The sequence below is a fragment of the Rissa tridactyla genome, chromosome 1, assembly GCF_028500815.1.
Source record: "Rissa tridactyla isolate bRisTri1 chromosome 1, bRisTri1.patW.cur.20221130, whole genome shotgun sequence".
NCBI lineage: Eukaryota > Metazoa > Chordata > Aves > Charadriiformes > Laridae > Rissa > Rissa tridactyla.
The window spans coordinates 3,191,982-3,313,271 of record NC_071466.1 but is presented as its reverse complement, the minus strand read 5'-3'; the positions used below and the strand labels follow the sequence as shown (position 1 = coordinate 3,313,271).

The 121,290-nt window shown below is 43.4% G+C and overlaps 6 protein-coding genes across 18 annotated transcripts; 5 read left to right on the top strand and 1 right to left on the bottom strand.

The window, feature by feature from the left end:
- Positions 1-4,597: 4,597 nt before the first annotated feature.
- On the bottom strand, positions 4,598-26,694 carry CCDC83 (coiled-coil domain containing 83). The gene is made up of 12 exons (XM_054222984.1): positions 26,606-26,694; positions 24,809-24,934; positions 23,461-23,579; positions 20,429-20,513; positions 18,285-18,453; positions 17,409-17,576; positions 13,195-13,286; positions 11,942-12,010; positions 9,410-9,531; positions 8,296-8,381; positions 6,631-6,812; positions 4,598-4,783 (listed from the first exon to the last, which is right to left on the bottom strand). The coding sequence occupies exons 3-12, from the start codon at positions 23,544-23,546 to the stop codon at positions 4,598-4,600; spliced, it is 1,245 nt and encodes a 414-aa protein (XP_054078959.1). The 5' UTR covers positions 23,547-23,579; positions 24,809-24,934; positions 26,606-26,694.
- Positions 26,695-36,473: 9,779 nt separating this feature from the next.
- On the top strand, positions 36,474-96,215 carry SYTL2 (synaptotagmin like 2). Of its 8 annotated transcripts, none has more exons than XM_054188865.1 (20): positions 36,474-36,596; positions 52,395-52,836; positions 64,938-65,086; positions 67,832-67,967; positions 74,431-74,503; positions 75,106-75,205; positions 76,212-77,093; positions 77,856-81,734; positions 83,120-83,221; positions 84,283-84,336; positions 85,871-85,918; positions 87,047-87,141; positions 88,300-88,419; positions 89,366-89,535; positions 90,150-90,252; positions 90,627-90,797; positions 91,907-91,985; positions 92,916-93,015; positions 93,757-93,962; positions 94,996-96,215. In XM_054188865.1, exons 2-20 carry the CDS (start codon positions 52,736-52,738, stop codon positions 95,139-95,141), a joined length of 6,714 nt encoding a protein of 2,237 aa, XP_054044840.1. In that variant the 5' UTR covers positions 36,474-36,596; positions 52,395-52,735; the 3' UTR covers positions 95,142-96,215. The 8 variants fall into 8 exon arrangements, with proteins under 8 accessions (XP_054044840.1, XP_054044839.1, XP_054044841.1 ...); XM_054188864.1 differs by lacking the exon at positions 36,474-36,596 and adding an exon at positions 37,328-37,840; XM_054188870.1 differs by lacking the exon at positions 36,474-36,596 and adding an exon at positions 37,331-37,840 and having other exon boundaries at positions 77,856-77,927.
- Positions 96,216-99,427: 3,212 nt separating this feature from the next.
- LOC128918535 (coiled-coil domain-containing protein 89-like) lies at positions 99,428-100,792 on the top strand. The gene is given in 3 exon segments (XM_054222862.1): positions 99,428-100,346; positions 100,349-100,501; positions 100,504-100,792. Coding segments are annotated over 3 exon segments (1,122 nt in total). The 3' UTR covers positions 100,554-100,792.
- A 653-nt stretch (positions 100,793-101,445) lies between these two features.
- LOC128903017 (coiled-coil domain-containing protein 89-like) lies at positions 101,446-111,815 on the top strand. The gene is given in 4 exon segments (XM_054186880.1): positions 101,446-102,477; positions 110,413-111,270; positions 111,273-111,434; positions 111,437-111,815. Coding segments are annotated over 3 exon segments (1,059 nt in total). The 5' UTR covers positions 101,446-102,477; positions 110,413-110,423; the 3' UTR covers positions 111,487-111,815.
- On the top strand, positions 104,714-109,463 carry LOC128903020 (CREB/ATF bZIP transcription factor-like). 4 transcript variants are annotated; one of them, XR_008463949.1, is made up of 4 exons: positions 104,714-105,663; positions 106,338-106,415; positions 106,920-106,967; positions 108,096-109,462. XR_008463949.1 is itself a non-coding variant. In XM_054186907.1 (3 exons), the coding sequence occupies exons 1-2, from the start codon at positions 104,723-104,725 to the stop codon at positions 106,384-106,386; spliced, it is 990 nt and encodes a 329-aa protein (XP_054042882.1). In that variant the 5' UTR covers positions 104,714-104,722; the 3' UTR covers positions 106,387-106,415; positions 108,096-109,462. The 4 variants fall into 4 exon arrangements, 2 of the variants coding, with proteins under 2 accessions (XP_054042882.1, XP_054042866.1); XR_008463950.1 differs by having other exon boundaries at positions 106,338-106,967; positions 108,096-109,463; XM_054186907.1 differs by lacking the exon at positions 106,920-106,967.
- A 2,280-nt stretch (positions 111,816-114,095) lies between the features above and the next one.
- Positions 114,096-118,659, top strand: CREBZF (CREB/ATF bZIP transcription factor). 3 transcript variants are annotated; one of them, XR_008464389.1, is made up of 4 exons: positions 114,096-115,066; positions 115,739-115,816; positions 117,176-117,246; positions 118,300-118,659. XR_008464389.1 is itself a non-coding variant. In XM_054187876.1 (3 exons), the coding sequence occupies exons 1-2, from the start codon at positions 114,153-114,155 to the stop codon at positions 115,785-115,787; spliced, it is 963 nt and encodes a 320-aa protein (XP_054043851.1). In that variant the 5' UTR covers positions 114,097-114,152; the 3' UTR covers positions 115,788-115,816; positions 117,176-118,244. The 3 variants fall into 3 exon arrangements, 1 of the variants encoding a protein (XP_054043851.1); XR_008464388.1 differs by lacking the exon at positions 118,300-118,659 and adding an exon at positions 117,415-118,244; XM_054187876.1 differs by lacking the exon at positions 118,300-118,659 and having other exon boundaries at positions 114,097-115,066; positions 117,176-118,244.
- Positions 118,660-121,290: the final 2,631 nt, after the last annotated feature.

Genomic DNA, 121,290 nt, shown 5'->3' with positions numbered 1-121,290 from the left:
TTTTCCCCGTTCGCTTGGTTCCTAATAAGGATGTTTGCTTTCAGTATTGCCGGAATAACGTTCAGTTGCAGCTTAATCTAAAAAGCACGGCTCATAGGCGTGTTTCTTTTGAATTACAGGCCATTTTTAATAACGGGGGGGCCGTGAAAACCTGGTTCTCCTCAAAATTGAGTTCAAAGAGCAAACTGCAGAGGAGAGCTGCCTGCTCCCGGCAAGCACTGGAGGATACAGGGCTTTGTTCAAGGGATGCGGTTCCTTTTAGAGCTTTGTGAAGGAAACCAGTGTGTCAGCATCATCACGTTTTAATTTTTTTTTTTTTAAATCAGAGATTTATATAATTAAACCAACTGGATTTACCTCTTGAGGCAATTACTCTTGCCTGAACGAGAACCTGAGCAGCTGCTGACCTCAGGTGTTTTCTAAAAGCCCAAATGTAGACTCTTCATCTCAAGACAAATCTAAATTCTTTTGCTGCTTATGTTTTTTTGTTTCAAAGTCACGGACTGAGCTCTTCTGTGCAGTAAATTGACAGTACCTCAGGAAATGTTTAAAAACCATTTTTACGTGGCATCAGATGGTCCGTTCAAGCAGCTACTGGAAGGAGTCACAGACTCGCGCAGCTGCCAAACAGCCTTTCAGCAAGCAGAAGGGCCAAGGTGAAACCTCGCGTCTTTCCTTAGAGAAAAAGTGGCTCTTTTCAGAGCCTGGTATAAATGTTGCAGTGATATAAATGAATTGCAACTTGAAAGCCGTGACATAATTGAGATAAAAGATTGTGGCAGAAAAATGAGGACTATGTGCCAAAAACACTGGGAGAGATAGGAAATGCTGACGGGAACGGGAGGTTGACAGGGCGATGTAAGGGTAGTGAAGAAATGTGCTGAATACAGAAGAAAAATCCACGTTAATGGAAGCATATGTAAAGTAAATAAGAGCTTTCTCCTTGGCCCGGTGACCTCTGCAGCGCTCACGCTGCTGTGGAGAGAGCGGAAACAGTCGTGACATCTTTTGCTGAATTTATCCGACAAGAAAAATCTGTGAGTTTCTGGTGTTTTCCGTGTTCGGAGTGGAGAACGAAGGGACCTGGCTGACCAGAGCAGGAGAAGGAGCGAGGAGGAGAGAACCCCAAAAAGGTTCCTCTGAAGGTGTCACCTTCAAGCTGCCACCCACTTGGCACCCTTTTGTATGTGAAGGCTGAGTAAATACCTGTATCCGTTTCACTCGTGGGAGATGACTTGCCCCAAGATAACGGATCAGTCCATGAGCTGAGTGAAACGTGTTTCTTATTTCTTTTCTTGCTTCTCTGCTGATGAAATTTCCTGAGGCGGAGATCAAAAAAGCCTTGGAACGACCAGCCAGCTTCCTTAAAAGCTGTGTTGTGTGAGCCGATAATGGCGCTGAAAAGGTGCTGGACGCAAGCGTGTTGCGCTGGATATCCGGCGGCTGCGGTGTACGAGGAGAGCCGAGGTCTGGGGTTGATTTTCATGGCACAGATCTCCGCGTTGTTCCCAGTGGTCACTGCTGAACCCCCCCATACCAGCTACAGCCATCGCCCGAGTGTCGTTTCTCTATAAAAGCACTATTTGATACAATTTTTAGCCTCTCGCTGCACTTAAATGACTAAAAGTGAGGAGAAGATCCAGCACCATGTCCAATCCCAGTTTTCCACGGCTCGGTGGAGATGGTCGATGGGCCGCAAACGGGGGAACAGTTGTTGGCAGCTTGTTACCATGTCACGTCCTAAAACAACACAGTGTTTGCGGTAGTCTGCAGAACACGAGCTCTGAAGTGTGGCATTACAGAGGAACAGCCTTACTTCTGCGGTGGGCTCCAAATCCAAGGGAAAGTCTTTTTCAGAGGAACATCCAGCTGCGAAACATCAGTGGCTTAAGACGTTGATACCATTAGATGCTCTGTTCCCTGCTTGTCACTATAGTGTAACTTTTTGGTCCATTAGCTTCGGCCTTGACCTTATTCAGGCAAACTCCTTTTAGCCCACGGAAGCAGAGCGCGTAAGAACTTCTCCCAGAAAGCAGCCAAACAGGAACAAACGCGGCAGAGCAAGTCTCCTACCCTCATTGCCCCAAACACGCAGGTCTGAACCTGTGGGAAGACCGCCTTGGTATCCAGCCCGCGTCGGGGGCTGCAAACCTCTCAAAAACCAGCCCCAAAGTGAAGTAACCTGCATCCCCCGCAGCGCAGGCCGGGGAGAGATCGCACCTGCGCGGACAGACTGCAAAGCAATAGAAGCCCGTTGCTTGGCTCCAGAGGGAAATTGCTCAGAGAGGCTTCAACCCAGCAGTGTGCTGAGGTAAGCAGCTGCTTTCACCCCTCCCGGGGGTCCAGGCTACCAGCCCACCCCACCCCCACCCCCCTTTTTTTAGGCATTTGACGGATTGATCGTTCTCAGTCCCAGCGCACGCACTTCAGTTCTAGTAAAACGGCTTTTATTACCGCACACTCACATGCAACGGGTGATGCTCGTATCTCTCTGAATTTCCAGGGAACACGTGTGAGGGTTTTTTGGTTTTTTTTTTTTCCTGTTGAAATTGCAAGTTTCGGGTGTTGTGTGCCAGTTAAATACATAACTCCAGCTCAGCCGGGGTTTTGCTTGGGTTACTGTTGGATTATGGATCTAGCGTACACGGACGCTTTCCTGCATCTTGTAGCCTAACTGGTGTCCTGTAGTCCTCTCGCACAACAGAAACACAGTAAGAAAAGGCATTTCATAACGCTGGGAATTTAGGGGTGACTCCTGTAGGTTGTGTCCTAACGGGAGCAGTGAGCCCCAGCTGCCATTGAGTAGGAGTTGGACGCATTGGCCGTGCTGCCAGAAAGCGGACTGATCAGCCCTCTGCTTTACAACACGTTGCTCATTTCTGAGAGATTTTGCCAGCAACAGAATTATCAAATCCAGATGCCTCGTTTGCCAAAGACCCAGCTTTCTCCATATAAAAGCCTCACGCTGGCCTTAACGCTAAGCCTATAGAAATCGAGGGGATTTGGGACACTTCACTAAATATGTTTCGCTACAGGCCGTTGCTTCTGGCGAGTGGAGGCTGCCTGTGGCTCCTGCCCGAATTAGCATGGTTCAGATTTCTTTTTAACTCCCTCTCACCCACATGGGCATTTATGGTAAAAGGCAGAACAGTGATTTGAAGAGGCAAAGTTTCTTTTTTCCCGAGGTGCGGGTTTATGTTGTGCTGCCACAGGCCCTACACCCGCCGGTGTGTGTTACGGGCACACGCAAAATGAAGCCTGGAGGTGGGCCCTACATTTACATCCCTAGGAAATGTAAATGTCCCCTGGGGAGCGGTGGGAAGGAGGAGAGGCCTTTCTTTAACTGAAAAGCTGTTCAGCATAAGCCACATTCTAATTCTGCGACTAACCAAAAAGCTAAACGAATCACCCAGCAGAACTAATCTCTCTTTCGAGTGAGCCATTTCATGGGGCTTGCCCTTCGCCCCAAGAAAGCCGGTGCAGCCGACGGGAAGCTTCTGTTTGCTGAGAACATGGGCAGCTCGCAAGTGCGGAGCCCCGTCCTCTCGACACTCGAGTGCTGGGCCTCACCTCAGTCTTCTACCGCAGGGACGCCTCCCAGTTTAAACTGTTTGCTCTGCAACTCAAGGAAATATCCGCTGGGCAGGAATATTTGAGCCCCGCTTGAAAAGCAAAATGTTTGCACTGAAGTACGGGATAAGCTGAGACACTGCATAGATACAAGCTGTTTAAAAATATTTAAAGTTTTTTTATAAAGTTTTATTCCAAACAGCCAATTCACCTGTCAAGGGTTTAAATCAGATTATTGAATGCTTTCACAAGTTTCTAAATAGGAAATGCATCGGTCAGAAGCCTTCGTGTGCCCGCGGGAGGTAACTGCGTTGTGCGCCCCTGGGAGGGTGTGCGGGGCGTGCAATGAGAGTGGAACCCCCCCCGACTCAATGCACTGAGATATATGATCATAGAAACTAGCCACAAACCAAAGGTACAGGGTCACACAACATATTTGGCCAATTCTAAATAAATTAATATATATATATAGGTCTTTGATGATGTTTATGCTCTGGTTTTTAAATTTTTTTAAATTAATTTCTTGTTATTTCAATATATTAAAGTAGGGGGTTATGGAGACAGATGAAATGGATTCAGACCTCCAATTTCTAGCAATAGCTGAATTCTGCTTGGATAAATTAGATTCTACTTTAGCAGGGTATTGAGTACTTTTTAACAGGTCTACGTTTTATGGCAGGCTGTGTTTACCCATTCCATGTCTGATCAAGAGGGAATTCCACATTTGAGAGACTGCAAGTGGGGGCCACAAAAACTAAATATTAACTCGGACCCTTTATTAGATATATGTGCAGCTACGTGGACTGAGAAGCCCCCGAAGCGCGCAAGTGTTCTCACAGTGGTGAGGAAAGCGACCTTTCAATTAGCCATCTGCACACAGATTAAACTTCTATGTGTAAATCACGATCCAGGCACTCAAAAATAGTTTCCACAAAGCCCAGGGGCACACGCTTCTTGAAGAACAGAGCAAATATTTAATGAATCAAGAACGTTACATCTCTCTGTTAACGGCACAGCCTGCCTATTTTTAACCAAGCTTTTCTTTAGTTAAGGCCTTGACCATCTGAGCTGTGATGTGACTCTCTGATTTACCGCTAATGCCATCTTCTGCGTGGGTCCCGCTCGGCATTTCTGCTGGCTCTTTATGAATAGGCACGGCTCTTCCAACCACACACATCAGCTTTGTCTCCAGAGGACCCAGTTTTAAGTATTCCTTAAGAAGAAAGAATATTATTCTGCAATTACATCGAAAAGCATCCGTTCTTCAGAAAAAAAACCCCAACAACTTTCCTTTTAAAAGCAACTGTAGAGATGGTGCCCTGGGGTTGCTGTGTTTGGTAAGGTGAGTGTTAAAGGGCCTGGTGTACAAGCCAGCTCATCTTTGGAGGCTGCAGCCCTGCTGCCCTCTTCTTTTCCTGTGCGTTTTCACCAACAACATTTTCTCTGCAAACCAAATTCTGCTCCCAAGTTCGGTTCTGTGAGAAGAATTAAACTAATCCAACAGCTCACTACTGCCAAAAGAGAGAGGTCCAAGTCCAGCCATGTGCTTCCACCACGTCTGTGCTGGCTCTGGTCTCCTCCAAACCTCTGAGTCAATTCGGTTGACTAACCCAACAAAAAACTAATTCAGAAGGATACAAAATGGCAAGCTTTTCTGCTGGGATAGTGAGTACATCAGCTGCAGAAAAGGCTGATGCGCGCTACGGGTTCCCTAAGGGCAGGAGCAGGGCCATACAGCCAGGGCCAGGGAGAGGGGAAAAAGGACCCCTACATGCAGGCTCTTGAATCACCTCTATTTACTAAATGCTTTTATAATAGTTGCCAGTGCAACGTCGCTGTTTGCGCTTACACCTTTGTTGCTATAAAGCACAAGAATGTCAGCAGCACCCATGTCCCTCAGTGGGACATTGTCCCTCTGCAGTGCTAGCAGCAGGAAGAAAGAAGTAAGGCTAGTGTTCCTCTCCCAAGGCAACAACTGCAAGGAAACAAATGCCTGGACAGATATTTTTTTTTTGTTAAATGTTCTATGTAATGACTCTCCAGGTCAGAGCCTCTCCTTAAGTTAGCCTCTGATCAAGGCAACAGGGTGATTTCTCTGGAACACAAGTTGCAGGGTATTAATCAAGCTAATGCCAAATTTCTAGAAAAAGAGATGTTGGTTTTTGTTGTTGGTTTTTTTTTTTTTAAACTCATTATTGAATATATTTGAATAGAATATTCAAGAGTAAAGAAACAGCAGTATCTTTACCCAGCAAACCCTGCAGTCTGCACCACAACTATATCATCATCTTTAATTTGCAGTAGATATCGATGATGTAGATTAATGTATTTTCTGAGAGTAATTAGTTTATTTAGAAATGTATTTAAGTTTTTGTAACTCAAGTGTAGTATCAAAAGCACCCAGGAAACGCCTTTTTGCAATCTAGGATCGAGGATCCCCTGAAGCAGGTGCCACCACCTCTTTTGAGAACCACACAAAGTCTATTTACATATAACCTGTAGCTTCTTATTTTCTGAACTCCTGTATTTTTCACCTAGGAACACCTTCATCTAGGCTTGCTGTTGAAGGAATAAATTACTTGTTGGTCCCTTAATGCTACTATGCAACATAAATTCCAAAGGACCAGCATCCAAGCACACAAGTCTGTGCAGTACCACAGAAAGCTGTCACTAGGTGACATTCAGAATTCTTTCTAGGGGGAATTTCATCCTGAAACCCACACATGCTGATTCCTAGGATGCCATTCAGTTGCCAAAACAAGGTGCCTTGTGCTCGCAGAAATGCCCTAAGGCATCCGAAACATCCACGTGAGGCTGACCTGTATGACACAGAACCTATGGCCTTTTGGCCAGCCTCTGAAGGACAGGGAGTGTCCTAACCACCTCAAATAGCACCAGATGCCTACGATTAAGCATCTGAATTGTACACTATTAAGGTAAAAGACATTGGAGCTTTTTCTGCCGTAACACCACTGGGAAGAAAACGCTCCTGGCAGAAGCTCATGCTCCGTGCCAAAAGATGTTTGCGTCAGTGAAAGACCCGATTACTTTAACTCATACCTGGAAATCTTCTTCATCTTCGTACAAGCTATCAACAGTTGGAGAAAATGACTTTGCCCACAGCTCCTCATCATTGTCTTGAGGCTTCTCCTTCGCTGTTTTAGACTGAATCTTTGGAAAGGCTTCTTTTTTCTGACAGGGGACTGGGGCTCTTCTGAGGCTTTCATCTCCATCTGTCTTTGCTTTTTAAAGAGAAGAACAATGATGTATACGTAATTGTGAAGCTTTATGAAGATCAGAATTAGTACTTGGTATGAGCGTTGTCTGCAAACTTTAACGTGGCTTCGATGGTGTGATGTAAAGAACAGCTTGGTAGGATTTTTAATTGTCAATCCAAGCCAAATGTTGATTTTGTTCACTGATTTTATTTCTGTTCACAATTTCTGATCAAGATCAGGGACTGAAGTTGATTGGAATTTAGTAGTGGGTCTGTGGGATGGGGCAGGGGAAAAAATGAGCTTTTATCAGTTCAACTTAAATCCCATGTAGCCCTGAATAGTTAAAAAAATAGGAAAGGCAGCAAAAACAAGTACAACCTTTTTCTATATCCATGTATGTATCCCTGTATGTACATATATATACAAATTCCTGAAACACAGCTCGTCTACTTATAACTCCCCTGAAGAGCTCACATTTGCAGTTACTAATTCTCAGGATGACAGAAAATTCTGGAAGTGGACTGCCAAGTTATATGTTTGCCTGGGACAGTGATGTGACCCCAGCTTACGGGAGCAAAACCTGCTCCTCCCAGTAACTATCCTAAAGGTCTAGCAAAGGTAATAGTGCTGAGCTGTTCAAAGTAAACATAGATCTAATTCAGAAGTTTTAGTCAATGTGTTTGTTGGTGCCTGATGGCTCCAGAAAGGCCCACCTGTGGCTGGAACCGATCAGAACTTCAAGACTTGTTCATGTATCCATAACTGTATGGCTTCAATTTTTGCAACTTACCTCTTTGGTTTAGTTTTGTCCTTTTTTCCCCCCTCTTTCTCCTACTCAGACAAAGATCTAAAGTAAAACATGTGATTCTAAGGACTCCATAGAAACCACCCTGCACAGAGAAGCACACTCCCAGGTCCTTCTTCCCTAAGGATATACCCTTTTCCTGGGCACACCTACAAGAATAGATGGAGATTCAGGCCCAAAATTCAGTACCGCTTACCAAGATTTTCAGTTCAGGCTGAGCTCCATGTAGCTTCATCTGCTCTTGCCAGGGATTCATTTATCATTTAACTCTAGTGTATCTCTATGAGCTGAACGACTGTAAAGTGCATGTGCACTTCAAGTGAAAGCCAGTGTGGAGTTCAAGAGTGTCCTCTCAGGGACAAGATAATAATGAAGTTATATTGGTATGGATCAGTAAATAACTGATTAAATATATGAATCATATCTTCATAAAAGATAGCTGATCCTATTAACCACGTTCCAGGCTAGCTCTATATGAGTAATTACATCCAACATTCTAAACACCAATTTCAGTTTTAAAACTGTATTACAGTTAGGTTGTGGTTTTGCCTTCTTAACACAAACTACAGTCTACCATTGCTGTGGCTGCAATTAAGTGTTCGCCATGTAAAACAGGGAGTTTGATAAAAAACTTCAGAAATAAAAAGTATGTAAATGTTCCGTAACTTATCAGTTGTTAGAAGCTGCTGGCACGCGCATTACCTGCATCCTCTCTATACTCTACTTCTTTCATTTCATCCTTAGGAAACTCATCTTTCAAGCCAGCTGCCTGGGTAAGAAACGCATTCCTACAGAATTAAAAAAATAAAGTGAAATTCATCTTAGAGGTCTGAACTTTCTCTCTGAATCTCTCTGTGCAATCTCTGGGGGTGAGGGGTGCACGCACCCTTTCTGAAAGCCATTTGCTTCTTAACCACAAATGCAGAATAGCGCAATGGTTTAAAAATGCAATGGAGGCAGCCAGGTAGCTTAGTGCCTAATACGCTGCTCTTTTTTATTCTTAGTGCCTAAGTTCAACTATGTCCATGAGACTAAAAGAAAACAAATGTTATAGTCTCCAGTCAGTCCAAGATTCAAACCACAGCTGGCAGCTCCCACTTAAAAGCAGGCCAAAGTTTGGAGAGGAGAGAAAAATGGTCACTGCTTAAGACTTGGAACTTTTTTTATGCAATATAGCTGAAATCACTGAGCTGGGACTGGAAAATGAAGATGGATCATTCTCATTGTTACATTGTGCTTTTGATATCATTAGTGTTGACATTTTGCAGCTAAATTTATCTTTCTCTAGGGAACAAGTTAAAGAATTTCAATATAAAAGAAACTAATACAACAGACACCTCTACAGACAGACCCATCCCAAGGCCTCTTCCTTACTCGGTACCAGGTCATCTGTTTCACTTGAGATTGCAAAACCCCATATATTGGTATATTAATCTTCACATCCTCAAACATTGTGCCAACAGTAAAGAAAAAACCCTGTTAGCCAGCACTTGGTCTGAGCAGCTGGGTCTGAGACAGTTACAACAGAAAGAAACTATTTCCAAGCTCCAATGGTAAACCCACTGAACGAAAGTAAGTGTTGCTAGGTTATAAATAGATAATTAAAGAACCCAGTTGCTTCCCTGAATTTTGGTATTTGGGAGGTTACAATGTCACTGTCATGCTTCAGAGCCACAAGTCCCACACATACTCAGTCAAATTCTGCCTCCCCTCAATTAGGAAACTACCTTGGCTTTTTTGTGGTAAAGCCCAAACAGGCGGCATTACCTTTTAAAACAAATTAATCACTTTTGAGTCTGCAAAGGTATCATTTTACCTGGGTATTCTCAGATTCCGAAGTCTGCTATCAATCAGTTTTTCCACTATACTGATATTTTCTTCTTCCAGGAGCTGAATAGAGGCTTTCAAATCACTTACTTCTTTTTGGTACACGTTAATCTTTTGACAATTTAAAAAAAAAAAAAGATCATCTCAGAAAGACTATACCCATTTTGGAAAGCTTTATAGTAACTATCTTAATAGCACATACCTAGAAAGATTGCGGCTATATCAGCAAGACTATGTATTTGGGGGAGAAATATAGTGACACATTTTCAGGCGAAGGGAAGGGCCTCGCTAGTTCTTTCACACCTTTTTTAGGACCCTTTACTGGCACAACTCTGGCAATCGCAGCCACACCTTTGGGCTCTGCAACCCTGATAGCAGAACCGTCTCATGTAGCCAAACACATCTGGCAGACAGAAGCTGTGATTTTTCTTTTTTTTGCCTTCACATCAGAGCTTTGAGAGAGAAAAACGGTCTTTGTAGAGTTATTCAGGCTCTTGCTCAGCAAGTGTTGCTTTTCTAATTGCTGCCTACATGCAAAACCTTCTTGCCCAGAATTAGTGAAGCTTTCAGTCCAGTTTAGCCACGACATTGGCTAAACCCGGGATTCTACTTTCTTTTGGACTGATAATCGCCCCATACTGCCATGAAGTTATGTTAACCAAAGTATACCAGTTACTCAGTTCCCACAATTCCTCTCACTTTTCCTAAAGTACAAGCAAGTTCTTACCCCTTCACTGGGAAGCAGAATGTACTATGGGACAGATACCTTCCCCGAAATCTTAGCCATATGCACGTATTTAAAAACAGTACCTAGGGATCTGAATGCATCTGTTCTCACTAAAGCCAAATTAACCCAGCTATAATCGTCCAAATTTGCCATTAAAAACTAGTTCCCATTTCTCCCAGGGATTAAAAAAGGTGCAAATGACAGGACATTAACCAGTAACAGGATGCGGCTTGGCACGAGGAGGTGATGCAGCTTTGCACCATCTTGGTGTGACACAGTAATCATGGAAAAATGTGACTGAAGTCTCTAAATCTGTTCAAATTTGGGGGTAACTAGTTTAGGGCTGTTTTGGTAAGTCATTTTTTGGTTCAGCGGCCAAACTGAAAAAATGATAAATTTTGAACCGGGACAAAACTGGAATGTTTGGTTTATCTCCCCAGAAGAAAATACTGGAAGAGTCTGACAGCTACATATAAACATTAGCCTGAAAGAAAATATTAAATCTGTATAAGAAAAGAACAGAAAATGAATGGGTGAATTCAGAGGACTGGAGAAGTTAGTGATAATAGTTTTGTTTTCCACAATAATTCAAAGCACTAATTCATAACACAGGAAACTTCTAGTTGAGAAGAAAGAAACCCACATCCCTCAACTGTCAGGAGAGGGCCTGTCAGGATGTAAGGCTACTCCAAAATGGATCTCCCCTGTTGACACTGCCTAACATGTGTAAAATTTTACGTGTGCAGTGAGACGGGGAGATGGGAAGGGAATTCATACTCCCTGCATGTGTGTTTATACAGATTAAAACATTAACTCTCTGCTGTTGACCCCCACCTCATTGCATCAGAACCCCTGGTTTGGACACCTTCCCTGGAAAGTTAAAGATGTAGGCTCAGAGCTCATTAAGGGGAAGAAGGAAAGCCTTATCCCTGCGTACTGGCAAGGGTCTTAAGCTACTAGGTAAAAGGGAGAAAACTCTGCCAGGTTTGTTGGTGTGGCACTGAAAAATAGTAAATTCATTTCTTAATTTCCAAAAAGTTTTGCTCAATTCTAAACTGTGAGGTTGAAAGGTGGGGAAGGGTATTTCCTCCCTCCAATCTCTTCCTTAAATTGGATCACAACAAAGAATCTGTATTGATTGGAACAAACACAATCAAACTTTCATCATGAAAAAATCAGTTTCCTAAATTGGGTTAGAAAACCTTTTTCTCGACGAGAAAAGTTACGACTACCTAATATATAGCTCTAAATTTCCATTAAAGGACAGTATAGAAGCTATCAAGTAATCAGTTACAACTACATACATACGACCTCTCTTCAGTGTACTAATCTCCAGGGTTTCTTTATTATCTCCCATTTAAAGCTGTCTCAAGCCCTCTCTCCAAAAATGTTTCCAACATTCACATTCATTTTCTTTCAATATGGCAGCACTAGAACTTTAATGCAATTCAGAACCGTGCTCTTCAGATACTTAGATGGTTGAGCCTTTACACTATTTAGTATCCCGATCGTCACAGATATGAATACTTAATTGTATGGAATGTTGTGGTCTTTCATATAACTGCTTGGGCGGGAAAAAGGGTCTTTCATTTGTGAAAGCGGCTGTTTACCCTTTACCTTTATCCACCACATACATTGTTTGCTGCTCAGGATTACAGATTAATTACAGGACAATTGCTCTCCTCTTCCTAGGAAAGTCTTCAGAGGCCCGTCACTGGAAACAGTTATGACTCTGGGCCACCGTATTTCAAACCTGAACTGCCATGATAAACTGTACACAAGTGATCCTCTTACCTGTTCTTTTAGCCATTCGTTCTCTTCAATTGCTCTGCAACTGTTTTTGTCCAAGTATCTTAGAGCATCCTGAGAAAACACAATTTCAGATCATCTCATCTGAAAGCAGGAATTTGACAGAGCTGCACACTTTAAAGAAGAACCTTCTGCTGTTTAGCAGGAAATAATTAAGAAACATCCACACAACAGACTGTAGCATCCCCTCAGGGATTACAAGGGGGTTTAGTCCACAAGGCCAGCTGCTTCTACTCTATCATCCTGCCTAGCGCAGTTTATATGTCAAGCAATTTCCCAGTATTTTATAATGTCCCATATTAAAATAGGACATTTTCTTTTTGCCTAACAAGTTCTGCTATGTTCCCACTACTGCTCAAATCTTCCTGTTTTCAGGAAATCAAACCTTTAGCTATTAAAAATCCCAAGCAGAATCACAAATGAGGCAGTACTCATCAAGTACTGACAAGTGACTTGAACATGTAGAGGGCTATGCTAATGAGCCAAGGCTATAATTTAATTATTGATGTCAGTAAGAGGAAAAAGGAACAACTGGGAGGGAAGATGCCCCTGTAGATCACCATAAATGCAGTCCTTTGGATTGTGTTCTCACATGACTGAAAATCACAGCACTGAAGTCAGGGAATTTAAATACCTAATGAGCCTAGCCAGGGTGTTGTACTGAAGCATGCTTTGCATTTTGTGAGTGCAAAAAGTTGTCACCATAAACACGTTCTAAATCATGTTTGCAAATCAGAGCTGGCAGAGATGACAAAAAAAATTGGTATATCACTAAGTCTAAATTTTACTGTAGACTGCACTACTTTGGCATTATTTAAATGTTGTACAAGTACAAAACAACATATTTTTTTTTTCAAATTGAGGTATATTTCCATGCAGACAATCTTTGAGTGTATTATTGTTTTTTGAAGTCTACACAAACATCAAAATCAAGGTCTCAGCAAAAGTGACAGGTTCTTTAACAAAACCTATCAGTGCATGGTGCCCCAGTTTCCCATACCTTGTTTGTAAAACACCCTCACACCTACCCATTGTTAGTCTGATGTAAAAAAAAGTACATGTCTGTATAACAATAACAATTGCCATGTTCAGTAAGAAGATTTACAGTTTATTTTACTCTCAAATTATCAGAAAATTTCCAAGTCTGAAATCGAATTAAAATAATTAATACTGCATAGTACATGAATCCTAACTGTAATGTCATTAGCACTTTTAAAAAAGGCAGAAGTAATGAATACCTCTGGGGCTTGTTCCTTAAGTAACTTCATGTGCATCTCGACCAGTCTGTCATTTTCTTCTTTTGTTTCTTTTAAGGCATTTCTATAATATTCTTCAAAACAAAAAAGAAAATTAGAAATCGTTATCTGACATCCATTTCTTTCTCCTGACAACAAATAGATGACTGGAATGTTGTTCCTAAACTGGAACTTATCAGCCAGCATCACATGCATAGATGCTCCACAGAAAAGGATTCAAACATCTTCGTCCATAGAAATTGTCTTCCTAAACCCAAAAGACAGTAGTGTTAACTAGAAAACTAGAAATCTGAAGTGGCTTACACATTTCTGTTGGCAACTACAGCGCCCAATAAACTGAGCAATTCTCTGCTAAAATATTGCCATCTTAACACTAAATGTTGTCTCTATCAATAGCAGAGCTCCTGGACTCATGCAAGAGATTTGTTTAGAAAATTTATTTTTTAGGCATAGGAGCATACTGGATCATCTTATGCATGTGTTGTGGGTTTTTTTGACAGTAATTATACAAAGCCTAATAAATTTTCTGACTTATCTAAGCCTTCCAGGGGGTTCTAATTTGACAACAGGACAAAATGGAGAATGTGGCAATTACTTCAATGATTTGCTTTCATTGTTATTTGTGGTCATTATTTAGAAAGTGCATCTTACACCTAACTGTATTTGTTTGGCTTCAAGTTCTAGTCACTTACTATTTAATTATTTCATCCTTCCCTTCAACTGGTTTTGTGCTATTCTAAACAGCCCACTGCTGCCTGGTATTTTCTGCTTTTGAAGGAATGAATGAGATTGTAGTAATTTTCTTTTAAGGATGGCACTTCATACTTGTTCCAGAGGCTTGAAATTCAGCCTAGCTCTGCACTTGTGTTGCAGACAGCCTATTGCTGATCTGGCTGTAAATGAGTATCTGGTCACAGACCCACTGTGGAGTCAAAGGCAGTCAAATATGAAAGGTGCGTTAGTTCTTAATTTAACGCTGTGGAAGCTGTCCTGCCTTCGTCAATCCACCATCTAGACTTGGCAGAATGAAATGGAAGTATTTACATGCTATAATTAATTCATCTTTTCATTCTTTCAGACAGCTAACAACCTGAGTGGTACTGGGAGAATGAAGAAAAGGAGGAACCGTTCAGACATACTTCCTGTTTCTAAGGAGACTATTTTCCCTAACTCTCTCACTGCAACACTGTTTCCCCAGACCTCACATTAGTGTATGGCTCTCCTCTGCTTCCTCTACCTTCCAGCAATTTTGTTTAAAATTTCATCTCCAGACCAGTGACCTGTGCCAGCATCAAGCCCTTCAGTGGTACCTACAGAGACAGAAACCTCTTCAACTATGCTTATCCCCCAAGCCAGTTACACATTTGAGGAGTGAACAAGCCCAGTTTGCCGCCACATCACTCCAGAAGCTTGTTAGGTTTGGTTAGTTGGGGTTTTTTTTGTGGTTTGGGGTTTTTTTTTGGTAGGCTAGAAGACTGTACTTCCCAGCCGCTTTATAAGTTCGATTTTAGGAAGTTGAGTAAAATAGTACCCTAGCATCCAGTACTGGCAGCAGCATTTTGCAGTATGTTAACTAGGCAACTGCTATATGTACCTCTATAACAGTCTTTCTATAAATACACTTCCGTTCGACCACAAATTTTTGGCTCTGTACCCTGTGTCATGCAGGAGGTCAGACTGAATGTTCCTACTGGCTCATTCAGGCATTCTATATAAAAGCCCATTCTCCTTTTGCATTTCATATTTCATCAGCTGTATAGCAAAGTTTTAAATTGATTAAGAACATGGAAAATGCGTAATGAAAAATATCGACCTCTCCTGAATAAAGAGACGGATATCTGACAAGCAATCTGGCAATGTATAAAACACAGTGCAGATCTTAATCGTGATAAAATATGTTTCAAGAGACAAAAAGATAGCTAGCTGGCTCTCATCCACTGTAGCTGATGCCTGGTAATGGTTGGCACAGAGGATAGAGAGACCCTTAGAGCAGTGTCACTGCCTGTTACTACCAGCTGCTTGGCTGTGGTCATGCATACTGAGAGGGACATAAAGGAAGAAAACCAGGACATCCTTCTCCCATTAGAAGCCTGGGTTATGTAACAGTAAAACATTTAAATGGCTTTAAAATAACGCAGGAGTAAAGAAATCGTTGTAAAGCACACAGCACCAGAACACATAAGCTCACAAATTAATTCCACTGTTGTGTCAGTATTGAAAGAGTTCCCAGTATTTGTATATGTCTGTACTGGCAATTTTGAAGGGCCTCATACATGAGCCTGTGCAATTAGGGGGCAAAGTTCAGACCACCGGCTAAACAGCTCCCTCTAGCCCTGCATTTAAACCGGGCTGCTCAATTCAAGAGACTCTGTTGCAAGAATGAGCTCATACTACTTTCCTGTCAAAGGAGTTTTCAACATACGAAGCGCTTGTAGCATGATGAGAAGCAACAAGAGCAGAGTCAACATTTTCAAGTGTGACTGCTAAGGGAGGCCTGTATGTAGGCGACCTAAATACATGTAGACTTATTTTTAGAAAACTGCTGTCCTTAATAACATTTTTAAGAAATGGGTTGCCTGTATTTTACAAGAAAACAGTCAGAAGGCATGCTTATCTCTTTCTTTAAGCGTTCATAATTCCTGTAGCTTTATCAATTTCTTTAATAAAGGGACTTTCAGAGACAGAGTGAGTTCTTCCATTTTATAGGATTATGCAGCCTAGTTTAGGGGCACTGTCTTGGAAAAGTTGATATAAGTTACTAGAACGAAATGTTATGGAGCAGATCATCTTGAGTGCCATTACAACTCATATAACGGACAAGCAGGGGATCAGGCCTAGTCAGCACGGGTTTAGGAAAGGCAGGTCCTGCCTGACGAACCTGATCTCCTTCTATGACAAGATGACCCGGTTATTGGACGAGGGAAAGGCTGTGGACATTGTCTACCTAGACTTTCGAAAAGCATTTGACACTGTCCCCCATAGAATTCTCATGGAAAAACTGGCGGCTCATGGCCTGGATGAGCATACGATCTGCTGGATCAAGCCCTGGCTGGCTGGGCGGTCCCAAAGAGTGGTGGTCAATGGAGTTAAATCCAGCTGGCGGCCGGTCACAAGTGGTGTCCCTCAGGGCTTGGTGTTGGGACCATTTCTGTTCAACATCTTTATTGATGACCCTGATAAGGACATAGAGTGTATCATCAGCAAGTTTGCAGATGACACGAAGCTAAGCGGGAGTGTTGATCTGCGTGAGGATAGGGAGGCTCTACAGAGAGACTTGGCTAGATTGGACCGATGGGCCAATGCTAATGGTATGAGCTTCAACAAGGCCAAGTGCCGGGTCCTGCACTTGGGCCACAACAACCCCACGCATCGCTACAGGCTTGGGGAAGTGTGGCTGGAGAGCTGCCTGGCAGAAAAGGACCTGGGGGTTCTAATTGACAAGCAGCTGAATACAAGCCAGCAGTGTGCCCAGGTGGCCAAGAGGGCCAATGGCATCCTGGCTTGTGTTAGAAATAGTGTGACCAGCAGAAGGAGGGAGGTGATTGTCCCCCTGTGCTCAGCACTGGTGAGTGTTGTGTCCAGTTTTGGGTATTGTGTTCAGTTTTGGGCATCTAAATACGAGAGAGATATCGAGGTGCTGGAGCGAGTGCAGAGGAGGGCAATGAAGCTGGTGAAGGGCCTGCAGAATAAATCTTATGAGGAGCGATTGAAGGAGCTGGGACTGTTTAGTTTGAGGAAGAGGAAGCTGAGGGGAGACCTCATCACTCTCTACAACTACTTGAAAGGCCATTGTAGAGAGGTTGGTGCTGGTCTCTTCTCACAGGTAATTAGCGATAGAACAAGAGGGAATGGCTTCAAGCTGCAGCAGGGTAGGTTTAGGCTGGACATTAGGAAAAACTTCTTCACAAGAAGAGTGGTCAGACACTGGAACAGGCTGCCCAGGGAGGTGGTGGAGTCACCATCCCGGGATGTGTTTAAGACTCATTTAGATGTGGTGTTGGGGATATGGTGCAGGGGAGAACTTTGTAGAGTGGAGTTGATGGTTGGACTCGATGATCCCAGGGGTCTTTTCCAACCTAAATGATTCTATGATTCTATGATTCTATGAAATCGAACTATATTTATAATTTAATTAATTGCCAGAAGTAATAAAGAAAGAACTTGTAAGACTTGCATTACACTAGCTGTAAACTGACCTGTAGCCCTGTGAAGGTCATCGTTGACTTGCTTGATGTCTTTTTCCAGATTCATAATCTTGTTGGCCTGTATTTTACTTCCCACATTTTTGTACTCCAACCAATAATCCCTCTCAGCCTGCTTTACTGAAAATCTTTGTTCAATTTCTTCAGTCTGGGAGTGCAGATCTATCAAAGTAAGAACAAGTTCATTACCAATATCTTGACCTGATAGTTTATAATTCTTATGACTTCATCAAATTCTTTAATGAAGGCTCTTCCACTGGGATTGGAGAAAGAAGGGTGATTCTTCTACACTACAATACATTACAACATGATGGCCTCACATAGTGTCAAGGGCCACCATCACTGCTGAAAACAGCTTGATCTTATTCTGCCAAGAAGAGACAACAGTTCTTACTGAAATGTTGTAACCAAAGACACATTTGTCTCCCATGGAGAATCTCAGGGATGGCAGCCAGAACTTTCAACAATCAAAACTGGTCACTTTTGCTGCCATCAATGATTTTTTCTTTTAATCTTCCAGTGGAGGCAGTGCATGGGGCTTTCATGAAGTTCAACTTAATGGAAAATACGAAGCCTCTGTACTTGCACAGTAACACACATCACTTGAAAGAAACAAAACAGAGTCTAATATATGGGGTCAGTTTCTATAAAAGACTCACTTCTATTGAATTTTAACTCAACTTAATTAACAGGCTTACTTATAAGCCTTCCGCAACCTCATACTAGGCTTGGGGAGCTTAATTTTGGGGAAGAAAAGCTTTATGCTTTTTATGGAACAAAAAGAAGTGTAATCTCTATTTAAAATGCAAAAACATTACTCAATCCCAACTGTGTAAGCTGCAAACCGCACTTCCGTGAATCACAACCTACCTTTCAGAAGTTGTTCTTTGTCCTTAACATACTGCCATACTCCTTTCAGTGACTCTTCCACATCATCCCTAGTTACAACCTCCTTTTCGTCTCGTCTTTTCTCCTGTTCTTCGATTTGTCTTAATGTATGCCTGATGTGTGCCTGCTTTTGTTCCTTCAGAAGGTCATTCTATGAAAGAACAACAGAAGAAAAGGCACGTATTGAAACACTTTCAAATTAGTTTTCAAAGTTGCAAACTTAGGTAATGAAGTAAAGTAAAATCTGACCTAGTGCCAGGATGCACTGCAAAAACAGCTAAACAGCTATTCTTCATATTTGAAAAGGATAGAGCAGAAGAGTTTGCAAGTCTCAGAGGTTTCTCAGTAACTTCAAGACCATTACAAGTAAATGAGAGACAAATGACTGCAGTACTTGGTGCAGCACATGAATAGTCCTCTGTTGCCTGGGGATTTCCTTGTTGGTCAATTTGATAGCAACATTTATTTGTAGGTGTTATTTACTTCAACATTCTTCATGACAATTTACCACCTTCACAAAGAAATAGCAGACAATCAGGTCACTTCCATGTAACCACAGTAAAGAGTCTTGTCAGAGGTGGAATTAGTTGTACCTACTGATTCCACAACCGCGATTATATCCCCTTGCCCTGACCCTCTCAAGTGATACTCAAATTATTTGAAATTGCTGATCATTTATGTTTGCTCCCAAAGGATACCATAAAGGAGCAAATAACCATACCAGCCAAACTGTAACAGTAACTACGCAGTAGAGAGATTCTGAAACATTCCCCACTTCTAAAACTATTACGTCTAAACCACTCAGAAATATTAAACAGCAAACAAAGAAGGGAGCCCAAAGAACTGCCAAAACATGGCTAAACTGAACAAATAGCAGTTAAAATAGGCCCTGAAGTACCTTGAACAGCCTAAAATATGAAGGAGTCCTTGAGAGACATGAACTAGCAGCAAATTGGGGGAATAACCATAAGAGACTAACCGTAAGTCTGCAGAGAGAAGAGCCAAATGCCACTTCCACTGATAATTAAGGCCACAAATGAAACACAATCCAGGCTCCAAGGATGAAAGGAACACCAATGAAAGCTAAGCAGATGGATACTTACAAAAGCAGGGCAAGTATCGGGCATCGGAAGGACAGTGAGACATTGTTTGCTTCCATGTTTCACTGCTATAGGAAGAGCAGGCTGCAACTTGTTTAATCCCATCATCCAGTTTAAGGATTTTTGAGCTATTTGAATTAATTTCATTAGGTAACTGTTTATAGATACGTTTTCAAAGTTCACTGCTCTCAGTCACCAGAACCATATTACATATTACATATGGTTCTTTATATACTGTTCTTTAAAGTGTCACGCAGGTGTGATCAGTAGCTACATAACCTTGTTTCTAAAAATCACTCAACACAACTCTTAATCCACAAGAAAGCGACTCTTCATCAAGCAGTGCTAAAAATTGCACCTAGACAATGGTGTGATGCTCTTTTTCCTTTGTTCACAGGAACTAAGTTTGCAAGAATAAACTCTCATAGGTACCTGTGCAATTCCACTGTCTCAGAAGTGAATCGAAGGTCAGCAAACCTCAATACTTGGTTAGAACTGCTAATGCTACTGGCAAAACTGAAGTTAATACAGTTTATTCTTCTGTGCGCTGAAAGTATATTCTTGACTTCCGTGAGGAATATTTGCAGGATTGTTTAAAAAGGCACATCTGAATGTACTGCAGTAAAGTTACCTACCGAAAGGTGGGCTCGCTGTCCTATGTTTGCTGCAGAGTAAGATTAAATGCTAAGGCGGTTACTGGGGATCTCATGTGGGCTGGAAAACACCTTCACCGAACTCACTTTTACCTAGTGCTGTGTCCAATTCTTCATGTTCTACTCCTGCAGCTCCTTTTTTGCATGGTTATATTTAGGACATTTATGCTTAATGTCACACTTAATTCAGATAACACTTTAACTTTTAAGCAAATAAAGTGACTCACTAACTCTAGTTTCATCGAGTGTAAGAAATTCACTGCGATGACTAGTCGTAGTAAATGTAGTATTAGGATTAAAAGAATAAAATTGAATCTGCCAGTTAAAATACCACATATAAAATGTTTTGGGAGAAGGACGCATGGTCACTTACTCTCTCATGGTGTTCTTTGTTCTTTTTTTCCACTTGTTTCAGACCAAGCAAAGCCTGAACAATTGCTGCTTCTTTTGTCTCAATTCTGTAAACAAAGAGTGAAGAAAGAGAAATTCTTACAAAAATAGAAGAGAGAGAAATGTTATTTGATATTAGATGTATGTTATTTAACATCTAGATTAGATGTAAATACTACTGAAATGCTTATTTTTGTATCATATTGACTCATTTGAGTAGATACCACTGTCTGCTTACTACACATGAAGAAATGATTTCCCATGTACGTCTGGGCCTTCATATTAGAATGGACCTTGTACTCCTGCTGAGAAACAGGCTCCCTGATTATACTGTTGCTTTGTAACCACTAGAGAGGATTAAGCTGGTTTATTCTTTCTGGATGTGGTTCAGCTGACCTATTGTACAGGTCTCTTTTAGAACAAGATTATTTGTGCTCCAAAAATATTTATAACTCACCACTCACTACAGAGGAAGCCTAGGCAACTCTCTCAGACACAGGTCAGATGAATCCCAAACTGGAGAAATAAATGGAATTCAATTCTTCTGAAAATTTGGTTTGATGAGCTTCATAAACTGCATTTGTACACCAAGAACTCGTTAGCTTTTAAGAAACGCTAAGGGAATAAGGCCTGCAGCCTGAGTAGTTTCCTCTAAGTATGTTTATACGTATTTGCCAAAAATCTAGCTCACTGCTTTCACAATTTTCATAGACTACTTGTCATCCTCTTGCCACAGCTCTAAAATAAGCATTTTTTTTCTGGTGCTCTCTCTTCTAGAACGTGAAACGCTGGGTTGCAAGTGGTGTCTATTTGCAAAATTCTCTGTAGTCTTTCTCTCTCTTCCCGGAATTCATTCACCATACAGCACAATAGAGGAAAGTACTACAATTATCACAAGATCTTTTACTGTTTCAAGAGCTATTGCTCCTTGGGTTTTTTGTTTTGGGGTTTTTTTTTGCCCCTCCCTATTGTATTAAGTTGTTTTAAAAGAAGAACACTTTTTCCTGGTTAAGTTTAGATCACTGAGTCATGCAAATTGCACGCTACTAGACTTGCATCCTCTAGTATCAGTGCGGTCCAAGGTATTCCTCAGGTTTTCCTTTAAGTACAAGGATATTAGTTAGGCAGCTTAGAACAGAGATATAGGGGTATGGTGGTGATGGCTACAGCAAAAATATCTCACTTATTAGACAGAGGTGACAGTTTGGCCATATACTGTGACCTCCTAAATTACCTGCCATTTTAAAGTATTTCTGTATTTTGAATACTGATGCTGATCTTAATTTCTGCTAATTTAAGGTTTTCCATGAAGTGGCTGTCCATATCCATGACTTTGTTGATGTCAAAATTTATGAGTAGAATTTGCCATTTTGTCTGCTACATATTGGAAATTTTCCATTTAGATTATTTTTCTATGGTGTTTGTCAGATTCAAAGAGCTACAAACCAGTTAAATTGATGACCCCTTCAACGCCATGTTTCTCAACTCTGTATACTAGGTTTCATCTAGATGATTTCATCATCTAGAAACAACACTCCTCTCCACTACCATGACAGTTTTGTCAGTCATCTATAGGATGTTACTAGGGCGAGCCATTCATGGGGCAGTTGTTTCTAACCAATCCTGAAACAGAAAACTATTCTGAAAATGCAAAAACCCCCTCACTATGAACAGCAACAATTCTTCAATGTACAGAAGAAAAAGAAGGAAAAGAAGTTAAATAAATACTACACACTTGATAAATCCTGAAGTGGAATGTGAAAGATATCCACCGGTATGATTATGCTGCTTTGTTCAATAAAGTGGTACAGAGAAGTTATAGATATCAGAGGTGAAGAGACAGAGGGAAAGAGAGCAAGACGGAAAGAGAGATGGAGATGGAGAAAGATAAAGAGAGAAAGAAAAATACTTATCTTCCCTTTTTCCCCTATTGGTGCTGTAGAAAATAAATATCCTGTGTCGGTACAGCACACGTTTCAGTGGAAGACTCTTCAGACAAATAAGCCATTCACTTGGATATTCGAATATACATAACAGTAATTTTATTAGAAAGCAGTGGGGTTTTTTTCTCAGCCTTGTGATACAGTTTGCTTATTTCTTAGCAAAATAGATGGGTTGGCTTGTTAATTTTTGGGTGGTATTTATTTGTGTTATGATACAGCTAAATCTGGTCTGTTTCCCTATGGAAACTTGTGCTCTGTAAAATGAAGTAGAAAATCCCACAAAAACCCTGTAAACATCCTATAGATGTCACTAGAACTATATGTAGTGCTCTTTGCTTTGCTTACCCTGCTTTTCATTTCTACATCAAGGCAGTACTCCATACTCCCTAAATGCTCATGATTGTTGAATATTGGATGCTGTTGAGGTTTTCCCCTTTCATTTTCCATCTCTTTGATAAAAGTCACAGAGCTTAATTTTAATCCTTTCAATCATCTACTCAAGAGACTGGAGATCAAATAAATTGGACTATTTTGTAACTACTTCTGACATTCCCCTCTTAGCTTTCATTTTTCTTTGTTTGGTTTTAAGAGACCTTTAAGTTACCCCTCCACTATTTTCAAAATAAAGCAGTTTCCTTTGTGCTCTGCTCTCAGCTGCACCAAAGTAGGTCTTGAGGTTCTGGCTAGTGACTACATACCTCTGTGAACACCAAGGAATCCTAAAACACAGTCAAATGTGATTTTTGCAACTTCAAAGTATGCTGATCAAAAACTTGCTACTAATGGACAAAAATGGGGGGGAGAGTGTTTGTTTTTAATAAAACTCTTTTTCCCAAGTTATAACCTAATGGCCTAAAATTATTTCTGACCCACTTAAATGCTTTCTTATGGTACAGTTTAAGAAGTGTGTATTTCTAAAATAGCCTTGAAAGCCCAAAACAAGAACACAAAAGAACAGGACACAACCGCCAGTCAATCAGCTCAGGCTCTGACTTGGATAAGTCGTCTTTGTTGTCTGCTTTACCAATTCACATATTCCATACAAGTGAAAAGTTAAATACACTAAACCTACTGAAATTCTAGTAAGGCTTCTGGGAAAGCTGATTCAGGTTCAGTAAGTTGCTCTTCTGGTTTCTCCTCTTTCTTCTTCTCTTCCATGCTTTTTCATTGTACTTGTGCTAGAAGTTAGATCTGAAGGGAAGAAAGGGCAAGCAGGAAAGAAGAAAAAAACTTAGAAATGACTGACTTAGAAAATCCCATATGTTCACCAGCTTTTGTCACTTGTGGCAAGTTCTTAACAGTTCCAAAACAAACAAAACAAGATGTTTTGTTGACAACAATAATCCTGCCCAGGGTAGCACTCAGGCCGATGGTTTTGGGACATCCTGAAGTATTGTCCTGAGTAAAGATATGTTCGTGAACAGTGGCCTCTATCACTAGTTCCTTATTGCATCCCTTGTTGTGGGCTGTGTTTTACGTTCTTGCAAATCAAACAAGCAGTTGTTCCTTTTCCAGTCCTTTGTCTCTGTTTCTTTATCAGGCTTGTTTTATCAAGTCTACTCGTTAATATGCATCTCTCTCCCTCTCCTTCTGTTCTCCTAGCACTATGAATATTTGCCTTTCACTGCAACTCTAATACCAGTTTTCATTGTCAGAGCTGGAACAAAACCACTCTCTGAAGGGATACGCATGTCAGCAGTATTCCCTGGGCGTGTTGTCACGACTACCAACCTCAGAATTCAACTGACAATGAATTGTTCTGTAATGGAACTGGTAGCATATATTATATAAAATAAAAAAAGTCACAAGAAAAGGGCACTTATGAAGATTCCTCACTTTCAGCGGTCACGTAATCAAATGCCAAAACCAGATCACTTCATATGACATAGGAGGTTTTATTACTGAATGAGTAGAAACATTGTATGTAACTTGTTTTCATAATAAATTGCTCTTCTGAATTTAAGTTCTGCATTCAAGTTCTGAATTCTCACAATTATCACTCTAATAGCTATAATCAGTACCAACTTGTTCTGTGACTAAATACAGCAGGCTGGATACTTTTTCTGTTAAAATGAGCACAAGGAAACAGAAAAAAACAGTGGAAGGCCACATAGCAAGCCTGCCAAATACTATGTAAAATCAAGGGAATGAAGTTAAACCAACTATCGACAGATACACTCCAATCCATATGCTGATGCATGCCCTCTCACTGCACTCACCATCCCCTGAAGCAAGGCAATGTCAGCTTTCTGTATACAAAATAACTTTCTATCCTAAATGAGTAGTTTGATGCCTGCTGATGAAACAAGTGAGGGTGCTGAGGGCAGACAGTGTGTGCTATATATTGCAAAAAGGCACGTAAAAGGAATGTTCACTGTGTGGCAGTTGTACAAGTTAAGTGAAAGAAAGGGTAAACATACCTTGGAGTCTATGTCCCCATGCAGCTGTTTACACCTGGGAATATCTTTCTTATAATGTTTTATCCAGAAGAATTTTGCTCCCACTCTGCTGGAAACCTGCTTGTGCAGATTTTGTCTGTTCTGCTGCTGAAGAAAAGGTCACATTCACAGAGTCAATTGTCTAGAACTGTCAATTACCATATTTGCACCACCTGATTATTTATGTCACTGATAGAGCTAATTTCGTTCACAGAAACCTGGAAAATTCTGACTCCCACCAGCAATGTCTTGAACTTCCAAAGTGTCCCAGATCAAAATTCTAAGGGTTGCTACACATTAGTGAAATATTTCTACTGCAGAACTTCACAATTCATGCCTGTGTCACAGTATCACCACATGACTTCAGTAACCCTTACTGACATTTACCATCCAAAAAAAATCCTTTTGTACCTGAGCATCCACTCGAGTCTGAAGCCATATTAAGTCCTTAATGTTCACACACAACCTTTGCAGATACCAACTCAAGTTAAGCTTAAATTTATTGAATACAATATTTCACATTGAACTTTTAAAAATCCTAAAAACATGACTGATCTAAGACTGAGATTTTAAAAAAAGACAAAGTGAATTAAGAAAAAATGTCACTGAGACAGGAATTTAGGTACTTAGCTCCCCTAGACCCCTTTGAAATTCCCAGCCCAAATGCACAAGCGTAGGGTACATTTTTTAAGTATACAAAATAATTTGTCATCCTTCTTCAATGCAGAATTAATTGAGGGTGGTATTGATCCCACTTTCATTTGAGGATTTATTTTACTAATTTTCCTCAGAAATGGAAGATCACTGCAGCAATCCGTAACTTTTTTTTTTTTTTTTAAATGATCTCTGTCCCTTCCACTAAATGGAAAATCAAATCCCTTGGTTAAAACTGGATACAAACTATATTTATGAAATTCTTCCTGTGCAGGGAGGAACAAGAAAGCCTCCAAGCTGTACGAGGTAAAAAACCATACCATAACAGATTTTCTGGATTTGGCAAACTATAGAAAACACACACACATGAGAGAGAAGGAAACATATTTTGGGGGACTGAGAATTGACTGCAGATTTCAAACCAGCAGGAAAACATTTGCGGAGGGCAAAATTTATTTCTTCTCCCAAACAAATAAATCATGAGGCGTAACTCTTGATGGACTCCCATTATCGCTACCAGAACTTTCTCAATCCATAAATATACTGCCATTGTATCCTTAGAAGAAGCAGGCAGATCCCGTACACTGCAACTCAAGTACTGGGACTTTGCAGACACTCATGGCAGGGAATGCCTGTACGGCAGCTCACCACTCGTGAGCTCAGTCACTACCATCACTGCCACCCACACCAGCACTTGCACCCACACTATTACCTCTGTATCTCAAGCACCTGCACTACCAGTACCCTCCGATTCCTCAGTCCCCATCAATAATTACCTCAGCATTCCGCAGACGCACTGTAACCCCTTCCCAATCTCCAAGGCAGGCTAACAATTCCCTCCGCCCTCCGCCCTAACCCTTCCAGCTTATCCCTTGATCGTATTCCCCGCTACCGGCTTCATCACCAGGGATCTCAGTGGAGGAAGCTGGGCCACCCCTCAACGGTGTCCAGAGCCTCCCTGTCCGCAGCCACCAGACCCCACTGGTACTGTCACTCTGTGCCTAAGCCCCCCCATGCTGTCCCCCCTACCTCTGAGCACCAAAGAATTCCGTATACCGCCAAGCTTTGAGGTACCGCCCCTCACCCTGCCACCACCCACACCCACGTCTCCCTCATGGTCCTCACCACCTGCACCCCCAAGGCGTAAACGGTCACCACAACGCCCCGGCACGCGGTCACCACCCGCCTCCTGGCTGCACCCGCACACTGTTCCCGCGCCGGTCAGCCTCCCCGGCCCTTTCCGCAGGCCCCGCCGCTGCCGGTAACGGTCAGTCAGGGCCTGCCGCCCGCCCCGCCGCGGTGCCTAACGCCGCCGGTCACCAAGGCAACGGGAGACCACGCCCCTCGGCGCGTTCCGCGGGCCGGCGGCGCCCCCTGGCGGCGGTGGGCGGGAGCTACCGCCAGCGGAAAAGCCCGCGAAAAGCGCCCGGCAGTCCCTCAGCGCCCCGCAGCGTGTGAGGTGCGGGTTGTTCGGTGGGGGGACGTGTGGGGTGCGGGGTCAGGAAACAGCCAGCAGAGAAGGACTCGGTGGTACAGGTGGATGAGAAGCTCAACATGAGCCGGCAACGTGCACTCGCAGCCCAAAGAGCCAACCGCATCCTGGGCTGCATCAAAAGAAGTGTGGAGGTGATTCTGCCCCTCTGCTCTGCTCTGGTGAGACCCCACCTGGAGTACCGTGGCCAGCTCTGGAGTCCTCAGCACAAGAAGGACATGGACCTGTTGGAGCAGGTCCAGAGGAGGCCATGAAGATGATCAGAGGGCCGGAGCTCCTCTGCTGTGGGGACAGGCTGAGAGAGTTGGGGAGGTTCAGCCTGGAGAAGAGAAGGCTCCAGGGAGACCTGATGATAGCAGCTTTCCAGTATGGGGCCTATAAGAAAGATGGGGACAAACTTTTTAGCAGGGCCTGTTGTGATAGAACAAGGGGCAATGGCTTCAAACTGGAAGAGGATAGATTTAGACCAGGTATCAGGAAGAAATTCTTTCCTCTGAGGGTGGTGAGGCACTGGAACAGGTTGCCCAGAGAAGCTGTGGATGCCCCATCCCTGGAGGGGTTCAAGGCCAGGTTGGACGGGGCTTTGAGCAGCCTGGTCTGGTGGGAGGTGTCCCTGCCCATGGTGGGGAAGTTGGAACTAGATGATCTTTAAGGTCCCTTCCAATTTGAACCATTCTACGATTCTATGAAATGAAAAAAACAAACATTAATACCAGCACAGAGTAATTTAAGTCCTGAGAAGGATTTCTGTGTGGCAAAGGTCACGGACCTGCCAGAGTTTCACCCAAATAGATACCCATAGCGGCAGGCTTAAGAGTGTGCAGTAAAATTGCAGATATCTTCAAGAAAAAGAGCACTGCCAAGCCCCGCAGTGGTAGCTGCAGTTCTACACCGAATGTGAGATGGGTCAACCATGGCTGCAGAGCTGCTTTCTCGGGAACAAGCTCCCTAAGCCATCCAAGGAACTGAGAGGGAGCAAGGTCCTCCACCCTTGTAACAGGGAACCGTACACAACTGCCTGCAGCCCCCTCTGCCCCATAGACCAGTGTCGTGCAAAAAGCCATGCCCCAGCAGTGGGGACAGGGCATAAGAAGATGGAAAGAAGGTCTGGACGCTTCTGCTTCTCTCTTGTTGGCCAGTGGACCTCCACTGGTTTTGGATGGGCTCTGTATGTCATCCTCCTTCATAGGACATCAGTGCCTGAGCCATGTAATCCTGGGAGCCACAGTCTACCACAGAAATAAATTGTGACTCCCTATAATAAATACCTTTGTTCTCCTTCTTGGGTGAAATTCGCATTTACCTGCTTTGTTGAGAGGTTTTGGCCAGCCCTGTGGGAGCTTATGTTATCCTACGACATGTCCTGTTTGACGTAGTACAGCAGTCTCTGTAATTAAGGCATGTTCATTAAAGCAAGGACAAAACACTTTTAGTCCTACAGGCAGAGATCACTATTTGCAATGCATCTCTACTGAAGACAGTAGGAAGATGCTGTTTATGTCCATTCAGTGGCCCCACATAACTGTTTAGATGAGAAAGCAAAACCAACCAACCAACCAACCAAAAACAAATAATAAAAAAATTAGTGACTTTTATTTTCCTTCTCCTATATTATGGGTTGAATGATGCTTTCAGGACACGGCAGACAGCTGTCACAAAAGCCAGGCATTGAACAGAAGGCAGGGAAAAAGAAAGAACAGTGTCTAAAATCAGCTGGCAAAGATAAACACAGTCTTGACCTTCGCACTTTGTAGCACAAGATCTTTAACGTGGACATATTTAAATCTCGCTAAGCCAAAAAGTAACAGTGCTTAAACTTGGCTGTGGGAATCCTTTGCCTTTTTCTATTGGCGTGGGCAGACAATACATCTTTTAGAAAGTCTTGTCTTACATCCAGAAAAAGAAAATATTATGATAAGTTTGAGTCCCTATTTTGCCTGTTAACAGTGTTTGCTGGGATCAGGCAGTGCTTTCAGCTCTTCTTTGACCCTCTGTTAACAAGCTTGAACATGGGTTCAGGAAGATCTGCTCCATAAAATGATAATTCAAGATACTCTCACTGGCACACACTTTACATAGGGACCTTTCCCCCTCTTCTTTTGATGCAGTTCTGGAAAGGTAGTCAAAAAGTGTAAATCTCAGCTTCCAAGACTGGGAAAAATACTCCTTCCCTCCAATGGGGGAAGCCGAGTTCTGTGGCAAGATTTACCCTTTGTTCTGCTACGTGGTCAGAAAGCAGCTGGACTGTGAAAAAGTGGTGAGAGTTGCTGCTTCTGTTGGACCTTCAGCATTAGCTGTGATGCTGGAGCTCACCTGCCCTTCTGTGTGACGATGGCATGTCAGAATTGCTTTGGGAAGAAGCAGCTCATCTACGAAAATGCCTGGAGCTGGAAGGTTGGTGCTGCTAAAGAGGATGGAAATGCCACCTCTCTCATGAACTGGGCATGGAGAACTCCTGCTAAAAACCAGCTGAATCCCAGTGGCCTTTCAGTCAGAAGGGTTGTAGGTACAAAAAGAAGATAAATATTCCCTCTCCTCTCAAGCAAGCCCTTTTTCTCCAGAGGAAGAAGGGAAATCCTTCTCTTTGGGAAAAGGCAGCTTGTGTCTGGGGGATGCTGCGTTCAGCAAAGTTCAGTTGGAGCAAACTTCAGCTCAGTCAGGCCATAATCAGGGCTGTGGTGGCTTTGATGGGCCTCCTTCTTCACAAGGAGTACTGGGGGCATGCGTATGGCCAAACGTCCTGTCTGACAGAACAGGGTATGAGTCTTCTGAAGATATGATGTAGGTTAAAACTGCCCCTCCTCCTTTATGTTGTCTCCTTGGCCGGGGAAAGATGTTACCACCTTCTGCTGTCCTGCGCTGCCTCTTTTCTCTGATGCCCTGTCCCAAACCTCAGCCTGGGTATAAGGCTGATCCCAGGGAAGGTTTTCACGGAATCACGGAATCACAGAATCACGGAATCTTCAGAGTTGGAAGGGACCTCTAGAGATCATCTAGTCCAACTCCCCTGCTAGAGCAGGATTGCCTAAAGCCCATCCCTCAGGGCTGCATCCAGGCGGGTCTTGAAAATCTCCAGAGAAGGGGACTCCACACCCTCCCTGGGCAGCCTGTTCCAGTGCTCTGTCACCCTCACCGTAAAGAAGTTTTTCCGTGTATTTGAACGGAACTTCCTATGTTCTAGCTTGTGCCCATTGCCCCTTGTCCTGTCGCTGGGAACCATTGAAAAGAGCCTGGCTCCGTCCTCCTTAAACCCACCCTTTAGATACTTGTAAACATTAATCAGGTCCCCCCTCAACCTTCTCTTCTCCAGGCTAAAGAGTCCCAGCTCTTTCAGCCTTTCCTCATAAGGGAGGTGCTCCAGTCCCATAATCATCTTGGTTGCCCTACGCTGGACTCGCTCCAGTAGTTCCCTGTCCCTCTTGAACTGGGGAGCCCAAAACTGGACACAGTACTCCAGTTGTGGCCTCACCAGTGCAGAGTAGAGGGGGAGAATGACCTCCCTTGACCTACTGGCCACAGTCTTCCCTATGCAGCCCAGGATGCCATTGGCCTTCTTGGCGACAAGGGCACACTGCTGGCTCATGGATAATTTGCTGTCTACCAGGACCCCCAGGTCCTTCTCCTCAGAGCTGCTTCCCAGCATGTCCGCCCCTAACATATACTGGTGTTTGGCATTCTTCCTTCCCAGGTGCAGGACCCTACACTTGCTTTTGTTGAACCTCATTAGGTTCTTCTCTGCCCAGCTCTCCAGCCTGTCCAGGTCACGCTGGATGGCAGCACGGCCCTCTGGAGTGTCGGCCACCCCTCCCAGCTTGGTATCATCAGCAAACTTGCTGAGGATACACTCTGTCCCCTCATCTAGGTCATTAATGAATATATTGAACAAAATTGGTCCAAGTATTGACCCCTGAGGGACACCACTCGTTACAGGCCTCCAACTGGACTGCTGCTGATCACAACCCTCTGGGTTCTGTCACTCAGCCAGCTCTCGATCCACCTCACTGTCACCTCGTCTAGCCCATACTTCCTCAGCTTCCTAATGAGGATGTTATGGGAGACAGTGTCAAAAGCCTTGCTAAGGTCAAGGTAGATGACATCTACGGCTCTCCCCTCATCCAGCCAACCCGTTATAACATCATAGAAAGCTATCAGATTGGTCAGGCATGATTTGCCCTTGGTAAATCCATGCTGACCACTTCCAATAACTTCCTGTTCCTCTATGTGTTTGGAGACAACATCCAGAATGAGTCGCTCCATTAAGTTTTCAAGCTTTCTCAGGTGTTGCTCTGCTCGGGAAGCCAGGGAAGGCATGACTGTTCTGACCTGGGATTTCACAGTCATTGATGCGTCTTCCTGTGTCCTTTCAGCCCTCCACTGACTGCGGGAAGACAAGCATCCTGCTGTGCAGCAGGCATCAGCTCAAGTCCCGAGGGACAACTGGGCAGACCTGCAAAACCTTCAGAGCAAGGAAGAAGTCATCAAAGAGCAGCTCCCACAGGAAAGTGAGGAATAGGAAGACCACACAGGCAAGGAAATGGCAGCCAGGCCACAAAAAGTTGGATGGCTGTGTTACCCCAGAGCCAGTGCAATCAGCACAGAAGAGGTATTGCCCATTGAACAGAACCCCGGGGTGCTTCTTTGGGACCCAGGGTGTCTTGGCAAGACCTTGTCTGGAGGTGCAGCCTTGGGCCGCTTCTGGGAGTTCTAACTCTGGTTTTTATTTTGCCTAACCTTCAGTGGGCGTTTGCCCAGAAAAAGGCCGGGGAAGATCTGAGGAGGGAAGGGGAATCCCTGTTCCTTCTATTGCGAAATCCCCAAGAGGTGTTTGAATACTGCATAAGCATTGGGAGTCCTGCTCCTCTGTGAAGCGTGAGATGGGGTGGAGGTGAAGGACTGCTCCTGGTGAAGAAACAAACAGCTCTGGCTATACTGAAGGAAGGATGGACCAGGAAGACCTTCTCCTGAGCCATGCAGAAAGCCCAGAGAGAGTCTGAGGAGGCAGATGTAGGACCTGGGAAAGGCTCTGAAAGATATGGGACCTGGGAGCAAGGCAGAAACAGAGGACATAACTCTACAAGTCCTGTATTCCACCGACAAAATGCCCATCACAAGAAAGGATGTAAGGCAGCAGAGTATTGCTAGGGCTGGTTTTGCTGGACCTGCTCGGCCAGCAGGTCAAGGGAGGTCATCTTCCCCCTCTACTCTGCCCTGGTGAGGCCGCATCGGGAGTAATGTGTCCAGTTCTGGGCTCCCCGGTTCAAGAGGGACAGGGAACTGCTGGAAAGGGTGCAGCAAAGGGCTACAAAGATGATTAGGGGATTGGAACATCTCTCTTATGAAGAAAGGCTGAAGGATTTCGGTCTCTTCAGTCTGGAAAAAAGACGACTGAGGGAGGATCTTATCAACACTTATAAATACTTAAAGTGTGGTGCCAGGAGGATGGGGCCAGGCTCTCTTCAGTGGTGCCCGGGGACAGGACAAGAGATAACGGGCACAAACTTGACCATAGGAAGTTCCACCTAAACATGAGGAGGAACTTCTTTACTTTGAGGGTGGCAGAGCCCTGGCACAGGCTGCCCAGAGAGGTGGGGGAGTCTCCGTCTCTGGAGACATTCCAAACCCGCTGGGACGCGTTCCTGTGCCACCTGCTCTGGGTGACCCTGCTCTGGCAGGGGGTTGGACTAGATGATCTCCAGAGGGCCCTTCCAACCCCGGCCATTCTGTGATTCTGTGGTTTTGAACTGGCAAGTCCTGCTGTATTCAATAAATATCAATATTGATGGAAGGGCAGGGGCAGTATGGGACATTTGAGTGGTTGCTTATTTAGGTAACTAGAGAAATTAAATGAAACCTTTTATGAACACCTTCTAAGACTGGAGAAGAAGCCTTCACTGTTTTGGGGTATTTCCAAAATTCTCAGCCTTGCACGCTGCCAGAAAGAAAGCCAGGAAACACACATTGTGCCAAAAAGAGGCAAGGCAGAGAATGTGGTTTCCTTCTCAGTGACCTTCTAAGATGGGCTGCGGAAGGTGCTGCTGAAAGAAAAGTCTTATAGCAAAGTTCACTCCAGAGACCTGGTTCCTATTCTGACTCCATCGCTAATGCTGACTTTCCCACTTAACCGTCCCATTGACTTGACAACTGGAAGAGAAGTTCTCATGTTTCTTTAAACTTCTTTTTTCTTCTTTTTTTTTTAACTTTGGAAATCTGATAAGAGAGGGTAAAGCCACGGCGAGATTAGAAATTTCCATGAGAAGTGCCAGAACCACTTTTTATATGTCGCTAGTACATGGAACTTGTTTTGGCTCCGTGTTCTGATCAGGTTTAAAATGGCAAATTCACCTTTTTACAAATATGTGCATGTACAGGACAACTGTTAGAGACTAAAAGTGGATGTGGAAAGGATCAGAGAGCCGCTAGTTTAACGACAAAAGACGATCTAATTAAACGTAAGACAGCATCTCTCTTCAATTGCAAAGCAGAAACTGTCTTGATCAGTCCTTGGGGAAAACTGCAGTTATTCATAGACTCCTTCTCCCCTCCTAGAAATCATCAAACAGCAAATTAGAGCTTCATGTCTTTTCCTCAACTGGGCATTTGAGAGCAACCTCAAGCAATGCTGCATAATAGCTCAAATTTAAAGATGCCCTGCTCAGTGGCAACAGAACTTAGGTTTGTTTTGTCTCAGAGCAAAAGAGCAAGAAAAGGATCAGGCCCTATTCGTGCACGCTTGTTCTTTATTTCATGATCATTATTATCAAGCCATTCTCTTTCTTCCCACAGAGAGCACCATACACAGCTAAATTACCCACACTGTTTCCTTTCGCAGTTTACATCTTTGGTATACATTTTCTTGTTACATTTTAAAAGAATTTTTAAATTATTTTTAAAAGATTTTTCAAGACTTACTTTTTAAAGACATCAAGAAATGCTTTCTTTCGGTAAGATTGCAGAGGGTTTGCCCGTCCCATGACACGACCCATCAAAAGTTCAGAAGTAGTGCCGCCATACACACACATTCATGCAGAATGAATCACCACTGACCTCCCTCCCCTCCACCCCCAAAAAAAAGTAGAAATGAGGTTCGATAGAAGACAGGACAGATGATGCTCAGCAGGTGCAGGGCACGGGCACACAAGCACACTGACCAGCCCTGATTACATATAACTGGCCCCTTTTATCCCCCATCCCTCTGTTTTCCCATGCTTGTTCCTCTCCAAAATACCTTTATCCCTCCTTTTTCCCAGCCTTTGGCTTGTCCCCTGAATATCTCACAGTAGGCCTTGTGCAATTGACAGTCCTCTTCCCTTGCATCCCACAATGTGTCTCACCCCCACAGGCAGTGATCCCGCAGCCTGTAAGGTACTGAGGCTCCCCTGGGAAGGACCATGTCTCTGAAGGGGTTACTGGGGCTCCCTCACCTGCTCTTGTGCTCTTTCCTGTGTGTGAAGAGGGACCTTTGACGGGTTGATAGCTCCTGTGCTGGGCTTGGGAGTAGCCAGGCAGGGAGATGATGAGATGGCTGGCTTTCTGCTTTGGATAATGGCTAGAGAGAAAGGCATGCTGAACGAGGGGGTGAAGTTCAAAAGGTGATCCGCCTTCTGAATCTGAAAGGAATACCACTATGCAACTGTGGGCACAGGCTGTATACTGGTTGCAGACTCTTCCCATCTGGAGTTCCTGAGGAATCAGTCTGAGGGTCCTTGCCACGCATGCCGTTCAGGTATTTTCAGTATTGTAAACACTCAAGCTATGAACTGGCAACTGGATTGAGCTGGGACAGCCCCTGCATACATAATCCCACAGATTTCATCTGAATCCATTTCAAGAACAAATCACTAAACTAAATGTGAGTAGGAGAGAACACGTATATATATATTAACAGACACAGCACACACCCCACACACAGTTTTGCAGCTGTCACTTGGCACGATGCTGGAGGTCTCTGCCCCCTGGAGCTTCCTAGCAGCAAGGAGCTGCTCTTCCCTAAACCTGGGTCCAAAATCCTTGATTAAAAGGGTAAGCGGTTTGGGCAATGGGTGCACCAGACCCATCAGTTCCGGCTCCATCCAGCAGAGGCCAGACGTACCTACAACTGCCAGCAGATACAGCCTGTCTAGGCTAAAAAAGTTCAGTTTTACCCTTCCTTTTCTTTGGGATTGCTGTCAGAGGGGAAAAAAAGAGATATTTAACACAATAGAAAAATATGTTCCATGTACCAAGCGTGTAAAAACGGCCCCCACCGCTAATTAACATACCAAGCCATGTTTCTTGTCTGCACTGGAGGTCAGTGTGGGTTTGAACAAGTACAGTTTAGTATGCCGTATTAGGATGAATAAACAGCATATGTGGATGAGAGATGCTTGAATGAAAATTATTGCGGGCAGAAACCAAGTTTTAAGCTTTCACAAGGTCTCTAATTCACTTTGATCCTTGTGAACTGAATGGAAGACTCATTAAAGGCTCCTTAAGCCAGAATTTTACTGGATAGTGCATAAAGCATGCTCTAGTCCCTCATTTTGCCATCGGGAAAGAAGAGACACGTATAAAATACATGAAATTGAAAAGACACATAGTTTACTAAACCTTTATACCAATGCCATGTATACAACATTTTTTCTAGAAAGTATTAAATTGTTTCACCATATCCAAGATTGAGTAGAAGATGAAGCACAAGGATTTACGGTTAGCAGGAAGCCAGTGCTGATGATGGAGGATTTGGGGAACGAATGGACTCAGGCTGGGAAGACAATGGGGAAGTCATTTAAAACTGGGCTCCTGCAAATGGGAGCGGAGCGATCGCCTCATGGGCAGGCCCCACTCCTGGGCACTCCGGAGACTGAAATCCTCCATCTGCCCCAAAACAGAATTAAAATATCAAGAAAGCACTGTGGGAAAAACATGTGAGATGGGAAAATACCACCGCCCCAGCTCTCCATGACAGGGGGTCGGTGCTGTCACCTCGCTGACTCAGGCTTCAGAAATCACCTTGGTGCCTTGGCTGCCGCCTGCTAAAACATCCTTATGAAATGGTGGCATGTGTGTTTTGTGGCACTAATTAAACAAAAAAAGCACTTACAGCGGCTTCCTGGACAAATAGATGACTAAAACCTCTGTTATCACTGCCTGTATCTTTACTGCAAACAGGGGCGTGTGGTCACGCCTCTTAGGTTACCTGTCAGCAGATAAAGGGAAATACTGATCATTTTGCCTCAAAGCGGCTGCCTATCACCAGCTGAAGTGAAATACTGATCATTTTACCTCAAGACAGTCAAGTCAGGCTGATATCCCCTGCCTGGACTTTACGTGAAAGACCCACTTTCCGCTGTGGAGCCAGCCCGCCTCCGGGAGCTTCTGCCTCAGGAGCGCCCGCTCAAACTCGCCCCCGAAGGCTCCCGCCGGTCCCCCCGCCCCCCGGGACGCCCTCTCGGTGCCACAGGTGACACAGACGGCAGCGGGGCCGGGGCGGGGGCTGCGGCGGCGGCGGGCGGGCCCGGGAGCCGCCCAGGTCTGAGGGAGGCTGCGCCGCCATTGGCTCCGGCGGCGGCGGGCCGGGGCTGCCTCTCCTCGCCACCTCCCTTCCCCTCAGACGAGCGGGGAGCAGCGGCTGCCGACCGGGGCGAGGTAAGTGGGGCGGTTTCTGCCCAGAGAGAGGGGCTGGGGGAGCCGTGGAAAGGGCGGCGGGGTCCGGCGGGGAGGGTGAGTCTGCCCTGAGGAGCTTCGTGGGGGAGGGGCGTGGGGTTGTCTTGCTAATGGAGTGATTAAAAAAAGATTTTAAAAACAAGGGTATGAACCAGCCCGCAGTGCTGGAGCAGCGCGAGGATGAGCCTATTGGCAGCTGAGGAGCCCTGGCTCCACGCAGCTGCTCCGTACCCGAGTGCTCCGGCTGCCGTCAGCCCGCGGGGCCCGCTCGCCTCAGGACGAGGGAGATCTCACAGGTGTCTCCCCTGCCCAGCCCCTGTTATTAAGGCGGAGGGAAGCGCCGCTTCTCGGCGATTTTTCCCTCAGAACCCCTCTCTAGAGCCAGTGTGGAGAACTGCGGCCTCCCCCCTGCGAGGGGGGCCGGGCCCTGAGACACCCCCCTTCTGCCCAAGGGAGCTCCTGTCTGGTGGTGAGAGCTGAGTAACTGTACAAACCTACCTGCACCGAACTCCTGCAGAAGCCTGCTTTAATAAAAGGGCTCTCTTTATTTAAAGAGGGCGCTTAGTTCTCAGTTGAGAGATGTTAATGACCTTTATGTAAATAGCAAACATTTTCATTTCAAAACACTAAAATAATTGCATCTTCCACGCTGTCTCTGGAGTGACTTGCAGAAGTGGAGTCTAACGTGCCTGGTTTTGTCTTTTCTAGGTGCTTATAAGATTTCCATTGCAGGATAAAGGTCACTTGAATCTGGGGACAGATTGTCAAGTGGCAAGACAAGTATTTCTGAACTTTCCCAAAAGTGTAAGGGGAGGGGACTTAAAACATGCTTGACGTGATGATCTGACAAGAAACTTAATTTTCCTGGATAGAAGAAGCAATCAAAGTGTTGCAACAAAACATCTGTGTGTTTACATATATCAGACAATTGGAGATTTCTGTGATGGAGTATTTAAAAGACTGACGAATCGAACCACTTCACTAAACTAATATACATCAACAATACAGATTTCCAGTCATTCGTTCTTAGTTGCCATCAGTCATTATTACTACATTTTCCTTACAGTTCTTAATGATCACATCCATAACTGGTAGTGAACCTGGAACTCTACAACGCCATGGAGTTGGTGCCCTGTATTTAGTGCTCATGGCTATAGTTCTTGATGGTCTCAGTCGTCAAGGTAGAAGTGCTTGAGAGCTCTTTAGCAAGACAAGCTGCAATCAAAGTAAGCACTTTGTGATTTTCATAAATTACCATCTTTCTTTGCTTATTGGTAGTGTTTTATGCACCTTGTTGCCTGCCTGGAAGAAAACAGGGTAACTTCATCCGCCTTTGACATAGTTCACATTATTTTGGGGAGTAAGACTCTACCCTAGTTTTGGTAGGCACCTTTCTTGTGCCTGATGGAACCAGAATAATCCTTCAAACTAAATATCTTCTCTTTGTTCTGTGGGTTTATTGTGGTTTCGTCTGACATCTTTCCTGCCCACTACACATTCTTTGCACTTATCTTACAATTTTTTATTATTTGCAGTTTGTTATGATTTGCACATGTTTTCCTGTGCACTGTTTGGGCAAGTATACTGCAAGTCTCTGTCCATTTGCACTTATGTCTAACAACATAGCTGTGTGTAAGTATGTAAATAAAATACTACTAGTAATATTATGTTAGAAAATGCTTATTCACTCTTACCAATTACCATATTTTAGTATGCTTGTGTCTGGGTGTAAGGCAAGGAAATAATAAGCATTTTGCTTACTTAGCATCTACCTTGTGGGTGCAGCAGGCCTGTGCTTTGGCTGCAAAGCGCATTCTTGAATTTTCTGAAGCTGTCATTGGACCTGTCCCTTGTTAAAGACATTTCCTTCCACAGCATCTCTTGCACCCCAGAATAATTTATTATCAGTTTCACTGTCAGGCTTTTAAAATTCAGTGAAATAGATATCCATATTCTTGTTTTACCAATGCTGACAAAGGCCAGAGTAAACAACACTTCATTGACCCCAAAAATTAATGCCAGAAAGGTGAATTTGTCTTTTCTCTGAAACACTGGGTAGAGACCATGGACAGATAGATTCTCTGGAGTAAACTCGCATTGTTCTGCAGGAGACACTTGCCAGATTGCCAGGTGGAAGTAATGCTCCAATTTAGTAATTGGAGAAAACCTTTGATGCTTGCGCAGAAGGTGAGATTTTAACTGTTGTATCTAGAAAAAAAAGCTTAACCAGGAAGCTAAACGGTGGGGTGAAGTTGAAGGAATCACTTTTTTTACACTGTGTTTCTTGTGCTTATGACAGAGAGGAATTGGCTTTCCCAGTGGTGAATAGTGCAGACATCAAACAAAAACCTTCGAAGAAAACATTATTTGCAGGGAAACTTAAAAGTAATTCGTAGTCTCTCAGTAGGGAAAATGTTTGACTTTATTTTTCTTTCATTAAAAGTGATGGTTCTGGCCTATGGAAGTCAGTCTTCATTCAATAGTGACTTCTTTTGCACCATTGTAAACAATTTGTTTTTCTGCACAGCGAGTGCTCTTCATCTGGGATGGGTGACTAACAGGTAACTGCTAAAAGCAATAGGTAGCCTCCTGGTGCTCAAAGTCTATCACCTGATGCATTTAAAGTCAGCTTATTTCAGTTGCTCATAAGTCAATTTAAGGAGGCTCCTTAGTTTGTTCTAGATGTGGTGCTTAGGAACATGGTTTAGTGGTGGACTTGGCAGTGTTAGGTTAACAATTGGACTTGATGATCTTAAAGGTCTTTTCCAACCTAAATGATTCTGTGATTCTAGTGCCAGAACGCTCATGCTTTATGGTATGTCAAACCAGTGATGTTGCCTTTGCTGTATTAGCAGTCTCCAGTTCTGTAGCTTATATAGGCATAACGCAAGTGACATCTGATTTTAGCAGACTTATTCATGCTTTGTTCTTGTGGTAGGAAGTCATTCCAATTCACCTGGGTACAGCAACTGGCTGTGCTAGATTTTTACTTCATGGTATAAGGTTTCCTCGCTATGTGTAACTTGACTCTGTTTATTGCATTGAGAGTGGCAATGGGAAGAGAGATAATGTGTGAAGAGGAAAAGAATACTTCTCCCCTCTTCTTATTTTATAGCTCCTTATCTAGATGATAATGCAAGACATTTTTGACCTGAATCCCGCTCAGTATCCTGTGCGAATATACCAAATTAACAAACAACAATTTTTCTTCTTCCATCTTGCTATACTTTTCCTCAGAAGTATAAATCTTTTAAAAGTAAATTTTTCTTTTCTTTCTCTCTCCTAGTTGAGATCCTGCATTTCTGTCTCTGTTTCTATGTATAGAATAGGGGTGTGTGTGTATATAAATAAAAATCAAAGTAAGAACAAAGGAGATGCTTATTTGCAGAGTAACTGTCACAGCAATATTCTAGACTCATTGCCAGATGCTTTTGTTCTACAGAAGGATCAAGCTGAACATTGGTAAATTCCACATGAAATTGCCTGCCCAGTGTTACTATTAGTCTGTTTCTGACTGACTGATAAATTGACAGTGATTTACTTCTGGATGGACTGTGTAATCTCAGCCATGTAACTAGAGCTTCAGAAGCAGATCAGCGTATTCAAGAACTCCTGGGTTAGAAATGCTTTTAGACCATCAGCTCTAAAGATGTTAAAACCTACCCATGTGCTTTTCTTCTCTACTGAATTTAAATGGCTTATGTGATTAAAAAATAGCATTAAAAATAGATCATCAGTTGTGAAAAATTAAGGGTGAGGTCCAAAAATCCTGTGTAATTGCACTTCAGGCACCGTAAGCAAAAGGTATGTGTTTAAGTCCTAGGCAGAAATCTAACAAAAACCAGAAGTAGTGAGCCCTTGACCTTCTATTCTGGTCCTGCCTACCCAAAACAGTTACGATCTTTTTTTCTGACCGTGCTTAATTTGCAGGTTGCCTGTTTTCCGCCTGGGTATTGACACAAGTATGTAACTCTCAGTTGTGGGTTGGTTTTGTTTGTTCTGTTTCTCAAGCCTGGGATAATTTGTATTAGTGGAAATGTCATTAAATTTGTCTTGTTTCGTAGTGATTAGAATACTTGTCTGGAGATTAAGAGACCTGGATTAAAAATTAATACCCTCAGGTTACTCTCCTGTTCCCTCTGCCCTAGTAGAACTGGGCTGCTGTGTAGCCAGGAATGCAGGGCTGGCTGGGTGAGGAGGAAAGTCAGGAGAGAGAGTTTGATTTGCAATGTGGTGGCCTGAGTGAGAGAAAGTAGACCTGTGGTGTTGTTTCTGCCTGCAAGGCTGTGACATCACTGCAAACTAATAGTCGTTGTCTGAGATGGGTGGTGTAATCCTTGGTAGTGCAGCCCTAGGAATGGTTAAAAGCGACCTAAGTGAAACCTTAAGAGACTGTCGTATATTTTTGGTAAACAAGGGGATGTGAGTCTGAATCCTTTTGGGTTAAGTGGTTTTGGGGGCTCTGGTTTTGGCCACCTCCTGGGTATGTGCCATTGGGCAAGAGAGAGCTAACACCTTGCATAGCTATGCCCTTAAAGAATGAGCCACTCCTGCAAAACCAAATACCTGTTCAGGGACAGGCATTACGCTCCAAACTCCAGCCTCGCAAACGCTAAACTCCTGATTTTGCTACCTGTGTCTGAGAAACAATTTCAATTGCAACCTTCTCCCTCTTTCCTATCCCTCTGCTATTTGGCAGCATTTATAGGGCAAATCCCATCCATGCAGTGTGATTTCACACACCACACCTCATCCAGTGCAACGGGAGGCTGCTACAGAAACTGTTGCCTGCTCCTCACTTCTCAAGTGCAGTAACTGGGTTTAGCTCTCACCGTGCCCTTTCAGGCTCCTTGCATCACAGCGCATCTTGCTTTTTGGTCCCCGGGTGCTCTGTTTGGATTTGGCCATAAGTATTCAGTGAAACTGGTACCAGTCGGGGAAAAGACTGTGTTTTGCGTGATATAGCCCAGCCCAGCAGTGCAAACAATCTTGTGAGTGAAGTTTTCATGGCTGATAGACTTCCTGTTATTCTTGCATTTTAATATCGCCATTGAGGAGGGCTGACGTTGCTGCTGGCTGGTTTCAACTTAGCCAGAATGAACCTGTTGTCAGATGGAATATTCATATTAGGGGGCTATCCATTAAAACATCATTATGCATAGGAAAATGAGTGATTTTCTCCTTAATAGGGAGCTATAGTAAGCTCTTTTTTTAAATTTATCTATTAAAAAACAACAATAACTCCAAAATAAAAACTTCATTGCAAAGATTAAATTAATTTTGGTGGCTGAGATGAAACCTGGTTCTGACTGTTCAGTCTGCAGGCTGTAGGCTAGCTTTTTTTAAACCGTTTTGATTTTTAATTTACCTGGAAACTTCTCCAAAGTGCTTTTTTTCCCACCTCCCCCCTTATCTTGCTTATTGTTTCTATGACTGCATAAAGAACATTCTTTTTTCTCTGGCACCTAATTTTTGTTGGTAATTGGATTCTATGTTAAGGCCCTGTTTTCAGATAGGTGTGTGCCTCAGTTGCCGTACCAAGGACTGGATTAATTGACACAAGCTTTCTTAGTAGCCTTCAGATTACATCAGTTATTAGGTGGGTAATTTTAACCTTAAAAACTTGCACGAGTGAATGTCTAAGGTCAGTGGTTAGTCAGTCATCTTGTGAGAAAGCACAGGCAAAGGGCTTGTTTTGTTCACTGGTCTTTGTGCACCTAAGTAACCAGTGAAACAGAGCTGTAGTTACAGTAACAAGGTTGGTGGCTGAAAAGCAGGGGGGCTGCAGTGACAAATGAGAGTGATTTAGGTGAGTAAGGAATGATTTTGTTTCCCACAGCTACTTGCTTACACAGTTAATCATGTCTGAGAATGATGGAGTGCCTTTTGCAATGTTCTGCGTGACCTCGGTTTTACGTTGGGCTACAGGCAAAGTGGCTCTGGTGAAGCTGAGATCAGTGGGGCAAAGATGACGTAAAATGTTGCCCTCCCGATTTGGCTCAACCTGTACCACAAAGCTGTATTGTGCACCCTCCTGTAGAGTAAAAGTGCCACCACCAGTGTCGTGAGCAGTTGGCTGTGACAATGCTTTAGAGCAGATCAAAATGATGCATAAAAGAGGGCAGCCTGTTAATCCATGGGTTCCTAATTTTACAAATGTAGTGGAGGAAAATCAGTCTGTCAGTGATGGTGGCTGTCCTTGCTCAATTAGCTCATCATCTTGACTCAAATGAGGAGTGAGAGTGGGGTCTCTTAAACTCACAGCGATGCAACAGATACTGACTAACGGATTCCCATAATGATGGGATAAAAATTACAAGAGAAGTCGTGTGGACAGGCTTTGAAACGAACCTTTTCCAAAGTTTCTTCAGAAACTGTCAAGTGAGAGTCTTCCAACTGGTGTCCAAGACTGAAACCGCTCTACAAAATGTCTTAATGATAACTTAACAGAGTGAGCATTAGTCTAAGTAAGTATTTGAATGCAAATCCATTTGTTATTTGTATATATACCAATATTGCTGTTTGTAACATGAATTTCTTTGCATCAACACTGCTAGGCCTTTAGTAAAGTCCTCTTGTTAGAAAACTTGCACTAGCAAAGAGTCAGCACTCCGCTGTGTAAACGGCGGCTTAGTGTGCTTTGCTTTCGTACAGAAAAGATTATCTAACCAAGGTGCAGGAAGTGTGTCACTTCCCAGTAGCCACTGATAGGAAATACTTGTTAATGAGTCGCGCTGTTTTGCACACTTCCATTCTTGAGTGGTACAATTTCCAGGACACAGTCCTAACTAAAAAGTACCCAAGTACTTGCTAAATAGTAGGAGAGCAAGGAAGCAGGGTAGAGGTAGGATAGTTCCCCTGAAGTCTGCAATATATAAACTTGTCAACACCTCTACATTGGGAACATTGTAACTTTGATTTGCTTAAGGATAAAATTTGCTTAAACCAAACCCAGTATGTTTAACAACAGGTTTGGTTTTTTTTTTTTTTAATCAATTCCACAGCACTACTCTTTGACCATCCATGTCAAGGGAATTAATGTAGAAAACATCCTAAAAGTCCAGTGAAGACTTTGTGAATACCTGCCTAGGAAGAAAAAGTAAAGTAAATCACTAGTTACAATTTACTGAGAGCTATAACTGCTCATGGAATCTGGGATGTTTTTTTAATGAAAAAGGAGGGGAATATAGGGTTAGTTGCCTTTTTGGAGTTACAGTAGCACAGGAAAAATTAGAAACTGGACAGAGATTCCTTTTTCTGATATATTTGTGAAAGTTCCTTTCAGATTTCTCATATCTACAAGCATCTAAGTGAATAAAAGCCTAAGATGAATCAGGGAGAAGTATATTCCAAGCACAGTCTGTATGGGGGAATTCTGCTACTTCAGCCTTTTCGTCTTCATGTTTTTCTTTTTTTTTTCTTGCTTTGTTTTGCCTTTCTGGTTTGTTTGTTTGTTTACTTATTTATTTTTTCCCAAGGACTTCCTAGTACATAACGAGTATTTTAGTTTGACTTCCATCAAGAAACAATGCTTGTTGGCCTAATGCAGTGAATGCCAAGTCTCAGGCTAGAATAGGTATATTTTTTGGAAGAATGGGGCAAGGGAAGAAAAGAAAAGGAGAGTAATTCATGGGGATTCAGCAGCTCCTGGCTATATGCAAATGCTCTCTGTGGGACACTGGGGGCGAAAGGAAGAGCAGGTGTGTTTTCCATTCTACAATAAAAGTTTGTGAGAAGGGAATGCAGGTGCTTTTGGCCCCTTCTTACTTTTATCTTCAGTACTGAATCTGTACATTTAAGATGGCAAGTGGGTGGGATGGAAGAGGATGAGCACACCTTTCCTGTAAAATGAAAGGAAGAGATTGGCATCTTAACTGGCTTTTTAAGGAATTAATCAATTACTTGCATTCTGAGTTTTAGGTTGGGGGGGACGGACAATCTTTTAGCTGTTTCTTGTGGAAATTCCTTCCTAGGATTTGAATCTATCTTGTGAGTTGGGAAAACATTCAGAAAGAGCTAGCCACTAAATGCAGAGCTGTGCCAGACAAGCGTATGTGTAGTCAGGAGATAACTTCCCATCAAGTAATTGGTTTGCTGCAAGTCTCTCTTAAACATTTTAGGGTTTTACTTAAATCTCTTTTCAAACAAGACCTAAAACCACTCTCTTAAGCTTGACCCTGTGTGCGTCTAATGCGAATGCTGACATGAAGAATGAGAAAGTGACGATGAGAGATTGGGTCTTGTGAGCCCTCCACACTTCTGCTTTTGGAGGGAGCCTAGTCCCTCTGTAAAGGGAGATGAGAATAATTGTTACACAATAGACAGTGCTCTGCCTTCAGGGGTCTAGAGGATTGAGCCACCTTCATTATTATATTTCAAGTCCCTGATCCTGAGAAAATATTCTTTGTGGTGTAACTCTTGATGAAAAGAACTGGAAGAATGAATTCCTTGCAAGTGGACTATTATTAATTCAAACAATGTGCCTACTGGGGATTAAACCACAACAAAGTGCCAATGGAATGATGTGCAAGAAAATACAACTAGATTTGAAGAACCTCAGAATTTATAATGATGATATTATTATTAATGATGTTATTGATGTTAACTTGCTGGAATCTCTGTAATTTTGAAGCTACTTCAAAATTCAGTTTGAGTAGTGTAAAATAAATGGCGTGGAATCTATAGTTAGTCTGACATGCAGTGGTCACAGGGAAAAGAAAAATTTAGGTGTGTTTCTCTGAGGCTTCTCTTTAATTTATGAACCTCTTATTCCAGAGACCACATCCTCCTGAAACCACTGGCCAAATGATTGTATGCCATAATAGGTATAGAGATTGACACTCTTAGGCACTGCTGCCAACAGCCAAGCCCATGAAACAGATGGCAAGCTGCCATATGTGATTAGAGGGATTAGGCCACAACCAAAGCAAATTATTCTTTTCTCTTCCAATTTTTAGTTGTTAACTTTTATCTTCTTCTTTCTGTTTTAACATTTTGCTCTCTTGTCCAGAGTAAGTTTTGTGTAAAACAAAACAATTGCCTGTATAATCTTCAAAGTGATGAGGGTCTTGATTCTTACCAAATGAGTAAAATTATATCACAGGCAGAGCCATGTGGACCAGCAAAGCAGATGTTACTGGAGAAAAGTGGAATTTTTCTCAAGTGCTTGCGTTACTCCAGCTGCATTTCTTCCTTTTCCAGTTGGCTGAAGATCATTCAGTGAGAGTATTTTAAGATTGCAGCCATTTTGCAGGTTAAAAACAACAGTGATCATTTTGGTCCTATTGAGGAAGGCTAAGGTGTGAGCAAGGCTTGTTGTGTATCATATTTTTAATTTTTTCCCCATTGTGGCTGTTTTGAGCAGTTGTCTGGTCCTATAATTGCAGATAAGAAGATGTCTTTCCCTTAACTATATTGTAATGAATATTGCACAGGGGAAGACGTGGGTTTATTACTGGAATGAAATAAAGCATTGCTGTGTTCGTAAGAGCAGCTTCAGTGTTGCCTTATTATACATATTCCCCACTTCTGCAAAGAGCCTTGTTCCACCAAAACCCTCCACAACTAGCTGGATAAGAACTTTGCTACCTCCCACTGATTAAACATACATGTTGGCAAATGCTGTTCTCTAAGTTAATCTCTGGCACTGTTGGAAATATGATATGCTGGGTAGATTTAGCTGTTATCATTTTGAAAATGCTCTGATAACACCTCTTGAAAGAGCAGCTGGATTGGCTACAGATACACATATCTTACTGGATGATCTCTTCCCTCCTGCCCCTTCAAGAATTAGAATGACAACAGGCCTTCTGGTGTTTGTTTTACGTTCAGGTCCTTACCATTGCAGGCAACCATGTTTAAAACTCTCTTGAATGATGACTTAAGTCCCTCTTGAAAGTTAATAGCTTTTCTTTCTTCACTACTCAGAGTGAAATCTGTAATCCTCTGATCTTCTGCACAAATATGTTCATGACTATCTTAAACTACTTGGGCTTGTTCCAACACTGGTATTTAGGTTAATTGGCTGTTCTCCGTTCATGAGATTTGCCTCATGTATTTACCAGAAAAAAATAAATTCTCTAAGCCTAGGACAGTGTTGGGTTATGTGTGACTGTAACACATAAATGTCAGCGGAGAATCAAATTTGCTCAGGACAATGTGATTTTCTTATTTTTTTATTTTTTTTCTCCAAAGCTGTAGCATAGTCAGAGGTACCGTTACTGCCTAATGTGACCTTCCAGGCTCACAGGGGACAATTCTGCAAAGCTCTTGGTGCTCCTAATGTTCTTCTTGGCTTCCTTGCTTCAAAATAAAGGTTTATTTCCTGAGCATGGGTGTAGGACAAACTTAGTTACATCTTTTCTGAGAATGAGTTTCTCTGCAGATCCAAATTGTTACATTACACAATTTTATTTATCTGTCTTCCTCAGCTTCCTGTTGCCTTACGTCTGTACTTCCAACTCATCCCTGTTGCTAGCGCTGAGAGGTTGTAGCAGTGAAGAAATGAAGTTAGGAAAATGTGTAGCTTTCAAATGCATAAACCCAAACCCTCTAGTTTTTAAGAGCCAATAGGTTACTTGTAACTGAATGCTTGATGGGATGAAGATGTATACAGATGAGAGTTGCTGATCAGCCAGGCCTGCAGGTAATGGTTCAATTGCAGGAGCTGGCATGAGTTGGGGTGTGAAAGCAGCCAAAAATGTAGGATTGGCTGTCACCTTCTTCCTCTTGTTAGCAGGCATTGGCTGGAAGACAGATTCTCTGGAGGAAAGGTCTAGCAGCTTAGGTCTACTGTACAAGAAGCACTTGAAAAGTAATTTTGCAATGTAAATTTAGGAGATTATAAGGTTTCTGCATGCAGAAGGAAATCTTGTTGATTGGATGGAACAGCTGACTCCAGGGCTGTGCTGTTTGTTTTCTGATCCTGATGATGAACTTACTGTCAGTCATGGTAAAGTGCTCCAACCTCTTCCCTACCTCTCTCTCGTTACATCCCATATATATACACTGAGTAAAAACTTTAAAATCTAAGCTATGATTGTGGTACCTCTTAATGTGATATCTCATAATGTTTGGAATGCAGTATTTGAATTAAGACTTCTGTACTCCCGAGAAAGCAGCAGTGTGTGGGGGGAACAACTCTCTGTAGGGCAAACAAGTTTGTGGACAAGGTTGTCTTGTGTTCTAGAAAAATGTACAGCTTTACTTAAAGGAATTGAGGTGTATAACTGCCTGAGAAGGTATTGAGAAATTTTATAAGATAAAATTATTGGATGGGTGCCTGGCCTAAAGCACTTGGCAGCTGTAAGTAGCTTAGGAGTGGAGAGGAGAAACTACATCTTGTGTCTTCTTTCTGTTTCTTTTATTGCCAAAACATAGAAGCTTTCATGCATGAGTTAGATAAAACATCATTTCAGATTCGTGTTTATTACAGGGATTAGAAATTTCTTATGAAAGGGGAGATCTTTGTGTGATTTCACTTGAGTTTAAAGTTTAAGAAACAAAAATAATGCTAAATATCCCAAGACTCGCAAATGGTAGTCTACAGCATATGACAGCCTTTCTCCAAAAATCAGTCAACGTGGTATTTCTATCAATTTCCATGATTTAATCAGTCTGACATGGATCTTTGGATTGAACTTGCAGTGGCACCAAACTGTTGAGACCTCTCGGTTCTTTTTTGGCACGTATAGGGCATTTTAAGAAAAAAAGAATAGTCAAAAAATAAATCAGAAGAATTGAACTTGGGGTGGTGGTAGTGGATGACTTCGAGAAAGGGTTTGATTATTTTTAAATATTTTTTTTCACACTTTTTTATTTTTTAATTAGCCTTAGGTTTTATAACAGGTGTTTTCTACTCTAAGCCAGCAGCTTGTAACTTCTGTGTTTGTAATCAGTGCTAACAATCTCTTGCAGAAAGCCAGCCTTGCAGTAACTTGTGTGAGCAGGCCTTGTGAGGTTGGACAAGGACACCACGCACAGAAGGAGGTTTTCTTCTTGTTTATGCAGAGACTAAAAACTGCTCTGGTCTCAGTTTGTGATTGGCATGGTTCCAGTGACTAAAGATTTGTTATCATAGTGAAATGCGATACAATTTGAGCTGTATGGATGATACACATTAAAGGGAGGGGCGGGGGGAGGAAGTCCAGCTGATTATTGCTAGTTTTTTCAACTACTTATCTGGAGAGATCAGGGGCCAGTTTTTCAGGTACTCAGATATGCCTTAGCTGAAGCGTTACGGTTTTGGCTTTGCAGAGGAACCTACTGGGTCTCAGCTGCGCTGCTCGGGACTGGGGATGCTTTTTATCATAACCTAGGGTGGGAGGAAAACCAGCTAATATGATGCCATGTAAATCTGAATACAGGGTGAGTGCAAGTGGATCATAATTCCTATAGGAAGAGCTGGGAGGAGAACGTGCTCCAGTTAAGCCAGAAATAGTAACTATGTTAAACTTAGCAAAACACAGCTTTGTGAACTGTGGTACCATGATATCTTTCAGGAAAAAAGAATGGTTAAGAGCCTGCCAGGGTAGCTGGTATCTTGCACCTGATTGGAAAAAAAAGTGAGAGTGCAAACTTAGTTGGAGAAACAGCTCTACAGGATGATGGTGTCTGGGAAGTTTAGTAGCAGTTACAGCTTGCTGTGGGCTCCCACAGTCTGTGTGGATGTTCAGCCCTTGCAAAGGGTTGTTCAGTTGGGGAGGACTGAAGTTCTGCTTTCACTACCTTTGTTAATTTGAATACTGTGAGATACCAATGAACCCTGCAGCTTGTTTTGTAAATGCTGTCCAATTATTTCTTTTAGATTTTTAAATTAATCTAATAACAATATAATACTTCTTCCCTCAGCTTTCCTTAAATGTAAAGACAAGGACATGGTAAGATATAATTCCCGCAACAGCTTTCTTACAGACTTGATTGATCTGAGGCAAGAAACTTGCTCAATTTGCAAGAAAAATCCTTGACAATTTCAGTTCACAACTGTTCAGGTTTTGTGGTTGCAAGATCAGCTTCTGTGCACGTGCCGTTCGGTCAGCACCCAGGGCGTTTGATTAGCGCTGCGGATGCTGACTGCTCTATCAAATGGCACGAGAAGTTCCACATGGTAGTCAAAACAGATACCCATACCTGTTCATAAGCTGAAGGAGTACTGTTATAGGTCCTCAACAATTTTAGGATTGTTATGTTTGTTGGTAGCCCCATAGTAAGTACTTCTTACTTCTGCCTAATTATAAAACTGTCACTTGCTAAATATAAATAAAGTTACAGATGGCAGGTTGTTTGAGATGCCGTTATATCAACCTTATGGAATAAAAGCACAATGAGAATCATGGAGAAGATAAATCCGGCAGCCAAACATAACCATATGCAGAAGGTTGTTTGGCATTGGGGTTGTTGGGGGGGATAATCATTAACCTGCCTGCAGCTGCCTTCCACATCTGTAAGAAATGTTGTTATCTTTAGAGATGAAGTTTCCCTTTGAGTAGTGCCGATGTCAATATCTTGTTTTAATCTCCTGGTTAAACTCTGTGGCCAGGGGAGCAAGTGCAATGACTCGCTGCATGATTGTAGTGCTCATTAGATCAATACGATATCAGCATCCTGTCTGCTGATGTCAGGTAGTGTCAGACTGCAAGGCCCTAAGGCAGACACACACGTACCTAAAGGATTGTGATGGTAGCTGCCGAATACAGAGACACAGTCAAAAACTACATCTGCTTCTCTTCCGTCTCTCGGCAGGTTTGTCACTAGGGATGCTTCTGGGGCTTACGTTAAATTCAAGCTCTTTATTTCTTTGGCTTCATTAAATCCATGGTGCTGCTACCCTGAGGCACTAAGAGACTCGACTCTAGATGCATCTGACTTCTGCCCCTGCCTCCTCTTTTATTGCTCTGAGGTTTTTTTGAAGAGATTTTTGCCTCGGACAGTTGGGATTGCTTTCTGAGTTAGTAGTCCTCTGCTTATGTAGAGATCTGGAACCATGGCCTATAAAAGAGGCAAAACAGTATTTGAAATTATAGATGCAGTTTGGTTTGGATAAAGCAGTGAGGTTCATGTTACTGCATGACTTCTAGTTCCACATATGCAAGATGGTTATGTAGGAATGATTTTGCGCTAATGCCATATGTTCTGGGCCTCCATGGGATCATATTCCTGGCACAATCATACACTCTTAATGGTAAAATGTTGTGAGTAAAAGTTATGTTTATATCTTGTAAGCTAAACTTCATTACAGCCTATGGTGACCGTAGATACCCTGACTTTCCTTCCCAAAGCAGGGGTTGGTACAGAGGAAAGGGAAATGACTGTAACGGTTCGCTGCCTCTTGATCTCAAGGTAACGAGTCAGAACGAAATAGCAGTTCTGAATCCATCCAGCACCGTAAAGGAACTAGACTTTGAAAACGTAGTACCTGACCCTTCAGTGAGGAGTGTTGTGTGTTTTGCAGGGAAAGAGTATCCTGGTCAGAAGTTTGTTATAGGATTCCCGTTTGGGGGGATTCTGAGGAAATAAACTCTTAAGCCTATTGCTTTTAGCTCTGAGTAGCAAATGAGAAGCTTTTATGAGTGATGCCCATTTTTGTTACCAATAGAAGACAAAATCCTACAGAAAGAGGCGTTGTACCAATTTGAGAACACGATCCCTAAGTCTTGAACTGGAGCACACAAATTCCTCTGACACATTCCCAGCCTCCTCCCATCTCACTGCTGCAACATGTTGCATTTTGCAGCTTTCTGAGAACTTCCTCAAGGGTTTTCCTCCAGGGCTTGTGATGACTGCTGCCTTTCTGATCTCCTGGAAGGGGAAAGGAGTCTTTGAAGACTTGTAGTGGGAAGACAGGCATGGAGAGCAAGGCACGCTGTTTGGTAGGAGTGGAATAGGGTCCAAAAGTTCAATGGCTTGGCCTCATGGGATGATTCTTTTGCTCTGGTTGGTTGGTGACTTGCCAAAGATGGTGTCCTAGAAATGCACTAATGATAAGTAAATCAGCGTGGTGAGCTTGTGAGTTTAGCCCAAGTTGGTTTGGTTTTGTTTTGTTTTTTCATTTTATTTTCCTTTAAGTCTTCTGTCCCTGGAGTTCAGGCAATCTTTCTTTAAATAAATAAAACCCAACTTCTAGCCTTTGTGAACAGAGTTTGTGGATGTAATCCAAGTCTGCGCTGGCAGACGGTGAACACCATGGATGTGTGATGGGCTGCCTCACTCTGTCCACTGCTCTGCTGTGAATCAGGGCTGCAAGCAGCAGCGAATTTTTCTTCAGAGATCCCTGAATCTTGTCTATCTGTATGTGACAGCCATTGATGCAGACTTCTTGTTTTCTCTTGAATATAATGTCCATACTTGTGATTATGTACTTTGTTTCTTGGGATTTTTTTTGTTTGTGAGTTTTTCGTTGTTTTTTTTTTTTTTTTTTCTTTAAAGGAATGTGGTAAGTCTTCTTGGTCCTGTCTGTGTCCCACTCTCCCCCCCCTGCCCCCCGCCAAATTGTTCTGTTGACTTAAAGGACAACTTAAAATGCACTTATTTTAAAATGTATCGTTTGAGTGACACTTGATTCTGTGTTTCAGGGTGTGAGTTGTCATATAGGAAAGGAATATATTTTCATGGCCACCTTGTTCAAGAGACCTGTAAAACAGGTTTGACTTGAAGTGACCATTTGAACTTCACAAAGTAGTTTAATCACACTGAAAAACTTGTTTCTCTTAATTAAAAATGCATACATAATCTACTTCCCTGATCCCCAATATTACAGCTTGTTCTTCCTTGTCTCTTTTTTAGGGGATGTTTTGTTTGTTCTTAAACACTGGATATGCTAGGTCAATGAACTGTTACTTCAGGAAGCAGAGCTGAGAGGACAAGCTGAGAAGACATCATTACGATGGCAAGCAGGAATGCAACACTTTCCCAAAAATCTCTCATCTAGAGAAGCATGCGTATACTCTACTGCAAGAAAGCAACATTTGGGGCTCTTTAAACCATTGACTGTGGCCTGGTCCACCTTTCTCAGTGCCTGCTGAAAGAGACTTTTCTTCCATACCTTTAAAGCAGACTACAAGACTATCCTCAGCAGGATTTAAGATCTTCCTGGACACTTTACCAGCCCCTACACACACAACAAGATGATTGACCTAAGCTTCCTAACAGAGGAGGAACAAGAGGCAATAATGAAGGTGCTGCAACGGGATGCAGAGCTTAAAAGAGCTGAAGAAGAGAGAGTCAGGTAACGAATCTATCACCCTGGCTTGTCTTGGGAAGACCTACACAGTTCATATTCTGAGTTATTCAGAGCATAGGAATAGATAAAAACAGTTGTTGCTGGGGGCCCCATATTCCATGATATATGTAGTTTGGAGATTTTTACTCTGGACTAAATTTAGTATAGTCTGTGGATAAAATGCCTCTACCACACAAATGATTCATTACTGGCCGAAAGACTAACTGTTGATGTGGACCTTACAATTCCCTAAGGGCCAAGCACGCTTGGTACATGTCTGACTTGACATGCATCTGGCTTGGTTTCCTCAGAAAAGGATTCAATTTGCAAGTATCAAAACCTCTGCAAACTGAACTAATGCATAATAAGGGGGGGGGATTTGTTTCAAAAAAGTCACTACTTCCCCGAGCACACAGAAAAGTTAGTATGGATGCAGCCAGCAATATCCCCGAGTGATGAAGTTATACCTCAAATATGTAGAGCGCTGGAGCTGCAGTCCAGAGGAGGTACCGACACTATGCTTCATTGCCAAAAGAAGTCCTTGCAATCTCTGACTAAAACAGAAAATTGCTCCCTGTTTTCCTTGTGGTATCGCAGACAGAGCAGTGTGTTGTTTCTCTGGAGTGTTTTATGTGCTGTGAGGCTTTCCTAGAGCTACTATTAGGGTAACTGCCATGAATAGAGACGTATGCATGGAAAGCAGCATTGCCCAGATGACTTGGCTTTGAGAAAGCCATCTACACAGGTACAAATAGAAGATGAATAGCGGTTTCAGCTAATGCAGATAGCTACCTGCTCAAGAATGAGGATTTTAATACTCAGGCTTTTTTTTTTTTTTTTTTCAGTGTGAAGGAAAGTATCCATTACAGGTACACAAAATGAGAAGTGTCTGAATAATGAAAAAAAGTCCTCAAATGCTGAAAGGTCAAAGTGCTGTAGCACAAATAAATGTGTACGGGTCTCTGAGGCAGGATTTTCTCTCATTGGTTCAGTAGTCTTCTTTAGGATTCTTTCTTATTGTGATGTTCCTCATGAAGACATGTATTTCCTGTTTAAACATCTTAAAATTATTCCAATCATGATGCACTTGTGATGCTTCTCTTCTGCTGATAAATATGTTTTTGACAAATGCCCTCTGTGTAGGCATACCCTACCAGGTCTGAAAGTGCTCAGGGAAAGTAATCGTAGATGTGAGTTTGAATACACTATCTGGGGAAAGGAACCCTTCCTGGAACAGAAAATCAAAAAAGCCGTTCTCAGTTGTGGTCTGAAAGGGCTGTCAACAAATATTTTTGTCTGTATAACCTCACTTTTGCCATTTGTAATTCAAGTTCAAGAGGGTGTGGTGGAAAATGCAAGGGACTGCAGGTTGTAGCAGCCTGTAATCAGCATGTTTGTTTCTACAATATAATGTCTCTTCTGGTTTCGGAATATTATAACTTTGCAGAAGCTGGACGCTTACATCTGAAACTGATTTTTCTGCATCCATGTGGCACATGGAGCTTGCTTTTTATATATTAAAACACAATCTGAATTATATCTCCAGCCAAGGAGATGCAATATTTTAGTTTGAATTCTACAGCCTTCCACACCTGGAAGATTCCAAGAGCTGGGATCAAATGTCATCGTACAAACATCAGAGCATGACACAGTGTTGTTTGTATGTGTATAAAATGGAAGTCTCTTAATGTGATATTTTTTCCTCTAGTAGAAATTCTGAGGTTTGAAGGGTGTTCTAATAACCAGGGCCGTGTTCCTGGAGCGTGGACAAACTGGTAACATGACAAAATCCTCTTTGAGCAACTTCCTAGTGGAATTTTACAGATCACCTGATGGAGTCCCTTCTCTGCTAGCAGCTTCGAATATTGCTTATTTGTAGTAAAACTGTGCGGATTAGACTGGCTAAAGCAGGCAGTATGCTTTATTTCTTGGCTTGAGTGCTGTAATAAGTTTTTGCCTTGTCCTGTAGCTCCTCTTGTGTTGGTCTCAATCAGGCTGATAATTTTAGGAATGGCATGGTTTTGGGAACAGCATGCCTGCTTCTTCTTTGACCTCTGCTGAGGCCTGTCCCAAAGGAAAGGGGATATTGACATTTTCTTCTCATGGGCAAAAGGGCAATGAATAAATATCAGATGACAAGAGGGTGTAATGCAAGGAAATCAAAAGACATTGCATCCTTTTTTATTCCTAGGGCAAGAAGATGCCTTTCTCTGCTTCGTTACCCCAGAAGCTGCTGCCAGCCCTTGAATGGCAGTGTTGCTGAGGAGGGGAAAAAAATGGTATAAAACGGAAGAGCCGAGTGACAGCTTGTCAAGACTAGAAGCTGTTTTTCATCATATTGCTGACTTATGTTGTTGTTGTTGGCTTTATTCCTGTCCAGGAATCTCTGATATACCCTGCTCCGACTGGGTTTCAGGTATTGAACAAACGAGTGGGCTAAGCACATAATAGAATTTACTGGCAGTAGCTTCAGCATAGCCCTTAACCCTTTTTACAGTTGTGTAGTTCAGAATTAACACAGTTTCGGGCCCTTTCTGGAGACAGTAACATGGAACAGAAATGTATCTGCAGTTCTGCATTGTGGTTGGGGGACTCTTGTGTGGTGCAGTGGCTGGCCCCCGGCACCAGCGTGTCTGAGGCAGAAAGCTGTTGTGGTCGCCTTTGTGCCGAGGTTCCCTGCTGTGGCTCTCGGCCCTTCCCAGCAGAACCTCCTGGCAATGCTCTTGTGGGCTGTGCTGGGGATTGTTTGCTCGTTGGGTAAACTGAAGGAGGTTAGTGATAGGGAAGTTCTGATGCGGAGTTGTTTGTGCGGTGGGTGGTGACTGCTGTGTGCCAAACCCCTTTAATACATACATTGGTGCGGCATTGCAAAAAAAGAGAAAGCTGCAGGGGTCTGACGCTGCTGGGTGCTACATACACTTCACCTTTCTCATCGTGTTCAGTGGGAGTATGTGGCTGCTGAAACCCTAGTGTAAATGGCTTTTTTTTATTCTGGTCAGCTTTAACAGATATCTCTTTGGTCACTTTTCAAGGCAGTTTTCCTTATGTTGTAGACTCTCAGAAGGAAGGTGCTTTTTGTGTTGTTTTCTGTTTCTTAGGATGAGATATGTTTCAGGGATTGGGGCGAGTTGAATATTGGCATTGGGGGAACTGGACTTACCACTGTAGTGTAAAAATGACATTCAATGACCGTCACCAGAATACATTCTTAAAATCTTCATAAAATACTTTTCTGTTAGATGTAACAGTTTTGAGGGTGCACTTAACAGAGGCAAGGTTCTTGGTGGAGGTGGTTTTGAATGTGGGTGCCAGTTCAAATTTAAAGGGCTGATTGAAGATAGAAGAGTTCAGAGATGCTGTCTTAGAGTTGCTGTTAAAGCTAACCTTCTCATTTCTGAAAAGAATTACTAATTTTTCCTACTCTGCCTCCAGGGTATTTCTTCCAAATGTTCTAGAAATTTTCAAAATGTGTCCTCAGTATCCACTCAGATGATTGTGGCAGCTTGGTAGTGTCTGCATAGTTTGGTAACTAGGCACCAATTATAACTTCATAATTTTGAAGTATCACCCTTTCTCATTGCCATACAATACCTAGGGACTCTTCCTAAAGCTAAGTCTCCATAAAAATATTCATTTTACTTGGTCTCCACCCCTTTTTCTTATAAACGCCTTAATATGTTATCATTTCCACTATTTCATAATAAAAGTTTGGGCATCTGTAAAAGAATGGAAAACTAACCTGTGGAAGAGGTGTGGCTTACAGGAAAGGCAAGAGCACAGTATGTTTGTATGTGCTCTAAATTCTGTCCTGACCAGTAAATGGAATGGCACTTTGTGTATCTAGTTGAGGTCTCTTAGGCTGGTCATCATCCCTTCTGAACCACGCTGAAGTTTTTTAAAAGCTTGCTTGGGCTCTGGGTCAGGGGTGCCACAAATAACAATAACTTTCCCTAAGTATAGAGCTAAGGATGTGTTAAGATCTTGCAGAGCATCCCCTCTAGCAACAAAATTCTCAGGTTCTTCTCAGGGTAATGATGTTATCCTTAAGCCTTGGTAGATTGAAATTAGTCTAGTAATAAGCAAGCATTACTAATAAGAAAATAAAGCTCACAGTTCTCTTTGTGCTGATTTTAAAAACACGTTAAAAAAAACTCAAACTTGCTTTGTGGCCTATTTTATTCTTGAATTTTTAGGTCATACATTTGTGTCAACAAGGAGCTTGCTTACAATGTGAGCAAAGCTTTTTAAACTCAAAATAACTCTACCCTTAGTGACAAAAAAATCTCAGTACGTTGATTTATTGTAAGACACTAAGAATTGGGTGGCTTGAACTCTTTTGTTGAAAATTCAAACTGAGAGATCCTAGTATCTGCTCTTGTCAAACAGAGAATCTGCTTTCACACGCTGTTCAGACATATAGGAGAAAAAGGAATTAATTGTTATTAATTGAAACTCATGCTATTTCTATAACTAGTTCTGAAATCATATACCTGGTCATACCAGGGACTTCTAATTAACTTTTAATGGGCTTACTTGTTAGTAAGTATAATGTGCGGATGGTCAAAGTGTATTTGTGACAGTGTGTGCTTGGAGATTGCCTTCAGCCAAATCAGGGATGTCCAGTAAGCTCTTTGCATGTGCCCTTTGTTGACTGATTGCTTTCTAGCTGGGCAGCTCAGCTGAAGGAGAAGGAGTTCCATCACACTGAACGACCTGGAGTACTTCCCCAAAGGAGCTTGAGGATAAGATTAGACTTGCCTGCTGCCCCTACTTTCCTTCCTTCCTTTGCTTGGCTTCGTGTAGTGGTTGCATGAGATGAAAGCAGTTGAGAGGCATTTTCCATTGCCAAAGACAGAGGGGACCCAGCATGTCAATTCAGCAACAACCTTTTTTCAAATAAATGAAACTTGGTCTATATTTTTTTTCTTTTTTAGCTTTAGCAGTTTAAATTTTTTTTTTTTGCTTGGTTTAATGTGTTAATGGGGCAGGATTTCTCAGACGTTTGTCAAAAATCAAATTATCAAGTGTCACTCTCAGTTGCTGATTTCTCAGGTGTGTAAGTACCTAAATACATGCAGATGAGAACATTCATCTCTGGGCTGTGAGATGCATCTGTCTGGGTGGAAAAGGATAAGCTCATGTCTTCTGGATTAACTCCCCATTGTGGACATTGCTTAGCACCAAATGTGACTTTCCAAATACAGTGACTGTTCAGGAAATAGAGGAATTTTATTCTCTAGCAAACTGTGCATGCCATTATTTATCCTTTTTAACAAAGCCAACTGACATAAGAAAGGCTGTGGGTTTCATGACGCGGTCGGTTGTTGTTCTCCAGAGATATATTTTAAAAAACAAAGATCTCAAAAAAAAAAAAAGAAACACCTAAAAACCTGTTCTGAGCAAACTCCTTTTTTGCCTGAGTCTCCATTTGTCACTGCAAAGAGGAAAAAAATAAGGGGGGATATATCCTCCAGAGGGCTTTTCTGCCAGGTTCGTCAGACCAAAGTAACAGTGAACTACCTTGTGAAGAGCTGGTAAGAAAAGTAGGACTGTTTTCATCTTAATTGGGTGAGACAAATGGGTTTAAGGAAGAGACCCTACTTACTGGTCTTGGTAACAAACATGGCATTGGACTATACTGGGCTGATACCTTTTCTTCCCAGTGTCAATGGCTAACTTGTTTTAGCAGATGGATTATTTGACTGGATGATGCTTGTTTGGAACAGCTAGTGAAGCAGGGTGGATAGAGCTTATTTTGTATGGTAGAAGAGTGTGCTTAAGGGAAAAAGGAGATAATAGTAAGGCTTTTTAATCTCTAAATTGAGTGCTCAATAAGTATCGTTTTCCCTACAGTACAAAAACTATCTTGGTAAGATGTCTCTATTACATGTTTGTGCCTAGACTGTGCTGTATTGAGTGCCAAACTGAAGCCTTTGTTGTCAGAGTAGATTAGTCTTGATGTGTAGCTCTCCTGAAATCCTGAAGTCCAACCTATTCTTTAGCACAGCGTCAATTTCTTGGAGATGCCCTTGCTGGTAGTGTGAAGAAAGCTATGAGGCAGGCTTTTCTGCTCACTTAGTTGCTTGCATGTGTCCTGTAAGTTGTCACTTGATCAGGGCTGTCTTTATGCTTTATACGCCTACTTTTAAAGCCTATAAAGTACTGGGAACACTGTGTTGAGCAAAACCTGTGAGCAAATTCACATACTTTCTAGCAACCTCTCCTCTTGCTCTCCAGGCTGGCTCTAATACCAAAGGTGTATTGTCACAGGATAGCTCTTCCTTCCTTATGAAGGGTGGGTTGGTTGCTTGTTTTTTTCCATGGCAGGCTTACATGGGTTGTGTATAAAGAGGGAGGTGAGGCTGTTGGGAAGCCTCTATGCAAATCCTTTAAAACAAGCAGACAAACTAGACTGTGGAAAGCTGTTCTAGAAATGAGACAAGTGGAAGCTGACAGACCTCGAAAGACTCCTACTGCCTGTACCGTGTAACCGCAACAGTATTGCTACGGATTTTCTAAATGGAATAAAGTTAAGCTTCCATATAGTAAGAAATGCCTAAACAAATTTACATATTCTGTGTGTCTGCCTAGGGAGTATCTAATTACATGATTTATAACATTTTACTTATGAAATGAAGCTTACTTCGAACTTGACAGTGCAACTACTAATAGGAGAATAAGTCTGAGTGCTAACTGCAGGTGACGTAGTTGAAAAGCATGTAAAAACAAAGGACTGTGTTTTCAGTTCAGAATGTAATATATGATTTAAATGAAATACGGGGACAACATGCCAGTCTGATGCCCCACAAGTGTCCATCTTCTAGGAAAGAAATGATGTATAGCAGGGTTAATCTGGTCAGTGTGTTTCACAGACGCTTGCTCAGCACAGAAGTTGGGATCATAGTTTTGGTTCCAGATTCTGGTGGAGACCATACTTCAATGGGCAACAGAGCTGCCTGCTTTCGCTTCTTCCTCTCCAAAATCAATTGACTTGTCTCCCACCTACGAGCATGTAACTCTCTCATTCCAACGCTCCAGGCCTGGATGTGTCAGTCTTCCCTTCTGACTTCAGAATAAATGTCAGTTTGTCTTGTTAGTCATCAAGACTTGTGCTGACTACAGCCTAGTTAGTTCTCCAAGGATCTGAAGGCAAGATGCTAGCCAAGATTAATTCATCAGGATATTGTTAATAGACCTAACATGCCCAGACTTCTGAATAGGCATAAAATGCAAGAACGTGCAGGTCCACAAACGGAACTAGACTGCCTTTTTCTCATGTCTCCATCTACTTCTACTTACTGAAGACCTTGCTATCCAAAGAGACCCCAAAGGCAAGAATTAAAGAGGTGTTGCTGATGAGGTATCATGATGACAAGGATGGGGAAAGGTTGCATAAACCCTTTGGTTTGGTTTAATCTTCCTAGTATAGCCCTCAACTCGTTTAAAATTATATCACTTTATTGCTTAAACCATATATGTACAGCTACCATGCAAAAGGAATAATCCATATTCCCAACTCAGGACTGCCCATTATAAATGTTTTGGGTATAGTTCTCTAACAAATGCCAGAACAGAATTTTTTTTTCCTACACCTTATCTAGATATGTGCAGACTAACGAGACATGCTCATGCAACATGGAATGTTTAAACAGTTACTCTTTTTGCCTTGTAAACCTTTTATGGCTGTTTCCCACTCTGAAAGAAGAAAAAAAAAAACAATCTAATCGGCAAGTCTGACACTTATAATGCCTGGTCTGGTATCCTTTTACTCCTGTTCTTTTATGAGTGATACTACAAAAAGTTTCTTGTCTGTGTTTGGTAGGTGACATGGAACCTAAATCCTTTTGTCTTCTTTTTGTTGGCTTGCAGTTTGTTGTTCTGCTTGCAGCAAATAGAATTGAGAATAAATTCCACAAAAGTCTCTCTCTCCTTCCACCTTCTCCACTCATTTGGTATTTCATTTGCATCTGCAAATTTCTAGGTAAGGTAGTGGTATCAGGCTTTAAAAAACCTTTATTTTGCCACCAGTCCCTGGGATGCTTTTTTTCATATGTTCAGAAATAAGGGGTGTGAGACACTAATGAATCATTCTCTTTGAGCCAAAATAGACCCTGATTTAAATGCTTCTTAGTTTGTCACAAGAAGGCCCAGAATGTGCTGGCACCACACGCACCCTCCTGTCTGAAGAGCTCAGTTTAAGCTGTCGATTGAGGAATAAGGCAATAAAAGAAGTTATTAAGATGTCAGTTGTCGCATCTTGCAAATCCTGTGGTGGTTTGTAATTTGAAGTCTAGATAAGGGAGGTACAGGGGAGGGAATTAAGGGACACTGAGGAAGTGTAGCTCAACAGTTTTAGATACAGGGATGTAGACACTGTTGTTGCAAAAAAAGAAACAGAAGTCATTATCACTTCACCCTAACATGCAATGAGCTATTACAGTAGCCTACAAAGCTTAAGATAAACCATTCTGGATTTGCTGATAGGAAGGTTGACAGGGACTGATTATATCAGAGCAGATTTCCTGCCTTACATGTGATTTAGCCCACTATCAGATGTTCCGGACGGAGGTGGGGAGAAACAACCCAATTAATACATGTGTAGATTTTCTGTTTGCCTGCAGAGTGCTAGACAGTTGTTTTGTATGCCCAGTTCATGTAATTCTGGTTTTACTTAATGCCCCTAGTGGGATGAGAAATTTGTCATCTTGCCATCAAAAATGTTTCACCTAGGCATGGAGGAAAAATCAGTTTAAGTAAAGTTGGCTTATTAAAATAGGACTTTAAAGTGAATTCCTTTTAACGACGTACCTTCATTTTCGTGAGTGTAATGCTTTTATAGAAGAAACAGGCACCATCTTTATTATAACTTCAGGCTGTTTCACTCTGAAAACTGCAACTTAGGCTAACTGGCATTTTAACAGACCACTGAGGGACTGCAGAATACGTGCTCACATCGTATGTAAAGCTGTTATTGCATTCTCTCCTAATTGCAAACTTGGCAACTGAGCCTGCAATCTGAATCTTATTCTGGATGCCTACTAGTTCTTTGGTCAGCAAGAGGAAAATAACGTAATGACAACTTAGGCTTTTTGTTGACTGGGGAGCTGCTGTAGAATCAACTCTTGGCTTCTGATCCTGTTGTGGTGTGCTGGGAGGTGTACGTAGCGCTGGAAAACCATGGCTGTAGTCTGATTTCCCCACAGTACCTTTTAAGGTAAGGCGCAATCTAAGTCTAATGCCTAGCAGTCAAACAGGCCCACACGGTGCAAGCAGTTTGATGTTACTGCTAAGGCCTTGACAATTCAAGTAGCGTTGTAAAAATTCCCATTTGCAACCTCAGCAGCTGTTTTTGCAACCAGTCTATGATGTGTTGGTGAACGTAGACTTCTTAACAGCCTTTTTCCCTACCAAGGCATAGAACCAATTGTTGCTCTGATAATGGAAATCTGCTGCTTTATTTGTGGCTGGGGAGTCCCTGGGAATAGGCTTCTAGTTCCTCAAAAAATGGGACTGAGAGGCTAAATACTTCTCTTGAAGAGAGTAAGCCAAGCTAACGAAGGTCAAGTGCTATCAAGGTGAGAAGAGAAGGCAAAAGAATTAGTTTGTAAGTCAGCTGCTGTGAGCTTCTGTCGCTTCTTACCATACAAGCCCTGTCAGCCACATGGGTCACTTGTGAAGGAAGTACTGGGGAAGTTTAGGGTGTGTTTATACCTTAGTTTAGCGAGCATAGTTATCTCCCAAAATCTAGAAGGCCTGTTAAGCTGGTGGAGTTAAGGTATAATAACTTCCATAGGCAGCAAGCAGGTACCTGACGTTCACTTTCAGCCAAAATGATGGATGTGTTGGCCACGGGTGACATTTAATAAGAGTCTAGAGCTATGAAAAATCCATGCTTCTGTCTCTGTCCTGCTCATGTTTTGTTGCTCAGTCGCAGATCTGAGTCTAACAAGCAGGTAAGTAGGCTGACACAGCTGAGAGGTAAAGGTCTACCACGCCATAGTTTCAGTGGTTGAATACAAAGGCGAAAGGAGTGAGCAGTGTCTGGGGTAAAAGGGTTGAATCAAACAGGGTGAGAGCGCTGAATACTTGTGCTGTGACTCAGTACCTTCCCGCTAGAGAACCTCCCTTGCCATGTGTTGTCACGCTGCCCTGAAGCACTAGCTGGGGTCGGAGCTCTTCTGCCCTGCAGGCTGTACAAACAGATTAAAAGCCAGTCCCTAGCCCTAAGGAGCATCTGTTCTGAGAAGGCAAATAATACATGGGAAAGAAGGTGAAAGGGAGAGGCAATCATCTGTGTAAAAAGTTCTTGCGTGCCATGTTTCCACTATTCTTGCTGTCTGTGTTCATAAACTGGCTGAGCAATGAGGAATTGGCTCATACCTGAGTAATATATTTGCTTGAGGACAGAGGGAAGCTACTGCTGTGTTCATGCTCCAACTTGGAAGACTTGCAGCACATGAGAAGGTGTATTTTGGCTCTTTTCTCTAAGAGCACAGTTATAAGGAAGAGGGATAGCCAAATTTTAAATGGCCCAGTAATGCTATGGACTGTTGAATCTTGGCATTAAAAATGCTAATGGTGACCTCGACTCCCGGCAGGCTCAGTGTGTGGCTGATTTGGGATAGAGGAGCTGTTTACACACCTAGGAGGGACTGACTGTTGACAGTACTTTCAAAAAAGAGTTTCAGTATTCAAGTTCTAATATAGCTGATGCCTTCAAATAAGCCTTTTCATTTCTGGTCGTACAAGGATGAAGGAGAAGTTGAGTGATAGGTGAGAATGGCCTATCCTTAGTGTGGTGGTTGGGACTGGCTCAGTGTCCTTTCTCCTCTGCAAACAATTGTCTGTACCTGACAGTCAAATATGCAACCTATAGTAAAAGGTCTGTCATCATAGCTACTTGATTGCACTAGAAGTTCCTTCTGCTAAACTCATGGGCAATATAAAACTGGCATGAACTGCCTTGGGGTTGAAGCAGATGACCTTTAAAGGTTCCTTCCACCCCAAGCCATTCTATGATTGGAAGGATCTGTCTGTGGAAGATAGCTCCATCCCCCAGCAACGTGGATTGCATTTAACCTTAAAGTGTCTGAGTAACTTGATTTGTTTTGATTCCTCCCTTGGGCTCTGTTATTACCTTGTTTGCTGAAGGAAAGGACATAAACGGAGGTGGCAGATGAAACCTGACTTGATCTTTTTGATTAAGTACTCTCTAAATCTATGTAGTAACTTTCCTGGGCTGCAGGTTAGTCTCCAGGCTATGTATAAGCATATGCCTAATGTGTTATATGCCTAACAAGGAAAGAAAGCAACCTTTCAAATTGCACATAGCAACTCCTTATTCTGTTAAAGTATGCTTCATAAAAGCAGGGTGACCCTGAAGCCTGAAATGAAATTATTAAAAAATTGCTTCATAGTATTTAAAATGGCTGCAGATCCTGTGATGCATACATGTAGATTAAAAAACTGCACAAACTTATTTTGTTGTTTCTTCCATTTGATGCTGCCTTCCTTTATAACTTTTATTCGTGTAAGGATTTTTGTGTAACCTATGGAAAAAACATCACCATCTTTCCAGTGGGCTTTTGGAGTGTGTGTTTAATAGATACATGTGAATGTAGTGTGCCGTATGAACAGCCTGAAAAGGCATCTTTTGAGCCCCAAAATAGACAGAAACTTAATTCTGGCACAGATTCCTTATACTGCCCTGCTACCTTATCTCAATTTTAACCTCAGAAAACTGACCTTTGGAGGCAAGAAGTCAAGATCTGCTGTTACTGGGGACTTCTCCAGGGCTGTCTCTGCTTGAGAGTTTAAGAGTTTATCATAGCAAAGTATTTTTATTTTAAGAGTTATTTCAACTGATGCTCTGAGGGTAACAGGGCTGAGGATCTTCGCTCTCCAGCGCATTGTTGTCCTTCATAATTAAATAAGGAAAGTAACAGGTTGGAAGATGGAAATAACATGGTGAGACAGGGTTAAAAAAAAAACCCCAATGCAATTCCCCCCCAAAAGAACCCAAAAATCTGTCTTTTATTCTGTTCAAACAGGTAAGTAGATTGTATGTATCTCATCTGCTCAATTTGCTTTTTTTTTCCTCTCCCCAGGCATTTACCAGAAAAAGTCAAAGATGATGTTCAGCTAAAGAATATGAGTGGGCAATGGTTTTATGAAGCAAAGTCAAAGAGGCACAGAGATAAGATACATGGAGCAGATATTATTAGAGCTTCCATGCGCCGGAAGCCTGCCACTCTTGGTAAGCATTTGGTTTATATTTTATTTTGGAAAGGCCGGCTCTTACTTAGCTAATATCAGACAGTATTGTCTGTGAAATACAAGAAGAAATACTGCTATCTCTGCAAGCAGAAAATGATGCAAAAGGGAGATTTCCATGTAGTTTAGAGTGTAAGCTTTCCAGTGCTGTGTATTAAAGAGAGAATTCTGTGGGATGACTAACAGGAGGGACTGGCTTGTGTTTATGTGTAGGAATAAAAGCCCTTTGCACTCCTGGACTGCATTCTCATGCCCGTTTTTGAGGCCCTGGGAGCTACCCTGGCATGTGCAAAGAATCAAGAGATTGAGGAAATTGCTCTTTAGTATGGATTTCCAAGATTTTGGGTGCTTAGTTTGAGACCTCTGAGGCTTAATTTATGTTTTTATTTTTAAGGACACGAAAGGTGCTTCAAATTGATTTGAAATGGTAGGCACCGTGAGCTAGAGCTAGTGGTTGTAACTTCTGAAATATATGTGCCGGGAGCTCTGGCAGCTAGAACTGGCATCCTGTGTCCTCATTACCTTCGAATGCACCCACCATTGCCCACATCATGGTGGGTGCCCTCAAATGATCTGTTAGAAATGTTTGTTAAAGCCAGCTGTGTTCATGTGCCAGATAACAGTTGCAGACACTAATTTAGCAGTACAGGTAGGGTCGTAGTATATTGTGTGTACACTAAGTAACGTTGACAAGCTTGGTGCTCACTTGATAATAGATGTTATATGCTGAAACTCCTATTTAAAAAAAATAGAATGTGGGAAGATAATGCACTGTGTTTAACATCAGAAGTAAAAACGTTTTTTTGTTTGGAGAGAAACAAAACAGAAGAATAGAACATAAAAGCTGCTCTACTGGACCAGACCAAAAGCTGTCACCCTGCCTCTGGGAGAGCCTGGCAGCATGTTTAGGCTCTAAAGGCCTAAAGCATGTTTAGGCTCTAAAGGCCAGGACCAGCCTGCAGCCAATTGCACCTCAGACTTTTTTTGAAATAGAGGAGGTGTTTCTGGATTAGTTTTTCCCCCATTAATTTGTTTAAGGAGTTCTTTAAAGCCATGCCTTTTTAATATTCACCATGTCCTCTCTCTCAGCATTTTAAAATGAAGGTTTTCCACAGAAGAAGTGACCATTTCCTTTTCTGGTTTTGAACTGATCACCATTAACGTTATCGCCGAGAGAGAAAGTAAACAGTTGATGTATATTCACAAAAACATATATAGTATACAGGATTTTATAGACTTCTGGTATAAATGTCTCAGCATCTGACTTTCTAATCTGAGGAGTCCTGATCTATTTTGTCATTCTTTGTACAGAAAGTGAATTTTTTCTTAGAGAAATTGACCCCTATCCCCTCTTAACCTCCTCTAGTTCTACTAAACCCTTTTGACTTAAAAGGGCAAGACTCTTATTATTCTCACTGGATTGTACTGATATTTGTAACTTTTTTTTTTTTTAAATTCTGTTAAGGGATTTTGCTGTGTGCTAGTGAAGCAAGTATGGTATTTCTCTCAATACTGTGTATGGATTACAGCTGGCTACTTTCTATAGGTTTTGTAACTACAACTTTACCTTGTTTTCCTGTGTCTAATCCTGCAATGTTGCATCTTCTCAATTCCTATATTCCCAGAGATGAGTTTGGGTAATGGCATTTTAGTCAGTTGGAGGTTACTGCGCGTGATGGGTTTGGGGTTTTTAAGTTAACAAGAAAAGGCCTGAAACAGAACAGAATGCAGAAATTCATAGGTGGTTAGTGGGGAGCATTTGTGGTTTTGGCTGGTTTTAGACTTGAAGGTTATGAAAATCAGCTGTAAAATTCTACCTAAATTTTTCAGTAACTTATAGCTTAAAGGAAAGTGCTTAGAGCCGTGTTATCTTAAAGGGAGGTTAACAACTCCCAATCTTATTACTTGAACAAAGGGGCATACTGACACATTCGGAACTACGTGCAATTGCTTGGGTTCAGTGGCTCATGAGATGTTAAGGTATTTTTGCTTGCAGTTATGGATAGCAAAAATGAGAATAAAAATCTTGCTTATTTTTGCATGCTAAGAAATTCTTCGTTTCTAACCTGTTGGAGAAGTGCATAAAAGCAGTAGAGGAAATAATGTAAAATAATGTTTTGACTCTGAAAGGGATTATCACAATAGGATTCTGTCCCACCCCAGAAAGAAATGCAAATGTATTTGCATTTGCTAAATTAGGTGGGGCTTTTTGTTTGTTTGGGGTTTTTTTATACTTACCTTCTTAACTTCATGTGGCAATTCTATGCATGGGGGATTAGCCACCTGCTTAAGTGAGAGCTATGACCAACTTCCAGTTTACTGCTGTAGGAAGGGAATAATTGACTTGAGTAACTGAACTTCAACATATTTTCTGTTTCCTATGGTTTAATTATTTTTGTTTCCTCAGGACACCAAGGTTGAATTTTCAATGTTTATCTAGCTGCAAGAACTACAGGATCAGCCTTTACCAGGGTTGTAGAAAACTTCTCCATTTAGGATCACTTTAAGGTCTAAAGCAGATGTACCTGGAGTAAGAGTGAAGTATTCTGAGCAGTATGTGACATTCTAGCAGCATTAAAAAAAAAATATTCTTCAAAAGTCACCAGATCAGCTTCTATACACAATTCAAGTATAGTGGACTTTTGAAATAGCTGTAGGACTGAATTGCTGCTTAAGAAATCCTGTATGAACACATGGGAGACAACAATATTCTTGTTTCATGTTTTAGCTGAAGTGAGTCAGAACAAACCAAACAAAGCAAAGAACAGCTGGGTGAGCAACGTTAATAAAGAAGTCTTTGTGTCACCAGAACTGCATGGCATTGTGGAACATCAAGAAGAAGAAGAACTGAAATCTAGTTCAAGGTAAGCTGTCTGTTTAATCACACTTACTGTGTATGTATCGGGACTGGTGAAACTTGTGAGCTCTAAGTTCCATCCAAAATATTGTACTTGCCTCTTATTTCAAAGATCATCTAATTTTTCCTCAGAATTGCCTAAGGAATCTGTGCATGTGAAAGGCTGATAAATCATAGTCATGCATTGTTAATTGTTCTACATTCAAATGCAGAACAACTTTCAAGGAAAGTTTGGTTTTTTGGTGTTTTTCCTTTTCAAGGAAAGTTTTTCCTTTTCAAGGAAAAAGTTGTCAATGGTGTATAGAGTGGTCCCACACACGTTCTCATGTCACAATTTCGTGAGACCAGGATTTTCGTGAGACATGGAATGGCTGGCCATGATCAGTCCTCTGCAGTTAGTAATAGAGGGGGGCAATAACCTCTGCATCTCTTCAGTCACTTAATGAGACCATTCAGCCTGAATTTTAAACTTGGATCTTGTGAAGAATCAGAGAAATTGCTCTTTAGAATTTTCCAGATTTTTGGGATGCATGGTTTAAGACCTCTGAGACTTTTTAAGGAGACCAAATGTATTTCAGGCGGAAAGAACCAGAATCTTTGGATACTTGGGGAAAATAAGTCAGATTCTACCAAGAAAAAGAAATGTTGTTCTAGAAGGAAGAGGCTTCCATTCAGAGTTAGCCTGTGTGAAAAGCTTTCCCAAAGTCTGCATTTGAAAAGGAAAGTGCTGATCTCTTAGCCAGGGTGACAGCAGGTGGAGACGAAGTGTCTTTAAATGGCCAGATTCCTCAACACCACTGAGGAAAGAAGAACCAGGGTGTAACACAGGTAGCTATTGTTCATGCTTTCAGGGAACAGAGTGAGGTAAGAACCAGAGTTACTTCTTATGATGACTCTTTTACTTCTGGTTGTGCCATTGATAAGCTCTGTAACCTTTCACTTTCTTGTCTGTCTTCTAAGTCCTTCTCTGTACGTCGTCTGTTTTCTTTGCAGCAAGGCTTCTCTCCTACTATGCATTTGTACACTGTCTAGTAGCAGTCGAATCTTTCACTTTCGTGGTCTGCAAACTGAGCACGCACGTTCACGATGAATGGCACCAAAGGTTGGTGTAAGTCTTAACAACTCTGGCTTGCATTTCTGGTCTTTCTTACCCTTTACGTACCATTATCAGTGAGCTCAGAGGCGTATTTGTGTTACCGGCATCTGAAATCATGCTGCAAAAAGGTCAAATAAACCAATTTGTTATAGACTTTCCAAAAAATTAAGTTGTACAATAAGGGTGATAAATGTTGCTTATCACAAAGAGCTTAGCCCCCTGCCAAGCTGGCTGATAATGCCGACAGAGTCAGTTGTTACTGAATGTAGGGTTGTTTTTTTTATAGGTGGCTTTTACCTTCAGGGTATTGTTAAGGAATTATTTCTTTATGGACGGCACAAGACATGCTGCTGTTCAATATATCTTTTAGAGTATTTTGCATGTCGTCTTGCACATCAGGAAAAGATGATACTTTAAAAGAAGTACAGCCTTATAATGTTATTCTTACCGTTACAACTCCACAGATTTTGTGTGATTAATAAAAAGTAATACATTTCATAAACTGCCAGGGCAACATCTTCAAAAATATATAACATAATGAGGTTTAAGAACACGTCGGCAATTGTTTGGAATATAAAAAAAACTGATTGTGGTCTTTAACTTGAGGTGATTCGATGACTTATTTCAGGTCACAGGCGTGCAAAGCTTGGTAATTATTGTCCAGGACCTTTCCTGCCCTTTGCCCCAAATTGTGCCAGGAATTAGTCAGCCTGCATGCCTTGTTCACCTGTGCTCATACTCTCACCAACAGCTCAAGATCTTCCCTCTACAGCAAGCTCATGCAGTCCAGGATTTATGAGGCGGTTGGAAGTGGACCTTAGGAAGTGATCTAGAATGTGTGGGCTGGGCGCTTAATTGCTTGGGAAGAAATTCTTTGCTGTGAGGGTGGTGAGGCACTGGAACAGGTTGCCCAGAGAAGCTGTGGATGCCCCGTCCCTGGAGGGATGGGGCCAGGTTGGATGAGGCTTTGAGCAGCCTGGTCTGGTGGGAGGTGTCCCTGCCATGGTAGCGGGGGTGGAACTAGGTGATCTTTAAGGTCCCTTCCAACCCAGACCATTCTGTGATTTACTTTTGCATAAATACTTGATTAGATGTCTCAGATTATTTTCTTCTAAAATGACAAAAGCTGAAGCAATCAAACGTGGTGCGTGGTACGTGTAATTCACTGTTTATGATTTTAGTATGGGTTTATTTCACTGTGACTGAGATAAGGCTACACAGCATTGCATGTGGGCAATCGCAGGAGGCACCACATGATTTTAAACTACTCCTCCTTTCTGTTCTCTTGATACTGGATGCTGAAAGAAACGGCTCTGACATGGCTGTGTGCCTGTCTCTAATGGCAGCAGCTGATCAGGAACTGAGGGGAAACAGTGCTGGGGAGGCGATAACCCTACCAGTTGGGGTGGGAAAGGAAAGCCTAGACACTACAAACATCTGATTTGGTTGTTATGATAGCAGAGCTGCAAGGAGTTAATTTCTCTTGAGTGTTTCTCTTGCAACGTAATAGCCTGAAAATGGGTAGAGGTAAGAGGAAGAAACAGAGTATCGTTCTGGAGTTTGGGATTCCATAAAGTGAATTAACAGCTTCTAGTGTCCAAATGCTACATGCGGTTCAAGCACCTGAACTTTTAAAACATTTTAAAGTGCCACTTTAAGGGTAGGTTTGTGGGAGCTTTGGGGTTTAGGATTTGGGTGGGGTTTTTTTTCCCCTTCTTTCCTCTAGGAATGGGCGGCAGGCCAGAACTGGCTTGTAGGCTTTGTATAAACTGAACAACTGCTAACCTGAGGACTGGGACCAGAAGATACATGATAACAAATTACCTAGACCTTTTTTGTTCTGGATTCTATTCTTAAACCAAAACAATTCCTACCGAATGGGAAGAAAGTTCAGTTCTGGTAGATCTGTGTTTGTAAACTGCTGAGGGTCAAATCCAGCCCTGGGACCAGTTCAACTGCTGTTGAGTCACGGTGCTGCTGTATTAGTTGAAACAGAAATCAGCCCACAGCTATATTCTTAAAATTAGCATAGTGATCTTCATCCCCATGCCCCAAATATCTAAATTCAGTAATGAAGCTATGAAGGATTTTTTTCTTGGGTCTTATATCACCATAGTACTCTTCTTGCGTACCATAGCCAGGCCAGGTGTGCGATGTGTCTTCGAAGGTGTAACCTTGCATAGAACGAGTTTTCATAGGGTGACTGTCGATATTATCTCTGTTCAGTGATACCATCTGTCTATATGTTGAATCTCAAAAAAGGACAATGTCAAAGGGGAGGTTTATGTTTCCAATTGAGATTTGTAGGTTGTTTTCTTCCCGAGGTTAGAAAATATTCACGTTGAACAGCATGGATCCTAGAGTTCTGAAAGGTGAAAACTTGCACAAAAGCACTAATTCTTACAATCTGTGTAACTTTTCTGCAACAGTAGGGGTGCTGGGATACCTAGATAAGGATATTTTTAGGGAGCACTGTTAAATCACACTAGCTTTACTCACACCAGATTGTCTACCCTTCAGGACGAGGCCAGGGAAGTTCATTTCTTTGAACAGGAGGCCATTTCTGGGTAGAATGTATTGACAAGACCTGCAAATCTATTACCCCTTTCTCCAGCTTTGCTCCTGCCTTCACCTTGTTGCCTCTAAGCTCCTGTCCAGTCCTGTCCAGTCTGTGTGGAGTTTGGGCCTTCATTGTGGTTCTCAGCACTTTGTTTTGCTGAATTGCAGTGCAGGAATTTTCTTAATCTGGGTATATTTATCAGTTTGGCTTCAAACACTCTCTTAGATTAGCCTTGTGAATGCGATATATCTGGGAACTGTTTGTTCAGTTTTCCCGTCTGTATGGGTTGTGGCTAAACTCATATTTTCAGATCCTTTGTTGCAAAACTTAGTTATAGGATCCTGGGGGTGGTGTGTTGTTTATTTTTTTCCCCCCTCTACTTTGTTTCCTTTAGAGCAGAGTTTTCAGTATGTAATGCCAATTTAACTTTAATTATTCTATGGTAAGTCTGAAGTAGCATTGCATTAAAATATTGTGGGATTGTGTGTGTGTGTGTTCAATGACACCTAAAAAAGTTACGTACCCACCTGTAAAAACTGCAGACTGAAGAATGTCTTCTCGGTTTCTTGCAGCCCAGGGTACGTAACTGTATTTTCCTTGCTTAAAATGAGGGAAGGGTTGCAGTGTTCATGACCTAAACCTTAAAAAAAAAAAAAAAAAAAAAAAAAAAAAAAAAGAAAAAAAAAAAAAAAAAAAAGAAAAAAAAAAAAAAAAAAAAAGAAAAAAAAAAAAAAAAAGGGGGGGGGGGTGTGGGCAAAAAAACCCAACCATGTTTGTCCTGTTGAGCAGTAGATGGTGTAGATGGGACACAAAGCGCAGGAGCACACAGGTGCTCATAAAAACAGAAACACAAACTCAAGTGCTTATAAAAGCAAGAATATAAACTCCAGCAGAATGAAGATTCTTTAAATATATGTATTTTCAGATTTTTTTAAAAAAAAAGTATTAGAACTAAGGTTAAAAACTGTAATGTGTAATGATATTTTTTTAAAAGAAACTTTTAAAGTTGCAATATTGAGCTCTTGGAGAACTAGAAAAAAAAATTTTTTTTTTACTATCAAAGGCTAAAAAGAATAATAATAACGTTATACCTGGTGTGTGCATATAAGAGGCTGCTGCAGTTAATGTTGAAATATAGGAGCAGTTTATTTTTTCACCCATGAGATAGTTTCCTTTACAAGATCAGCACGTACCTGAAGTTTTGATCACTATGCATGGTGGTATATTTCTTAAGGTAGGGTTGAACCAAAAGGGCAAGGAAGAGATATAGAAGCTTATAGCTCAGGTTACAACTGGTATTTTTTTCCTAGCTTTATGTTCAGGCTGCTCGTTATTGTCTTATCTTACCTTCTCTGTAATGATGTTTTTCCCTTTATAAAATGGGAATGATGTAATTTCTCAGACACAAGTAGCAGTCCAGACGACAGTAGCCTTTCAAGGGTGGCTGCCAGCCGTTGTTTGTTTGTGGGGGTTTTTTTGTGTTTTTTTTTTTTTCTTTCCTAACCTTTGAGGTTAACTGTCGTGCACCCCGGAGGAGATGGGGTAGTTGTTCTCCCCTCCGCAGGGCAGGCTGTTGCCAGTTCCCTGATTGGAGAGATCTTTGTCCGTGTGAGGAGGCAGCTCCTGTTTGAACCTGGAACTTGATGAGAGCTGGGAGCTGTTTTCTTGTCCTGAGACACCACACCTGCCCTCAAAAGCATTGTCTCGTAACTCTGCTACTTATCAATCAATATCTGAAAGCCTTCTCACCCGTACTAAAGATCATTGACCAAAGAAATATTCAGTATGGGAATCTCCTTGTACATCTATATTGGAAAAAAAACCCCAAAGATGTAGAAGTTGCTTTCCTTCCTAGCTTGATGTCATATTTCCTATCTGGAGAATATTCATTATTCCTGCCTTGTACCGTTTCCCCCATCCCCATCATAAGCACATAAGCTGGTTAATGCTGAAATTTCTATACAGAGTTAAGATACTGAATGTGGTTGTTATACGAAGACCATATTTAAATCCACCTCTAACTTCCATCTTCCAAAAAGAAGTGCTTTTTCATATCTGAGATGTTTAGATAATCTCAAATTATAGAAATCTGGTTGTTTTGGAAAAAAATAACCCTTGCATCATTCTGCAAATAGATGAAATATTTTTTGATATAATATAGGAGCTGTGTCTTCTAGCTGTTTTAATTTCTCCTTATTTGGGTTATACTGAGTCAGGATCACAAGTACTAACTTATTCTATCCGACCATGGATTTTATAGCTCTTAGTTCAAAGAATAGCTTACAAGATGTACCTCTGAGGGCATGTGTTGTTGTCTGTGGCATGTCACATCTTTGCTAGAGTGATGATGGGGTTCTTCGGATTCTTTTCTGACTAGGGCACTTTGCAAAACTATTTTTGTTGGATTTTGTCCCTTCCCTCCACTTTGATTTCAGTCCTAGAAGTATAAATGTAGGACAAGGATGGGGGTGGCAACACTGATACTGTTTGGAGACTGTCTACATTTCCATAAAGCTTGCTCAAAAATCCGAAAGATATAAAAATTATGGTTTCTCTCATGCCAAGAAGAAGTTGTATTGAATTCTTTAGCAAGCAAAGAAATTTTTGCAAGGAAACAAAGTAGCAAGAATATCCTCTTGCCATGGAAAGAAGGTTTGCTTCTAAATCTGATGAGAAACAAGGTAAACAGAAAACTTCAGATGCCAAGGGGTTATATTTGAGTAAATATAAATGAATTTTTTTTTTTTGCTTTTTTGAAAAAGGCTTAAAATAATGTCCTGTTTGCTGAAGTTGTTATATGCTTTTTCTTCGCAGTTCTAAAACAATAACCGCTGTGTTAGACAAACCAGAGGAAAGATCTCTGAAGGCAGCAGTCTCACCAGTAAAGGTATGACTGGTACGGAATATAGCAGAAGTTATCTTTTACGTTTTGTGTGTTTCTTTGCTTCTGTGGTAAAGATAATTAAAGATTTGAGGAAGAAACATAATAAGTTGGAAAAAAATCGACTATTTTTTGTTTTGGAGGGAGATAATGAGACCCAATGAAAGTTCAGTGCTAAAGAGCTGTTACGGGTATAATCAGTGGCTGTCTGTGCTTGACGTTATTTCCAGCCTCTTCAGCCATTGAAAGGGATTGTCCTGCTCTGTTCCAATATCTCTCAAGTCACAGACTTAGAGATAAAATTATTTAACTTGCAACAACTTGGAATTTTCAAGTGTCTTTGAGTCACGGCTTCTCTCTGCTTCAAAAAGAACAAGATGAGGCTATCGCTGTCACTTTTGGTAGTTTCCTGGTTCATGTTGTTTAGTTTTTTTTGTCATGTGTCCAATTTAAGAGGCATGCTTTCAGGCTCTGCTGACAGGGTAGTGAGACAGAGGAAATCACTGTACTTCCATTTATTTTGTCAAGACTCTATGTATATTGATTGGTATACATATATATAGATATAACAATTTGATTACAATTATAATGCTCATTCCTTTTTTTAGCCGAGGAGAAATCCATTTAATTCCACTGCACCAGGTGATAACTTGAACAGTGAGGAATCAGAAAACAGACCAGCCACTCTACCTCAGCTATCAAAGAAGGGTAAATACGCTTATTTGGTATACGGCTGTGAATTTCTTGGTGGTTTATATGGAAATTTTTTTTTATTTTCATTGCTTCTTTTTGTGAGGTATCAAATCCTGTTTTACTTAGAGTTATCAACTAGTTAATTTGAAACCCCATGTAAAACATGTAAATATACTCAGGAAATGGCTGTTTATGTGAGTAAATGGGGTTTGCTTCCTTTCTTTTACTCACAGTTCTAGTCAGTATTAAGCACTCCATCTGAGAGGGCTGTTTGTCCTGAAGTGCTAAGAGAACAGAGCAATTCCCTTGAATTTGGCATAGCTGTCTTCACGACCTTCCAGTCACTGCTGCTATTGGCTCGACAGAAGGAGCCTAACTCTCTTTGATCTTTACTTTTTCCTTTGTTTTCTCAGTCCTGTTTATTTTTGAATCCTCCCTTTCCTGCAGTAGTCTCTGCAAGCAAGTAGATGAATGATGATGTATCACAATACAGGCATTTGAAGTTGTAACTTAAAGGCTCATACGTGGAAATTACTCTCCTGTCTCTGTTACGAAGCTTGCTAACAGGAAAAAGGAAGATTTGCACGTTAGGAATAAAAAACCCCTTCATCTCCCTACCGGGAGATCACTTCTGCATTTTACCTTGTTCCATATGAATGTGGAAATAGCCTGTTTCCATTTTTGTAAGTTGCTGTTTATGTTCTGAACCTGAGGAGGTACATGTGTATTCAAAAGCTGCCCTTCCCTGCAAACTTTGTCCCTTGCAGGAATAATGCTGATCAAAAAATTGGTGTGCTCTGTGTCTTTGGAGTCATCAAATAGTTAATGTTTCTAGAATAAGAAATAACTGGAGGATTTTCATCGCTAAAACTTCCTATTATGTACAAAGAAAATGAATACCTATGTTGAATTTTTGATAGATCAGTATAATCACTGCATTCTAGATCTGCACTGTCATACTCTGTTTATGCAGGCGAATGTCATCTAAACTCATGATTGCTTCTCTATGCGTGTCTTACAGAAATTTTGTCACTCTCAGAAGAGAGCCAACCTAAACCAAACTTACAAAATGATGAAACAGAGAAACATAAGAAGCCTTCTGTAGAAGCTACTGATGAATCACAGAAAGGACTTGCTAAGCGTCCTGTCCCAAAAGCTAGAAAATTAATTCACAAAGCAACAGATCCTGTGTCAGAAAGGGAACACTTTGTTCCAAAACCAGCCAAACGGACTGAGAGGATTAATGGCGTTGGTACGCCGCCCAGGGGCATTCTGAAGCGCAGTTCAAGTTCAAGTTCCACTGACTCAGAAGTTCGTGTTAGTCAGATGTTAGATGTTCAGAAAAAGAATGCTCTTCCTACTGCAACTATTTTTGAAGGAGAAGCTGAGAAGAACTCTCTTACGGAAGAAGTGGAAGACTCCACACAAATTTCACTGGAAAAACTAAAACAAGTGAGGTTCTCATCTAGCACAGGTGACGGAGACCCTCTGCAAAGCCCACAGCTACACCATGGTAGAGTAAAAGGCGAGTTTGATTTGTTAGAGTCTGACAAAATAGAGAGTAGTGAAAATGATGCTATTAGATCAAATACATTTGGGAATAAACAAATTTCTGCTGTAAAGCTTTCAGGAACTGATTCGTCAGCTTTGCAAGTAAAAACAATAGGTGGCTTACAAGATGATACGTCGGCATCTGGCCCTTGTGCCACTAATAGGTCAGATGTCCTGGTTAATGAAGCCCTGCAGACAAAGACAGTTACTCCGAAGAAACTTGAAACTGCACAGCAGACCTCCAGCAATATCCTGCCACATAGCAAAAATGACCTGAGTGTTGATGAGACACATGAAAATAAAGCCAACCAGTTCCTGAGTAATAAATCGAAGTCACACAAAAACGTTACTGGTAAGAGATTAATGAGAGTGAAGAACAGAATGCAATAGCATATAACACATATTCATTAATGTTTAAATCGCTCATACCTAAGGATTAACAACTAGGAAACAGAAATAGTAGGAATGTGCTACATACGGCAGATTTAACTTCTAAATCACTTTTTGTATTTTAATGCTCTAATGTAGTCAACATTTTTAGATGATCTGTTGGTATTCTTAAAAATTAACAATCAGATCAGAGCCTGGATAGGCACCTTTATTGTGGATGGTGGAGGTGAAGTGACGGCATTAGGATAAAATTCCTGTCACGAGGCCTGGTAGATCTGTCTGCATGGAAACTGAAGAATTTTTGGTGTACTGCTATTGACTGTCCTTGATAGTAATCCAGTTGTGACTTGAGGGTTTGCTCATGGGACTAAACACAAATATGCTGGGTTGTCTGTCCGGCCCCCCCCTCCCCTGGCCTGGCCCCCTCTTCAATGTAGCTGTTTCCTTTAGAATGGGGATAACCAACGTTACCTACTCACACCCTCAAAAGTAATATGATTAATCTTCCAGTAGGATATCTCAGTACAGGAATTTATTTTTCACTCTGTTGCCGGCAGTATGGTTCTTTCCAAAAACACGAGGGCAAAGGAACTCTTTTCTCTGCTAACAGTTTAAAAAAAAAAACAAAACCAAACCAAAAACTGAGATTTCTTTCAAGATAGATTGAATATTTGTAGAGCTGTGTGTCTGATTCCTAACTCTGATAAGTTTGTTTACGTTGTAGATGAACATCAGCTTTCTGCTAAGACAGAAGCACATGAGATGTCAAATACCACTTCTACAAGCCTTCAACAAGGTAAGCCTGATCTTGTTGAGCAGCAAGATGCTAAAACCAGTTTCAAGCCTGACAAACATGCTGATGAACTCATGAAAGTGGCCGATGAATCTGTATCAAAAGTTTTAGATTGGTTTAAAAGAAGTTCTGGTACTGAAGATAGGAAGCACATATCAGCTAGATCCCAATGCAGGGAACCCAAAGAGGAAGTGGACTTCCCAACCAGAACGGCGGTTGTTCCTACAGAACACAGTGGGCCTAGCATGGGTGGAAAACCAGAAGTTAAAGAGGAGTTACCGTTTGGAAAGATAAAGCAACAGAACAGTAGTTCATCTGCATCGTTTATTTCGGAAGATACACAACTGAGAAGAGAGAGGATAAAGCCTAGGAAAGAGGAAGAGAATGAGGAGCAAAATGACAAATCACTAACTGAATTTAACTGTGCAAGAGTTGAAGAAAAAGAAAGCGGTCAAGAAATCAAGCAACAAAATAAAAAATCAAACCCCTTGGAACATCAAGAACACAAGCTACTAGCTCAGAAACATGGATCAGAGAAGGCAATACAAGAAAAAAGAAGAATAAGGGAGATCAGAGCATTCTGGGAAGGGGATAAAACTATCCCCAGTCATGGAGAGAAAGAAGTTAATATCAATACTAATGCATCAGGTGGCAGCGCATTGAAAGGTCTCAGAGGAAGTGATAAAATAAAACCAACTGCGGTGTACTTACCTAATGGATTGGATGATCAAAGCAAGAATACGTTAGGAAGTGCTGAACTAACTTGCGCAAGCCAGGCTTCAAAAAACAAACATCAAAACTCTTTTGAGTCTGGACCAGGCCATGCGGTTGAAAAGCCAGAAAGAACAATTCCGTGTGATGGTGAGGCTGGTGAATATACAGAATTGCCAAAAGCCCGTAACTTGCAGCCAAGTGTTGATGCCGCTTCAGCTTCCCCAGAAAGCAAAGACAAAGATGAGAAAGAAACACTCAAAGGAAGAGTTGCTGCTTGTTCCCAACAGAAGCCCAGCTTCCAGATTTTGTCTTTAAAAGAAAAAATGAATGAAAAGTCCAAGAATCAAATTCCAAGTCCTTCACAGTTCCAGAGTTTGAGAAACTTCTGGGATGCTGGAGTTAAATTACAGAGTAGCATTGACAGGGGAGATGTTTCTTTGCTAAATAATACTGGTTCAACAACCTATGAAGGAAAATCAAAGCAAGATAAAAAAGGCAGAGATAATGCAAGGAAGCAAGAGTTAATTCAGCATCAAACCCAAATGTCAGAGAGAGAAAGAAAACAGAAACTAGATTCTGTGGTACCTGAACTGCCTCTAGGATCTCCTACCCTGAAAGGTCTTGATGTGGCACACACAAAAACTACAGATTCTGCCCAGTTGGACAGAAAACCGGTTATCTCAAAACCCCAGGAAAAGATGGGTCTTGCAGAGCAAGAAGTTAAAGAATGTGTAGAAAAAGGTATTGTTTCATCAAAAGAACATCATGTTTCCCCGCAGTTGCTCCCGCAACCACCTAGTGATAAAGATGCTTTAAAGGACATGGCAGCAGATGATTGGCTATGTTTACCTATAGAAAACACGGAGAACAAGACTATTCCATTAGATATCAATCTTCCTAAAGAGGAAGTTGCAGACACTGTGGATAAGGTGGTTCTACCTAAAGCTGAGCTTGATGTATTTAAATTAGGCCTAAAAAAGTTAGAAAAGGAAGCCTCTGAGATGTCATCTAGCTTGAACCTAAAAGAAAACATTTTGGAAGAGAGAACTTTCCGCTCAGATCAGTGCAAGATCTCTGAAAGAACAGGAGAACAGAGCCATGACATTTCTCCTGCTGATCAAAAGGAAGAAATAAGCAAAAGCACAGAAAAAGTGAATGTGCCATCAATAGATGAGCATGAAAACAAAAAAAGCCTCAGAAGACTGTTTAGAGAATTTGAACCTTTCTGTCTACGATATCGGGCAGCAGAAAAGGATGATACCCTTGGGGGTTTGCAGAGGTCTCAAGGTGGTTTGCAGAACCTGCTCGGAGAGACCTGTGCATCTCAACCTTCTGAACATAGAAGGATGGAAATGAAAACATCCAATGACGCAAATACTATATCACAAACTAATTATAGTGTAGACTCGACATGCCAAGAAGATACTGGTCAGCCTGAAGAGGTCAATGAGACCACAGAGAAGTTTGTTGTCCCATCCAAGGTCAGCGGTTTGAGTTCTGCTTTGGAGAAACTGATGAAGGAGGCATCTGAAACGCCACCTCCTAAACCAAAACGCGCCATTAGTACACTACAGGGAACTGAGATGCAAGTTAAAAGCACAACCTGTGACCACGATGGAGAGTTGCCACAGGAAATCACAGAGACCATAGAAAAGTCTGTTGTTCCATCCAAGGTCAATAGCTTGAGTTCTGCTTTAGAGAAGCTGCTGAAGGAGGCCTCTGAAATGCCACCTCCTAAACCAAAACGTGCTGACAGCACAGTACAGAGGACTGCTGAGGTGGAAGTTAAAAGCATGACCTATGAGGATGATGGAGAGTTGCCACAGGAAATCAGAGAGGCTGTAGAAAAGTCTGTTGCCCCATCCAAGGTCAGTAGCTTGAGTTCTGCTTTGGAGAAGCTGCTGAAGGAGGCCTCTGAAACACCATCTCCTGTCGGCACAGTACAGAGGACTGCTGAGATGGAAGTTAAAAGCACAACCTATGAGCATGACGGAGACTCGCTGCAGGAAATCAGAGAGACCATTGAAAAGTCTGTTGTCCCATCCAAGGTCAGTAGCTTGAATTCTGCTTTAGAGAAGCTGCTGAAGGAGATCTCTGAAACACCACCTCCTAAACCAAAGTGTGCTGACAGCACAGTACAGAGGACTGCTGAGGTGGAAGTTAAAAGCATGACCTATGAGGATGATGGAGAGTTGCCACAGGAAACCAGAGAGACCACAGAAAGATCTGCGCTTTCCAAGGCTGAATGTGGAGTGATCGATGTTAATTCGGAGAAGCTACCAAAAGAGATCTCTGAAACACCAGGTTCTGTTCTGGAAAATATGTATAAAAAAATGCAAGGTAAAATACAGACTAGTCAAAGCGTGCGTGCTCCACATCAACAAGAGGGAGATCATCCTCAAGAAATAGAAGAAACAATAGAAAAAACTTCTGTTTCAAATATTGCAAAATTCAGTGAATTCAGTAGCTCTCTAGAAAAACTTGTTCAAGAAGCATCTGAAATTTCATGTCCAGTCTCCAAAGAGTTACATAAACGAGAAAAGTTTGGGGATCACATGTTTCCATCACAAAAGGAGATTCTATTCATGACAGTGTCACAGCCACATGGTGCGTTAGGTAGCTGTCATACACAGATGAAGGTAACTATCAAAGAGGGAGCTCCAGAACGAAATACCAAAACTCCAGTAAATGATCTTGTAGTCAGTGAAACTGAAGCTTCTGAATTTTCTAAAAAAAATGGAGCTATTAATAAAATAGAAGAGAGAAACAAGGTTCCAGATGATCTCCCTCCCTTGGAAGGAGAGACCGATGTGACTGCAATCAAGCCATTCAAGATAAACGAAAAAGGAAGGCGAGATGAAAGCACATCCTTGGATGCCTCTGAAGATAATTCTGAATTTAAAGCACTGTTGGAATTCAGGAGAGCAAGCACACCACTTAAAGATGAGAACAACTCCCCCCAGCCAGAAGGAGCTCGACTCTGCCGAAGGTCTCAGCGTGAGGATAATGATGAAGAGGAAGGGGACGGCTCAAATTTGGGATCCAAGTTTTCAGATGAAAACTCCGATTCCCACTCTGGAACCGGAAGTTCAACTCGTGAGCTGTTTGATTTCTAAAATTCATGGTGCTGGGTTGCTAAATAGGGCTACAATTTTTTTGGTAGCCAACTTGAAATATGTTAACTTGAAGTCTGTGTGATATTTATTTCTTAATCAAATGCTTTGGATATTTGTTTGGGAAGGGTGGGAAGAACTAAGTCCTTTAATTGGGAAGTGTTTGACAAACACGTGCTACGTTTGGGTGAGCCTTTTCGGTAGGGGGAGTTCAGCAGCATGAATCGATCGCATCAGTCTTCATGATTTACCCTTTTCATCCTCCCCTGTGATGTCACCTTCAAACTAGTAACACTGTAACGCTCAAAACCTGGTATTTCTTTTAAATATCTTGGATTAAAAGAGGGGAAAAAAAATTGGTGACTGACTGAGTTCATTCTTTAGTTTGACCAGCTAGTCTTCAAAGACAAAGGCTTATCGGTGGAATGGCTGGATATAAAGATAGTACCAATACTCTGTGCTATTTAAGTCAGCGTTGCTGCCTGCTGCACTAGAAAGTGGCCATATAAGTGAAGTGCTTCATTTACCAGGATTCTCATTATCTGGTGAATGGCGGCTCTAGTCGCTGCATAGTGTGTGCTAGTCATCAAAGAACTTAAAGTGGTGGAGATAATTTAACCTTTTTAATCTGCTGCTGAGAGACTGGGAATGTTTTCTTCACCTGGAGAATCTGAGAAATAAGTGAAAGTTCCAGGGCATGACAACTTGCTCTTGAGCCTGTTTTGGAAGTGAGATTCCAATGGAAGTCGGCGAAAACTCCAGAGAAATGAGGGAAAAATGAGACATAATTTGGTTTTACCTGTACTTACAGACAGCACCATTGTAAGGCCTGTTTGTTGGCTGATGGGGAGGAAAGTGAGGTAGGGAGGAAAGGTTTCTGAAGGAGATGCGTCTGTCTCGATTCTGCCCTGGAGACAATTGCGTAATTTCAGGGATCCAAATATCTCCACAGCTGGGATTTTTCCTGGTCCCTTACTCAAGTATTGAAACAAAATTACTTTCACTGGGGAGAAAATATAATGAACAAATTTACACAGAGGGAAGAACTAAAGCTATTAACTTTTTTTTTTTGTGCTGTAACAAGACGGTTACAAAATGGCTAAAGAGAGATACCTACCCAGGGAAAATCAACCCTCCTGCCTCTCTAGTGATGGCTGAGAGAATTTAGAGAGAGCAAATGTACCCTTCAAATTAGACATTGATTTTGTTTATTTTGGATTGATTTGTATTTTCATTGAATACTCACTGTCTTTGCTAACAGTCAAAATAGATTCTCATGAGAAATCCATGGTTGGTTTTTTTTTTTAGTGACTTGCTTAAAATGGCGTGTCTGTGTGTGCAGTGTTCATGTGTTTTGTCTCATAACAGGTTCAGAAGAAGAATTAAACCCTGTTTTGATGGCTTTGAAAAGGAGTGCAGATAGGAAAGTGCCTTCCAAAAGTGTAGAGGACATTCCATCAGCCACCTCAAGTGAGCACAAAGCTTGTGTGTGTCTCCCATCACCCCCAGTTTGGCTTAAATGTGTTCATGCTGGTCTTCCATACAGCTTTGCCAAGTAGCGCTTTTGTCTTTGTTTGTCAATAAGCCGTATGGAGCTTGTGCCGTAGAACTGAATTCTTTTCTCATATGGTTTAGTTTTCAGTTCTTTGTGTTAATTTTGAAACAACACTGGTTTATGAGGCAGACATCTTCCAAAAACACACTGTGTTTAATCAATGATGAACTGTTTTTTGGATAGTTGGTCAAATAGCGAAAATGTTGGCAACTACCCAAATCAGTAATGAGCAAAACCTGGTGATGTCTCCTGGCTGCTTGCTTGGGTCAAATTAGTAGACAGTGGAAGTATGAAAAAATTGTCTTAGTTTAACAGTTTCACCTGTGTATTCTAGCAGTTAATATACCAAACTCACTTTAAGAGAATACTGTGAGATGAGACTGCATTTAAAATTCATTCCTGACTTCCCTCTGTAGCTTCCTAGGTTTGGTTTGGGGGTCTTTTGTTGTTTTGGTTTGGTTTTGTGTGGGTTTTTTTGTTTTGTGTTTTGTTTTTTTTTTTTTTTTTTTTTTTTATTAATTATTATTCCTGTCTCCCTTCATCCTGCTCCTGAGTGTTTCCATGCTTATCCCATGCCTAATGGGGAAGACATAAACTGACCTTGCATTTGTAAACGGAAGTCTGGAGGTGTAGATTTTGAAAGATGTTGGCTGTTGTTCACACATTGCTTTTCTAATACCACTTACGCTGTTGCTTGCTTCTAACTAGGGTGTAGGTTTTAGGTGTGCACTAATGTTGGTGCAGTCGCACACGGATAGAAACTGTGGCAAGGGGAGGCTGCCGCTTGGCTGTGGGCTTGAAGTAGTGCGTGAAGTAGAAAACGGCTCTTGAATTTAACCATTCTTGTGGCTCTGCTGGTTTGTTTTGTTTGGGTTTTTTTTGTCCTCGTTACTTTTAATTTTGTGAGTCCCACCGCTGTCCGTTTTATCCTACAGAAGAGCAAAATTTCTAACTGTGTTACTTTTTTCCTGCACAGATAAAGGAAAAAAAAATAATCGAAAAGAAGAATTAGCTCTTAGTGCTGAAGATGGTAAATATCTTTTGTGTCCGCATGGAAATTTGTTGTTTTTTCAATGGCCTCTGCTTGCTAGTGAAGGATTTTTTTTTTTTTTTAACTAAGAATTGTATTACGCTTTTAGATTTGATTAACTTCAGCATGACTGAAATGCTTTTGTAGAATTTTGTTGTGTTTTATTCTTAAGGAATACGCTTATATCCTGCTATATTTGTAGAAACTGTGTGCCACCTACCAGTGTGCTATTTTGGCGTTTGGTCATTCGGCTGATGAAACAGTTACTGAAATCATTAACAGCTTTGAGTATTAGGTCAGTCGAAAGACTTCACCTCAGGACACATTGAATTTGTTTGTTCATCTGTTCCATTATAAGATGCAAGATGATTTTTGTTCATGCAAAACACCCTTCAGAAAACATCAGTTGAAAAGGGACCTCTTTTATAATCCCTGTCTCAATCCAGCAAAGTAGGATTACTCTGAGTGACAGATGAACTGCCGGATCGGCTGCTGTTGGTATCATGAACCCATTAGTGCATTACAGATGCCTCACTGTTAGATTTTTCTCTATGCCTTTAGAAATTTCAAATTATGCAAAATAAAAGCAAACCTGCTCCAAGAACATGTGAGGATGAACACAATAGAAAACCATCAAATAACATTGAATGTGGTGAAATATAACACAAAACTCTTTATTTACTCTGTTGAGGCACTGCAGTTTTAAACAACAGTTGCGCCACAGTTGCATTTATTGTCATGTTTTAGATGCTTTAAAGCATTTTGCGTGTTAGTGGCCTATAGTATAAATAGGATGATCGTAGCATAATAGGATGGATGAGATGTCCTGTAAATTAACAAGACTTAAGTACTGTACTGCACTGCTTTCAAGTGGAGACCTCTACTGAAAGCATGTTATATATTCAATATGGAATGTGTAGACACTTATCTGAGAAGGGTTGGGGATTTTGAGTTAAATTTTTTAAGAGTGAAGTTCTGACAAAATGACAAAGAGCCAAACTGATAGCTGTACAGACAGAATAAGGCAAGTTCTCTTGAAAATACTGTTCATCTTTTTGCTTTGCTTAGTTTGTACACTCATGTTTATGAGGGAGTAGAGTGATAGGATGAGGGGTAATGGTTTTAAGCTGAAAGAGGGGAGATTTAGATTAGACATTAGGAAGAAATTCTTTCCTGTGAGGGTGGTGAGACACTGGAACGGGTTGCCCAGAGAAGCTGTGGCTGCCCCATCCCCGGAGGGGTTCAGGACCAGGCTGGACGGGGCTTGGAGCAGCCTGGGCTGGTGGGAGGTGTCCCTGCCCAGGGCAGGGGGTTGGACTAGATGATCTTTAAGGTCCCTTCCAACCTGAACCATTCTGTGATTCGACGTTACCTTCATTATGATCCAGCTCCTCAAAGGACAGCAATGGAAAACATGTGAAATACATGGGGTCTAGGGAAGTCAAAAACTCCCCACGTATAAAATACGCTGATGCTGTTGGTAACATTGCAAAGCTGTCTGTGCTACTGAATGACTGTTGTCAATACCGAGCAGGTCCGAAACCTGATCAGAATCCAGAGAGGAAAGAAAATGCAGCAGGAAGTGAGTAATAGGATACTTCCAGCAGACAACGGAGGGACTTCTCTGCTGATATTTAAACTAATGTGCTAAGAATCCTTTTTTATTTAACAACTAACAAGTTATACATCTGAACTAGATACTTGCTCAATGGCGAAACTGCATCTAACTGCGTACTGGCAATGACTGATACCTTGAGCATTATTTGAGCTTCGACAGCAAAAGCTTTGCAAAAGCTTAACTCAGTGCCTTGCAAACAATCCCGTCGTGTGTGCAGCGTTTCATTTCATGCCATAGATACGTGCCCCTCTGGCTGGCTCTTTGTTGCCAAATCATTCTCTTCGTACAATATTCGGTATCGGGGCACTTCACAATGTGTCTCCAGTCCGAAGATACAGAGCTTTAGTGCATTATTAGATAGAGGTGGGGTTAGAGCATGGGAAATTCGGAGAATCGTGGCCTTACTGCAAACGGGATTTTTGCAGGGCTGGCTTGTGCAATTAAACTTGGTACAGTGAAAGAGCATAGAAGTGAACTTCAGTGGAAGTATATAAAAGTTGAAGAGATGAGCTGCAATAAAGTGCATCATTAATGAGATCTGCATCTTATAATTAACTAGGAATACTTGAAACTTCCTTGTTCGGGTCTACAAATTGCTTGATTTACAGGCATGTTCCTACTGCAATGATTTAGACTGGGTAAATAAAAGAACCGAATTTGGCTTGTACACTAACTCCGTACCGGGAACCTTATGATGAGACTCGTGTCAGCGACGGTATGGTTAGTGCATGAGTCCGCTTATCCTTGTTCTAGGAATAAAATCGAGACGGTAAAGTGAAAGTGTTTTCTTCATCACATTTGATCAGAACGTGCTTGCAGCACCCAGGCTTATGCATCATGTCAGGCAACGTAAACACTTCTGCTCCTGCCAGACAAAGTTCTTTGGCCAGTGTTATAGGAGATGGCGGAGTAGATTATCCTTCCTAAGGGTAGCTTCTCCGAGTCCTGGGGGTGGGGGAATCTTGCATCCAAGTTGTAAAGCGGTTGTGCATGTGCATGTATTTCATCTGAAGTTCGTTTCTAACCGTTGTCCTGAATGGAATGTTGATGTGCAGACTTATTTTTGAAACCTTTTGCATTGCTGCTCTTCAGTTTCTGCAGTGCCTTCACAGCCCGGTAGGCAGTTTTCCAATCCTGAAAAACTCAAAGGACTGAGCAAGTCAGTACCATCATTCCTACAGGAAGAGGCAAGTTCCGTCTCTTAAATATTGTAACTAAAATTTGTGATTACTGTGGTGTTACGCATTTGCCAAGTAGTGCTTTCCAGGGTCTGCCAAGTCAGTCTGCTGTTGGACCATGGCATGGAGTTGAGCTTGTGGTGTAACGATCAGGAGATGATCCCAAACAACCTGTGGCTGATTAACCTTGCAGAAGCTTTAGTCTAGTAATTAGAGGTTTATTTTTATTGTACGGCTAAACCTACAGAGCGTGTTCTACCTAGGAGATTGAAGCACAGCAAGTGCTTGCTGTTATTCCCAAAGGTGCGCTCTATCCTTAAGCTAAAAGATCTTTTTTTATCTTCAGCACAATTAAATTAATTTTTAGCTCCAGCCAATTAAAAAGCTTACTTGCGTGGGTTTTGAATGAAAAGGAAGAGGGAGCCCTGTAACTTTTTCGCAGGTGGGATACGACAGGGAGATGATGCTTTCTGTAAGAGCTGGCGTAGGGAGATGCCAAAGCAGGCACGGGAAGTGAAGCATCGATTCTTTAGGACAGAGACAGCACGGAGACACGACGGGGATGTCAGCGCATAACCTGAGAACGGCCAAGTACAGCAAAGCTGCAGTTCCCTGATGCAAACGCAGGGCCCTGCTTGTGCTCTTGCAAGAAGGGCTTTTTGCAAGAGCCGTTCGCTGCATCCAGTGCTGTTCTGCTGTGCCTCGTACCTTCCAGCCGCCTTAAAGACAGAGGCTACAGAATTGCTGGTATTTGCTACGTAACAGAAAGGGACTGGGAAAAGACCCGAGCGTTATTGCCGCTTGTGTAAGTTTATGCATGAGGGAGTGAAGTAGAGAAGTTGTTTAATTGTCCTAATCAAGTTAACTTTGTACTTTTTCATGGCTATTTGAGATTTAAAGCCACACAAAAAATCTGGTTGCATTACTGCTTTAAAAAATTTTCAGTGTAGGCTTTCCATCGTAAAAATTCCCTTTCAACTCTTTTTTTTTTTTTAAGTGCATGAGCTAACTTAAGAAATACTAATTACTCGTGTTGCACTACAAGGGGATTTAAATTCAGGTTTTCACTGAGTCCCAATCTGCGTTAAAATTCTGTTTGTTGTTTTTTAATGTTCCTTGTGACTATAAAGAACGTATGTAGACTTTCTTTCTGTGATGTTTTCGTAGAGTGATGACAGAGAGACAGACACAGCATCAGAAAGCAGTTATTCCCTTGGCAGAATCAAGAAGAGTCCCAGCTCTCTAACCAATCTTAGCGGCTCTTCTGGCATGGCCTCCTTATCCTCTGTATGTAAACCAAAGCCTTGTGTTAATGGCACTTTGCTTTTGCTAATCTCTTCGGCGTTGTTTCGGCTCCCTTCGTATTCCTTTTATCTTTCTTCCCTTGGCATCTCTGCCTCCTTCCTTCCCTCTCTGTTATGTGAACCCTTGCATGGAATTGCCTAAAAAAAAATATAAAGCGGTTTTACTTTTCTTCTTTTCTAGTAATACATTGGAGCCTGGTCAGGACTCCGTTGTGCAGCGTACTCCATACGCGCTGAACAAAGGGCTGGCTTTTACCCTAGAAGGGATCGAGTTCTATAGGAGAAGGAGGGGTGGGGTAGAAATAAGTGAAAGAAAGAGACAGTGTTGGTACGTGGGGTGCGTCAGAAAGTCAGTGAACTAGCTAACCGAAGGCTGGTAGTTTATGGGGACTTTATGGGGGGAAAGTAGAATTTTGGGGAAGGATATTGACATTTAAAAAAGGTTGTACATCCTTCTCTTTCTACATATGCAGCGTTTAATTTTCAGTGGTTTTTTTAGGTACATAATTCAGTCATATAGACTTCATCGCTAATCTTTTTCTTGATATTTTCAAAAGGCCTGTTGTCCTAACCTCTTAGTCTCTGCTTTCTGCAAGGAAGATCAGCTGAAGAGCTATGGAAGTAATATTTCAAGGATCTGATCGCAGGCAATCTCCAGCTCTACAGCATCCTGTCACTTTATTTCTTCTACCTCAGTGCAACAAACACAGCCAAATTCTTTGTAGGAAACTTGACCTAACACCTTTGCTTCCTTGTGTTAACCTGCTTGCTGAGAAGCTTGTATAATAGTGTCCGTTACGTTATTGCAGCTAAAGGGACGCAGTTGATTTCTTTACTCTCTGAATTCCGAGCCTAACTTCTACCCTAATCTCGAAGTATCCGGTGAAATGCCAATGCCTGTCAATTTTTTCTCCTCTTGTATGACGCAGGTGAGCGGCAGCCTAATGAGCATCTATAGTGCAGACTTTGGCAACGTGGACGTGAAGGGCAACATTCAGTTTGCTATTGATTACGTAGAACAGCTGAACGAGCTCCACATTTTTATTTGCCAGTGTAAAGACTTGGCAGTGGCAGACGTTAAGCGACAGCGTTCGGACCCGTAAGTACAGAGAACATATTCATTTCCTAAGGGAAGTCTTGCTTTTCACGGGAAAATGAAAACTGATGGGGGTGGGTTTTTTTGGGTTTTTTTCCCCCGATCTCTATAACCTGTTGGAGTAAACAACCCAATAAATAGCTGAAGAGGCTCTAACGTGCTTTACGTGGTTTTCCGCTCTGAACTGAATATAGAATTGCCACTGTAAATTGGTGCATATGTTAGCATGGGAAGCTCAAACTTTTAAGAATAAGAAATTCTCTTTTCAAATTCAACTTTCCAGGTGGCAAAGCCTTCTTTCCTAAGTTTTCAATAGGATTAGAGCCTATAAATATGATATCTAGGCAGACTATAGTTAAATATTCTGTATTTGTATGCGTTGAGGAGACACTTCAACAGACTCTCCCCTGGTAGAAGGAAGTTAATGTCCCACTTTGGAAACTATTGTTATACTTCATCCCTGCCCTTCCATTTCTTAAATTTAACAAGCTGAACAACATAATGGCTAGTTAAGTGGATTTCTGTTACTTTATAAGCAAATACTTGTGAATTTTGGAAGGGGAAGATGGAAAGGGTGGGGTTTTTTTGCTCTTCTAACCAGCCTGTCCAAATTTTAGGTATGTAAAGACCTACCTGCTTCCAGAAAAATACAAGCTGGGCAAGCGGAAGACCTCTGTGAAGAAGAAAACTTTTAATCCGGTCTATAATGAAATCCTGCGGGTATTTATCAACTATTACTAGACGCGAAATACTGTATACATGAAGTATGAGGAACTTTAACTTTTAAGCACAAGTCCTTGAGGTCTTGAGAGAGACGTCTTTGTTGGCATGAGACGGATTGATCTGTAGAAGTACCTACGTCCTTCCACTGATAGGTTAACTCTGCAGCGTACTCTGGATACAGCAGTGGGGACGCTGATTGTTGTGTACTTCCTGCAAACAAACACAAGCTAAAGAGAAGCTTAAGATGCTTGAAATATAAAGTAAAACGTGAAGGCAGGTTTTTCTCGAACCTCCTCACTTTCAGACACAGCATTGATGAAAATCCAAATGGTTTGAACGTTTTTTTTTTCCTCCTTTCTTCCTCCTAACAGTATAAAATTGAGAAGAGTCTCCTAAAGAACCAAAGCCTTAATATCTCTGTCTGGCACAACGATACCTTTGGGAGGAACAGCTTCCTTGGTGAAGTGGAGCTGGATTTAGGAACCTGGGACTGGAATGATAAATCCAACAAGCAGATCAACTGGCTTCCACTCAAGCCAAGGGTAAGGGTGGGTTAGCTCTCTTGGATTTTCCACTGTGTGAGTGCAAACCCAAGTCCTTATTAAGGCCTGGTCTTGTGTGTTCTGTGGGTTTTGTGTTAGTTATAACCATAAATACGTCTTGACTGGGAAACGGAACATACAGTTGTGAGGTTTCTATTAGTCTAGTAAGTAGCTGGCTATTAGAGTAGGAGAAACTTTCTCATAGTCTAAGGAATAGGAATTTCAAGGTATGTTTCCCTTACATCATGTTGCTGCGACAGATATGTGAAGGCACTTTTTCCCAGAATACAAAGTGTACCTCCTGAGAATATGGGGCAGGTGCAGCAACACGTTAATATCAGGCGTAATGATGACTTCCATGTCTGTCTGCCTCCTGTTTGTTAATGGGTTTCAGCCAAAATCTAGACGTTTAGTTAAGACGCTGACAGAGGTTCTGGTTTCTTTCCTTGTTTTTCTCTCCCTTTTTTTTTTTCCCCTTGAATTTACTTCATTAGTTCATTCCAAAACTAGCTCAATCCAAAGTTTTGTAATTTGCAGAACGAATCAGCAATGTCATGGTAGTCTCTAGCACTGGTTTAATTCGACCGATTTTAAAACTGCTCTGGGTAGAAAAACGTAACCAAACGAGGGCCATGTTCCACCTACAGACGGTCCATAACTCTCTATGAAGTGACATAGTCTTGTACAATAACTCTTGTTGAGGCTGATTTTTAGATCAAAACAATCCTACAGAAATGAGTTTATTAAAGCCCGCTCTCTGCTGCACAAAGAGTAAGTTTCCTGATGGAAAGTACATACGTTCTAGTTTTAAGTAAGTGCACAATGGTGGAAAAGATGCACCCTCAAAGCCTTTTGGCCTCTCCTGGCTCTTGTTTTCCACTGTAGTGGAAGAGCTACATATCTGAGGTGCTGTCAAATGGCTAAACTTGCTCTAAAATCTCTCATGTCTGTAAACTGAAGGAATACTAACGGATAAGGGAACAAGAAAAAAACCCAAACTTGCCTTATGTAGAAGTCAGGCTTGTTCCAGTGGAAAACTTCGCATGGGAAATGGTGTGTGAACTGCAAGATTTGGGATTTGTGGGGTGTTTTCTCTTCTTCAATTTCAGACTTCAACAGTGGCTCTTGAACTACAAAACAGAGGGGAGATGAAACTAGCCCTCCGGTATGTCCCGCACCCTGTTGGAGGTACGCGTTGCTGCTTTGCTTGGGTTTCTCAGGGAGTTTTTTTGGGAGTTTTTTGTTTGTTTGTTAAAAGAAAAAGCTGTTCAATGTTTTTTTTTTAGCCAATTCAGACATCTTTTTTTAACATAAAAGTAGATTTTTTTTTTTCATTTTCCTAGAGGATTAAGTCACCCTGGTTGTGAATTCGGTTTATGATCCAAAGATGACTTTAGGATCTTTCGTTGTGTTTAATGTTACTACAGAAGAAATGACCTCATTGTTACAATCTAAGATTTGTAATGCACTCTGTATGGGTAACAAAATTGTGTTTTCTCACTAATAATTTCAGAGATTATAAATCACCGGGCAGGTGCTGTGATTTGCTAAATAAACAATGCCAATACACTAAATTCAAGCAATCTTAGAAGTCGAAAATAGCAATAAGTATTTAGAATGCAGGAATTGGCAGCAGTATGAGCTGTTTGGTTTAATCTTGTCTGGCAACTGATAAGTGGCTGATGTGACAGCAAAGCCAGGTCAGGTCTTTAATCCAGCCAGTCAGTCAAGAAGAGTCAAATATATTAAGAGCATAAAGGAGCTTGTTTGAAAGTACAAGTGTCAATAAATGCCAACATCACATTGACTGAAGTCAAGCCAATCTCTTTATCTAGGAGGCTTGGAAAGAGAAGACCAGAAGCATGGATTTGTTTAGTTGTAACAGAAGAAAAGTCACTGTAGAAATCAAGACGTGATGTGATCTTGCAGTACTTTGATGGGGTGAAGATTGCAGCTTTGAGGATACAGAGAGGAGTGTTGGATTAAGATGTGAGATGATGAGAGCCTAGGCTGAATATGACAGCTCCAACTGGGCAGGACCTGCTGCATCATAGAAATGACCTTTAAAAGGGATCCACAAGGCTTAATCAGATTTTTTTTTTTCTTTTATTCTTCCAGGAAAGAAGACCCTGTCTACGGGTGAGGTCCACATCTGGGTGAAGGAATGTCATGACCTTCCTCTTCTGAGAGGCAACAGGCTCAACTCTTTCATTAAGTGGTAAGAACTGTGAAGTCATCAAACCCGGGGCCCTAGTGTGCTTTCTAATCTTATCTTCAGTTTTCTACGTTCAAATTAAAAAAGACCTCATTGCTTTCCAACTCTCCTTTATTGTAATGCAAATTGTCCTGCAGGGCTTAGAGCTTCAAGGTGCTAGGTATATACCGTCAAGTAGAACATTCTGGGAGAACTTCCTGCGTAATCCCTGCTCTTTCATTTTCCCTGCTCAGTTACTTAGTGCAAGGGCTAGTCAAAAATTGTGCCTCCTTTTATTTGCATTTGAACAAAGCGTGTTTGTGCAAGAGTATGGTTGAGCTTAGCAAATCGTGGGAGGCGACCGAAGTGAGAAACATAGTTGTATTTCTTCCTCCTTCCTTTCCACGTACAGACTGAAAATGTAAAGAGACAAGAATAACAAGACGGTTGGGAAATTTGGCAGCAACAAAAAGGTTTTGGCGTCACTGGTGATAATGCAGCAAATAAACTCACTTGTGCCTCTTCCCCGCCTGACTTCCCCTTCCCTCCCATCCTCTGGAGCACAGGGGTGGACACACACTGCCAGAATTTCTTGGAAGGGACTGAGAATGTGACCTTTGACTTCATCTCCATGATGCTAACGCATCTCCGGTCACATTCTGACACGCAAAGGACGGTGTTCATCAGTAGTTGTTGTCTGTTGGGTATGTTCAACGCAGACTATGCTGTGTAAGTGCAAACTGACCGTGCTTTTTCTTTCTGAAGTACCATTCTTCCAGACACTAGCAGAAAAAGTCGCCAGAAAACAAGAACAGTGGCAAAAACGACAAACCCAGTATTCAACCACACCATGGTCTACGATGGCTTTAGACCAGAAGATTTGAAAGAAGCCTGCGTGGAACTCACGGTCTGGGATCACAACAAACTGGCCAACCACTTCCTGGGAGGTCTCAGGATAGGTCTTGGAACAGGTACCGGACAATTAGCACGTTAGTCTTTAACTTAGGAAATAGAGTCCTTTTTTTCACCTCTTCCTTTCCGTTTGTTCTCTTTTTGCAAAGATCACTGAACAGCCTTTCAGTTATTTATTTACTGAAGAGTTCCGTTCAGTACCTTACTTATTCTTCAGTACAGATCCTGAAATTGTAAATAATAGTAGTGTTATGGGGGTCAGGATGACTGACGGGCAAGGAGAAATATTAGAAATAAACCATTCTCTGCTCATACATTGTATCTGGTACTGTTTGAAGTACAAGAATATGCTATTCCTGCACCCAAAATCTTGATAACGTCTTACAAACACATGCAAAAACTGGGTATGTGTAGAAAAAAAAAAAAAAGATAGTATTGGGTGGAGATAAAAGGATAGATCAGGAATGCGTGATAAGATTTGAAGGTGTTGGATAGGAAAACTTAGAAATGCAAAGAAGGTTTTAGCATAAGGGCAATGTAAGATGTGCAGATAGAGGAATTGTGTGTTTTCCCTATCGTTATATTTGGCCCTTTCATTGCCCTCTCTGGTCTGGGGGGAGGATGTTTGGAGCCTTTTCAAGCAAATGCAAGAAAAAAATGACTTTTCCCATATTGACTTCTTGCATGATTCGCCAGAACAACCTAAAATACAAGTTAGGATAGTAAATCTCAATTTGAATTTTAGAGTACCCACGGTTGTACTTCAGTACAAAATCAGTCTCCTGTTTTATTCTTAAACCCTCCTGGATGTTAATCGCCCATACATCTTTCTCCTTGGGCTTGTGAAAAAAAGACTAAAAAGAAAAAAAAAAAAAAAAGCCTGGAGAAAACCAACAAAGTCTCCATGTGAAACTGTCATTAGTTACATTTGATGGAATTGTTCAAGTGTAAAAATGCAGAACTGGATCTTCAAAGTACTGGGTCAGCTACCTGAGGAGGTGAAAGTGGTTTAGAAGACAGGCAAATTTGATTGTCTGCTCTCAACCCGCAGCATATTAAATAATGTTTCACTTAAACCTGACGTTTTTCTAGGCAAAAGCTACGGAACTACAGTAGACTGGATGGATTCCACTGCAGACGAAACTGGCCTTTGGGAGAAGATGATAAACTCGCCGAACACGTGGGTAGAAGATACACTACCTCTCCGGATGCTAATGGTTGCAAAATTGACAAAATAAGGTGGCTTTTTAATTGCGAGTGTCAAAAAGAAACCTCGGGAATGAAATCAAAGGAGTGGGGGTGAAACCTGGAGGAGGAACACAGTCGCTCTTTTGACAGGCTCCGCTGCTGTTCTGGTTTTGTGCTGTCAAATGCCACTTCGTATTTCAAATTAAACTTCTGCCTGCAGATTATTCTGTAAATTTAAGGGATTCTTTTATTTTTTTTAATCCACTGAAAATGACTTCAAGAAAGAAGACACTTACAGAAGTCGGTGGTAGAGGTAGCGAGACACCTGGATGCCTGTGCTGCCTAACTGAAGCAGTGCTGGTCCCTTACATAATCTAAACTACCAGCAAAAAAAGTAAGAGCGAGTGAACTCTTTCTGTACACACCTAGGACTGCTCCTGAAGCATTATGGATAAGACAGCAACAGGGTGCCTTCTGTTCACGCTCATTAGCATGTGTCTGCACCTCATTAGGCATGGCAGGTCTCTCCAGCGAGGAATGCGAGCAGGAAGAATTTTGGTTTTTCAAAGTTTCTGTATCTGTAGCTGTACGTTTCTAGGGTATGGAAGTCGCTTCCTAAGGAAAGAAGCCTTCCGTGAAGTGGTACCATCCGTGTCCTGCTCTGCCGGGCGCAGACGACTTTTAATTCCAATATACTATAAGAAATCAGAGTTAGAAAAGTTTGCTTATGTGTGTGTTAATTGTCTTGCTAGTATACAAACCTTACCCTTAAATGCTGAAGGCATAAGGGTTAAACTTTTTTTATTCAAATGCTACTCTAAAAGAATTTAAACCTGCCAAGGTTAGTGATGACAAGGATGTTGGGTATTTATTCTGTAAAGTGTAGTGCTCTGTACCTGTATCTATTAGCTTGGTTTTTTGCAAAAAGTAATTTATCTGTGCTTCAGCGCCACTGTTAGGAGTCCGCTGGGGTGATGGCGGTCTGTGTTAGGCAGCTTCGCAGCGCAGGAGATCGGACTGGGACGTGTAACCTGTAGAAATGCATGCTACTAAAGAAAGATAAATGCATAAAATAAAAAATGTATTACTTTTTTTTTTAATAAAAGCAGCCTATTAAAGCTAAATAGGAATTCAGTGTTTATTAAAAGACAAAGGTTTATGTTAGCAATTCAGCATGCAATATAACAAAATGCGGGCAGAAAACATTTCTAACAATAAATGCACATTTATTTGTTCCAACTGTGTAAGTCTAGAAGGTGGTGAAATCTTGCACCTCAGTTAGAGGAGAAGGGGGCTCTTCGCAGCTCCAACTCAGTTGCTTAATTCAATGCTAGACGTTTGAATGCTACTCGGTATTTATTATATAGTCCAGAATCACCAGCCTTTCAGAGGTGGCTGTTTAAGAATGATGTACCACTGAAGTACAGTTACATTGTTCTGAAGGGCAGTTTGCACCTTGCTGCCTGGTCACACCACAATGCTGTCGTGTGGTTTCTGGCAATCTGCTGTGGTCTACACTGCACAAAATTCTGACAGCTAAACGTGACTGGCATCAAAATCAAATGGGTGGTTTGTGACAGTGTCCACCTCCTTGTCTTTTGGCCAAGCAGAACATCTGTCTCGCTCCTCTCGAACCATCCTGGAGCCAGGCTCAGCATTTTGTCATGATCTCAAAAGATGCTGCTTACCGCTACACTAAATAGATCAAAACTCCATTGAAATTTCAAACAGCTACCTGAACACGAACATCAAATTTACTTGTGCGCTGCACTTCCCTTTACCAAATTTGGGTGCTTTTCAGAGTGTCGGCAGTGTTCGTTTGCTAAGAAACACTCCCAGCTCTTTCAGCGACTGGTGGGGCTGGCTCAGTCCCAACTGGCCTGGATGAAGGTCTGCGCTCCCGGGCGACTGGATTCAGCCTCTTACCTCCATGGAGACAGGATTCTGCCTCTTACCTCCATGGAGACAGAAAGCCCGCAGCAGGAGTGGCAACAAACGGGCAGAGGAAAGAAAACACTGGGTTGTTGCGTGAAACGGGGCCAAGCGGTTTTGGCAGAAGATAAACCCCCTTGCGTTCGAACACCCCTCACCCAGGTGGGGGGCCAGGTGCGGCTGGGTTTAAATCCTGAGCGATGCCCAATCCAGCACTGTCAGTCCAATCGCGTTGAATATGTATTAAACGATCACGATTTGGATACGCTCATAGTGGACTGCGCCTTCAGTCTAGTCGTGCTCCTGAACTAGCACGGCCTCTCTCGAGTCTTTGGTCGCGTTCAGTGAGAAACCAAAACGACTAGCTACTTAAAAAAAAAAGTGCAGTTTATTTAACCAACAGGTATACAGGTTCTTAGGATTGCAGGTGATAAATACACTGTCTGCAAAGCACGTGCAAATGAAAGGATTGTTACATACACAAAACGCGCGACAAAGTTATAAACGATACAGCCTGGCTCTAAATGTAGGGTAGAGATTCTCTAGAGAAATTTCTAAGTCCCCGAGAAAGCGCTCGGTGTCATCGAAGTCTTACCCAAAGGCGTCCCTATGGGGGGAAGAGAGGCTCAGCCGGTCGACTGATCCCAGAAGCCAGTGATGGAATTCTTTGAGATGGTGTCTTCCCCGGGTATCCCCCCTCTCTCGGGCTATTTTTATACTATTTGTTATCTTCAAGGTGGAGTTTGAGTGACTTTAGTCATACATACTTTTATCATGATTGGTGTCAATTTCTCTCGCTTCACAATTAAAGGTCTAGTTTAGGAGAAATTCAGGGCGCAGACTCAAGAAGGAGTGGTCGCACCTTGGAGGCGGGTAGCCTTCGGGACGGAGGTGTGTTTTGGTATTATAATGACGTTATAACGAGCAAAGTTCGCACAAAGGACAGCATTTCATCAAAATTTGACAAAATGTTGGCTCCGAGTATCGAGCGGGCAGCTAATTGGCAGCTTATCTGTTTCATGGTATCATCCCATTCCCGTATCCGCTATACATCATAAGGTAAAGCCGCGGAATAATTGCATCCCGCCCCGTACCTCATGTAGCTTATCAGGGAACCACAGGTGTTGTGTCCTTCATGCCAGCTGCGGCTATTTTCTACCTCAGAAGCCTCTTGATTTTCTACTTTTCCTTAATGTGTGAACAATGCTGTACTTTTGTATTTTTTAGCCAATTTAGTATTTATTCCACACGGGTAAGAAAACATTTTTCTCCTCGTAAACCCTGCTCTTCATTGCGTTCCCACTGGACGGCCTGAACCTTTTAGTCCTTCCCCTTCTCCTCCGGTCTGTCCAAGTGTTTTGGAGGAACAGCGGTGGGGGAGCGCAGGACAGCAGAGCCAGAGGTAGCGTCCCTACCAACGGTCACTGTGGTGCAGCTCTGAAACTGCCCGGGCTGCGCAGGCGTTGGTTCATGTCCGCTGTACGCTGTTTTCCATCCTTCCTTTAGGCCGTCTCCTTCCCGCGTTGTATCTTCACCTCCAGCCCAAGCCCAGGAATTCACAAAATCCAGTTCTCCGCGTGCTGGTTCCTGTGCTGTGGAGTTCCAGGTGTGCGGCTGAATGAAACACTCGCCCATCAGTTTTAGGCCAACTTTTCATACGTCTGGGTAGCGTGCCGTATGATCAGGCACCAGTGATGATTCTGGTGCCAATGCGATATAAATATTTCCTTAATTTTTACATGAGGAAACAGATTTTTGAAATTACATGCCTAAAATAATGCAGCAAACCAGTGTCAAAACTCCAGTGATGACCCATTCCTCCAGGCACGAAGCCTTTGCGTCCCAGGGCATTGGGTAATTGTCAGCATTGTATACATCTCTTATTCATAAATAGCTAAGCACGGGATAAGGCTAGTCAGTTATTTTTCATTAGCAATATACTATTAAAATCTTATAAATCAATTAGAAGTTTGATGTAACCCTTCCCGTTTTACTTGCATTTATAAGACCAGATCTGTAGGAGAAAATAAAGGCAGAGGAAAAGGATCGCTTAAGTCATTATTTACAGCTTTATCACTTACAGGCTTTTTACCTAAATATAATAATACTTCTTGTAGCTCCAACCACAGCGCTTTGAGAAGGAATAATTAGCAATGCTAGTAATCAGCAAATTAATAGGTTTGCATAAATACTAAGCCTACGTGCTTTGCTTTCTGCATCATCGAGCCTGGCATCCTGCTCCTCAGTCCCCCTGGCTGAAGCAGGGGGATCCAGGCGAGGAGGCCTGGTTTTGGGAGGTCCTGCCCCTCCCCGTGCTGGTTTCTCTGGCCTCCCAGAGACGCTCCACCAGCTCGTGGCAGTGGTGTTGGCCACACAACCCTTGGGTGCTGTTTGATTATGCCGGATGTCACTAAGAGAAGTGGTCGCTATAAAATTCTGTCTCATCTTCATGTCAGACAGGGGCTCCATGGCTCAGGATGAGAGACGGGCAGGGATGGCCAACTCCACGAGCGATCCAGAGACCGACGAAGACATGGAAGATCTGACAGAAGGCCTGAAGGAACTCTGCGAGAGCCCCGGAGAGGGGAAGAGTGAGAAGGCTCCGCTGCATTCACGCCTAGAACGGCAGCACCAGCTTATCTGTAGACTGAAGAAAAAAACAGACCATGTGCGCAAACGCTGCCGAGACCTGGAGCAGCTCAACGTGGACCTGGAGAAACTGAGAACAGAAGATGCTCTGAAAGAGAAAACCCAGACCCAACTGATTGAGCAGTTGGAGGAACGCTTCATGGATCTGGCCAACGACCATGGAAAACAGATCCAGTCCAAGAAGGAACTCAGGAAATGGCATATGCAGCTGTTGGAGGAGAACAAGCGCCTGCAGCAGGAGAACAAAGTGCTCTTCAGCCAGACTGTGTGGGACAAGGAAGCTGAAGTGCTCCAGCTCCGTGCCCCGGCCAGAAAGCTCTCGCAGCAGTTAGACTCCCTACAGGAGAAATGTGCTTCCATGAGCTGCAGAGCACAGGAGCGAGAAAAGGAGCTGCTGGAAGCTCAGAGCCAGCAAGCGAGTGCCTACGCCTGGGAAGTCAAACCACTAAAAAACCAGCTGCAACACCTGCAGGAGAAGCACCAACACACTGTCGCACAGCGAGAGCACGCAGCGAGTCGGCGGCGGGCTCAGGACAGCGAGCTGCAGGCCAAGCTGGAGAGAGTGAACGAGGAGAAAGAGCGACTACTGGACCTGGCCATGAAGCAGGGCAAAGCTCTGCAAGGTGTGCAACGGGAAATGGAGCAGCTGGGGAAGAAGCTGGAGATGGCCAAGAGACCAGGCCGAGAGCAGGAAAGCATCTCGCGAAAGAGGCAGCAGCGGTGGAGAATGATCTGAAGGTCCAAGAGCTCCAACGACAGCTCAAAAGCAGCGAGCAGGCATACGACAAACTCTAGCTGCAGTTCGATGCGTACAGAAAGCACAGTACGGAGTTACTAAAGAAAAAGAGCTGAATGTCAAACTGCGTCATTTGAGTATGTAACTGCAGCTTTCTCCTCCGTTCTCGTCTTGGCACGTGCCTTTACCGTAACACACCACTGCGTTCTGTTCCTTTCCGTGAGACCATCTTCTGACTTCCCTGTAACGTACTCGCCACCTTAAATCCTCCTCAAAGGACTGTTCTCTGGCCTTGTCTTTTTGTTACACTTCTACATAAGTAAGAGCTCTCTGCATTGTTAAATCTGAATGGGGACTGTTGAACTAGTCAAACCTGTGGCTCAAAGATTACAGAATCACAGAATCACAGAAACCTCAGAGTTGGAAGGGAGCTCTAGAGATCGTCTAGTCCAACTCCCCCGCTAAAGCAGGATTGCCCAGAGCACATCCCTCAGGACTGCATCCAGGCGAGTCTTGAAAATTTCCAGAGAAGGGGACTCCACAACCTCCCTGGGCAGCCTGTTCCAGTGCTCTGTCACCCTCACTGCAGAGACGTTTTCCCGTGTATTTGAAGGGAAATTCCTGTGTTCCAACCTATGCCCATTGCCCCTTGTCCTGTCACTGGGAACCACTGAAAAGAGTCTGGCACCATCCTCCTTCAACCCACCCTTTAGATACTCACATGCCATAATAAGGTCCCCCCTCAGCCTTCTCTTCTCCAGGCTAAAGAGTCCCAGCTCTCTCAGCCTTTCCTCGTGAGGGAGATGCTCCAGTCCCTCAATCATCTTGGTTGCCCTTCGCTGGACTCGCTCCAGCAGTTCCCTGTCCCTCCTGAACTGGGGAGCCCAGAAGTGGATGCAGTATTCCAGGAGTGTCCTCACCAGTGCAGAGGAGAGGGGGAGAATGACCTCCCGCGACCTACTGGCCACACTCTTCCCTATGCAGCCCAGGATTCCACTGGCCTTTTTGGCAACAAGGGCACATTGTTGGGTGATTAGGGTAGAAAATGTAAAATATGAATTTGATTTATTCGGTCCTAGTCTGTGCCATATCACAGATTTTCATTTTTTACAGTTAAAAGCACATTATTTTCCAAGATGGACCAAAGCTCCAACCCTTAGCCGTTTGCTTTTGATTCTCCCGTGAAGTTCAGCAGAGGTTGGGCATGGAAGAGGTAACACCGTGGCTCCAAGAAAGAAATCCCACCTCGCAACGTCTGTCGTAAACAGTCATGATCAGCAGCTTAACAGGTCAGAACAGTCCTACCATTACAACACCTCACGCTCAAGGAAATTATTGTGGATAGCTTTCTAGTGGCCTTGTGCACTTTACCGTTGTTTTAGTCTTATGTAATGTCACAGCATTATTTATATCCCTGTTCAGCTCAAAGTCACCCAAAGACCTGTCAATTTATTTTAATAGTCTTTGAAACAGGTTGTGGTTCTAGAGGTTCTGCCCGTTTAAGCGTTCTCTGGTTTTTAGCTATTTATTTTCTGTGGAGAAAATAGCAGTGCTGCACAAAATGCAAGGGTGTACGTCTGGCAGGTTTTGACAAAAAAATCTTCCCCTTTCCTGTCAGCGCTCTCTCTTGCCAAGGAGGAGGTGTTTGGATGCCGAGTTTCAGCTCCTGCTCTTTAGTTCTCCAACAGAAATCCACCAGAGAATCACCGAATCATTTAGGTTGGAAAAGACCCTTGGGATCATCGAGTCCAACCATCAACTCCACTCTACAAAGTTCTCCCCTACACCATATCCCCCAACACCACATCTAAACGAGTCTTATCACATCCCGGGATGGTGACTCCACCACCTCCCTGGGCAGCCTGTTCCAGTGTTTGACCACTGAAGAATTTTTTCCTCATGTGCAGCCTAAACCTCGCCTGCTGCAGCTTGAAGCCATTCCCTCTTGTTCTATCACTAAGTACCTGTGAGAAGAGACCAGCACCAACCTCTCTACAATGATGGGCCAAACAGCATCCCCCACCTGGGCTGCAGGCAGCTGCCTCCAGAGCTCTCCAGGTTCTTTCCCGGTGAGCGTGTGTATGCGAACCTCGTGTGTGTACATGTACCTTGGGGTAACTCAACATTCAGGTACCGGTTTGGGTAGCTCTTGGTCCTGAGCATCTACAAAGCAGCGGCACTGCATCAGACCTGGTATCTGTTGAGCCACGTGTCCAGAAATGGGCAGAAGATCCTCCAGCTCGTGACCAGTTCATCTCAAGGACTTCGAAGTAAGTAGTGGCTCTCAACAGACTTGACCTCTGGACTTCTCTGGACTCTCCTTGAATAAAGCCAGGTGAGAAGCACTGCTCCACTGCCTGCTGTACGATTAACCACAGCCTTTAATTCGATGCTGGCTCCTACAAGTGTCATTCCGCGCCACTTTTATGGACCACATCCTCCCACTTTCCAGCCATCTTTTCCCCCTGACGTGCCCACCCTGCGTGCACATTTAATTAAACTAAATGCAGGCATCTGCAGTGTAAACACCAACTGACCCAGGCTACAAACTGTGCCAAGGGTCTGAGAGGAAGGAACACCGTAGGACTTGAGTCGGCTGCTCTGTTTTAATCAGTCAATATGCAGCAAGGAGTGCCCGTTGCCCTCCGGTGACTGCAAGAGTGCTTAAAAACTGGCACTCCATAGTCTAAATCTGGGCAGGAGCCACGCACTCAGTGTGTGACAGAACAGCTTTGCGTGCCTCCAGCCCAGCCACTGCCATGGTCTGGCAGGAAAGCTCCCAAAACACCACAGGCCCTGGGGACAACCCCCTTCCCTCCCCTCAGCCGTGTCTGTGAGTGAGAGACCCCACACGCACCCTCCACACCCCCCAATCCCCCTCACGCCCCTCAAACACATCCCCCCTCATCCCCTACTCGCGCCCCCCGCTCTTGCGTGAAACGGGGCCAAGCGGTTTTGGCAGAAGATAAACCCCCTTGCGTTCTAACACCCCTCACCCAGGTGGGGGGCCAGGTGCGGCTGGGTTTAAATCCTGAGCGATGCCCAATCCAGCACTGTCAGTCCAATCGCGTTGAATATGTATTAAACGATCACGATTTGGATACGCTCATAGTGGACTGCGCCTTCAGTCTAGTCGTGCTCCTGAACTAGCACGGCCTCTCTCGAGGCTTTGGTCGCGTTCAGTGAGAAACCAAAACGACTAGCTACTTAAAAAAAAAGTGCAGTTTATTTAAACAACAGGTATACAGGTTCTTAGGATTGCCGGTGATAAATACGCTGTCTGCAAAGCACGTGCAAATAAAGATATTGTTAAGTATACAAACGCGCGACAAAGTTATAAACGATACAGCCTGGCTCTAAATGTAGGGTAGAGATTCTCTAGAGAAATTTCTAAGTCCCCGAGAAAGCGCTCGGTGTCATCGAAGTCTTACCCAAAGGCGTCCCTATGGGGGGGAAGAGAGGCTCAGCCCGTCGGCTGATCCCGGAAATCAGCGGTGGAATTCTTCGCGATGGTGTCTTCCCTGACATCCCCTCTCTCTGGGGCTATTTTTATACTATTTTTTTATCTTCAAAGTGGAGTTTGAGTGACTTTAGTCATACGTACTTTCATTATGATTAATGTATTCAAGGAGGAGTGTTCACCCCTCGGGGGCGGATAGCCTCCGGGATGGAGGTGTGTTTTGGTACATTGTGGTGAGCAAAGTTCGCACAAAGGACGGCATTTCATCAACATTTGGCGAAATGTTGGCTCGGGTGGCGTGTAGGCCGCTTATCAGTTCCGTAGTACCATCTCGTCCCCATATCTGCGATTCGCCACAAGGGAAGGCCACGGAACAAGCGCGTTCCGTTCCATCCCTCGTGTAGTTTCGCAAACAGCCTTGTACAGGGAATCACAGATGCGGCATTCTTCGCGTGCCAGCTGCGGCTGTGTTCTACCTCAGAAGGCTCTGGATTTTATGACTTTCCTTCATGTGTGAACAACGCTGTATTTTTGTATTCTTGGCCAATTTAGTAATTATTCCCCACACGCCCACCCCCTAAACAACCCTCACACACACAGATCCCTCCTCACACGCACACCCCCCTCAAACACCCCCCCAAACACCTCTCACACACCAATCCCTCCACCCCCCCAACCCCCCTCAGCGCCGCCGCTTTCCCGCGCGCGGGCGCAGTGGCGCGGCGCCCCCTCCCCTCCGCGCGCCGCTTCCCGACAGCCCCCGCGGCGGCCGCGCCGGGCCGCAGCCTCCCGCCGCTCGCCTCAGGCGCCCGCCCGCCCCGCCGGGCCCCTCGGCCGCCGCCGCCGCCGCCGCCATGCGCCACAGCCTCACCCAGCTGCTGGCCGCCTCCTCCGGCGGAGCGAGCCCCTCGGGCGCCGTCTGGCCGCTCGCCGGCGCGGGGCAGGCCCCGAGAGGGCGGGATGGCGGCGGGGAAGGGGATCCGGGGCCGGCGCGGCCCAAACAGCAGCAGCCGCCGCGGCGGGAGGCGGGCGCCTTGGAGCCGCGGCGGCAGGAGAAGGAAGCGGAGGCGCCCGGCGGTCCGCTGGAGGTGTGGGAGCAAGAGGACTGGTTCCCGGGGCTGGAGCTGGGAGATCTGCTGGAGGCGGCCCGGCCGGACTGGGACCTGGACGCCGAGCTGAGCGGCTGCTTCTGTGGGGAACCGGAGCCGCTGCCCCCGCCGGGCCAGGGCCAGGGCCAGGGCCAGAGGCCGGCGGCGGCCGGGCGGCGGAGCGGCGGGGCTGGGAGCCGGCTGAAGGCGGCGGCGGCGGCGCGGCTGAACCGGCTGAAGAAGAAGCAGTACGTGCTGGGGCTGGAGAGCCGCCTGCAGGGCCTGGCTGCCGAGAACCGGCAGCTGCGGGACCGCAACCGCGGCCTGAGCCGCCGCCTGCGAGAGCTGGAGCGGGAGAGCAGCTACCTGCGGGCCGTGCTGGCTAACCAGAGCGCTCTGGGGCAGCTCCTCAGCCGCTTAGCCGGGATCCGCGCCGGCGGGCTGCAGCTCAGCAGCAGCCTCTTCAGGGACACGGGCAGCCCCCGCCGCCATCGCCACCACCATCTCCATCCCGCCGGCGAGAGCAGCGACCACGACTACGCCCTGCCCAGCTCCCGGCCTGCCGGCCTGGAGGAGGCGGCGGTGGTGAGGGAGACGGAGGAGGAGTGGGCGGCCCCCGGCGGGATCTGCCTCCACGTGGACCGGGATCAGGTGTCGGTGGAGTTCTGCTCCATCTGTGCTCGGCGAGCAGCGGCCTCCTTCAAAATGTAGGGTCAAGTACCTGCTGCAAGTACTCGTGGGGTTCTGGCCCCTAAGGGGCCTCGCGTCGTGGCGGAGGAAGCAGGCGATGGTGCGGAGGCAAAGAATAAATGCGGTGGTGATGGGGTGGTATTGGGGGAGATGCAGAGGAGGGGAACCTGGCACCTAAGTGGCCGGGGTAACAAGAAAAATAATCTCTCTCTCTTGAACGGCACGTTGGGAGCCAGGTGGTGGCCTTGGTTAAAGGCCGTGTAAATCTGGCGTGTGGACGGTAGTGGTCTGAGCCGGTTTGGCCTAAGAGTCGTGCAAAGCTGTGTGCAGCAGTGCGATAGTTATCGTGCAAACTGACAAACGCGCGTATACACGCAGAGGTGCCGCCAGAGCCCATTCGCAGCACTTTGGGTGAAAAGATCGTGCCGACCTGACGCGTGAAGGTGTGCTCGGTTCCGCCTCGCAGTTGCCAGTAAAGATAACGCTGACTACCCGGTCTTGAGTCAGATAATGTCTAGCCTGCTTATCCTGAGGAGCCGAAAATGCTTGCTTAGAAAACCAAACCAAAAACTTCCTTAAGGCATCGTCCCTGGACAGACTTAAGAAAATTGTAGTGATCGGCAAAAGAAAGCATGCGTATAAAATTGTACTGCATCTCAGTTATACATTACTATTAAAACCTCTCTGACAGTTTCTCTTTTAGGTGCTTGCCCTGCCAGGCTCCGTTGTGTAGGGGTTAAAGAACAGTCGTTTTCCACCTCGCAACCTGGTAAGGATCAATATATTCCCATAATGCGGTATCAGACAGCTTGCTTTGCTTATGCCAGTCTTGTAACGACTGGTTCAGGAAATTATTTCTCTGGTCCTTGGCCTACTCTGCCAAAACGTTTCTAGCTCTGGATGATAACGAATAGGAAAAATTAGAATCACACTGGAACGGGTTGCCCAGAGAAGCTGTGGCTGCCCCATCCCCGGAGGGGTTCAGGACCAGGCTGGACGGGGCTTGGAGCAGCCTGGGCTGGTGGGAGGTGTCCCTGCCCAGGGCAGGGGGTTGGACTAGATGATCTTTAAGGTCCCTTCCAACCTGAACCATTCTGTGATTCGACGTTACCTTCGTTATGATCCAGCTCCTCAAAGGACAGCAATGGAAAACATGTGAAATACATGGGGTCTAGGGAAGTCAAAAACTCCCCACGTATAAAATACGCTGATGCTGTTGGTAACATTGCAAAGCTGTCTGTGCTACTGAATGACTGTTGTCAATACCGAGCAGGTCCGAAACCTGATCAGAATCCAGAGAGGAAAGAAAATGCAGCAGGAAGTGAGTAACAGGATTCTTCCAGCAGACAACGGAGGGACTTCTCCGCTGATATTTAAACTAATGTGCTAAGAATCCTTTTTTATTTAACAACTAACAAGTTATACATCTGAACTAGATACTTGCTCAATGGCGAAACTGCATCTAACTGCGTACTGGCAATGACTGATACCTTGAGCATTATTTGAGCTTCGACAGCAAAAGCTTTGCAAAAGCTTAACTCAGTGCCTTGCAAACAATCCCGTCGTGTGTGCAGCGTTTCATTTCATGCCATAGATACGTGCCCCTCTGGCTGGCTCTTTGTTGCCAAATCATTCTCTTCGTACAATATTCGGTATCGGGGCACTTCACAATGTGTCTCCAGTCCGAAGATACAGAGCTTTAGTGCATTATTAGATAGAGGTGGGGTTAGAGCATGGGAAATTCGGAGAATCGTGGCCTTACTGCAAACGGGATTTTTGCAGGGCTGGCTTGTGCAATTAAACTTGGTACGGTGAAAGAGCATAGAAGTGAACTTCAGTGGAAGTATATAAAAGTTGAAGAGATGAGCTGCAATAAAGTGCATCATTAATGAGATCTGCATCTTATAATTAACTAGGAATACTTGAAACTTCCTTGTTCGGGTCTACAAATTGCTTGATTTATAGGCATGTTCCTACTGCAATGATTTAGACTGGGTAAATAAAAGAACCGAATTTGGCTTGTACACTAACTCCGTACCGGGAACCTTATGATGAGACTCGTGTCAGCGACGGTATGGTTAGTGCATGAGTCCGCTTATCCTTGTTCTAGGAATAAAATCGAGACGGTAAAGTGAAAGTGTTTTCTTCATCACATTTGATCAGAACGTGCTTGCAGCACCCAGGCTTATGCATCATGTCAGGCAACGTAAACACTTCTGCTCCTGCCAGACAAAGTTCTTTGGCCAGTGTTATAGGAGATGGCGGAGTAGATTATCCTTCCTAAGGGTAGCTTCTCCGAGTCCTGGGGGTGGGGGAATCTTGCATCCAAGTTGTAAAGCGGTTGTGCATGTGCATGTATTTCATCTGAAGTTCGTTTCTAACCGTTGTCCTGAATGGAATGTTGATGTACAGACTTATTTTTGAAACCTTTTGCATTGCTGCTCTTCAGTTTCTGCAGTGCCTTCACAGCCCGGTAGGCAGTTTTCCAATCCTGAAAAACTCAAAGGACTGAGCAAGTCAGTACCATCATTCCTACAGGAAGAGGCAAGTTCCGTCTCTTAAATATTGTAACTAAAATTTGTGATTACTGTGGTGTTACGCATTTGCCAAGTAGTGCTTTCCAGGGTCTGCCAAGTCAGTCTGCTGTTGGACCATGGCATGGAGTTGAGCTTGTGGTGTAACGATCAGGAGATGATCCCAAACAACCTGTGGCTGATTAACCTTGCAGAAGCTTTAGTCTAGTAATTAGAGGTTTATTTTTATTGTACGGCTAAACCTACAGAGCGTGTTCTACCTAGGAGATTGAAGCACAGCAAGTGCTTGCTGTTATTCCCAAAGGTGCGCTCTATCCTTAAGCTAAAAGATCTTTTTTTATCTTCAGCACAATTAAATTAATTTTTAGCTCCAGCCAATTAAAAAGCTTACTTGCGTGGGTTTTGAATGAAAAGGAAGAGGGAGCCCTGTAACTTTTTCGCAGGTGGGATACGACAGGGAGATGATGCTTTCTGTAAGAGCTGGCGTAGGGAGATGCCAAAGCAGGCACGGGAAGTGAAGCATCGATTCTTTAGGACAGAGACAGCACGGAGACACGACGGGGATGTCAGCGCATAACCTGAGAACGGCCAAGTACAGCAAAGCTGCAGTTCCCTGATGCAAACGCAGGGCCCTGCTTGTGCTCTTGCGAGAAGGGCTTTTTGCAAGAGCCGTTCGCTGCATCCAGTGCTGTTCTGCTGTGCCTCGTACCTTCCAGCCGCCTTAAAGACAGAGGCTACAGAATTGCTGGTATTTGCTACGTAACAGAAAGGGACTGGGAAAAGACCCGAGCGTTATTGCCGCTTGTGTAAGTTTATGCATGAGGGAGTGAAGTAGAGAAGTTGTTTAATTGTCCTAATCAAGTTAACTTTGTACTTTTTCATGGCTATTTGAGATTTAAAGCCACACAAAAAATCTGGTTGCATTACTGCTTTAAAAAATTTTCAGTGTAGGCTTTCCATCGTAAAAATTCCCTTTCAACTCTTTTTTTTTTTTTTTTTTTAAAGGGCATGAGCTAACTTAAGAAATATTAATTACTCGTGTTGCACTACAAGGGGATTTAAATCCAGGTTTTCACTTAGACTTCATCGCTAATCTTTTTCTTGATATTTTCAAAAGGCCTGTTGTCCTAACCTCTTAGTCTCTGCTTTCTGCAAGGAAGATCAGCTGAAGAGCTATGGAAGTAATATTTCAAGGATCTGATCGCAGGCAATCTCCAGCTCTACAGCATCCTGTCACTTTATGTCTTCTACCTCAGTGCAACAAACACAGCCAAATTCTTTGTAGGAAACTTGACCTAACACCTTTGCTTCCTTGTGTTAACCTGCTTGCTGAGAAGCTTGTATAATAGTGTCCGTTACGTTATTGCAGCTAAAGGGACACAGTTGATTTCTTTACTCTCTGAATTCCGAGCCTAACTTCTACCCTAATCTCGAAGTATCCGGTGAAATGCCAATGCCTGTCAATTTTTTCTCCTCTTGTATGACGCAGGTGAGCGGCAGCCTAATGAGCATCTATAGTGCAGACTTTGGCAACGTGGACGTGAAGGGCAACATTCAGTTTGCTATTGATTACGTAGAACAGCTGAACGAGCTCCACATTTTTATTTGCCAGTGTAAAGACTTGGCAGTGGCAGACGTTAAGCGACAGCGTTCGGACCCGTAAGTACAGAGAACATATTGATTTCCTAAGGGAAGTCTTGCTTTTCACGGGAAAATGATCCCCGATCTCTATAACCTGTTGGAGTAAACAACCCAATAAATAGCTGAAGAGGCTCTAACGTGCTTTACGTGGTTTTCCGCTCTGAACTGAATATAGAATTGCCACTGTAAATTGGTGCATATGTTAGCATGGGAAGGGTGGAAAATGTAAAATATGAATTTGCTTTATTCGGTCCTAGTCTGTGCCATATCACAGATTTTCATTTTTTACAGTTAAAAGCACGTTAAAACCCTTCCCGTTTTACTTGCATTTATAAGACCAGATCTGTAGGAGAAAATAAAGGCAGAGGAAAAGGATCGCTTAAGTCATTATTTACAGCTTTATCACTTACAGGCTTTTTACCTAAATATAATAATACCTCTTGTAGCTCCAACCACAGCGCTTTGAGAAGGAATAATTAGCAATGCTAGTAATCAGCAAATTAATAGGCTTGCATAAATATACTGTATATCACTATAACTTTATCACTTATAACTTTATCACTATAAAATTCTGTCTCATCTTCATGTCAGACAGGGGCTCCATGGCTCAGGATGAGAGACGGGCAGGGATGGCCAACTCCACGAGCGATCCAGAGACCGATGAAGACATGGAAGATCTGACAGAAGGCCTGAAGGAACTCTGCGAGAGCCCCGGAGAGGGGAAGAGTGAGAAGGCTCCGCTGCATTCACGCCTAGAACGGCAGCACCAGCTTATCTGTAGACTGAAGAAAAAAACAGACCGTGTGCGCAAACGCTGCCGAGACCTGGAGCAGCTCAACGTGGACCTGGAGAAACTGAGAACAGAAGATGCTCTGAAAGAGAAAACCCAGACCCAACTGATTGAGCGGTTGGAGGAACGCTTCATGGATCTGGCCAACGACCATGGAAAACAGATCCAGTCCAAGAAGGAACTCAGGAAATGGCATATGCAGCTGTTGGAGGAGAACAAGCGCCTGCAGCAGGAGAACAAAGTGCTCTTCAGCCAGACTGTGTGGGACAAGGAAGCTGAAGTGCTCCAGCTCCGTGCCCCGGCCAGAAAGCTCTCGCAGCAGTTAGACTCCCTACAGGAGAAATGTGCTTCCATGAGCTGCAGAGCACAGGAGCGAGAAAAGGAGCTGCTGGAAGCTCAGAGCCAGCAAGCGAGTGCCTACGCCTGGGAAGTCAAACCACTAAAAAACCAGCTGCAACACCTGCAGGAGAAGCACCAACACACTGTCGCACAGCGAGAGCACGCAGCGAGTCGGCGGCGGGCTCAGGACAGCGAGCTGCAGGCCAAGCTGGAGAGAGTGAATGAGGAGAAAGAGCGACTACTGGACCTGGCCATGAAGCAGGGCAAAGCTCTGCAAGGTGTGCAACGGGAAATGGAGCAGCTGGGGAAGAAGCTGGAGATGGCCAAGAGACCAGGCCGAGAGCAGGAAAGCATCTCGCGAAAGAGGCAGCAGCGGTGGAGAATGATCTGAAGGTCCAAGAGCTCCAACGACAGCTCAAAAGCAGCGAGCAGGCATACGACAAACTCTAGCTGCAGTTCGATGCGTACAGAAAGCACAGTACGGAGTTACTAAAGAAAAAGAGCTGAATGTCAAACTGCGTCATTTGAGTATGTAACTGCAGCTTTCTCCTCCGTTCTCGTCTTGGCACGTGCCTTTACCGTAACACACCACTGCGTTCTGTTCCTTTCCGTGAGACCATCTTCTGACTTCCCTGTAACGTACTCGCCACCTTAAATCCTCCTCAAAGGACTGTTCTCTGGCCTTGTCTTTTTGTTACACTTCTACATAAGTAAGAGCTCTCTGCATTGTTAAATCTGAATGGGGACTGTTGAACTAGTCAAACCTGTGGCTGAAAGATTAGGGTGGAAAATGTAAAATATGAATTTGCTTTATTCGGTCCTACTCTGTGCCATATCACAGACCTTCATTTTTTACAGTTTAAAGCACATTATTTTACAAGATGGGCCAAACAGCATCCCCCACCTGGGCTGCAGGCAGCTGCCTCCAGAGCTCTCCAGGTTCTTTCCCGGTGAGTGTGTGTATGCGAACCTCGTGTGTGTACATGTACCTTGGGGTAACTCAACATTCAGGTACCGGTTTGGGTAGCTCTTGGTCCTGAGCATCTACAAAGCAGCGGCACTGCATCAAACCTGGTATCTGTTGAGCCACGTGTCCAGAAATGGGCAGAAGATCCTCCAGCTCGTGACCAGTTCATCTCAAGGACTTCGAAGTAAGTAGTGGCTCTCAACAGACTTGACCTCTGGACTTCTCTGGACTCTCCTTGAATAAAGCCAGGTGAGAAGCACTGCTCCACTGCCTGCTGTACGATTAACCACAGCCTTTAATTCGATGCTGGCTCCTACAAGTGTCATTCCGCGCCACTTTTATGGACCACATCCTCCCACTTTCCAGCCATCTTTTCCCCCTGACGTGCCCACCCTGCGTGCACATTTAATTAAACTAAATGCAGGCATCTGCAGTGTAAACACCAACTGACCCAGGCTACAAACTGTGCCAAGGGTCTGAGAGGAAGGAACACCGTAGGACTTGAGTCGGCTGCTCTGTTTTAATCAGTCAATATGCAGCAAGGAGTGCCCGTTGCCCTCCGGTGACTGCAAGAGTGCTTAAAAACTGGCACTCCATAGTCTAAATCTGGGCAGGAGCCACGCACTCACTGTGTGACAGAACAGCTTTGCGTGCCTCCAGCCCAGCCACTGCCATGGTCTGGCAGGAAAGCTCCCAAAACACCACAGGCCCTGGGGACAACCCCCTTCCCTCCCCTCAGCCGTGTCTGTGAGTGAGAGACCCCACACGCACCCTCCACACCCCCCAATCCCCCTCACGCCCCTCAAACACATCCCCCCTCATCCCCTACTCACGCCCCCCGCTCTTGCGTGAAACGGGGCCAAGCGGTTTTGGCAGAAGATAAACCCCCTTGCGTTCTAACACCCCTCACCCAGGTGGGGGGCCAGGTGCGGCTGGGTTTAAATCCTGAGCGATGCCCAATCCAGCACTGTCAGTCCAATCGCGTTGAATATGTATTAAACGATCACGATTTGGATACGCTCATAGTGGACTGCGCCTTCAGTCTAGTCGTGCTCCTGAACTAGCACGGCCTCTCTCGAGTCTTTGGTCGCGTTCAGTGAGAAACCAAAACGACTAGCTACTTAAAAAAAAAAGTGCAGTTTATTTAACCAACAGGTATATAGGTTCTTAGGATTGCCGGTGATAAATACGCTGTCTGCAAAGCACGTGCAAATAAAGATATTGTTAAGTATACAAACGCGCGACAAAGTTATAAACGATACAGCCTGGCTCTAAATGTAGGGTAGAGATTCTCTAGAGAAATTTCTAAGTCCCCGAGAAAGCGCTCGGTGTCATCGAAGTCTTACCCAAAGGCGTCCCTATGGGGGGGAAGAGAGGCTCAGCCCGTCGACTGATCCCGGAAATCAGCGGTGGAATTCTTCGCGATGGTGTCTTCCCTGACATCCCCTCTCTCTGGGGCTATTTTTATACTATTTTTTTATCTTCAAAGTGGAGTTTGAGTGACTTTAGTCATACGTACTTTCATTATGATTAATGTATTCAAGGAGGAGTGTTCACCCCTCGGGGGCGGATAGCCTCCGGGATGGAGGTGTGTTTTGGTACATTGTGGTGAGCAAAGTTCGCACAAAGGACGGCATTTCATCAACATTTGGCGAAATGTTGGCTCGGGTGGCGTGTAGGCCGCTTATCAGTTCCGTAGTACCATCTCGTCCCCATATCTGCGATTCGCCACAAGGGAAGGCCACGGAACAAGCGCGTTCCGTTCCATCCCTCGTGTAGTTTCGCAAACAGCCTTGTACAGGGAATCACAGATGCGGCATTCTTCGTGTGCCAGCTGCGGCTGTATTCTACCTCAGAAGCCTCTGGATTTTATGACTTTCCTTCATGTGTGAACAACGCTGTATTTTTGTATTCTTGGCCAATTTAGTAATTATTCCCCACACGCCCACCCCCTAAACAACCCTCACACACACAGATCCCTCCTCACACGCACAGATCCCTCAAACACCCCCCCAAACACCCCCCCAAACACCTCTCACACACAAATCCCTCCACCCCCCCAACCCCCCTCAGCGCCGCCGCTTTCCCGCGCGCGGGCGCAGTGGCGCGGCGCCCCCTCCCCTCCGCGCGCCGCTTCCCGACAGCCCCCGCGGCGGCCGCGCCGGGCCGCAGCCTCCCGCCGCTCGCCTCAGGCGCCCGCCCGCCCCGCCGGGCCCCTCGGCCGCCGCCGCCGCCATGCGCCACAGCCTCACCCAGCTGCTGGCCGCCTCCTCCGGCGGAGCGAGCCCCTCGGGCGCCGTCTGGCCGCTCGCCGGCGCGGGGCAGGCCCCGAGAGGGCGGGATGGCGGCGGGGAAGGGGATCCGGGGCCGGCGCGGCCCAAACAGCAGCAGCCGCCGCGGCGGGAGGAGAAGGAAGCGGAGGCGCCCGGCGGTCCGCTGGAGGTGTGGGAGCAAGAGGACTGGTTCCCGGGGCTGGAGCTGGGAGATCTGCTGGAGGCGGCCCGGCCGGACTGGGACCTGGACGCCGAGCTGAGCGGCTGCTTCTGTGGGGAACCGGAGCCGCTGCCCCCGCCGGGCCAGGGCCAGGGCCAGGGCCAGAGGCCGGCGGCGGCCGGGCGGCGGAGCGGCGGGGCTGGGAGCCGGCTGAAGGCGGCGGCGGCGGCGCGGCTGAACCGGCTGAAGAAGAAGCAGTACGTGCTGGGGCTGGAGAGCCGCCTGCAGGGCCTGGCTGCCGAGAACCGGCAGCTGCGGGACCGCAACCGCGGCCTGAGCCGCCGCCTGCGAGAGCTGGAGCGGGAGAGCAGCTACCTGCGGGCCGTGCTGGCTAACCAGAGCGCTCTGGGGCAGCTCCTCAGCCGCTTAGCCGGGATCCGCGCCGGCGGGCTGCAGCTCAGCAGCAGCCTCTTCAGGGACACGGGCAGCCCCCGCCGCCATCGCCACCACCATCTCCATCCCGCCGGCGAGAGCAGCGACCACGACTACGCCCTGCCCAGCTCCCGGCCTGCCGGCCTGGAGGAGGCGGCGGTGGTGAGGGAGACGGAGGAGGAGTGGGCGGCCCCCGGCGGGATCTGCCTCCACGTGGACCGGGATCAGGTGTCGGTGGAGTTCTGCTCCATCTGTGCTCGGCGAGCAGCGGCCTCCTTCAAAATGTAGGGTCAAGTAGCTGCTGCAAGTACTCGTGGGGTTCTGGCCCCTAAGGGGCCTCGCGTCGTGGCGGAGGAAGCAGGCGATGGTGCGGAGGCAAAGAATAAATGCGGTGGTGATGGGGTGGTATTGGGGGAGATGCAGAGGAGGGGGACCTGGCACCTAAGTGGCCGGGGTAACAAGAAAAATAATCTCTCTCTCTTGAACGGCACGTTGGGAGCCAGGTGGTGGCCTTGGTTAAAGGCCGTGTAAATCTGGCGTGTGGACGGTAGTGGTCTGAGCCGGTTTGGCCTAAGAGTCGTGCAAAGCTGTGTGCAGCAGTGCGATAGTTATCGTGCAAACTGACACGCGCGTATACACGCAGAGGTGCCGCCAGAGCCCATTCGCAGCACTTTGGGTGAAAAGATGGTGCCGACCTGACGCGTGAAGGTGTGCTCGGTTCCGCCTCGCAGTTGCCAGTAAAGATAACGCTGACTACCTGGTCTTGAGTCAGATAATGTCTAGCCTGCTTATCCTGAGGAGCCGAAAATGCTTGCTTAGAAAACCAAACCAAAAACTTCCTTAAGACATCGTCCCTGGACAGACTTAAGAAAATTGTAGTGATCGGCAAAAGAAAGCATGCGTATAAAATTGTACTGCATCTGAGTTATACATTACTATTAAAACCTCTCTGACAGTTTCTCTTTTAGGTGCTTGCCCTGCCAGGCTCCGTTGTGTAGGGGTTAAAGAACAGTCGTTTTCCACCTCGCAACCTGGTAAGGATCAATATATTCCCATAATGCGGTATCAGACAGCTTGCTTTGCTTATGCCAGTCTTGTAACGACTGGTTCAGGAAATGATTTCTCTGGTCCTTGGCCTACTCTGCCAAAACGTTTCTAGCTCTGGATGATAACGAATAGGAAAAATTAGAATCACATCATTCTAATTAGCTGTTTTCCTCTTTTCCTTTTTTAAATTAATATATGCACATAGTAGCCAATACATGAGCTACGTTTTGAATTAAAAAATAAATGCTGATGCCATTTGAAATAGGAATTTTCTATTAAACTAAGTATCTGATAATCTGAAAAGGGAAAATATGCTAATAAGGGGGATGTGACATTTACAGCCTTTTATCACAGGGGACACACAACAGTGTAAGTAAATTGCTTTTTGAATGGAAAAAAAAAAAGAATTGATGACCTGTTGTTTTAAAATACTGTCTAGTGTTAGGGATGCACGGTACCTTTAAAAAGCCCTTCTCTAACTTGCTCTAATTCGTGATGCGGAGTTTTGCCCGATTAAACAGAACCTGAACACTGGTTATATCCGTACAGTGGAATCCTAATGCAGAGGAGTCACTTTTTTGCATGGATCTCTAACGAGAATTGTGGTTTGAGGAATGCAGCGCATCGAAGTAACTCGTTACTTTAGCTTCCCATAAGTAATCTCTGTGCCCATGCACACTGAAATTCCTGTGTTACTTCAAAGTATCTTTAAATTTTAAAAGATATTGCATGTATATGCATGTGCTTAATTTTACTGTAGAGTTCTTAATTTAGCCTCTTACAGTATCCAGAAATCTCTAACTTTATATAATTAAGCACAGTTTGGAGATGAGCAAATATGTATCTTGAGGCTAATGATTTGAAAAGTGCTCCATGATTAACTGAGATAGGACAAAAAATAGTTTGACAAACAGTAGCGTGTGTTTTCTTGTACTAGTCAGTGTTTCTCCCTATCACAAAAGACGAGTGGGTTTTTTCAGTTGTATTATAATGTTTAGGTTGCTTACGTGTATGTCAGGTGGGGGAAGAAGGATTGTGAAAATGATAATATGTAAAGTGAGGTTTCACAAAGAATAGATTTTCCTAAAACAGTTTCATTTATCAACTTTAAAAAAAAAAAAAGATTCTGTTTAGTGTTTCTGAAGTCTTGTTGCTTAAAGCCTTAAATTTTGTGTTTAAGGCTAAAGTAGAAGGTGAAAGCGTTTTCTCCCAGCAATTTGCTTTATTGGTGCTAGACCCTATCCGGTGTTCATCAGTATAAAAGGAGTTTGATGATTCTTTGTGAAACCTCACTGTGTGATAAAGTATATGTGTATTTAGCATCCTTGTTTTTCTTTATGCTAAAGTGGATTCAGCTGTGTTGGGGCAGAAGAGACGGGACCAGCTGCTGGCCACATTTCCTGCTTTATGTTAAAAGGTAGTATAAGAAATGAGAATAAAGAGGTAACAGGGCTTTTGCTGTCTTTGGTTAAAAAAACCCAAACAAAACAAACAAAAGGTTGAATGCTGGGATCATTTACCGTCATCCAAGATGTTGTGGTTTTTTGTTTTTTTTTTTTTTAAGAGACAATATCCTATCAAACAGGTTTTACTCCGCTGTATGCAGAATTCCATCTGTTCAGGGTATACTGCCAGCGCAGAAGAGACTTAGTGGGATGTGTGTTACCTTACACCTCTGTGGTGCCATCAGTGGGACTGTTCAGAGTTTCAGTCTTGAACGGTGTGACCCTGCTGTAACTGGTGGGTTATGCAGGAATCAGAGTTAACCCTCAAGGCCCGTGCTGCCTGATACGCAAAATGGAAATAATTGGGTTAGATTCAACCTAGGCTCCATCTGCCTAGCACAGACTTCACCAACGTGCTTCATTTTGAAGTTTCACACCCTTGATAAAAAGAGAAACGCTAATGTAGCAAGTATGGGATGTTATAACGGCATTTTTACAGTTACTTCAGCCTAGAAGTGGTTTTTTTAAGTTAAGTTAAATATGCATTCTTTCTTTTTGCATCACCGCTGAACGGTAGAGGTCAGGGATGTAGTTCTGGTCTCTGTTGTGAACCTGCACATCGCTCTAGTCATGAAACTACCTGTGAGCTGTGTCTGAGAGTAGCTGATTTTCTGACGTGCAAAATGATGTATACCGGTACAAGAACAAGGTCAAGTCCCAAGAAAGTAAGTGGCTGCAGGCATTTCTAGTGCCTACTGAATCATATTTAAACCAAATAGAGGGGAGGAAGTTACTGGAAATTCTAACCGACTGTACTATCTGTATGGTGTATTATTAATGTAGCTTTTTTGAAGTGGAAGCCTTGAAATGACGTAACTTAATACTTGAAAATATATTGTAAATGTTTCTTTGTAATTATGTGCCATCCAGATAAGAATACAATACCATAATAAAATCAGACTTGTTGATCTTTCAGTTTACGGGCTCAAATGTTTTTTCATCTTTTTCTTCTTGCTTTAATCGAGTGACTCATTACACAAAATGGGAAAACGGGAAAATGCAGTTGCTGCTATCTGCGTGGGTCATCTGTTGGAAAACGAGATGGATCAGGGTACGCAGGAGAAAGGTTCCTACTCATCTGTCTTTCAAGTGAAGTTTGTGGTGAGGACAAAACAAAGGCGTTATTCCTTGAACCAAAGACAGGGTTGTACTTCTGAGAGTCGCCACTCCTTGTATTTTACAGTTGTTTTTCTGTCTTAATATTTTATTAATGTGGATGCGTTTGATGAATAAACGATGGAGGAGTAGAATACTTACATAAACGCTTCTGTGGTTTATTGGCATCTTCCTCCTTTCTGTCCCATTTTCAGGTTCTGAAGTTTGATGAGTGGTTAATAATATGCTGTTAAACTATAATCTTTCATCACATTGTTATTTCCAAACCTGGAGTGAGCGTAACAAAAGGCTTGAGGGTGCTGAAAGGACAGAACATTTTTAAAGCTCCAGAGTGAGCCATGCACTGTTCTGATTTCTGTTAATCTTAAACGCTTTTATCTGTAGAGAGCAGTTTAAAATATCGTGTGTTGGCTTTCTAGCATCCAGGCGTTCCAGTGAAAATAGTCTGCAGCTTGATAAAAAGGAACGTTTCACAAAAAAACACTGCTTAAAAATTTAAAAGGATACGGGCGTGCTCTGCCTTTTTGGCCTCCGGTTGTAGAAAATACCCTGTTCAGGGCTGAAATTTGTGTTTCTTAAACTGTATGTACCACAGAACCAAGCGCCATCAGCGTTAAACCGCATGGCGATGCTGCCTTCATTTTCACGGAATCACGGAATCACGGAATCTTCAGAGTTGGAAGGGACCTCTAGAGATCATCTAGTCCAACTCCCCTGCTAGAGCAGGATTGCCTAAAGCACATCCCTCAGGGCTGCATCCAGGCGGGTCTTGAAAATCTCCAGAGAAGGGGACTCCACACCCTCCCTGGGCAGCCTGTTCCAGTGCTCTGTCACCCTCACTGTAAAGAAGTTTTTCCGTGTATTTGAACGGAACTTCCTATGTTCTAGCTTGTGCCCATTGCCCCTTGTCCTGTCGCTGGGAACCATTGAAAAGAGCCTGGCTCCGTCCTCCTTAAACCCACCCTTTAGGTACTTGTAAACATTAATCAGGTCCCCCCTCAACCTTCTCTTCTCCAGGCTAAAGAGTCCCAGCTCTTTCAGCCTTTCCTCATAAGGGAGGTGCTCCAGTCCCACAATCATCTTGGTTGCCCTTCGCTGGACTCGCTCCAGTAGTTCCCTGTCCCTCTTGAACTGGGGAGCCCAAAACTGGACACAATACTCCAGTTGTGGCCTCACCAGTGCAGAGTAGAGGGGGAGAATGACCTCCCTCGACCTACTGGCCACAGTCTTCCCTATGCAGCCCAGGATGCCATTGGCCTTCTTGGCGACAAGGGCACACTGCTTCTAGGATTTCTCTACCTCACAGCCGCTTGAAGGCTGTTTTGCATTTAAATAAACAATTTCATGCTCAGTTCTGTGTTAGTCCTTTACATTTTGATGCCGGTGCTGTGACTCTTGGTGGCATTCTAAATTTGCTTCTCTCTCTTTCCTCTGAAGAGCTTGGCAGCATCTGAGAGCTAAAACAAACCCAGTATTTCTGCAATCTCTGGCTGCCTGGAGAGATGATGATAAAGTAAATGTGGGGAACCACATTCCAGAACTTGGCATCTCTTGGTACTTCCAGATTATCAGATTTCTCATGGCACTTGTCAAAACGGTAATCGGTTTTCCGTGTGAAAAACAAAGGCCTTGTGTAAATCTACTGATTTTTAAAAAACTCGTGTTCTCTAGAGCTTGTAGTTCAAGAGGTTTTTCTACTAGAGTCAACGATACTCTGTTTGTAGGGTTGTATTTGCTAGTCGTTAGGCTGTCGATGCCTGAGGGACGTGCTGGGTATGGGGCTGGCTGTTCAAACGGGCTCTGTTTGAAGAACGCCCCGTGTCAAACTACGTTGACAGTAGCCGATTCTACAGTTTTTCACCCAGTTTAAGTGGGACGTGCGGACTTGGAGAAACAATTTCCTCACTAGGAGGCAGATGCCAGGAGCTGGACTAAGGTGGGTGCCGGGGAGATGAGGGCACGGAATTAAATTTTGATGTTGAGATTCACCATCAAAAAATGGTACATACAGAAAAAAAAAATCAGTGTTTTCAGTTTTTCTGTTGATTCTTACCTATAGCACGTCTCTCAGCATTCTTTCGGCAGTAGTTCAGCCTTGGTCCCTCACCGTAGGATATACATTAGACACATGCATTCTAGGAACGCAATAAAGGCTAGTGCTGGGATACGCAGGCTGCCACGGGCCTGCTTCTGCTCAGACAGCAGAAAGGGTACAACTAAACCCTGTGCTAACTCGGATTTTCAACCAGGCCGGCAGCGCTTGCCAGGAGCTGGTTACAGTTGTGGGGAGGCCAAGAACTGGTAGAAGTTCATCCTTTGACTTGTAGAGAGGTGTAGGAGGTACGCTGTACCCCGCGTACGCCGTGGAGAAGGGAAGGAGGGTGGCCAGATTTCCGCAGGGACACTCCTCCAACGCGTGCTAGGACTCACTGACAGCATCCTGCTGAATTCTGAAGCAGTTTCAGTCTTTAACTTCCTTTTAAGAACTCTTTTTCCTCCCCCAGTTGTTTAAGAAGTACCCAGCGTACTGAAAAGTTTCCTTTTTTATAAAACCACCACTTTTCCGGCCCAAGGAGCGTAGGGCTGGCCTGTGACATGCCCAATGCCAAACACTTAAAGTAAGTCTTGGCACTTTATGTGTTCGTCAGTTATGCTGGAAACAAATATCAGTCTTTAAAACTTATAAAAAAACCAAACATTGAGGAATGCGACTTTTTTTTTTTCTTGTTACATACTATCTCCACCTTTCACCCTAAGAAATTAGTATCTAAAAAAATGTATTTTTTTTTTTTTTTAAGCCGGATCATTAAATATCAGAGCATACATCTTAATTACTCTGA

What these genes read in the sequence shown, in the direction of transcription:
- CCDC83 (XM_054222984.1), bottom strand. Translation starts at nt 23,546, where the DNA reads ATGGAAGAGAAGAAGAAAGAGGAGAAACCAGAAGAGCAACTTACTGAA. An exon ending in TTAAGGAACAAGCCCCAGAG is followed by an intron (nt 12,011 to 13,194) that starts GTATTCATTACT and finishes GTGTTTTCTCAG; the next exon opens with GATGCTCTAAGATACTTGGA. An exon ending in AAGATGAAGAAGATTTCCAG is followed by an intron (nt 4,784 to 6,630) that starts GTATGAGTTAAA and finishes TTTCTTCTTAAG; the next exon opens with GAATACTTAAAACTGGGTCC.
- SYTL2 (XM_054188865.1), top strand. Translation starts at nt 52,736, where the DNA reads ATGATTGACCTAAGCTTCCTAACAGAGGAGGAACAAGAGGCAATAATG. An exon ending in GAAAGAAAATGCAGCAGGAA is followed by an intron (nt 85,919 to 87,046) that starts GTGAGTAATAGG and finishes GCTGCTCTTCAG; the next exon opens with TTTCTGCAGTGCCTTCACAG. An exon ending in TGTCCCGCACCCTGTTGGAG is followed by an intron (nt 91,986 to 92,915) that starts GTACGCGTTGCT and finishes TTATTCTTCCAG; the next exon opens with GAAAGAAGACCCTGTCTACG.
- LOC128903020 (XM_054186891.1), top strand. Translation starts at nt 104,723, where the DNA reads ATGCGCCACAGCCTCACCCAGCTGCTGGCCGCCTCCTCCGGCGGAGCG. An exon ending in GCAGCGGCCTCCTTCAAAAT is followed by an intron (nt 105,664 to 106,337) that starts GTAGGGTCAAGT and finishes CCTCTCTGACAG; the next exon opens with TTTCTCTTTTAGGTGCTTGC.
- CREBZF (XM_054187876.1), top strand. Translation starts at nt 114,153, where the DNA reads ATGCGCCACAGCCTCACCCAGCTGCTGGCCGCCTCCTCCGGCGGAGCG. An exon ending in GCAGCGGCCTCCTTCAAAAT is followed by an intron (nt 115,067 to 115,738) that starts GTAGGGTCAAGT and finishes CCTCTCTGACAG; the next exon opens with TTTCTCTTTTAGGTGCTTGC.